The following is a 124,815-nucleotide window of genomic DNA, read 5'->3' as shown; positions in this document are numbered from 1 at the left end:
TGCTTTGAATAATTCATTCAAAAGCTTAATTTTTTTTTCTTCACGTGTATGCTAAAACACAAATATCCAACCCTTCTTTATTTTTGTTAATAAATTTGTCAATTGCTTGTACGGTTGTACCAATAAAAATTATACATTTTACGTGGAGGATTTTATATGAAAAACTACCACTTAAAAATGATCTTTTTAAAAAAGAAATCAGTTGTGATCCATTGTGTGTTTTTTGTGGGCAACATAATGAAACAATTTCACGTCTCTTTATGGATTGTCATTGGTCAAAACATATATGGTTTGCTTCCTCTTTGGGTGTGGTGTTCAATTCACATGCTTTTAGATGCGTGCCCTTTCAAGAGTGGTTGAAAAGAATTATTGTTGATGAAAATGAGGATATTATATTTAATGTGTTGGCCTTGTGTTATGAAATTTGGTGCACTAGAAATAAAAAATGTTTTGAGGGGACTGAAATTGATGTGGCTACCACTGTACATAAGGCACAGAGATCTATTGCAAATTTTAATAGTGTTAATACGGTGTTGTTGGAGACGTTAAGTGGAGGTCCAAACTTACCTATATCTGATGTTCACTAGACACCCCCCCGATAATGGTTGCTATAAGTTAAATGTTGATGCAACAGGTCCAATAGAGGGAGGTAAGTGGGGTATTGATGTTGTTGTGAGAGATTATGAATGTATTGTGGTTGCTGTTAGTTGCTGTCAAGTCTTTTAATTACCAGATTCAGAGGTAGCAGAAGCTTTAGCTACGCGGAAGGGGTTGGAATTTGCAAAAGACATGTTTTTCTAAATCTTATAGCGCAATCAGATGCTTCTAATGTGGTTCAGGTGTTGAACACTCATCAACAACATCCCAACTATGTTGGATATTGGAGATTGCATTAATTTTAATGTCTTTTTTCGTAGTTTAAGATTCTTGCATGTTAGACGTGAGGCTAACCAAGTCGCTAATTATCTAGCTCAATACTTTCTTCATAATCCTGATTGTATATGGATTGAAGAGACCCCACCTTGTATTTCCGCAATCTTAGCTTTTGATTTATTGTCAGACTTTTGTTAATGAAATTTTATTTATCGTCAAAAATAAAAATAAAAATTATATAAGTAACACACTTCCTGTAGAAGAAAAAGATGCACACACATCAAATAACAAAACCATTTCTTCTTCCAAATTTTTTTTATGGGTTACATATACGATGAGATACATTTGAATTGTTATATGTAACTTCGAGTATGATTCATACTCGAAAAGAGTATGGTGTATCATGAGTTTACGCTTATGAAACAGATAAATTCTTAAAGTTTGTGACTATGTCACGTCCTCAGATTTATGTAATGATTTACTATATTATCATTGTGTAATGATTTTATGGTTGTTTACTTCGCCGTTATTAGTATCATATTACCACAATTTAGAGGATCAATAAATTTACTTGATATCTTTTGTTTATTATCGTTGGTGTGTTGATTGATGCTTTTATTTATATGTTGATTATTGATAGATGTTTGGCAAGTGCACCAAATACTATCGAAGTAGTAAAAATATCGATCCCACGATGACTGTTTTTAATCTCAATAATTCAACTACGTTGTACTTTAGGATGTATAAAGGTTATTTTGATTTGCCACTAGGCAGTATATTGGTTTGATTGCATAAAAGTAATTGCTGAAAATAAAATTGGTTTTTAAGAATAAGAGAGAGATGAGTTTAGGTCTTTCGAATCATTGATGTTCCCCTAATTGTTATGTTGCACCTATTCGTATGAATGATCTTCTAATCCCACGATAGTTAACAAAATAGTCCTAATCAATCCCTTGAGTTAGGACCCTTTTCTTAAACTACAGCCCCTAATCCCTTAGGTGGTCTAATAATCTTTGAAGGTTTAAAGCACGTTAACCTAATATCACTAATAAACGATTATCCATTCCTAGACTAACCATGTTTATTAGAACAATTCAATAGGTCTAAGTAGAAAGTTATGGTCAGTAGTCATTCATTCTCACTAAATCATATTTATATTTGATCAGGATGTAAAAGGCATTAAGAACAATTGAATTGAATAAAGACTAGAATATCATTCACAATAAATAGAGTTTCACAACATAATATTTCAATTAGGGTTACAACGAATCATCTCAGACCTAACCTCTAAGAGATTTAGCTACTCATAATTGAGTTTACAAATAGCATAATCAATGAAAGAATTAAAACATACATAAACTGGTAAAGAATGGAGGAAATCGCCCCGTTCTTCAGTCTCCAGGTCTGCAAATCGCACTTTCTCTCTCCAGAATTCGTAACCCTTGTTTTCAGAATAGTCTTCAGCTTAAATAGGCAACAACTGCTCCTAAAATCGTGGCACGATTTAAGTAAATCGTGACACGTTTCTGTCTTGTGCAACAAACCACCAAAATTAGGGTTTCCATAATCGTGTCACGTTTTAGCCATCGTGACACGTTTTCCTCAATGTCGGAACAATGCATTCTGTTTTGTGGAATCGTGGCACGTTTTTAACAAATCGTGACACATTTTGAATCTTTGCATATTCTTCAGTTTTCCTGCTTTCTTGCTGCTTAAGTTGCCTTGTGAACTCCAAAATGTGATGAAAATGACACTAAAAATATCGAATAATTGACTGTCATCACAGCCCCAAACTTGAACCATTCCTTGTCCTCAAGGAATCTACTTGCAATATTGACAATCGACAGTAAAATAACAATTACTTGATCAAGCGATAGTACCCAAAAGTTCAACACCTTACTAGCTAAAGATGAGCTAGTTTGACTTGTACGCATCCACCAATTCACAACTCCACGCAACAATATGAAAAGGGTTCACACAGTCGACATGCAATCTACATATTTCCATACGCTTGAAAAGTTTCTAAACGTCAATCAAAATCCATGTCAATGCACACTTTGAGGTCTTTAAGGGTTATAACGGGGCTTAGGTGAAGGTGGGATACTATTTGGATAAGTAGGCTACACAAAATTTGAGTTAGGCATTCCTACGGAAGTTAAGCACAAAATTCAATCCATCATTCATTCACCTTATGGAACAACAATTCTTGCAAAGGTACTAGAGAACACTTGTAACTATTGGGACAATCGAGTTTAAAGTTACTCGGATTTTCAATGTTTTGTCCCTTTTTCATTCTATTCTTTTCTTCCTTTTTTTTTTGATACACCATTTTTATGTGTATTTTTTTTTTGATACACCATTTTTGTGTGTATTTTTCATGATAATGTTCTTTGTTCTCTAGTACCCCCAGCCCCAAACTTAGTTGGTTGCAAATTCCAATAGCAACCCCAAACTTAATTATTTAGCAACATTCTACAATGCCTTAATCAGAAAAAACAATATGGGACAAATCCTAAAAGTCTCTAAGTTTGTAATGTAGTTTGTCACCGAACAAAAAGTTCTAATCCTACCGGCTCAAATTGGCTAAGAAAAGGATAAAATTAACAATTAAAATCAGGGTAGGCTTCAAAAGGCTCACAGGACCAAGCACTTTTGCCTCAGTGTGCTAATGACAAAGATCAATCAACAATAGAGAAAAATTGCAAGTTCTAGAAATGTAAATGCATGGAATATTCTAATATAAGTAAATTGAAAAACAAAATTTGGCAATGAACCTTATGGCTGAGATTTCTGGGAGTTGTGACTACCTATCTTTACTGCCGTACACTTCGCCTTTGAAAACCAAGTCACTCCTCCTTTTGAACTTTTGGAATACCACTTGAACAACTATTTGTTACTAAACTGTAAAAAGTCAACAAACAAGCAAATTCATCAATAATAAACAAGTTCAGATTCAATCACATAACAGGGGGATACAATTGAGTTATTCAAACATATTGACAATTGTCTGACTCAACAATAAAAATAAAATACTGAAAATAAAGACATAATAAAAAGGATGGGTTGCCTCCCACCAAGCGCTTTCTTTTACGTCATTGAGCTTGACGCTTCAACCAATGTTAGGGTGGAAAATATGATAGAAAGAATATATCATCCTTCTTCTTCCTCTTATTTGGTAGGAATTCCATGAATTTGTAGCAAAGAAGTAGATGCTCCCATGCTCTCATCGTTAAACCTTTGGAATTTAAGCTCTCCCACCGTAGAGAAGGACGTGCATCCATCTGCACACGAGTGATTTCCTTAACCTCCGTTGATCCAGACTTTGGGAAAATATCAACTCTCATTACTTTGGGTTTTTCTTCCACCACAACCTTGTGACACTCACTCTTCATCTGAACCAATTTCCTATGAGACTCATGTGCTTTCTCAACAAGATCACCACACTTAAGATCAAACTTCTCAGATGAAACTTGATTTGAGACCAAGAAATCATCTAAAATATTCTGAAGTTGAGTATTGTAATCGATGTTGATCACCTCTTTCTTCCCTTCACCATCACTACCTGGTTGATTCGCCTCATAATGACCACAACTCGAGATTTTGTTGTCCAAAATTTTGATCTTAAAAGATAACATATATTTTTCATACTGCAACTTAGCAATCTCTTCTGTGTCATAGAGGAGTACCCTGTCTATCATAGCTGCAAAACTTGGATAAACTTTTCAGTAGCACAGTACAATGAGAAGAAAACAAAGAGCATAATATTATTTTTTTATTTTTTTTTAATATATATATACAAAAATATAAAAGACATAAATCCTAAATAATAACGTAATTACCAAATTGAAATGACTCAACAGTCCCCGGCAACGGCGCCAAAAACTTGATAGATGTTTGACAAGTGCACCAAATACTATCGAAGTAGTAAAAATATCGATCCCACGAGAACTGTTTTTAATCTCAATAATTCAACTACGTTGTACTTTAGGATGTATAAAGGTTATTTTGATTTGCCACTAGGCAGTATATTGGTTTGATTGCATAAAAGTAATTGCTGAAAATAAAATTGGTTTTTAAGAATAAGAGAGAGATGAGTTTAGGTCTTTCGAATCATCGATGTTCCCCTAATTGTTATGTTGCACCTATTCGTATGAATGATCTTCTAATCCCACGATAGTTAACAAAATAGTCCTAATCAATCCCTTGAGTTAGGACCCTCTTCTTAAACTACAGCCCCTAATCCCTTAGGTGGTCTAATAATCTTTGAAGGTTTAAAGCACGTTAACCTAATATCACTAATAAACGATTATCCATTCCTAGACTAACCATGTTTATTAGAACAATTCAATAGGTCTAAGTAGAAAGCTATGGTCAGTAGTCATTCATTCTCACTAAATCATATTTATATTTGATCAGGATATAAAAGGCATTAAGAACAATTGAATTGAATAAAGACTAGAATATCATTCACAATAAATAGAGTTTCACAACATAATATTTCAATTAGGGTTACAACGAATCATCTCAGACCTAACCTCTAAGAGATTTAGCTACTCATAATTGAGTTTACAAATAGCATAATCAATGAAAGAATTAAAACATACATAAACTGGTAAAAAATGGAGGAAATCGCCCCGTTCTTCAGTCTCCAGGTCTGCAAATCGCACTTTCTCTCTCCAGAATTCGTAACCCTTGTTTTCAGAATAGTCTTCAGCTTAAATAGGCAACAACTGCTCCTAAAATCGTGGCACGATTTAAGTAAATCGTGACACGTTTCTGTCTTGTGCAACAAACCACCAAAATTAGGGTTTCCATAATCGTGTCACGTTTTAGCCATCGTGACACGTTTTCCTCAATGTCGAAACAATGCATTCTGTTTTGTGGAATCGTGGCACGTTTTTAACAAATCGTGACACATTTTGAATCTTTGCATATTCTTCAGTTTTCCTGCTTTCTTGCTGCTTAAGTTGTCTTGTGAACTCCAAAATGTGATGAAAATGACACTAAAAATATCGAATAATTTACTGTCATCAATTATTATTTAGAGATAATTTTATACTTGAACCACAATTTTTTTATTAATACTATAATGGTATGGGCAGGGAAATTCATGGTTGCACACTTACACCTTTTTTTTAAAGAAAAATAATAATTTAATATTGGGTTTTTTCTTATGAGAAGAAGAATAATGGGATCTACCAATAAATTTCAATCTATAAATTTCAAATTTCATATTTCTTTCATTTTATTATGCTCTTTGTTGGACTCTACCATACTTCTCAACCATCTCCTCATACCACCATTAATGACGAGCCAACCAAGAAGAAATATCTTTTTTTTTTTGTTTGAGAAAAGAAGAAACATCGTTGTTTACTTCTTTTGCACAAACCTTAAATAATGTGATTGATTTTCCATTTGTCAGCTCTCAAAACCTTGTATCAAAAGTGATACACTATCAATTGAAAATTCTTGAAGAGTTTCACCAACGAGTGTTGGAAAACTTCACGAACAAGTTACATGGTAAAATTACACTGCAGAAGGGGGATAAACCACTACAATTGAGCAACCTTCATTTCAAATTAGTAAAATTATGAAAATCATTATGCTATTGAAAGATGGTATCATTAAAGCTTTGTTTGCTAGTTTAGAGGGGAAGGAAATAGAGGGTTTGGAAAAAAAAAGGAGTAAGTGGAAGAAATAGATGATATTGGAAGGAGAGGACTTTGGGGGGTTTATTTTTCTTCAAAATATAAAACCCTCCCCATTTGGGAAACTAAACAATTGTATTGAAGGAGGGTCTTGGAGGGTTTAGGAGGGTTTATATGAATCCCGCAAATATAATCCATGTTGTTATAATATTCTTAAAATTAAAAATATACTAATCATAAGCATTAGTTTATCACTCTCTAAAAAAATATACTCTTTCAAAAAATGTGAAAGATTTTTCAATTTTCCTCTGTATTTCTAACCCTCCAAAGTTTTTCCTTCCCTTCCACTCTAAACTCGCAAATAAAACCTAAGAGTCTTTGAATTTCATATAAGGACATTATTTGATCTAAAGATACTTGAAGATGATTTTAGTGAGGTTATATCTAAATCATTGAAGTAAAATATGAGGAAACGTAGAATACTTTTCATGTAAGTAGCACATTACAACTTCCAAGTCAGGACAATATTAAATTTGGTGGGTACTAACGTCAGTTTTCTCCCTTTCATCCAAATCAACCGGCCAGATGTAGATCCCTGGCAAGGGTGGTGCGACGAGACTTCGTCTCCGCACCACCTTCTTTAACCCCCCCCCCTATTTGGGCTGTCTTTCTCTGCTGCGTTTTTCTGTCATTTTCCTCTCCGGTTTTGCTGTTTTTCTCCGATTTAGTCCAGATCGGTTCTGTCTCGGTGTGTGGTGGTGGTGATCTGTTTCTGTTCAACTCCATGGGACCATTATCTTTCCAGCTTATTGATCTGAGCTTAGGTTGTGGTATAACTTTCTCTTCTTCAGCTTGTGCTAGACGGAGTTGGCATCTATGGTCATACGGGCACTCAACACCAGCAAGGACATTTCTGCAGACCTCAGTTGTGTTGTGTGGGTGACGGGTGGGTCGGGTCTGTTTGTTGGTCTTGTCGTTGTTTGTTCCAAATCCGGCAATGCAAGTCTCAGTTCACTCAGCTTCTGATGGATCCGTCAGTGGCAGTCCTTCCCGTCGATCTGTGTCTGAGTTATGTCAGATCCGTAAGGGATTTTGTTGTTGCGGTCGTTGTGGGTATGTCAGCGGTAGATCTGCCTCGCCAATCTGTGTTTAGAGGTGGTGGTGGTGAGTTTTTGGCCACGGTTTCCGTCTTAGGCATTGGTGGGGGTTTAGCAACTGGGGTGGTTTCGGTGCTGTTTGGTCTGTGGTGAAGTGGTGGTTCACGGTGATGTGGTGGTGGTGGTGCCTTTTCCTTGTCACCTTCGGTCGCCATTATATGATATGGGTTGTGTTTTCCACTTCAAACCGGCGTCGCTGCCCGTGTTTTGTTGTTGGTTTTCGTCATCCTTTAGAAATGTGTATGTGTGGCCGTTTGTTTTCTTGGTGAGGCGGTTTGACGGGATAGTTTTTTGGTGGTGGTGGCAGTGGCGGTGTTGATGGGTGGTTGTGGTGGTGTGGCTTTGTTGGGTTGTCGTGGATTTGGTGTCAAAACGCGTTGCGAACGGGAGCCATTTTAGGGGGTGGTTTTGGAGGTGGTTGTTTTTGTGGTGGTTGTTGTAGGTGATTCCTCGGGGAGGCCACCTTTGTAATTCGGGTCCGTTTCTGTTGTCGCTTACTCTTGTTTATGTTTAGGGTGCTTTGAAGATGGTGTCCTTCGAGCCGAGCAGCTGTCTTTTTGTTTGGATTGACGTTTTTACACAACCACAAATCATGCCGATTGTCTTCCTTTTTTGCGTTCTGGATGCTTGTGGGCCGGTTAATTTTGCTTCGAGATCGGAAGCTGGTGTCTTTTATGCAATTTGGTTTTGACTGGATTTGATGTTTCTCTGGTAGACTGGGGGTGAGGTGGCCTTCTGATTTGGTCCTGAAGTCTGGTGGGCCGATCGCTTTTGATTCAAGATCGGGAGTCAGTTCTTTGGTTCAAGTTTGGTTTTTGGCTTTTTTAGGTGTTCTTCCGGTGGACTGGAGATTGTGCATTGGTGGAGGCTGTTTAATTTTTCGAAAAGGTGGACGTGGCTCAGTTTGGGTGATGAGGACTGGATTTTCTTTTACATGGGTGTTCTTTTGGGGTGAGTGATGACGATGGGTGTTATAGATGCCGCTTTTCAGTGGTCGGTTGTTTAGGAGTCTTTGGGTGTTGCCCTTAGGGGTGTTGATCACAGGGGTGTCTTTGTTGGGGTTTTTGTTTTCAGGTGTTCTGCCTATGTATGGCGCCTTTTGCTTGTACTTCACCGATCTCTGTTCGTCTTGCGCAGGGATCAGGTTATTAATAAATTTTTGCTGATTCAAAAAAAAAAAAATTTGGTGGGTACTATGAATTTTGGTTTTTCCCCTCATATTTTTGTTCCTCTGTTTTGTTTTTGTTTTGTTTTTCTTTTTAGAAATTTCTCTTTCTTTTTGTTGATTAAAAGATTAAAAATATTATCATTTTTTTACGGAAAATAGTGATATTTATTTGTGACAATTTTGATGATAATTTTCTTTTCATCTCTTCTTATTGGTAAAAAATAATAGAGAGATAAAAAGAACATAATGTGAATACGAGAGAGTTGTCAGAAAGTTATCACAAAATGGTTGTAAAAATATATTTCTCAATTCTTAATTCTATATATCAAGTTGCAAGCATATAGTATAATTTTAGGGACTAGACTATGATTGAATTTTTTTCTCAAAACTAGTCACAATTGTTAGGAAGGGTGGCATTCACTCAAAAAACCATAAATTGGATGCTTGGTTTGTTTTTAATTTGCACAACAGAAACAACCATCCACAACTACAAGTATTTCTAACGAATGATGATGTTGTTTGCCTTTTCGGGTAAGTTTATCATTTTGGCTTCATTGGCAGATATGAAACGTGAAATGGACCGCACAGCAAGGAAAGTAGCACGACAAATTTATGACCCTATCAGATAGAGAACACGGACCCAATGTACTACGTTAAATAAAACTCATTTTTTTTCATTTTAAGAAGATACACCTAAAGATTTTGTCTCAAAAGCAAAAGAGAAGGAAGACACCGATTATTAGAGAGAGGTAAAAATAAAACGTATTTATTTATTTATTTTAACACAAAAAATAGAATGCATTTCATGAAGCTATAATTTTTTGCCTAAAAACAGCTATAATATTTTATCAAAATAAAACTACTACCCCTAAATAGATTGATCTTATTACTTAAACAATCTATTTAAATTTGGTTTAAATGTGTCATTGGTCCCTGCACTTTCATCAGATTTTGGTATTGGTCCCTGCACTTTTTTTTTGTTTGGCATTGGTCCCTGCACTTTGTAAAAATATTGGTATTGGTCCCTCTGTTAACTTTCTGTTAAAAAAAAAAACACAAAATTAACGGAGTGCCACGTGACCCAATCATTTCATGCCACGTGGCACCAATACCAATATTTTTACCAAGTGCAGGGACCAATACCAATATTTTTACAAAGTGCAGGACCAATACCAATAGTTTTGTGTTTTTTTTTAACAGAAAGTTAACAGAGGGACCAATACCAGTATTTTTACAAAGTGCAGGGATCAATTCCAAACAAAAAAAAGTGTAGGGACCAATGCCAAAATCTGATGAAAGTGCAGGGACTAAAGGCATATTTAAGCCTTTAAATTTGAGAAATGATATTTTGACAACCATTTTGTGACAACCTATGTGACAACTTTATCTCTCATACTCACATTATTTTTTTACTTTCTCTATCTATTGCTTTGGTTTCCGTGTCACTATCTACTTTCCTTTGTAAATTAGTGGTTGTCATAATGGATGTTTGGTTTGGCTTCTGAGAAGCAATTCTAGCCCAAAATCAATTCTCTACAGTGCCAAAAGCAATTCTAGCCAAAAACAACGTGTTTGGTTCAGCTTTTCAGAATTGCTTTTATCCTCCAAAAGCAATTCTCCATGAAGCTACAAATCCTAGCTTCTAGCTTTTCTAGAATCAATTCTCCTTGAACAACGTGTATAGGTTCGTATATTTTATTATTACAACATGTTATTTTACTTTATTGCCCTTTATCAATTCTCATTCTTTATCAATTCTCCTTTAGCTATGTCTATTTTAGTAATTATACATTCAAAAGCAATTCTACATAATTGCATCCAAACATAAATCATTTTGTTTAATCAATTCTACATAATTGTATCCAAACATAAATCAATTCTCTCAGAATCAATTCTGTCAGAATCAATTCTATCAGAATCAATTCTCTCAGAATCAATTATATTCAAAGCTGAACCAAACGGGCACATAAAAGTTGTCACTCAAATGGTTGTTCATATAACACACCTCTTAAATTTAGATCACAATACTTATTTAATCTTCATATGAAATAGATTTTTAAACAAACTAACAACCTGTATCAGACTTTCAGAAGGTCAGACTCATGCCTAAAAAATAAGCATATGATAAACCGTCGGTCAGACTTAAGCCTTACAAATTTTGACAGAACTTACGTGTCGTAAAGCCTAACTCGGTCTAATCTATTCCTACCCTTATTCATCAAATGCCACATTATTCTATTTATAGTTTTAAATATTGGTGATGAAAAAATTGGAGAGAATCTTAACTTTAAATTTTATGAATATAAAGTCCAATAACACTCTGCCCTGAATATGTCCATTCGACCAAGTCAAATCCAATAACTTTGAATCTTTCGGTCTCACCAATTTCTCAAAAGATTAGTAAAAAATCCTCCATTCTAAAACACCTTGATGACACCTAATGGGTTTGAGGTCGACATTGATAGCGCGCTACACTATAACGGTCATCAACCATCTAACAACTTTACACTCAACATCATTCATCACAAATACAAGGTACACAAGTTCTCATCTTATTCTCTCATTAACTTGGCGTCAAAGTGCTTACAAATATTCCACTTTGCATCTCATCTTATTGTTGTTCAACATACCTACGTTGCTAATCACTCTAGATCACCCTTGTTAGCAATTTTATTTAATTTTCTACAAGTTATGGTCATTTGAAAGTGCAAACTTTATACCGTGATTGCTGGTAGAGATGATTGAATGTTGTATGGCATCATATTCATATGAGTATGTATGTATGACCAATAGAGCGTCACATCAACGACAGCTCATATCTATCATCATCATCCTCATCATCTCCATGATACAACAGTTTAAGTACTGCTTCTCAACTATTAATAAGTCCCAAAAATAATAAATAAATATATAAATAAAAAAATGAAATAAAAAAAGTAGCGCTTCTATTATTTTATTCCCATTTTCAGTTCTTCTCCCGTGTCCTACTTGGCGGTAACGAATCTCGAGGCAACCCAAAGTATAAATACTGTCAACCAAAAAAATTTGGTAATAACAAAAAAAAAAAAAAAAAAAGAATAAAAAGAGAGAGTGAGAAATTTTTAACAAGGCACGAACATGGATGATTCATGAAGGAGCTGCACCTCTCTCCCTCTCTCTCTCTAAAAAGCGCAAAAGCGAATAACTGAAAGAAAGGAGAAAGAAACCCTAGGTTCTGCGTTTAGTTACTTGTATTCAACGCATCGAATTGTGTGTTTGTGATCGCAATTAGCGTGAAATGTGGTTGGCGACGATCAATCATCGATGAAGCAATCTCAACGGTGGCAGAGGATTTTGATCCTCTGTCTCCTTTCTCTCTCCGTCGCCACTCCTATTGTTTTCGTTTCTCGCCGCCTTCAAGGTCTCACTCGCGATGGTATGGTACCTACCTCTAATTCTTCTTACTTCTCTATTTCTTCTATTTCCTCTCTCTCTCTCTTTTTCATTTATTTTTTTTATTCAATTCTATTTCAGGTCGAAGAGATTTTCTTGATGATTTATCCAGTGTTGTAAGATTCTTCATTTCATTTCATACTTTAGGAACTAATTTCGTTTACTAACATATTTACTAACATGTTTTATTTTCTAAAGTTACTTTCTACCACTTTGAATGCTCTGCTGCTTCTGAAATTGAATTAATTGTTATTTGTTTTTTTTTTTTGTTGCAGAAATACAGAACAGATCCTTTAAAGTTAAATGCTATAGAACAGGTAATGCAATGGATAAAACATAAAATCTTATTTCACTGAATTGGAAAATAAATAAATATATCTAACTTTTGCTTGTGATTTGGGTCTATTTTTGCAATTCAGGAAGACTCAGAAGAATTAGAAGAGCCAAAACAAGTTGTTTATAAAGAAAATGATGTTGGCACAAAGTTAAGTGACGGTTCAGAAAACAGTAATGATTCTGAGGAGTCTAAAATTGAGGGGACCAGAAATAATTTGTTGGAAAAAAATGGTTTGTATCCCTCGCTGCATTTCTCAATTTTCGTGGTCCACTTAATGCCACTGAAATACTCAACAATGATGTTACTTTCTGATTTTTTTTTTTTAATTGCGATCAAGTTTCAGAATTCGACCATGATGAAACACAAGACCAGGAAGATCGACAGAAAGGATTGTCCTCCACTGATGAAACACAGGACCTGGAATCTCAGCAGAAAATATTGGCCTCCAAGGATGATACACAAGACCAGGAAGCTCAGCATAAAGGATTGTCCTCCACGGAGAGAGATCAGGTTTGGATTAATTCTTTTGAATTTCTGCCCTTATAAACATGAGGCTGCACGATTACTATTTTCCTGTTCTAAAAGTTAAAATTTAGCGATTGCCAAAAAAAAAAGAAGTTAAAACTTAGCACAAAGTTGTTCCCTAAAGGAAGTTGCAGAGCTCGCAAAGATATAATCTTCTTGTCTGTCAATATCACTTCATTTCTTTAAAGTTTAATCGCAAATGTTATGAAAAATGCTATGGGTGCATTTAATGACAGTTAATATTGACATATAAAAACTCGTCTGATCTAAGAGCTGTTGCCTGAGGTTTTTATTTTTCAGACATCAATTTCTCTGGCCTAATGTAAATGTTATTCATGATAAGAAGTTGGGTCATAAACTTGGACTTTTTTGCTCAACCTCTTATAGATTGCATTTATCATCTGATTTCTTTGTGCAAATTTTAATACGGCAATTCAGGTTTACTTAACTGCTCTGTAACATGTTTCACTATAGACAGGAAAGTTTTATTACTTGCTGATCTTATACTTTGGATTTAAAGTTATCAAAAAGCATAATCTCATGTTGGTTTCATTCTGAGATTTTGTTGGACAATCAACTTGAGATTGATTCCTTTGATTGCTCTCTATTTTACTTCAACACTATCAAATCTGAGTTTGTCCCTAGTGGTTGGTTTTATCTGTGCCTAATCGCTAGCTAAGTGGGAAGGTTTAGTTAGAGTTTGAAGGACTTTGGCAAATCAGTAATTCATGAGGTTTTTTATGGACATAGCATGAAATTTATGATTTAGGCAGAGTATTGGAATTTTTTGATCAGTTTCTAAAGTGATTAGTTTCTATAATTGAAGCAAACCTAATTTTGTTGGACTATAAAAAGGTCTTATTGGTTTACTATGTTGGCTTTTATATTCATGTCCAGATGTGAGCTGATCTGCTATTTGGAGTAATTTAAAACAGATTGAGGAAATAGTTATAAATGACATGTGTTTATCACACATTTTATTTATGTATTTCATTCATAAGCACATGTTATTTACTCCCTCTAGTCCTATTTATAAGAAAAAAGCAAAAATCATCCAGGCCAAGGAGCTTGACTTATGTTTCAATTTTGAAAGTTCGTTCTAAATATAATCCTGACATAAAACGTTTTCACACTCACATGGAGAATAATTGTATTTCTAGTAAACAAAGAAAAGATATCAAAGTAATTTCAGAAATTAATACATGTTAAAATTTTTGGCTTTTCTTATAATTATATCCAAAAAAGCTCATCCTTTCTTATATTATGGGACAAGTTGTATTTGTTTTGCATCTCCATACTTTTAACTAGACTCATAGATCTTTAGTTGGCAGGAAAACGAATTATATATTCAAAGAAATAGTATATACGGAACAAGAGGTTGTATTTACTTTGCATCTCCATGCTTTTAACCAGGCTCATAGATATTTAGTTGGCAGGAAAACAAATTATATATACAAAGAAATAATATTGATTCTAGTTGCCAAACTTTATATGTGTGTTTGCACGTTCAATTTAAAATTACAAAATAGATTGTGGAGAAACTTACTCGTGTAATCTAATATCAACTTTTCGGAATTTCTTTTATTTTCAGAAGTTTAATTCAACAGTTACGGACAATCAGATTATACAAAGTCGCTCTCAAAGAAAGACAGATGAGAATATTAAACTGAAAGAAAAACAATCTGGTTTGACAGTAAACCGACACCATCAGATTTCACGTCATCAGTCTCGCAGAGTGACAAATCAGACTGTTATGGAGATTAAGGATCAAATTATTAGAGCCAGAGCATACTTGGGCTTTGCTCCACCAAACAGCAACTCACACTTGGTGAAGGAGTTGAAGCTTAGAATTAGAGAGATGGAGCGTGCAGTTGGAGAAGCTACCAAAGATTCAGATCTTTCAAGGAGGTAAAGTATTCTCAGTAATTTTTCGACTTGCATTTTGTTCAGCAATTATTACTTGTATTTATCATATACGATGTACAAGTCTGTAGAGAAAACATTACTGATACTGATGCTTTGGTCTTTTTACATCCCCTGTGCTGATTAAAGCAAACAATGTACAAATTTCAGTTCAGTATAAGAAATTAGAATTGGAGTGATAAAAACTTAAACTTTTTCTCAAAAGTTCAAATTCCAATCTGTGAAAATAGTGTGGTCTTTCAGTGCAAAATTAATGATGGAGAGAACATTCTTGTTGAATTTTTGTAACATAAGATGTTAAAAGAATATGGGGGTATTTTCAATCTGAAAACAAGTGAAGTTCACAGTGCTTTGCAGAAAATGAGACACATGGAGGCTTCCCTGTCTAAAGCCAACCGTGCTTACCCAGACTGCACTGCTATGGCTGCTAAGCTCCGTGCGATGAATCATAATGCTGAAGAACAAGTTCGATCTCAGCAACATGAAGTAACACATCTTGCTCATCTTGCTGCAAGGACCACCCCAAAAGGTCTTCACTGTCTTTCTATGCAACTAACTGCTGATTACTTTGCCCTGAGCCTTGAGGAGAGAAAGCTGCCAAATGAAAATAAGATTGATGGTACGGAACTTTATCATTATGCCGTCTTCTCTGACAATGTTCTGGCATGTGGAGTGGTCGTTAACTCCACTGTATCTACTGCCAAGGTAAATGTTGATGCCTTTTTTGAAAATGATTTCAATTTTGTTTCTTTCTTTTGATTCAGTTGTTTCGTCGTGAAAAAGGAAACGATCCTAGCAAATTCAATGTTAGTTAATTTAGCTATCAAGTTATTTTTAAGTTTGTGCCCTGGTGGTTTGCTTTGGACAAGTGATGGCCCTCAAGTCCCTTAGTAGTTTCTTCACGGTCATTCTTTACGATTGAAGTGGGTGATTATAGGACGAAGTGGTGAGAACTGAGAATGAACAATTCAACTTGATCTCCTTTTTATCCTTCATTGACCATGGATGCATTTTAGTTGGCATTCCATTTTTATCTCTTTTGAGTGCAATTTTAAGTTTACTTCTCTAAAGCTTTGAGAGAAGAATTATCTTAGATTTTTCAGTTTTAGTTGCTGTAGAGTGCAAAAAAATTTTTACTTGCACAATCATGCAATCAAACCAGTAAGAGCACAAAAAAATGTACAATCATCTTCCATAATGAAATATCTGAGCATCTCTAATAAAACATTTTCCCTCCATCAAGCAATCAAACAAGTAAAAGTGCAAGAAAAGATAAACATATTTCATAATGGAAATGTCAGAGCATCTCTAATAAAACATATTCCCTCTGATTTTGATTACAAGCCAAAGTACTTAACCTCAGACTTATTAAAAATTTAGTTAAATGCATTTAATCTTCTTTGTTGTGAATTCGTTGAAAAAAATCACACCAATAAAATACTTGATGTGTGGAGCAAAATAATCAAGCAACCAAAACAAGTGGGTGACAGTTATAAACACAAGCAAAAGTAGAAAACAACAGGAGAAAAGAAGAGAGAACACACGAAAATTTGTTTACCCAGTTTCGTCCAATACTGACCTAGTCCGGGGTTCCACTATAATCATGAGTAACTTTACAAAAGAGATATCAAAAGGTTACAAGAATAAGTCTTCAAACCTAATTCTACCCAAAGTCCCAATCTCTTCCCTCGACCAAGAGACTCGATCCTAATAGTGTTTCCCAAGGTGAATCAACCCAACCATAGTGTCTCCCGCTTAGAGAAACCTCTCTAAACCCTAGTTTGTTGTTTGTTTCTAAACCCTTGTTTTCAGACTCTACCTCAAGGTTTACATCTGATACAAGGTCTATATTTATAATAAAAGTATCCCTCAAAAAACTGGAACAAATCTAATCCCGAAAATACGTTTCTGTTTTATTTTTTGCTGGCAAAATCGAGCCCCGATTTTGCTCTTTGGCCACCGATTTTTTACGTGAAGAAAAGGCTGAAAAACACAGCCAAATTCAGGCCCCGGACTGCACAATTCGGGCCCCGATTTTGGCAGTTTCCAGAAACTCCAATTTTGAGTCACTTTCACAACATTCTTGATCTCATAAAAAAACGTGCATTCTCAAAAGTGTCATTCATAGGAACTTGTTTCATGAGAATTAGAGTCATTGGAAAATAAAATTTGTACTAATTTAGGGTATTTTAGAATGGCATCATTTAATATAGTGAGTTTAATTAAATGTTCTTATATTTGAGACCACCAAATATGAGTATTTTTTCCCTATATTCAATACCATACAAAATAATCTTTGAGGTACCTCCTTTCTTTTTTGACATTTAACAATTTCTCAATTTCTTTACTGCTCTTGAAGAACTATCTTATAACTATTGTTACACTAAATTTATGAAAGTGTCTAAATTTTAGCAAATACAAGAGACACAAGATTGGAAAGCTATATTAGATCTACTTAGAAGTATTAAGTCTGTATATATAGTGGCAAGAAAGCTTGACAATGACTTTTAAATTGCAGGAACAGGAAAAACTTGTTTTTCATATAGTGACAAATTCACTCAACTTTCCTGCAATCTCAATGTGGTTCTTATTAAACCCTCCTGGAAAAGCCACCGTCCACGTACAAAACATAGACAATTTTGAATGGCTGTCCGAGTACAATACATTCAAGAAACAAAATTCCAGTGATCCAAGATATACTTCTGAATTGAACTACCTCCGTTTCTACCTGCCAGATATCTTCCCCACTATAAATAAGATTTTGTTGTTTGATCATGATGTGGTGGTGCAACAAGATCTTAGCACACTATGGAATATTAACATGAATAGAAAAGTAATTGCAGGAGTTGGGACTTGTCAGGAAGGTGAAACTTCATTTCGCAGGATGGATATGTTCATAAACTTCTCAGATCCATACATTGCAAAGAGGTTTGATGTCAATGCTTGCACATGGGCATTTGGGATGAACTTGTTTGATTTGCAGCAATGGAGGCGACATAATTTAACTGGTGTATATCACAAATATTTGCAAAGGGTATGCTTAAATAAAACATTATGATATGCTTATGGTTCTTTTCTCTATGTTTGGTGTAACTAGTTTATACCTGTCCTGTCCCCAAAATATCTGGGTGGGTCCTAGCATTGGTTAAGTAATTTAGACTTTAAACAACCTTTTTTTTTAATGCTTTCACTGTTTCTTGTTAAAGAATAAAATTTAAAGGCGTCTCTCTGTAATTAAAAGTAAGAAATAAGAAAGGAAAAAAATCTGAAACCAAACAGCCACTTAGATTTGTTATCCAAAGCTATGTTTTGGCATCTCTAATTTTGATTCGAATGGGGAATGTGTCGAAGTTACTGTTTAAATTGCATAAGATAGAGCTGAAATGCATATTTTATGTAGTTCTGATGCAATGCTAATCTAATGTGAATTTCTATGGGTAATTAATTGCAGGGTTCCAATATGCCATTGTTTAACACTGGCAGTCTGCCATTAGGCTGGCTCACCTTCTATAACAGGATTATGATTTTGGACAGACGGTGGCACATTCTTGGCCTTGGTTATGACTCGGGCATCGATACAAATAAGATTGAGCAGGCTGCTGTTATACACTACGATGGAATCAGGAAGCCATGGATGGATATTGGGCTGGGAAGATACAAGAGTTATTGGTCAAAATTTATGAAGTCCTTCCACCCACTTTTGCGACGCTGCAATATCCAGGCGTAGCTCAACATCTAAAATTACTCTACTTGGCTGGTCCTGTTTGACTAGTTTGTTGGCACATTGATTGCCTGCATATGCTGTAGTTGATTCTTTCTTGTTCTTGGCAATTCTTGTTGTAAAGCCCTTCATAGGTTGCAGAATTTTCACACACATATTCTTTTAGAAAATTAGCTATTTGTATTAGTGGCACAAAAGATGAAATAAGACTTACAATAGACATTTTAGATGTTTGGAGATGACATTCATTGTTGTGTAAATAATGCATTCCCATGCTCTATTACAGGTTATGCCACCACAGTTTGCCATTAGTTTACGCCAATTTCACATGGACTAGACGTCAAAGTTATGTTTTACTTTGGAGGACAGATTTGCATAAATATTGAAATTATTGCTTTCATTTCAATTGTAGAGTCAATGATGCTTTGTGCTTGTTTTTCCTGTTACATGAAGCTGGAAAGTGGCGGGTATTCAACTACTGTTCGTATAATGTTAATTATATTTAGGAATACTTTTTAGGTTTTTTATATTTAATTTTTGTAAGAATATTGTCACCATCATATTATTTTGACGAAATACTCACAAAACTTCAAACCAGTTACTTTTTCTGTCAAATTAATCATTGCGAAATGTCTTATTTGTTCATGAATTTACTGCTTACTGTCTTCTGGTTATATGGTTGTGCAAGTGATGTATTACTGGACACCACACATATAATGTGACACGTGGATAAAATTAATTGGGTATTTGCAGATATGGATATCTAACAACGTGTTTCATTTTTCATTCTATCCACGCTGTGTGGTGCATAGGTTGACAATGCACCAATGCTAATAAACTAATATTACAACATATTTGCCCATTTGTCTGAATTAAGCAAATAAGTTGCCTATCCATACTCTCATACCTGAATCTACATTCAAGGAAAATGGCAACCATTATTGCTGGCACCTCAACATCTTCAATCATCCGCACAGGTTTTGTGCACAAGCAACCTCTTGGAGTCCCATCCCAGACCATTGTTGGTAAGTTTTTCCTAGTGAATCAACCAACAATTTCATCTTCATCAAATAAAATGACATAGCAATTCATTTCTTTCAAACATAAATTGTATAGGATTGCCATCAATAGCTAAGGTTGGAAGAGTGAGATGTTCCATTGAGGGAAAACCTGATGTGCAAGGAAGCAGGTCAAACATAGGAATGGGAGCATCCTTGATAGCAGCTATCTCTGCTGCAACCTTGTCAAGCCCAGCAGCCATGGCTTTGGTAGATGAGAGAATGAGCACTGAAGGAACTGGCCTTCCCTTTGGACTTAGCAACAATCTTCTTGGTTGGATCTTGTTTGGTGTCTTTGGTCTTATATGGACTCTCTATTTTATCTACGCTTCCTCCCTTGATGAGGATGAAGATTCTGGGTTGTCTCTATAAAACCCCAGAAGGATATGCACCTTAGAAATTGCACAGTTCAGTCCTTTTTTGTTGTATTAAAAAACTATTCCTTGTGTATTTATTCTAAATTCTAATTTCTCTTTTCTGGTACTTTCAAATAGCAGATTCTTTCTTTGTTATGGATTACTCACATGATGTATCAAATCAATTTGTGGGTTCATGGGAGATCAAAGTTAAACAAAATCATTACATCCAATCCAAGTTATAAAAAAAACATAATTAATGTCAATTTAGCAACGAACAACCTGATTTCAATTATTCAGTCTATATATGCTTTATTATACTTGCACATGCCAAATTCTTATGAGTGATTCCCTTAAGCACCGCTGTTTACAAGCACTCATCATTATATTAGTTTCATCAAATGATAATCAGAATGGATAGTACTTATCTTATGGATGGGTGTGTAGGCCATATATAGTGTCAAAATTATGTTAAAATGTTGATGAAATATAAGGACGTCAATGTGAGTTAATGATGAAATTGATTTAGTAAAAAAAAAATTGAGTATTGAATTGGAGAGATGATATGTTTAAGTTTCCAAAAAAGTATCATATGTACGAGTGAGATTCACTTAAGATCCTCAAAATGAAAAATATACAGGGTGTTGGACTTGGATTAGAGGTTCTATACACTCTTTGTGAGAGCCAATCTTTCAGACACCAAGCTACAAATGCAAGTGTGATTTTGTGTGTTCCAAACATTGCAGATTGTCACGTTCATTTGCGTTGACTTCCTAATTAAAAAGGGAGTAAGAGAGTAGAGAAATTATATTGTTCTTGTCAAAACATTAATCAACCTCAAGTGAGGTTGGAGGTGGTAGATCTCTAGCGAACTGCAGTGGCAGTGTTGGACCGTAGGGGAGGAACTATCAAAAGGCACTCCGAATGCAAAGTCAGTCTAAGCATAATATAGTTAAATGAGCAGTAGAATAAGAGATACCTTGATTAGGCAAACTATGATCTTTATATAAGATGTGAGACAGGCTACTTCATGGGCCTTATGACTTTAGATCATAAGAAAATGGGGACAACTTTCATTTGGTAGCGAAAACAATCCCCAAGCGTCGAGCACAAAGGGTGAAGGTGCTCTTAATGATCGAGCGGGCAAACAATTAGGTGCTGAACAACTACATAAAGATGGGAAGAGGTCACAAAAGTTGTATCATTTCTTAGGAAAGCATGGAATTAATATTGTTCCTCTAAGATGACTACACTGTATATTCCTAAAAGAGGCTGAATTCATCATATTTTTTTTTAGCAAAATTCACCATAATGTTGATCAAATTACTTTTGAGCATTAGTATTGCATTAATTCATAGTGTTTATATTGCTACATTGCATTAATTCACCATAAATCTTTACTAATCACTGAACTGACAAAAACTTGTTTTCTCTTACTGCCAAATGACCGAGAGTTTTTGAGCAGAATTCCCAGCTGCAAAATTATGCAGGCCAAACAACGCAGTCCACCCAATGCTCACAACTCCAGCGCGCGCCAAACATAGAGAAGATCTACTATCCACAATTTCACAGAACCAATAACAACTATTTTCTTGATTAAATTAAGAGTACCACTTTATATCTCCAAGCCAAATCTGACTTTATTTAACACCCCATTCCCTAATCAACATTCACCGTTACAACCTTTAAGTTCTGCAAAAATAAGTGGGATGACCTTATGCACCAAGCCAAACATGTCAAAATCATTATAACATTAATCCCACCACAGTCTGGCCGATACACAGACCTCACAACCAAGTCTCTTATCATAACAAAATGCACTCTGCTCCTACCATTTACCCTCTATACACCAAACAAAGCAATGGATTAATATCCGTTGAGCGTCTGAATAGTTGATCTCGGAACTTTATAATCAAAGTCAATTCCAAGACATAAATTTCAGTCGCTCATCAACTATAGGTATCTAAATGACTTTGTCCTGGAAAACTCTCTAATTTCTTGTTTCCCATATTACTCGAACACAAGCAAACCATAGCGAGGAACGACATGATGCACAACTTGGATAAGTATAGTATTATATATTTAATTAACTACTTATTTAGGGAACTGCTTTTTTTTCTTTTTCAAGCGGTATATCAATATGGCACAACAATATTACAAAGACTGATCCTCGGTTGTTATTTTCCATCATCACTCATCCTTATATTCTAACAAACATATAAAAAAGGATTTCTTTCCGAATTACATTTGTAAACACTTTAATGCACATTTTTTGTCTAATACTACAGTAGTATAGCATAATCAGCTTCGGAGAAGATTCAAATGCTCCAACAATTACAGTATGTTACCACTCTATATATATCATTATCAGTTTATCACATGGATCCATTCATTCAATCAACTAGCTTTTATTTATTTATTAGATGAAGAGATGAGTCCTATCTGGGAGAGATAAGGCTCAATGTCTTCATGATGAGTATCTGCAAGTTGTGGGCGTTGAGCCAGCACCCAACGTCCATCTTCGGTCTTCACCATATTCCTATTCAAATCTTGCCTCCAATTTGGTGGCACAGAGTGCTCATCTTTCACAAAGTCACAAGCCTTATTCACCAAAGCAATGTCCCTTTTAGTTGTCGCTTCATATCCACGGTTGCTCCCATGGTACCTGCTCATCATCAAAGTTATACTTTATTAATATTTTGCCCATATATACAAATTTTGCCATTCAAAAATAGTTAACAGTATAATTTTTTTTATATGACACTCAATTATATGATATAATTGAGACTAACTTTGATAAACCGTCAACCAATCATAAACCATATTTCGTATGAATTGGTTGGTAATGTAAACAAATCTTTATATTATCCGCCCATACCAATGAAAACGATAGGCATATGAGAATATATTTTAAAAAACAAGAGCATCCGCATATAGCGCACTCATTTAAATGTTTAAGTGGGTCTCTCATGTATACTTGACCTATTTTATAGTTTTTTAATACCAATATCTAATAAGTATCTAATTTTTCCAACTCGACACCTCATGAAAATTTATTAAATAGGTCTTACCGGTAATTCTATGTCATTATATTTCAAAAACATTTGATTGTTGAATGTTATTTCAAAAGAAATTTTTTTGATTGTTTTTAATTAATTTATTAAGTTGGGTTTATGAAAAGAGAAATGATATTTTGACAACCACTTTTTGACAACTTTTGGACAACTTTCTCTCTCATACTCACATGATGTTGTTATCCTCTCTCTTACTTTTTCTCTCTCCATTGTTTTTGACCAATAAGAAGTGAGAAAAACAAGGTTGTCAACAAAGTTATCATCAAATGGATGTCAAAATATCATTACAATTATGAAAAAGTGAAAAAAGAGGGTCCTTTTAAAGGTGTCATCCTCTATAAACACAGCCGAATTATCCACTCCACAAAGACATCCGAATTATCCACTCTAGAGAATGTGTCTATTTTGTTTGATATTAAATAGATGAATTATCTACCATGTTCTTTCTATAACATAATATAACAGTAAAATTTAATTGAATCTCTATAAACTTTTGTCATTACCTAGTACGCAGTAATTAAATTTCAGTTTATTAAATAACTGGCAGAAATAAAAATAATTGTTAAAGTAATACTACTCATTTATTTAACTCTTCTATACAGATTAAATAAAATATAGGTAGTAATTTAATTGTTAAGTAAACACTCGCATTTTTTTTTGTGATTTAATATCTAAGGACGGTGACCTATGATAGGTCCGTAAGGGGACCTCTTTCTAGTCCTGAAGATCATTGTTGCGTGTTAAAGTGTCTAATTGGTCATGGTCCCCCTCAAACCCCCGGACACGATAGATAACGATCGATAAATTTTTTTAGCCATTCACACAAGAGAAATGATATGAGTTTCTAATTCACAATAACAATTTTGACAATATAGGGTATTGTCATAAAAGTAAAAGGAAAAAAAGATTCAAAACATGATGCTTTTACAAAAATATACCTTATATTCATAGGTTGTTAAAATAGTTGTTGCAACATAGATGCTCATATATTATTTCTCGGAAAATATTTGGGTGACTTTAGTGTATTTTATATGAAAGAGTGTCATAGATAAATAATTAAAATAAATTATTTTGATGAAAGATAATTATTGATTAAAAAAGAGATAGAGACAAAGTCATCAAAATCACTAAACACAGAGTCATCGAAGTGCAACCCAATTTCTAATTGATTTGGAATGAGGATTTGCATTTTTGGTATGTATATATGATTTAATCAAATTTTATCGTTCATCATACTTCACATTTAACTAATTTTTAAGAAAAATGTTTTTTACAAAATCAAATCATTCAAAGTCAATTTTTGTTAAGGCATAACCGAACAAACTTAAACTCAAATATCATTGAACTATAGTATATTACAGTAATTAATTGGCGTCTTTGCCAATATTACCTCCTCCCTTAATATTTTTTTATTTCAAATCATTTTATTATTATTTAAAAACACGCGATTTATCATGCTCGTTAAATATTGTGACAACGTATATCTTTTTTAGTCATGGATCAATGCACCATTGGATATGCATATGTTATAATTTTTTATGATGATGTACATAAATTAAATATTTAAAATATACATTTATATTTTTAAAAATGTTTATTACCTATCATCAATCAAAGAAACTAGAGATGCACATGCAAAATACGTGGTTGGACTAATTAAGTTGATGACAGAAAGACTTACCCATCGAGTATGTGCAAGTGGGCCTCCAAGTTATGAGCACATGCAGCATCAGCATTAGGATTCAAAAATGGAGAAATCTTGTGGTCCAACTCTAACTCAACTCCAACATGAGTGTAACACCATGGAATATCAATATCCTCAGCAAACTTTAATAACCACTCAGGCGATTTCTCATTAATAAGAAACCCTGGTGACTTTGGCACCATATCATGCTTATTATGAACCCTCAAAATCTTAACCCCTAAATGTTTCTCCAATCTCCCTTTAAATTTCACGTTCCCAACCCTAGGTCCAGAAAATGAAAAAACAGAAACATGGATTTTTTCACCATTTTCCCTAACATTTAACCGTGTTTCTGCTATATCAAACGCACTTAATGTTGCCATAGCACTCCCTAAACTATGTCCCGTTAACGTAATACTAACTTCTTCATTAGGAAATTTCTCTAACAACCTTTTCACTTCTCCTAAAACTTGTTCTCTAGCAGAATATTTGCAATAACCGTCTTTTGTTTGTCTATCGGTGTACATATCAAGAAAACCTGCTTCTACTCGAACATCGTTGTCTGGACAAGGAATGTCTTGGTAAATAGGTTTAAGAAAATTTTGAAGATTGGCTACCCATTCAACATGAGTCACAGTACCTCGCCAAGCAACGACGACGTCTCTACGACCTGTAGTTCCAAACATAAACATCGTTAGGGAAAACTCGTTATTTTAATTAAGAGTTCATTTGCAAAATATTTTTTCCTATATAAAGTATACAAAGAAATTGGTCAAGTGAAGTTGCATATAGTAGTTCAAATTTTGGACTAAATACATAAACTTTTTTTTACCAATTATTTCTTATATTTGATATATAGTGGAGGGAGTAACATCCACTCAAAAATATTTTGGAAACGTTAATCCACACACCTATCTGTTTTGTTGTTTCATCGTTTGAAACGGCTATGTATCCCATCCAATTTGCGTGTTCGCTCCAATATTTATCTGGCCATCGAGATTTCTTAAAGAAATCTGGGACGTTAACATTTGCTGTGGCGTAGAGGTAGCGTGTCACGTCATACCCTATGTGTGGAAGATCTAACGATGGGAAAAATTCAAGGTGTGGGTGTTTGCAACTACCACAATATTTTGAATATGGATCAAAATCAAATGCATCATAACAGGCTTGGGACATCTCTCCATAACGGATTAGTTCAGATCGCATTATTGGATCCATTGGATTCAAAAGGCCAACCCAATCATCTTCACCGTGGATTTTGCGCCATGCCTTTTCGATTGGTAGTTCAGTAAGTTTTGATGATTGTTTTGTGGGTTGTGATTGGAGTTGTGTGATGGTGTTGGATTGGGTTGTGGTGCATTTTGTGGTGAGTTTTTTTGTTGTTAGGGTTATTGGTTGTGTTGTTTGGAATTTGAGGTGGTTGGAGTTGGATCCGAAGAAGAAAGTGGATTCGGATTTGGGAAAGGCTATGAGCATGTTTGAGATTGATACAGCCATGTTAGAGTAAGAATGAAGATGGAGTTGGAGCTAGAGTCTTCTTGAATTGATTAAGTGAATAAAAAAAGGATGTATGGTGTGCTATTTATAGAAAAATAATAATGGTTCACGTAATTTATTATTTAGAAAATCTGTTTTGTGATATGACGATGACATCTCCTTTGATCTCGTAAAGTTAATAGTAGCAGTATGATAAAAAAAAAATTAAATTAAATTGGATGTTAAAAGTTAAATCCGCGCACATGTTTAGCTTCCGGACAAGGACAAAGCTTCCGTGCATGCAGATGGAATTCCTCTAAAGCAAGAAATAAACGTGAACTATTTTACTTTAATTTCGTACTACTTTTTATTTTTATTTTATCATGTATGATTAAAGGCAATGGATGGCAAGATAATGCTTTTAGTTTAGGACTAGTACTCCTATATTGCAAATGCAATTAATCAATCACCTTCGAGTTTATGATCAAAGCACTATTGTACAAAAATTGACATCAAGTTAATTGAAATATATGAAGGTTAAAATGGACCACACCATAACACTACCAATTAAAAGTTAAATTACAATTGTCTTGTTGGCCTTAGCTTAGGTTAGTGTTGCTTTGAAGTTTGGTTGTATATCCGTACACCGTATGTAACTCATTCAAAAATTGATTTTATTTTTAAATAAATTAATAAAGAAATATAATATGACATTGTATTTTTTTTTTGTTGAGAAAATATGACATTGTATTATTATTGAACCAAGCATTATGGTACCAATGTATTTGCATGGAAATATAAATAATAAAGGATCATAAAATGCTTTAAGTAAGTTTTATTTAATAAACTTTTGTCATGGAAATAAATATGAATGCAAATGACCGAGTATGGACTTGAGATAGAGCAGGGCATGGCAGTATCAGATTCATTCAGAAAGACAGAAACACGCCCCCACGAATCAGGATGTTGTTATAAATAATATAATAACTGGTGCGCGGTTCACGTGGAATAGTGTGACTAATTTTTATGAATGTTTTATTTATTGAAAGATATATGAAAATTGTTTTTTGACAATGAATATTTCCTTTTGACACAAGTAAATGACGTTTTTACCCCAACGGTAGTTTACTACAGTTTGAAAAACCGCCGGCAGTTAACTGCCGCTGGTGCCAGCGGTAGTTAACTACCGCTGAATTCATCCTCCTCACAACTTTCTCATTTTTTTCATTCCATTTTTTTCTTCATTTTTCTCCAAACCGAAACTCTCTCAATTCAATATCCACAACAAAAACTTTATGCATACAAAATCAAAATACAAAGAAACCACAATTGGATGTGTTTCCAATTGAATCACAAATAACATAGCCCATATTCTTTTCCACAAATTCTTTTCCAATTGGATGTATATTGATTTTTTTGGGCCAAATTTTGTACTGTTGGAGGAGAGAAGAGAAGGAATTGAATCATATGGGATTTCAATGGGTCCATCTCCTCCTTCTGTTGTGATTGTTGTGGTGATATCAGCAAGCCATGCGAGTGATGATGAAGTTGAAGGAGGAATGGCTGAAATTGAAGAAGAATAAGAAGAAATGGGTTTTAATAATTGTTGTTAAAATAATTGAACAATAACCATAAAGGATTGCAGATGTAATAAAGAGATCGAGATGGAGTGCGACAATTAGAAGCACGTAAACACAATAGATCGTTACTAGAATTGATCAAATCAACATGCTTATGGATATGAACAATGGTAATCATACTTCTTGTATTCCGTTATCCAAATATTAGAAAAATTTGCTATATACATGCTCCACGGTGGTTAACTACCGCTTGAGCAAATTTTTTTTTTTTTGTGCTGTATACTTGGAACGGTAGTTAACTACCGCCGAATCAATCCAGCGGTAGTTAACAACCGATGGGGGTAAAAACGTCGTTTACATGTGTTATTATGAAGTTTTAAATGTTAGAAAAGCAATTTTCAAGATATTAAATAAATAGTAAATACAAATAGGCATCGTGCCGAAAAAGGAATGAATCATTTTTCTGAGGCTTTATCCATTGCAATACCGGAATGTTCGGTTGCTGGAACTAAGAACAGGGTATGAAAAGAAAGAGAAACACGTAAAGAAAGTTTAAGAATTCTTTAAAAAAAAAAAAAAAAGGAAAATGATATTTCTAAGGAGAGATAGGTGTAGCAAAATTTTCCCGACACAACTGGCAAGTGTTTATTGCATGGTGTATTGTGATAAATAGTGCATTGTGATGTCATCATGTACTTAACTCAGTGGGTAGGAGCAATGCATAATATATGCAAGGATTAGAATTCAAACCCAACCACCATAAAAAAATAGTGCATTGTGATTGTCTGCTCTTTATTATTGTAGAGATCATGATACTTCCTTTTTAAAGATATAACACCGCTAAAAGAATAATAATAAACATGTCACAAATATATTTAACAAAGAAATAAAAAAATAAAAAAAAAAACAAGTTACTTTAGCTAGGTAGAAACCAAGTTACTTTTAAAGGGAACTTGATGGATGTAAGTGGCCTAGTTTCACAATTTGATGCATTAAGGATGCTTGGAGAGTGTACGTTGGTCTAATGCACATTTTTTTCACTAATACTATACAGTAGTATAGCATATACTCAGCTTCACATTCAAATGCTCCAAAAATTACAGTATTCAATCAACTAGCTTTTATTTATTTATTAGATGAAGAGATGAGTCCTATCTGAGAGAGATAAGGCTCAATGTCTTCATGATGAGTATCTGCAAGTTGTGGGCGTTGAGCCAGCACCCAACGTCCATCTTCGGTCTTCACCATATTCCTATTCAAATCTTGCCTCCAATTTGGTGGCACAGAGTGCTCATCTTTCACAAAGTCACAAGCCTTATTCACCAAAGCAATGTCCCTATTAGTGGTTGCTTCATATCCACGGTTGCTCCCATGGTACCTGCTCATCATCAAAGTTATACTTTATCAATATTTTGCCCATATATACAAATTTTGCCATTCAAAAATAGTTAACATAAATTTGTTGCTTTTGATTCATAGGTCGTGGGGAAACATGATTTAACTATTGCTGCCAAAATTATAAACATTATTCTTCAAAAAAAAAAAAAAAATTATAAACATTAAAATAATTAACTACAAGTTTCATTTTTTACACCATCAACAAATCACAAATAATCTTTTGTATCATTTTTAAATAACGTCAAATATTTCTTTTAAATAATTTAATGAAAAAGTCTTTACACTTTTAAATGATACTTTTTTTTAGAATGATACATTTTTTTGGTCAAGTAGCCTAGTGACTGGAGCTCACACATTTTAAATATGGAGAAGTGGTGTGTCTGGGGTTCGAACCCCCTGCCCCTTCATATATTATGCATTTGTCCCTGACAACTGAGCTAAGTTCACGGGGACTTAGAATGATACATTTAATTATTAAGTAATAGTCATCTATTTAACACTTCTACAAAGATTAATTATAAAACATAGCTAGTAATTTTATTTGGTAAAACATTAGTAGTAGTTTTTTTTATTGCTTTGATACAAAATATCATTGCTAAAAAATCCTATTAAAAAATCAAATACTCACAATCTTTTTTTGTGACTTATATTTAACTTAAGACAGTGACCGTGAAGTGGATAGGTCGGAATGGAGGTCTCTTTGTGGTCCCTTTTTTTTTTACACTATATATGTCTGGTCCTGATCATCGTTGTGTGTTAGTGTTAATGTTAAAAACATGATTTGATTTTCAATTCTACTGGTTTCACTCAACCACTAGACGCCATAAATAACGAAAAACATTTGTTCGGTTTTGAAATAGGATTCTTGCCGGACAACTGGTCCCCTTTTATGTGCTTTCTGCTCTAAACTTTGTAATCATTTTTACCCCATAATCTTTTTGCTTAAAAAAAAATAAAAGATGTCTCTATAATTTGTTAAAAAAAAAAGATTGTATTTGTACCCCCATATTTAAATTTTTTAGTTTGAATTTATTTCAAAAAAAAAATAAAAAAATAGTATTAAAATTTGGATTTTTCGATCTTTCAACAACTCATTGGGCTTACTATTCAAGGGGTAAAAAAATTTAACTGAAGAAAGAATAAAAAGTGATTCCAAATATAAAAATATGGTAGTGTTGACATAAATTAATTCTATCTTGAAAAATAATAATAGTTATAAAATTATTTTTAAATATTTCTAAAAATGGTAACTGTAGCTCCTATCAATCAATTCAATCGAAGAAAGTAAAGATGCACATGCAAATACGTAATTGGTCTGTTTGAGTTGAAAACAAAAAAGACTTACCCATCGAGTATGTGCAAGTGGGCCTCCAAGTTATGAGCACATGCAGCATCAGCGTTAGGATTCAAAAATGGAGAAATTTTGTGGTCCAACTCTAACTCAACTCCAACATGAGTATAACACCATGGAATATCAATATCCTCAGCAAACTTTAATAACCACTCAGGCGATTTCTCATTAATAAGAAACCCTGGTGACTTTGGCACCATATCATGCTTATTATGAACCCTCAAAATCTTAACCCCTAAATGTTTCTCCAATCTCCCTTTAAATTTCATGTTCCCAACCCTAGGTCCAGAAAATGAAAAAACAGAAACATGGATTTTTTCACCATTTTCCCTAACATTTAACCCTGTTTCTGCTATATCAAACGCACTTAATGTAGCCATAGCACTTCCTAAACTATGTCCCGTTAACGTAATACTAACTTCTTCATCAGGAAATTTCGCTAACAACCTTCTCACTTCCCCTAAAACTTGTTCTCTTGCGGAATATTTACAATAACCGTCTTTTTTGAGTCTATCGGTGTACATATCGAGAAAACCTGCTTCTACTCGAACGTCGTTGTCCGGACAAGGAATATCTTGGTAAAGAGGTTTAAGGTAATTTTGAAGATTGGCTACCCATTCGACATGAGTAACGGTTCCTCGCCAAGCAATAACAATGTCTCTGCGACCTGTTAGTTTCAAACATAAATAACATTAGGGAAAACTAATTTTTTTTAACCAAAAGTTCATTTGCAAAATATATTTTCCGATCTCAAAATATACTCATAAATTGATCAAGTGAAGTTGATATATTTAGTTCAAATTTTGGACTAAATACATCAATTTTCTTTGACCAATTATTTCTTATATATATTTAATACATGCATGAGGGAGTAACATTTAGTCAAAAGTACATTTGTAAACGTTAATCACACACCGATTTTTTGTGTTGCTTCATCGTTTGAAACGGCTATGTATCCCATCCAATTCGCGTGTTCGCTCCAATATTTATCTGGCCATCGAGATTTCTTAAAGAAATCTGGGACGTTAACATTTGCTGTGGCATATAGGTAGCGTGTTACGTCATACCCTATGTGTGGAAGATCTAACGATGGGAAAAATTCAAGGTGTGGGTGTTTGCAACTACCACAATATTTTGAATATGGATCAAAATCAAATGCATCATAACAGGCTTGGGACTTTTCTCCGTAACGGATTAGTTCGGATCGCATTATTGGGTCCATTGGATCTAGAAGTCCAACCCAATCATCTTCACCGTGGATTTTTCGCCATGCTTTTTCTATGGGAAGTTCGGTTAGTTTTGATGATTGTTTTGTGTTTTGTGATTGGAGTTGTGTAATGGTGTTGATTTGGGATGCGGAACATTTTGTGGTGAGTTTTTTTGTTGTTAGGGTTTGTGGGTTTGTTGTTTGGAATTTGAGGTGGTTGGAATTGAATCCGAAGAAGAAAGTGGATTCGGATTTGGGAAAGGCTATGAACATGTTAGAGATTGATGCAGCCATGTTGGAGTGAGAATGAAGATGGAGTTTGGAGCTGGAGTCTTGCTGAATTGAGTAGGCAAATAAAAAAGAATATGGTATGCTATTTATAGAAAAATAATAATGGCTCATGTAATTCCTTTATTTTAAAATCTGTAAAATAAAAAAAAAAAAAAAAAGTAAAACTGGAAAATAAAGATCAAAATGATCAAATGTCTGATTTTCTATGGCACGTGATATATTTTTGATTTTTTTTTTTGTTTGGAAAAAGTCTAGTGGGTCAATAATACACCTACCAAATAATGAGAAGGGAGGAAGCAAGTTTAAACCTTTGCCCGACATAATAATTGTCGCTATTTGATTGCATGATACTTATATTTGTTGCGATATTTTAAAAATTACATCCCGGTCACTATTATAAGCAAAAATCTACATTTTAGATTATTCAATGAGAAAGTAGTATTAGTTGTTTTTAGGGAGAAAAAGTAATAATAATAATAACAACATATGTTTTATAATCAATACTTAATAAATCCCTCAAAAAAAAAATCAATACTTAATAAAAAAAAATATAAATAGATATTAAAGACTATGCAATATCAATTTTTTTTGTGGTGGCCGGGGTTCGAACCCCGGACCTTGCATATATTATGCATTGTCCAAACCAACTGAGTTATGCTCACGCGGACAGACTATGCAATATCAATTGTTCGAAACAATTCAAGTTCGATATTTTGGTAGAATAATTTTTTTTCAAACTTTACTTATCTCTCGATCGAATTTCAAATTACAAAAGTAATTTTTCCCTAAAATTTGGAGGGTTATGAACGAGATTATAACTTACTTATCAGTTTAATGTTTTTCTTTATAATAACAATCAATCAATTTGTCAACACTTTAAATAAAAAAAAAAACTAAAAAGGATAATTACAGATTTTTTCAATGTTTTCAGCAACTTGTGATATGATGACAAACAACACGTCCTTTTTTTTTGTTATATGATGACGACATGTCCTTTGATCTCATAAAATTTAGTTTTTGTCAAATAGTTTACGGCTGAAAATTCATTTGTTAAAGTAAATAAGTGTTTAGTTGAAAGTTTATTTGTTAAAGTGAATAAGTTTGGTGTCCAGAGTTCTAACTCGAACTCATGCATATATTATGTAATGTCATTAACAACAGGGTCAAGTTTATGGGGACGTACGATCTATAAAGTTAACAGTATGTAACAAATAAAAAATTAAATTGGATTATTTTAGGGTAAATTATAGTGGACGTTCAAAGTAAAATCCGTGCACATTTTTTTAGCTTCTGGATAGAGCTTCCGTGCATGCAGATGGAATTACGCAACTAAATAAACGCGAACCATTTTAGTTTAGTTTCTACTACTTTCTCCTATATTGCAAATGCAGTTAATCACCTTTGAGTTTATTGTACAAAAATTGGCATCAAGTCATTGGAATATATGGAGGTTAAAAGAGGACCACAACACTATCAATCAATTAAAACAATTGGCAATGACCTGAACTAATTTACAAGAATAAAAGCATCATATTCGGAAGAAAGAAAGAAAAAACTATTTTAAATAAATGGAAAGAGGTGAATTTTTAGATACCTTAAAGCAAGGTCGGTCTAGCATATATTGAGGTCTAAGACATTTTAATGAGATTCTTTTAAAGGTTATAATAATACTTTGGTAAAATTATTTTATTTTAATTTTAATCAAAATTTTCATACTTTTTAAGATACAAAATCATATACTAAACTAACGTAATCAATGTTACTTTTAGATAATATTTTATTAATTTTAATAGAATATGAGGTTTTTTTTATCAAGTAGATTTTTATTGAAAGTAGAATATGAAGCCTCTTTATCAATTAATTTTTCTAAAAATGTTTGGTTTAAGATGATTGTCTTGGTAACCTAATCTTTGGGTCAACCCCACTTTGAAGTTAGATTGAATATCGGACATCAGTATCATGTAGACAAACTCATTCATAATTTGATTTAATTTTTAAATAAATTAATATCCAAATATGACATGATTTACATTTTTTTTTTTTGAAATAATGACATGATTTACATTATTGAACCAAACTTCATTCATATCATTGTGTTTATGATGAAAATATAAATAAATGATCGTAAAAGTTACAAATCCGGGTACATATTAGAATTAACCTCGTGAATACTGTATTCACAACTAAGTGAGTGATAAAAGATAAAAAAATAAAAACACAAACAAGCCTAAAATTAATTTAAATGAAAACACTTCTGTCCTAGAAATGAATATGAATTCAAATGACCGAGTACTATTGACTACTAACATACAGTAGCACAGCCACATACATCAGATTCAGAAACACGCCCCCACGTATCGTGAGGTTGTAATAAATAATATAATATAATATAATAATTGACGCATGATTCACGTGGAGTAGTGGACTGTTTTATTCGAGTCTTTGTCGATTGTGAAAAGAGAAACACACACCGAAATAGTTTAAGAAAAGATAAACATTTTTTCAAAAGTAATAAAAATAAACATGTCACAGATATATTATTATCCACACATTATCCTATTATCCACTTAAAAATTTACGCTACAATTATCCCACATTTATGATCACATGCATCATGTAACTACCTAGTCAAGTTATGTCTTTCTTTGAGTTGACGATAAGTCACGTAGGGAAATGTTAACCAGTGCCACTAGTTAAGGACCATAAATAGTAACTATTTATGAAAATGTGTGTATTCAATGCATTGGAAATTGATATATTTAACTTTTTTAAAGAACAATTTCTTATTTTAGAATGCTTTCGTTAACAAGACCCATAATTTTATACTCTCCGTTTTAAAATGAGTATCGTTTTAACAAGAAAAATTGTTTCAAAATGAATATCAATTTCAGTTTCCAATAAAATAATAATTTTTTCTTTTCAATTATACCCTCCAATTATATAAACTACTCTAAACTCTAAAATATTTTTTTTTCTTTAATGAAAAACAAACCAATAGTCGATTAAGATAATTTGGTAAAATAACATCTCTCTTTATTTTAATTAATGTATTTCTTAATATGTGTGTAAGAACTTTAAACGACATTCGTTTTAAAACGGACGGAGTACTGCGTTTTTTGTAACATCAATTAAGGCAAATTTACATAACATAGGTTATTTGAATACACGTTGTTTCAACTAATCCAACCAAAATTACAACACAATTTAATAAAGGGAAATGTTAACGAGTGCCTCCGGGGCACTCTTTAAGACCTTAAAGAAGTACTCCCTTCGTCCCTCAATAGATGACCTAGTTGACAATATACATTATTGACTTGACATACTTTGACTATATTTTTCTACTAATTCACAAAGATAAATAATATCATGTAAGATGTTGTTGGATTCGTCTCAATGAATACTTTTTAAATATTAAATTTTCATAATTTTTTTTAGTAGAGAATTGAAGATATCAAAGATAAAACATATGCATTGGTACGTGTGTCGGAGTCAACTAGGTCATCTATTGAGCGACGGAGGGAGTAACTTTTTTTGAATTTTTTTTGTAATTAATGCATTGGAAATTGAAACATTTGACTTTTTTTTTTTATAGAATAATTTCTCCTTTTAGAATGCTTAAAGAGTGCCCCGGAGGCACTCGTTAACAAGATCCTTTAATAAATACTCCATATAGTCACATTTATAAGTAAAAAACAACTTTTTAGGTACATTTAATAATTAATGTATCTTACATATAAATGTGACCGGATACATTAATTATTCAACGCACCTAAAAAGTCATTTTTTGCTTATAAATGTGACCGGAGTGAGTATATATTATTGGGATAGTTAAAAGTAAAATATACTTACTTATTTAAATAAAATTTAAAAAAATGGGGTGGCCCTGCTAATACAAAATGACCCATAAACCCATAATCCTCACCGCTCATAGCAGGACAAGGGACCTCGTTTATGTCTCACCGCACATGAGCGTATCACGTCTAATTTGAACTCTACCTAGTTTGTTTTGGAAAATATGAATTCTAGAAGTGATTGCTTTCTTTATAAACATAAATTTGTTTCCTTCATAAAAATATTGATTCCAGAACTATTTGTTATCTGTTCAAATAATCATTAAGTATATATATGTGAATAAGTTGTTGAATGAATATTTTTTTTTGTGTATGAAGATTCATTCTCAATTAGTTTGAATTGAATGTTTTGTTTATAACATGATTATGATGTTTGAGTTTATTGTTATTAAGTTTTCTACGATAATATTTTGTCTTTTTTTTTTTGTGATCAAAGAGGGTAACTCCCAAGAAGAAAACAAACAAACTACAAAGCTACAATAACATTCCTTAGACATGCATGTTCCAGATATATCATCAAAAAAGAGATTTTAGAGCTCCCTATGAGAAGACTACAAAATTCTTAAATCACAGGAACTCTGATTGAAATTAAAATTAGCCAACCAATCAACACAATTGTGTCACTCGCGCCACGCGTGCTTAAAAGCAACATTGCCATGTAAGATAGTGAGATTCTGAATACGGAGGACCAAGATAGAGGTGTGTTAGTTAAGCTTATAACTCCTTGTTATCATAACGATTAGAAACTTGGAGTCACTATCAACTATGAGGTGAGTAAAACATTCCTTATTTGTCATTTGCATTCATGCGTACATACCCCATATTTCAGCAAGAAGGGCATCCAATTCTTTGAGTATAACCCTATAACCAACTACCATTTGAGTCTCGAAAAAGATCACTACAACACGCAAATCTCATAGAATCCTTGTAAGCTCCATGATAATTAAACTCTCTTTGAGAATACTTTCAGCCAGTGTAAAGTCTTCAGCTGCCTATGTCTTCCCATTAAAAGAGGCTGCTCACATCTATCAATCAATCTAGCCATCATAAGAATCACCTGGGATGGATTATTGGGGTGTTGAAAGCCCTTTTCTAAGATGCATTTGTTTCTCCAAGTCCAAATATGCCAACACGCGACTATGAAAGTAGATTGCCAACTCCCATCTTGTTCTCCAAAGTCTTTGTTATTCATGTGGTTGAAGATCTAATCCCTACGATTAGAAAGAGAAAAGAAATTAGTAATTTGTTTAAAACTAACTAGCCTAAATCAGGTGCGGGTTGCATAGACAAAATCCCTAAAAGTGTGGATGAGTGTGTCATCCCCATTCCTAAAATTAGAACAAATAGGAGAAACTCCCACATTTCATTCGCTTATACAAATATTGGTTAAGAGATGATCATGAGCCGCAATCCACATGAAAGTTTGTCGTTGGTTGATAGGAGAACAATATTTTGTCTTAATCATGCATTTTGGAAATATTTCATGGTATGTTTGTTGTTTTTGCTTTTATGACCTATTTGTAAACACGTTGTTATACACACATTAGTGTGATTTTTGTGAGTTTGTCTTCTCATTTAAGGGTTGCCAAGTGAGCTTATGGTTACTCTGCTACAAAAAAGGCTGATTATGCCTACACATGTGGGTAATGCCTTGTAAATTAAAGACTTCTTCCATTAAAAATTACTTCATCCGTCTCACAATAAGTGTCATCCTTTCCTAAAAAAAAATTGTCTCAAATTATTTGTCTCTTTTACAATATCAATACATTTATTACTTTCTTTTTTCACTAACATACCCTTATTTATTGCATTTCAATCATTTATAACTATTCCACTAACCATAATTAATAAGGATGTTTTAGTAAATAATGCACATTTTACCGTTAAAATCAATATTATTAATCATTTCTTTAATAACCGTATAAAACTCAAATAATTTAGTTTGTCTTACTTTGACCTTTACTATATCTTTAGCTACAACAAAAGATTATCACTTGTTTTATTTTCTTTTTTTATCTAGAAGTGATTGTTGCTTATAAAAAATAAAAAAGCATCACAGGAGAAAAATAAGAATAAGACCCAAATTAATGAATGCTGTCATGAGACACCAAATTATCTTTGCCCATTACCAAAGATACGCGTTTTTGAAGTTAGTTTTAAGATAAAGCGGTAAAATTATAAAAAAAATTCGCCGTTGCCGGGGATCGAACACGGGTCACCCGCGTGACAGGCGGGAATACTTACCACTATACTACAACGACCTTATTGTTCATTCTTCCATTTTTAACGTTCTTATATAATTTAATCTAATCTAATGACAACAGATTTTTAATCTTCTGCATGTTTGTTAAAATGTTCAGTTTCACCATTGTTGAAGGAAGCTTCAAAATTTGATTGAGCAAATGGAAGTAACCTTCTCATCAACGACGGCAAAATGTATAGCACTTCTCTTAAATTGTATGAACCATTTTGAATTTTTTATTTGATTTCTTAATCGATAACTTCCCTCGTCGCAGTTCATTCGTTGCCGATAACAAAATCAAACACTCGCGATCGAAATCCGGGTTCACTCTCCATCGCACAGCGTAAAAAATTCGTGCAATTATCATTTTCTTCAACATGCTTTCTCACTAACAAGAGTAATAATCTCTTCAAGGTATCGGAAATTGATTCATATCAAATTCATATTATATCAAAAAGTTACATACAATAATTCATTTGCATGTTTGAGATTCTAAATGCGGTGAAGGTGATGTTAATTCTGTTTTCGTATTTCGTACCATTTTTTCGCGGTCACAGGTTTTATCTGCTGAAAAGGATCATGTTCAAGTTGTAGAGGGAAGGTAAACTCTTTTTTTTTTTTTTTTTTACTTGTTTTTATTTACTAATTGTTTCGCGTTTTGTTGTAACATTAATTTTATTGCTTTGCAGTGGTGTTGATGAGATATATGATACATTGGTTAGACGAATTCTGCCTCCAGCGTCAGTGTCGTTAAATCCTAATTATAAGTAAGTTCTTACTTTTGGAGTTATGAAAGCTAAGCTAGTAAAATTGGTTATGAGTATTGAATATTGATGTCAAATGTTAAATGTATGTACCATCCTTTTGTGTGCTGTTGAATATTATCAGTGATGTCAATTGCTAATAGCATAAACAAACAGTTTGTTCAAATTCCGCTACACAATAGTGCAATAGAGCCGCTATAGTTGATATTTGACAGATGACAACATTATATACTGAATAGCGTACTACACAGCAATATCGATTTGTTCAACATCCACCACCGCGTTATAACGCTATAGCGACAACACAGGCTATTCCTTAATATTAGTTTAATCTTCCTAGTATCTATGTTGCTTGTCAGATTTTTTGTTGGCCTGGCTGGTCCACCTGGTGCTGGAAAAAGCACCATTGCGCATGAAGTAGCCAAACGCATAAACAAGCTTTGGCCAGAGAAAGCTTCATCCTTTGACTCTCAGGTTCAACCTCCTGATGTCGCTATTGTGATTCCCATGGATGGTTTTCATCTTTATCGTTCTGAACTAGATGCTATGGAGGTCAGTGTCCTTCTGTTGCATACAACTTTAGTTATTCATTTAACATTATTCCCAGTACATTTCATTGTTCATATAAATGACCTAGAGTTGATAAGTTGAAGTAATCAAATCATGTGTTGCTCAAAGTGAAATAATTGATTGCTACACTGTCATTTTCCATGTGATAAAGCAACAGAGTTGGGATAGGAACATGTTATGAAGTTTTGTTTATTGATTTCTTTCCCTGTAGACTAAATTGATGTTACATTCAGTTCAGACTATTATTGAGAAGTTTTGTTAATACTTGATAGAAGTTATACCTCTCTTCCATACAAAAAATATTTGTTGTGTTAGCTACTTGAAGTACACTATAAATAAATACTAATGAACAAGAATCGATATTTATCATCATGAGAAATCATAATGCTGACATCTTAAGTGATTTTTTTGATAATAGAATCCTGAGGAAGCACATGCCAGAAGAGGAGGTGAGGTACCTCTTCATATAACCCATCAATTTCAAACACCATTCTTAGAAAAGCATTAATCTTTGGATTGGTATATCAGCTCCATGGACATTCAATCCCACGCGACTGCTTACCTGTCTCAAGAATCTGAGAGTTCATGTAAGGCTTACGAGTTTGTAATGGTATTATCATTGTTGTTGGTGTAATTATAATTATTATTATTATCATTATTATTATTATTTCCTGTAGGTTGAAAACTTTAGAATTGTTTATTTGACCATGACACTTTCCCCTCTAAAATAATGTGATTTATCTCTAAGGGCCAATTCTATGGTAAATCTAGGATGCACATAATAACTGTAAGCATCTATGCATTGACATAGTTCTAATCTGCTTTGTTTTATTGCATTTTGGTGAAACATAATTCTTCAGGGATCAGTTTATGCACCATCATTTGACCATGGTGTTGGAGATCCAGTGGAAGATGATATCTTTGTGAACCTTCAGTGAGTATCTTAACAATACGATGGGCCCATTTGTCAGCATTTTATTAACTTTTGTTGCAAAATATGATATATATTAAATAAAATTAAATGATAAATTTAAAGGTAACACTCAAAAAGAAGAAATGGCCATCATGAAGGGGTCAGTATTTTTCTCCAGATTTTTACCATTAAAATTATGTCAAAATTTGAATTTGTAATGAAATCTGTTATCTTAAAACCTTTGCAAGGCCAACCTACTCTAATATTAGATGTGAGCAGAAAGTCCAGGTGCTCTGATTGAAAATACACACGTTCGAGGACTTTCTAGTGATTGTACCAATTATAAATCAACTTTCCACTTTTTTCTTTTTCAATGTAATTTCATACACTTAACAACTCTGATAGATTTATCCCGTAGCAGTCATTAATTTTGTTGTTCCATCTATTAATGAGAAGTTTTCAAAAATCATTCAGTAATATCTTGTATTTATTTTAATATTAGCTGCAACATTTGTATCATTGTTTCAGTGTTTATCTCCAGCGAGCCATCTTTTTTCAAAATCAAAGTAATTAATTTTCCAATTAGTTGCTACTTGCAACATGTATATTCAGCTTATTTCATTTCCTTTCTTCCTTTATGTAGGCACAAAATCATTATTGTAGAAGGCAACTATTTGCTCTTGGAAGATGGGGAATGGAAGGAGATTTCATCTTTGTTTGATGAGAAATGGTATTGGTTTTACTGAGACACGTTTCTTATATTTTTCCATTGGCCTTGAAAGTTTTAAAAGTTGTCTTTGAACTCTCTATTGAAAATTCGGATGTGAGCCGACTACTCTTTTGAAAATTCTGCCTTGAAAATTATACTTATGGACTTGTGTTTTCTGAACCGCATTCAGATGATTATTAGCTTTTGCCTGTTTCATGCTGGGAATATATCATTATTGTTGTCTTTAGCAATCTTACATAGTTTTTTCTGCATACAGAAAAATCTTATATTTTGTTTTTAGAGCCCAAGTAGATAAAGGTTCCATGGATGAAATAAAGGCATTGATTTATAGAGGCTTGTATTGTATCTCATTTTTTCCTATAAATCCTCCCTGGTTTAACTTGTAAAATAATATTTATCCATGAGAGTTTATTCAGGATTCAGCTAGAAGAACATGTCAATGCAATAATATCTTACACTTTTGTTTGCTTTTTTCTTAGTCTATAGTATGTATTAGTTGTTACCTAATTGATGTTCATACATTAGGCCCCTACTTATTTGTTTGGAATTATTTGTGTTCTGACATAATGTAGTAAAGTTGTTTTGACATTAATAAGTAGACTTTCTAGTGCACTATTTGTTGAAAAAGTTAACTAATTCTCAGAGTACATTTCTATTCCTGGTCTCCTGGACAATATGGCTTATGTTGTCTATGCCTCTTGTCAGCAAGAGACACTTTAAACAGGGCATACCTTGCACCATGTTTCTGACCAGAAGAGACAACCCAAACAACCTATCATATTTAGTTGGGCTGTTGATTTCTCTTAAGGGCACTTGCGTTCACAGTTTCAATATATTTACATCTATCGAGAAATATGCAACCTAGCCTAAGGCCAATATATGTTTTTTCAGCATCAGATTTATCCAGGATACTGGTTTACCTAATTTGTTTGTTCCTATTCTTTTCAAGGTTTATTGATATTGATATCGATAAAGCAATGCAGCGAGTTTTGAAGAGACATATGTCTACTGGTATTTACCATGCACTTTTCTGCAAAATTATTATATTTCAACTTCCTCTGCATAGGGAATTCATTTTAAATTAACATGAATTTTTCTTTTCCCTTTCCATCTATAGGCAAGCCTCCAGACATTGCTAAGCAGCGGGTAAACTTCACACCTTAGAACTTGTGATGTTTAGTTGAATGTTGGCTTGATATTTGATCTATCGTTTTTTTTTATTATGGGTCATTTGCTTACATGCAACACTTTCATATTGCAGATAGAGAACAACGACAGACTCAATGCAGAACTTATAATGAAGTCCAAGAAAAATGCTGATATAATAATCAAGTCGGTTGATTTCTGAGGAATCCGTTTGTGCTAAGTCAAGCCTAAATGTGCATTAGAAGCAAGTATTATAACTTTATAAAGATGTCTGTAATAAAGGTTGTGATTAGTTCACATCCTAAAATTGTTATGCAGCTTTTAAGTATGCAAATAATTTTGGCAATGAGTCCAAGCACCATATGAATGCTACTTTGAATTGTGAGTGCAAAGTGCGAACATGTTAACATAAAATGTGCTTTGCAGCTAGTCAACTACTTGTTCTCTCTCATTTCATCTTGATCAATGTCTTACTACATTGTTTCTTTTGTGTCTTGTGGTGGCAATGTTGTCATCACATGTTCGATTTTAAGTTTAGAGGTACTGAATACTTTTTGCATAATTTTCAGGTTAGGTGGATTGAATTTTGTATTTTCTTCGTTTTCTCCTTCAGGCGTTTTTCATTAATCATCGATAGAAGAATATTTTACTAATAATTTATAAATATCTATCACATATTGTTTGATCAAGGGAAAATTGAGAAGAGGAAAATGCAGTCAAATAATCTTTTTAATTTGGATTATAGTGGAAAATAGTGGAAGGTTGTTTGGAATCTGGGTCTTTGAAAAGCTATCCTGGCATAAACACCATCCTGTCTCCTTTGGTATCTGTCTTGCTCTGCTGGGAAGAAAATTGCAGCCCTTGAATCATAACTCTGCTGGGAAGAAAATTGCAGCCCTTGGATCATAAGAGGCTATCACATTTATTCCGTTGGAAAAAATGCGAAGCAATGAAGTTTCAGCTAGACATTAGAGCCATCCATTCTTGATTTATGAATAGATAAAAAATTGGGATAGGATATTGGTAAACAAGATGAGAGTTTGATGATCTAGCACAAGTGCTTGGTGCACAGTAAGTGTGAGGGTTGTAAAATTTGGGATATCGAGTTCGATTCTTGCTCATAAATAAAAATGAAAGTTGGATAAGAGTGTGATAAGATTTTATTTGATTCAATGTTTGATGGGCACTAAAATCACTAGATAATATGGTGTTATCATATCCCAGTTCTAGTAACGTGTAAACTCGTTGAATACTTGCAAATAATTATCCACAACGGGTGGGGTGATTATCCACGTTATTAATCGTGGACAACTAATTACCCCTAAATCGCATGATTGTTGTTTTTATTGGGTGCCGACATAGTTGAGCTGTCAATAATATCTGTAAATTTATTGGGTATGAGTACGACTACGAGTACTCTAATATCTGTCCAGCACCCGCATATGAAAGACACATGAGATCCCAAATGTAAGATTCCTTAGTTAAGAAGAGACATAAACCTACGTGCGAAAATGCCATGCTTCACCAAACAATTCAAGAATACATATTAATCAGATCACTTAATCAACTAAAATATTATTAAAGAAAACTGGCAATTATGACAATAAAACATCATTTTCTAAACAAAATAAAGTTATGACACAGTAAAACATCATAATCATAATTTCTCTAAACCTCCAATCTAGCTATCACCAAAATTGTAAGTGCAACTATTATAAAATAAGGATTTGATTCATCATCTCAAATGAGAATATTAAGGACTGATATTTTAATTATCTCTAGACATTTTTTATCAGCAATTAATATTATTCTCTAATAATGTGAGACAGGTCCATAAAATAAATGGGACCTTTAACGCGTATTGACGTTTATGAAGTTTGACAAAACACACCCTTATTTATAAGTGTTTGGGTAAAATTAGACAGCAATATCTTGGATGGAATATGGTACAATTATGGGCATGCATAAATGCTCCATGAACTAGCACATGTTATTGTTTCCCAACCCATCCACCATATTCAGGGAACATTTCCAGCTATTTATTCAGTTCTTGATCTAAAAAACAACCGAAAAATATAAAATATTTTTAATATTATACCAAAAAACTGATTTCATATCAAGGAATGACATGATGAAAAATGATAATTAGAGAGAACTTCAACACGAAAACAATTATAGACAACATGTCCTTAGTATTAATTATTAAACAAGCAAACACACTAATAAGAAATAGGAAATCATAGATAATATATAAGCAAGCCAAGTCTAACAACATAATTTGGAGTCGTTTATTGTTTCTGTTTACAGTAATCAGTGCTTAAGACTCTCATTGTATTTTGTTTCAAACATTATATATGTATAACAAACCATAGAACAATTTTATCAAAAAATAAAAACCATAAAACATTACACAAATCAACTATACTGAACACCCTGCTATGTCCATTAATTCGTGGCTTCTGCATCTTAACTATCTTTGCTTTAGTAACTATAAGCCAAGCAGGTACCAAAATATGACAAAAGATGGAGCAGGTGGTGAACAAGTGCGACTAGCAAGTCTAGCTCCTGTTCTTGCATTTTTCCATGGCTCTTGGTGCTGAAATATATAGATAAACTCAAACAAATTAGTATTTTTTAAAGAATAAAGTTCAGATTAATCAGTAGATTTCATCATGTGTGTTTAAACACTTGACTAAATAGAAGGTTTAATTACAAATGAAATGAGGGCTAATTAATGAAATTTACTTCTTGCAAATGGTAATGAAATTGAAGACTTGATACTAACCTATACCAATAGCCTCCTTTCCTTTCATGATACGCAAACGTTTGCATGATTCAACAAACATCCTGGTTGACATGAAGAGTCCATGTTAGAGTGCTAAGCCTGTGCTTTATAACTAGTTAAACTTAAACCCTTATAATCTTCTTCAATAAAAATAACATAAACCCTTGTAATAATTTAGTAAAAAAAACTTATAATAACTAACTAGATCAATTACTTTTTTAAAACAGCAAAATATATAGGAGCACCACCACTCCGATAACAAGACCTAACCAGAGCAGGGGATCCAATTACATTAATTAATGTGCAAGTTTTAATACCGATTTGACTAATCATATAAAAGTTACAATGAAAAAGGTTAGCATATTATCATTTTTTTGATGTATTGGAATATTATCATAAATAATGTAAGGTGTCATAACTTATGCACATGGACAAATATACCGAAAGATTTCACCAAACATATAACTTTTATTTTAAACTGCAAACATATATATCGAAAAAGTTAGCACAATATAAGGTGTCATAAGCACATGGACAAATACTGAAAGAATTTTACCAGATATATCATTTACTACACCACATATACAAGGGTTTGTCTATGTACCTCTCGAAATTTTTTAAAACCGCCCCTTACAAGACGGTACGAAGTCAAAAATTAAACTTAAGGAGACCAAATTGAAAATATAATAATTCAATAAAGAAAAAATAAATATTCAAATGCACAACATAGAAAAAAAAATAAAAATATTATAAAATATATCTAAAGTTATAGAAAATTTAAAGGATATTGAGGATTGCCATAGAATGACTTATAGCAAAAAAAAAAAAAAATGAAAAATCACAAATGCAGATGTAGAAGGATGAATATTTTCCGATGAAATCGTGAGCAGTGAATCTTTGGTAGTGTATGAGGGTGCGCAATCAAAATAGTACGTAGTCAATGAGTTGAAATTTTCAAACGAATTTGCATTGAGGATTCAAAAATCTAATTAAGGATGTGGGTTCTTCTCTAAATTGTAAACAAAACGTCACTTTTTATTTCAATGTTAAAGATTCCCGTTAATGATTAATATAATTAAACCTAAAAAAGCTCATTATATAATATTATATATAGTTCACAAAAAATAAATATCGAGATAAAAAAATAAAACAACATAGTACTAATACAAAAAATTAAAAATATAGTGGGACCATGACCTCTGCTGGTCCCTTCTAGCTCCATCTTTGCTTACAAGTAAATAAAAATGAATTCTATGATAAAAAAATAAAACCAATTCCCGCAAATATATTAATTTTATAATTTGATATTTTAAAAATATGCCCTTTAAAGAATCAAATAAGATAAGAATATAACAAAAAGAAAGAATTAAACAAGAAACTATGATAATTGATCGAAAAATGATCAATTACTAGTTACTACACAATTTAACAATTTATGATGTGTGTGTAGTTATGTACTATAATCATTAGAAAAAAAAAAATTCAACCGTTGACTTCCATTAGAAAATAAAATAAAATGAATCATTGACATTGAGAATTCATAGAAAGACTTACTCCCATGGGACGTCACCGACAAGCATCCAGTCACCATCCTTGTCTTCATAGGTTGGGACATAATCAGAATTGTTCAAAAGATCCATCAACTTACTCTCATTCATGAAATCCTTCATTCCTTGAGATTCACAGTTGCCTTACATAAACACAGAATTAATCAATGATCAATATCAACACGAGAAATGATACATTACATTAAAAACCCTTTTGGGACAACTAATGTTGATAGTATATATTTTGTTTGAGTGGTATTGACTTGAGACCTGAGAGTATGCTCCTCGAGATCTTTATTCTTCCCTTACCAATATTTTGGTTGTCCCGTAAAATTGTTCTAAACAGTTTCAAATATCATAACTCTATCAATATATATTATATATTTTTTGAAGAATATCAACATATATGTGATCGATCATTTATTTCTATTTTTATTTTTTTTTGTTACAACATGAAGTTCTAATTTAAATTCATGCTATACAAATACAATTTTAATGACAAAAAATTGAGACACATGTACTAATTGAACTTATTATTTTCAATCTCATTTGTCGGTCTACGTGTCTAGTTCTCTACAAAAACAAAGGTAAAACTGAGGTTAATAATTAATGAATTTATTACGTACCAATGGTGAAGGAGCTGAACATTTTGCCTAAGGCATCAGAAAGCTGCGAGTAACTTGTGTACAATTTCAAGTCTACTTTGCGGAGGTAAGGAGCTCCATCCATACTAACTTTCACAAATGTAATTGCATTGAAATTGGAACTGCTGTTCTTCTCACTTTCACTCTTTTGCATTGCTAACATGTTCTTCCGGTACGACCGGACAGGTGGCCAACCCACCACTTGAGCCCTATACATACATACACATTAATTCCATTTATTTTAAGACTACATATTCATGGAGTATAACATTGTGATCGATACACATGTGCATAGCATATGGTTTATATATATAACCTTATAATCAATTATATTTACAATAATTATGGAAAAATATATATAACTTCAATATATAATTTGTTTGGGGTGTAAAGCCATATATATATATAACATTACTCCAAAATAAAATGTGTTTGTTTTGAATTTACCAAATTTATTATTAGGAATAACATTCCTTGAAATATACAAATGTAAATTTTATTTCAACTTATTTAAAAAAAAATGTTTGGTTAACATTATAATATTCCGAAGAACCTAAAAAATAAAGATTATAACAGGTAATTACACATGAATTTATTCTCATCTCCATGGGAACTTTATTCCCACCCTTTTCTTTGATTTTTTTTCTATTCCCAATAACATTTTTTGGAGTATCCAGGAATAAAATTTAGTAAACTTGTAACAAACATATGCATGTATATTTATGATTTTATTCCCAAAAATCTATAAATATAAGTTGAAACAAACACGCCTAAGCTCTTACAAAAGCAGACATGTATTTTTTTGGTAGTAGTTATTCTTTATTTTATAAAAGCTGTGAAAAAAAAATCTTTTTTTTATAATTTTTCTGACCGGATCTATTTATTTATTCTTAATTAGCTAGTCGATTTTTTTAATTATCTTTTAATTTACAAATAGAGTCGCTATATTACTTGAAAAATAAAAAAATAAAATAACATCGCTATATTTTACTAGTGAAGTTTCACTTCTATATTAACTCAACCAGTATTTTTATATTAAAAGAAAAACTCAGCCAATATTTTACGTTATCTGTTACGTATCTGCAGATGATTTTTTTTCTTTTGAAAGAATCTGCAGAAGATATCATGCTATGACTGATGAGGAAATTAAATAGAAACTTTCCTATGGTGTACTGCATCATAGTACATAATGTATCACCACAAACTTGAAACAATTCAATGGTAATTGTTCTCGCCTCTATAACCGACTAGGCATGTGGGACAAATTTATAGCATGAAAAGATGCTCATTCCATTTTTATGTTGCACAATGTAATCAAGAATCGTACCATATTTCAGAAGAATATAATTAAAAAATTTTAATTCTTTTTTTAGACAAAAATTTGTTTTTCTTCTTCATAATCTCTCACGAGTCCATCTTCTGATCTATATGTCTCTTTCTCTCACACGTACATAGATATACATGCTTAGCACCATGAATTTGTACATGTGCTATAAGCTATATTTACAAGCTTTAGTATGAAATTTAAGAAACTTGAGAAAAAAATACCATCTTTCTTAAATAAAAAAAATGGTGGTGAATATATTAAGAGAATATAACTTGCACATACCAAATTTGAATTTGAATATGATACAGTAGTGAACTAGTTTGTGTTGTTAACTATGTGGAGACCTAATTTGCATATAACTAGTTCTAAACTAGTTTGCACATCTTGATTTTTTTTCTCTGGTTTCCTCCTATATATCTTGGAATTTTTTATTTTCAACAAACTTATTTATTTTACTTATCAAAGTAACAAGAGCTAGTAAAGTCACTCTACCACATAAGTGGTTCGTAAATGACATATAGAGTATATATTGCTTATTAACTATATATTTGAATAAAACACCTCCAAAAAAAAAAATTTGATTAAAAATTACTTACTTTGCAGGAGGCTTGGCAGGATCTGCAGGCAAAAGGGTCTTCTCTTTTTGCAAAGTCTTGGTGGTTTTATCACTTGGATCTACCTCAGCAGTAGCTTCCTTAGAGGAAAGATTAAGCATCAAATCCATAGTAGTTGTTTCATCATCAGTTTCAGTCTCAGAAAATCCTCTCTTCCTTACAGCTCCTTCAGTAGCTGTGGCTGATCCATTATTTCCAAGAAATCCAATTCCTAGTCTCAGCTCAGTTTCCTCAAATCCCATATTCTCCTTCTTCATACCAACAACTTCCATGATGAGTTTTTCACTCTCTTAATTATATATATCACTCTTTCTCTCTCTATAAGCATATAAGTGAATGATTTGTTTGCTATGTGGAAATAATAATAGCGGTGGAAGGGAAACTATAGTGTAGTACAGGGGCAAGGGGAGTTTTTGGTGGGAATTAATAGAAGGACGCATGGTGCGTTTTGTCTTTTTAATAAAGTTTTTTAATTATTAGTAGGAATTATAGGTTTGTTATTACACGTGGAGGAATGTGTGAGCTGGATTTGTAGGGCTTGGTGACGACAAGGTGATGTTATCTTACTATGATTGTTAAATGGACGATATGTAAGTAGACACTCCATGTGGCTTGCTTTTTATCACTTTGTTTACTACACTCTCTCCTAGGGTTTTATCATTTCAATCACAAGGGTCCTTTACTATTTTTCTAAAGGTAAGGTAGGACATTTGTTAATGCACCAAGAATAACTTCTTTTTTTTTAAACTCGGTATCCGGTCCAACAATCGACTAATCTGAGGGGACCAATCCCACTGTCCACTTGCAGGGGTTCTATTTAAAGTCAAAACAAAACTTTGTATGGATTTGCCCACTGAAATTGACACTAAAGGGAATTAAATCTGAGACCTTGAGAGAAGATCACTCCAAGGTCCCAAACGAACCACTAGGCCAACCCCAAATGGGTTATAACTTTTTTTTTTATTGAAAACAATATTATCTTAGATTTTTAGAAAATTGACTACATATCTTTTAAAATATAAATACTTAAATGATATTTTTAACAAATGTCACAATTGTCTTAAGATATTTGTTAATACTTTTGTTTTTTTAAACGTTTGATGGACATTCAAAGATTTCAATTAAACTTTTAAAGAGGATGACAAGCCACTTTAAAAAACTTTAGAATTTCAAAGTTTTGTATAGATGATTTCATTGTACCTTTGGAGTTTAATTAATGCTGACATGCAAGTAAATTTTGGAGTTAACATGATTAAGCAGTTGTTTATCACATTTCAATTTTTTCCTACATCCCTAAATAAGTCAAACTATATTAGCAAATGATAAGATTTTTGACTTGGGAGCTCCAATTTCTATCCAAGATAGACAACAAAGTAGAAGGAGAAGAAAGGTTCCAAAAAGCAATTAATGGTTGAGGAAAGCCAATTCCATCACTTCAAAGCAAAAGAGCACTCGAAGAAGAGCTGATGACTTGATGAATATAGTTCCATAGACATGATTATATAAACTACAAAATGATACCAAAACAAAGCCTCCTCTTAATTAAATTTCCATATGTTACAATGACATCACGAAAAATTCTTCACAACACCAAAGTTTTAGTAGGTTACACAACAGGAGATCAAATCAGCTATACTTAGGAAAGAGGTTGAGTATTAGAAGACTTGTTCATATAAGAATCTTTGAAACTCATGAGAATTGAGAATGAATCCTCCCAGATGTGGTTAAGCTCGTTATTTTAGAAGAAATGTAAATGGATATATGTATGTTTACCAACCATGAAATCCACTACCATAGCAGTTTGGAGATTACCAACATAATTTTATCATAAATAACATCACCAGTGCAAGAGCATATCTACTTATCACTCTAAAAAGGAGTATATATTCATGTTTACCATCACCAACCTTCCAAATACTAGATTGACTAATTGTCAAGAAAACTTTTTTAATGTCCGGTCATATGTAAGAAGCTCCTGGCTTGTTATTAGTAAAAATTTGCTTCTCAAAATTGAGGACCAATGAGTTTTAGAATTCATCGAGTACCAACAACACAACTTCATACAATCACTAGCCGCATTAATTTTAGATATAGTACTTCAGAAAGGTTAAAATAAAACAATAAAGACCAAAAAGAAAAAAAGAAAAAAAAATAATATATATATATATATATATATATATATATATATATATATATATATATATATTTACAATCGCTAAAAATAAAATTTAGAGGAACTAAAACAATAACTTTTGATATTTGCAAGAACCATTTGTTTTATGTATTTTATATATATGGGAAAGGGACATGAAAGGTGGTTTTCAAAATAGAAATTGTAGGGAAAAAGTACATGGAAAATGTGTTTTGTACACTCATACTTCCATTATACATCTTGAGAGAAAAAGAAATGGAGAGAGTAATGTGTAGATGTGTTAGGTTGGTGATAAGAAGATACATATTGAAAAAACTTGTTGAATAAGTATTTAGAATTAATGAGTGTTCAAAATTCAAATATCAATATTATTGATAAAATATATAGATGTGCAATTATTTGACAAACACACTTTACTGTATGTTAGTGAATAAAATAGTTTTGACTTGTGTTTCCACAAAATTGAGCACACACATGGTGGCCATGTCCACTAATATAATTTGCCTCAAATGACTTATCTTTTAATATCTTAGGTAAATCAATTGGGGAAAAAAGAATAGGAACTGAATATTGTACCCAAGATTGTGTTAGAGACAGTCTAATCTATTCACGGTTGGAATTAGAGCTAGCTTTAGAATATTGAGACACTGAAATCTTGTATTTGGAGGAATGGCATTTAACTTGTGGGATGAGTGTGATCCTCATTTATGCAAGTTGAGAAACACAATCTTTGAGAAATTCATTTTGTAATAAATCTGGTAACCTATTGAGTAAAACAATACATTTAAAAGTGCATAATTGGATTTTCAAAGATTATATGGTATATAAAACAACCTAATGTGATTACTAGGTATATTATATTTTGGTTTGTTGCATTATTATGTTGTGAAATCATTGTGTTGAAGATAACTTCATGTAATTATATTTTGTGAATATGTTTATTTTAATATTATTAATAGTAATGAATACTTTAAAAACTCGCCATCATTGGTTAGCATAACCACTTCAAAAAGAATCATTGGTTAGCATAACAAACAAACTCCCTAGCTATAGAGGTCCATCTACATCATTTTCCATGATATGAATCTCTAAATAAAGAATATACTAGCAGCTATTTGATGAAACATGTGAACTTCGATCAAGATAAGGAAATAGAGGTATATTAGCAAGCAATTAGTTAGTTAATACCAAAAATGGTGTGTGAGCTGATTTCTTTTCACTTTTTCCTTTTCTCCAACCCCTCAAATTGGGTATAGGTAGAAAGGTGAGTAGGAGGTACTGTGGGGGCCAACATGCATGTGGTAAGATTCATTTGATAGAAGTGTGAGGCCCCACACAAGACGCCATGTGCTGATGTGGGTTTGTTGGGTTTATGTATAGCCTTTTTTAGTGTCAAACCCTATTCCATGTGCGCCGTTAGAGGGCACCCCCCACTCATACATGGGCTCTGCTTGGTAAAAATAGCGGATAGCTTATAAGCTAGCTGATAGCTTTTAGTTGATAAGCTAGCTGATAGCTTATAGCTGATAAGCTAATTAAAGTGTTTGGTAAAAATAGCGGTTGAACTAGCTGATAAATGTAAAATTACATAAAAGGACATTATTAATTCATATAAAATTTATACTACTATAAATTAATATTTAAGATATTTGATAATTTAAATATTTTAAATTTAATAACTGTTTATTTTATTTTAGTTTTTATACTTTATATAAAAAAAATTAAGCAAAACCTTTCCAAAAAAAATTAAACAAAAGTTACTTGTGACCCTCTTAAAAAAAAGTTAATTGCGACAACAATTTTTTTATAAAACGTAGCGTAATTTTTTTAACTAAAAAGTAACATTTTTTTAAGGGAAATGTTATGTAAAAGCAAGTCTATATTTTGTAACCAAAACATAACGTGAGCATGTAATTTTATTATCAGCCTTTTTTTAAAAAAAAATTATTATCAACCAATGAAATCTGAAATTTAATTAAACATAAGTACATAACATGTTTTTTTTTTTAAAATAGCTATTTATTACAAAGGGTAAACATGTGTTTTAGTTAAAGTGGTAAGGGTATAAATGGAATAAAACATGAAAATCTATAAGCTATAAGCTCAAACGCTACTTGAAGTAGCTTCTGAAAAATAGCTTATAAGCTCCTGAAATAAGCTATAAGCTCGTTGTAAAAAGCGTTACCAAACAGAGCTATTTTTTGTCAGACGAGCTTATAAGCTAAAAGTTAAAAGCTCTTTTTTGAACTTACCAAACAGAGCCATACTCTCCACATACCAATCTCTTTGATTTTTTTTCACTAAGTTTTAACAACGCTTTGTTTTTTTTAATCCCAAATCAAAATTTTACAGGATTGGACCTAACTCAATGTTTTAGCAACATTATCGATCTAATGCTTCATCTTGATAAATTATTAGCATTTGGTTGTACCACTTATATAATTTAAGTAAGTAATCTTGTTTTTCAATGCGTAAAGATTTGTTCATTTTCTTGGATCTTGCGTGATCAGATCCATATATTGTGATTTCTAGGGCTCCTTGACAAATTGCAAATTCGAGAATTCCACGCTTATACCAAAAGTGCATGTACACACACAGCCCTAAAAGCTTCCTCTATTGATTAAACCATCTTCGAATTTTAAATACCCTTTGGTACATAGAATCTGAGATTAAATTCTGTGGTCTTGAATTTTGCTAATGTTTTATTACATTGATCAGTTTGTGTCAGTTCTGCTGCACATGTCTCTGGTTTGGCTAGCTACGGAATGAATTTGATTAAGTTACGCTATAATACACTAGCTAGCTAGATCCATTATTTGATTTCACATGCATAAATTGAAAATTTGGCAATATATACAAAAATATTGATCCAGCATGTTGTCACCTGTTCTGTTTGATGAATAAAATTAGGTTTTATGTCATACTTTGGTCTCCTTGATTACTTATCAAATGAATATGAGTAAATAATAATATTAGTACTTTGAACACATTCACCATCAGTTTCATAACCAAATACAAAGAAAATGCTTTGAAAATAGAGTTGAAAAACGATTACAAGCATGCCTTTGATCAAGACTTTTCAACGCAGACTATGAAATTAGGTGGGAACCAAATCTGACTTTAACCACAAACACGTGTAAGCAGGGAGTCAAAGGCAACGTCGAACAAGAACATCAATAATTTAAGCCGTATTAAAAAATAGTAATAAGAAGTCGTAGTGGTGCTGTCAGAAAACTGAATTCTTTGAAGAAGTTATTTTGTATAGCCAATAATATAACTATCTATGATATATCAATTAGTGTCATGCCGATGGACCACTCTAAAATTAAAATTTACCTTATTATAAATCTGTCCTCATACAATATATTAAGGAGAATTTCAATCTTAGTGCACAAATGAGAATAGGTTTAATTTTGATTAATCAGGACACAATTTTAATAAGTAAAGATATAATGACATACCTTATGGGTAAATATGCAATACAATATATAATCTGACGTGGCGTGAATTAAATACATAAATGCTCAATGATCGACCATTTAACTTCACCAAAAAAGTCATTTTCATGACTCCACCATAGAATTTTCCTTAAGAGTTGGAGTTATGTACGTTGAGGTTCTAAATTTCAATCTCCTTCAAATGAAAATATGATGGCGGACACTTTTTGTGCTTTAGCTTCTCTTGAGTAAAATTTTGCTTGTGAAAAAAATAAAATGTGTTCAAGGTTGGTAAGCTCCGGGAAGAATGGGCAAGTAACCCATGTATAGCTTTAGGGTAAATAAAGAGATCTAAATAACTTAAAAGTCTTTGGTTCAATTCTTTCTCGTGACAATTTGAGTGGGTTATTTAACTTGAAAAAAAGTTAATAAAATTTTATAACTTTAAATAATACTAAAATAAATATTAAATGCATTCACATTATCAATTGCCTTTTTTACTTAATTAGTTATTAGCAAAATTAGGAGTGAAAATTTAAACTTTGAGGGAAAATTGGTAGAAAAACAATTAAAATTAATATTAGTAGTTATATTAAAAAACTAATTTTGAGGCTTGAAGCAACCGTCTTACTTGTAGTTCCATTAATTGGATAGTCGTTGAAATGTGTTATTCTTTGTAACTTCATTTCAAACTTTATCTCTATTTTATGTGGGATTTGAGTTTGACCTAATTCAATCCTTACAAAATTGCATGAGTGTTGTTCCACTTTGTTGTTGTTGTTGTGTAAGTCAAGAATTGTTTAATTCAACAATCAAACTTACTATATTAATTCTCTCAAAAGATTCATTCTTAAGTGGAACTCATTAATCACTCAAGTTCAATTACTTGATTGATTATTACCAATCTAATGTTGCACCCTAGGTGGTGAAAGTCCGGTAGCCGAAAGCATCACTAGCTTATGCTCTGACTCAAGTAGCATGGGGCAAGTGGAATCCCGTGTGAATATTCAGCAAGGACCACCTTGCAAGGCTAAATACTCATGGGTGACCAGTAGTGAAGTAGTACTGTGAGGGAAAGGTGAAAAGAACCCCCGTCGGGGAGTGAAATAGAACATGAACCGTAAGCTCCCAAGCAGTGGGAGGAGCTAGGGCTCAGACCGCGTGCCTGTCGAAGAATGAGCTGGCGACTCATACCTCATTTATAAACATATCTTCATGTCATATCTCATTCAATATAAAAGTTTTAAAACCTTTCTTAATTATATTATTATGAATAAAAACGAACCTATGTACGTATGAGCATCAACAGGTTAGCTCCAATACATAAAAGCTGGAACTGAGTTACATCATTGCAGAATTGTCTGTGCTACTGCTTTCACACTAGCTGTTTTGCCATGATATCTCAAAAGAAGGCTAATAATGCCTCGTTTGTACATGGTACTCAGATGTGGTGGTCGGACCCTATGTTATGTATGGGTATCGACTGACTGATTCTTTGTAAATATTTTGAGACGGTTCTCTTCTTTTATGGTGTGACCATGTAGTACACCTTGTACTATAGTGGCTTCACATCAAGTAGTAATATATTCCATTTTGATGTCTTCAAAAAAGAAAAAGAAGGCGCATTGATAGAATCTCATGGCAAATGTATGGCCTAAACAATCAACAATCACATGGAATACTTTGACATCAAGCGGGAACAATGGAACAGTGAGAGGGTGAGAGTGGGGTCTAACTATTCTTTTACCCAACAAAATTGAAATTGGGCCTTCATTCCCCACCTCCATTAACACCTAAAAGGCTCCAATAACAATTCCCTCACAACTCACGTGTGACTCTAGTCCCACATTAATACTTCACTATCAATATAATAATGTAACGAGTGTGCTACTGTGCTTCCATTCCATAAGCTGCCACTAGTATATTCAATTTAATTTTTCTTCTGTTTATCGATAGTTTCTCTATTTTTTAAGTACTTGTATCTTTCTCTTTGAGATATCATTTTTTATTTGCATAAATTCTGTGATGTTAATCAGTTAAATAAGATTGGGAAACAAAACAGAAATTTCTAAATTTGGTTGAGTGAACATGGTGAAGTGTACAACAAAATACAAACTAACATGGAGAAGAGGGAATTGAACTAGAATACCCTCCATGTGCACGTTGCTGTAGGGACTTAGACATCATTGAGGTTGCCAGCCCTCACTGGCTTTTTATGAAAACTTTTCGTGCATTTATATGAATTTGGTATATAGCCCAATCAATGAATATTTCCAAATATGTTGTTCTAGCCTGTAGGCTGTTTTTGTTTGCATGATTATGATTTTGAGTAGCAACGAGATACTCGATGCGGCAAGTGTGAGGTGAGTTAGATGTCTTACATACACATTGGATGGAAAAATGAGTGTTGAGCAGTATATAAGTGAGATGACTCATAACTCTAATGTTTTAAGATTTTGAATAAAGATGAAGTGTCCAACTCACTTGTGTGGTTTGTTCTTGCCCTAACGTAGATGATCCACCAGACTCCCCTCATCCAAGGGCGGACCTGGACTTGGAATATTACTGGGGCACAATTTTTGTATCAAATAATTAAATAATTGTAAATATAATAAGAAGTTTAATTAAATTTTTGCATCCAATATTTCAAAATCAATGACTTTGTTACTCTCGCTTCTACTAGCTTTTGTTTGTAGGCACAACTTGAAAAAAAAATTCTTCATCCTGAATCAAGTATACAGTGTATTAGATTATTAGATTACAGTAAAGTCAAAATCATGAATCAATTATACAGCATATTAGCTTTGTAAAATCAATTATACAGTATATCCTGAATCAATTATTAGATTACGCTAAGTCTAATTAGATTACAGAATAAAGAAGTATATGGTGTTTGCCGGTAAAAATAAAACAACCATCCATGGCTTCACTAATACCAAACTGTTTTGAATTTGCTGAATTAATTGAAGACTTGGCAAATGTCGAGGATCTTTCATACTTCTATAAATCTGATGGTGGTCAAAGTTAGATTGCTACTAAATATATTATAGACATCTATAAACATTTATTCATAATAAATTGATAAGATGATACCACCAATCACATACTGTCACAACTCAAGTAAAATGGTTGTTTCAAACCAGTCAAAATACATTGCACATAAGAAAGAACACCAGAGTAAATCTGCAGAAAAGAACAACCATTACACCAACATTTTAAAAATAAAAAAAATGGGCATGGGCTGGTGTGGCACTTGCCACACTAGGCCCAGGCCAGGTCCGCCTCTGCCCTCATCATGATCCAACATTGGTATTAAAGTCAATGGTTGAAGAGTTCCATCGAATCCTTGTGTTGATAAGTCTTCCTAACAATGGTGGTTAGGTAGCGTGTCCGTTGAGCACAGCGGTGACGGAAATGCAAGATGTGTGTGTGGGTGAAAAAATTTACACTTGAGGGGGAACATAGGTGAGTTAGAAGTCTCATATTGGATGCAAAAAGTGAGTCTTCAGCAATATATACTTAAGATGGCCCAAAAACCCTATTGTCTTAAGATTTTAGGTTAAGATGGGGCGTTCAAATCACTTGTGTGGTTGTTGTTTGTCCAACGTGGTTGATCACCACGTTCACCTCATGACCCAACAATACTAACTCCACTATTTTTTAGTTTTCATAGGTTGTTTACACACGAGCTACTAATAAGTAAGGCATCTGCAAGAACATGTATTTTGAGATCCCTGTTTCATTATCTTCTATTCAATATCTGAAACATCTTTGAAGATTTAAGCTGAGCATATGTATTATCGCGGTTCCTAATTGAAGTCAACAGTTAGAACCATATCATCCGAATCTGAATACACAAATCAGAATGATATATGTCTGTTTAATCAGATCATAGTAATAGTATGATCAAATAAATCAACAAACAAAGTGATTTATTCGATTTGGATAGCATACCAGCACATGTATTAAATGAGTGTATAATCTTCATAATGGACATACAAAAATATACTCTCTTCTTTTTTTAATAAATACAAAACATATACTATTAGTCTATAATATTACAGTGTAATCTAAACAACGCATACTTTAGTTAAATTTTAAGAAGAAATGATAGAATCTTTACAAATAAGGCAAAATATATCCCTTGTTGGGATAGCTAGGTGTTGAGCAAGGAAATTATAATCCCTGCAATCATCAAGTGCACGAACGAAGTCACGTATTCAAACATCATCTGATTGGGATATATCAAGCTCAATAATTTTTAAAATTTTAGAACCCTTAAAATAATTAGGAAAAAAAATGTTAAGTTTTTAGACCGTCTAATCTCGATCCGATGGTCAAAAAATCTCTTAATTGCATGAATGCGTATAGTCAGTGACTCGCAACGTCTGACTTGGAATAACAAGACACATGCAAATCTCACATGTCATGTACCCAGGAGCCAACATCCACATGGTAATGCTCATCCAATATGGACATCCACGTAGGACCCTCACCCCCAATCACATGTCATTGTTTCCAATACCAAAAAAAAAGGAAATGTTAACCTGTGCCCTCAAGGCACAAGTTAATGATTCAAATATAGAAAAAACTTATTGAAATGTGTGCATTGCATTTAATATTTAACTTTTTAATCATTTAAATGCACAAAATTTTAGAGAAAGTTTCTTCTTATAGGTTTCTTAACATGTGCCCTAAGGGCACAAGTTAACACTACCCAAAAAAAAAACCCTCACGATCCAACGCTTCTAGATTCATTACTAAAACTTCCCAACACCAATCTAAACCGTCCATTAGTAGTGGTGGTTCATTGTATTCACCATCCATTATTAACTCTACATGTTCCTTGGTTGTCCCCTCTACCTTAAACAACATGCTATTCCTTGTCTTTCATGTCACATACACTCACACCTGTCGCTATGACAATCAATCTTTCCACCGTGTGGAGTAGGTCCCACACCCTTAAACAATGCCGTGTCAATAGCTTATTGGTCGCTGACTAAGCGCGTGTGACACATTATGGTCGGTTTATTATCCTCCACATGAGAATAAGTTAGGTACATTTATTTAATGTGTTACTATAAAATTGATAAGATACCTAGCTTCTTCTCATCTCATTCCATTTCTTCAATCATCAATTCTCTCTCACATTTCCAAAGACTTAATCAGATTTTTCAGAATTTATCAATAGAGTTTGGATTTGGATTTGGATTTCTTTATTTATATAGAGATTAAGGTAGCACAATTAATTATTATCAAGAAATGGGAAGCTATATTGAAACAGAGTTGATTATTAATCACAAGGACACAGAATTAAGATTGGGATTGCCTGGAAGTGATGATGAACAATCATGTAATGGTGGCTCTATTGTTAGAAGCAACAAGAGATCTTTTTCATCTGAAACAAGTGTTGAAGAAGAGTCCATTTCTAAGAGCTCTGGTGATTCTAATTCCACAACCACAAGTGATCATGACCAAGACACTGTCCAACCTACAAAGTAAGTCATACATAATCAACATATATATGAATATAATGGATATTGAATACATAAACTTTTGTTGATTTTTGGGATGATGTAATTAATGAATTAAATTGATGAATATTTGCAGGGTACAAGTAGTTGGGTGGCCACCAATTAGATCTTTTAGGAAGAATAGTTTACAACAAAATAAAGTGGAAGATGGAAGTGGAATGTATGTGAAAGTGAGCATGGCTGGTGCACCTTACTTGAGGAAAATAGATCTCAAAGTTTACAAGAACTACTCAGAACTTCTTAAGGTTTTGGAAAATATGTTCAAGTGTACATTTGGTGAATATTCAGAAAGAGAAGGGTACAATGGATCTGAACATGCTCCTACTTATGAGGATAAAGATGGTGATTGGATGCTAGTTGGAGATGTTCCATGGAAGTAAGTTCTTAAATTTAATTAACTTCTTTTAATTTTAATTATTTTTGGTTTCATGGAGTAAATTAATTAATAATTGTGTGTTTTTACTAATTGCAGCATGTTTATATCCTCATGCAAGAGGCTGAAGATAGTGAAAGGATCAGAAGCAAAAGGGTTGGCATGTTTATGACCTCACAAAATTAACAAAAGCACAAAATCAGGAATGCATGAAGTTGAAGATACAGAGCAGAGAGAGTTCTATAGAGGTGGCTTTGAGGCCTGATTTCTTAATTCAAGCCTTTCTAGATATTTGAGAGAAAGAAAATATAAGGAATGATAATGCCAATGCTATTTTGATTGTACATATTATATATATAAAATTAAGATCTCATTTTGTAACTAGATCTATTTATGTTCAATTAAAATATATACACAACATGGGAAAAATGTTGTTTCTTCATATACACTTTAATTTATTTATTTATAATTTTGGTGTTAATTGCACAAAGCTAGTTATATCATTCTTTTGTATTTCAAGTTTTTGTAAATTTGACATTACACATGTTTAGGAATTTTGAAGTTTTTTTTTTTTTTTCTTTTTACGTAAGGAATTTTATTGTTAGTTACACGATTTTGGAATTATCTTTTGTTGTTGTGAATTTGAATAAATCACATCAAGAAAATAACGTGTTGATCAAATATCAATGACAACTACAAACTAAAATGATCCAAACAATGAAACTAACAACAACCGAATAAAGAAATAAAGATAAAAGAATAAGAGAAAACACTGAGAATTTGTTTACCTTGTTTTACCTAAATTGACCTACGTCTCGGGGAGAAATTAGCTCTCTAGTCCTTTATCAATTCTCGGGGATAGAGTAACTCTCTAATCATTTATCAATGAGATTCTTTCAAAGAGATACAAGAATTAACCTTCAACAATAAACCTTAATTTCTACAATATTCTCAGTCTCTTCCTTTGAACAATAGATTCAAAGATTTTCACTCACCAAAGCGTTTACAATGTTTCTCGATCCAAGATTATATCACAAAAACACTCAATTCTTAGCCTTTAACTTCCTAAGAATTCCCTCTTTTATCGATAGAAGAACCTCCAAAGCCTCTCATACACTCTATCTTGTAAATTGTGCCAAAAACTCTATGTTTAACATAGATTTATGTTCGTCACCAAGATTGTTTCTAGGAAATTTTTTTTTCTGCCCCTATCACCAAAAAAAATGATATATCTGCTCCTAGTTGAAAATTATTGCTGTAAATTCCCTTGTTCTTCATTTGAAATGGCGAGCATGACATTTTTTCAACCATTCTCTGCAAGCTTGCAGGCTTTCTCTGGCTTTTCCCTGTACAATCTGTGTGTTCTTAATTTAAGTTGGCGAGCATGAATATTTTAAGTTTTCTTCTTGTTCTTCATTAGAAATGGCGAGCATGTAATTTTTTTTCCCATGCTCCACATCTAAAATGGCGAGCATGCATTATTTATTTTTTTTGAATTTTTTTTCCTGCTTGTCCTTTGAAATGGCGAGCAAATACTTCACTTTCATTTCTTCTTCCAATGTTTCTTCCCTTTGCAGCTCAATTATCATTTTTTTTGTTTATAATACAGCTCGATTATCATTTTTTTTTTTATAATACAGCTCAATTATCATTTTTAAAGTTTGTAGTAATGTGACCATTTTAATGGAAGTTGTATCTACAATGTAATGTTGGTGGAGTTCTTTTTTTGGTCAATATGGAAGTGATATTTATTGATTTTATTAATTGAATAATTTTCTTAAATAACAAAATGTTAGTTGTTATGATTATTTAATGCAAACTCATAACTTCTTTATCACTTAAACCCTTTGCTCGCCATTTCAAAGGACAAGCAGGAAAAAAATTCAAAAACAAATAATGCATGCTCGCCATTTCAAATGAAGAACAAGAAGAAAATTTAAAATATTCATGCTCGCCAACTTAAATTAAGAACACACAGATTGTACAGGGAAAAGCCAGAGAAAGCCGCACACAGATTGTACAGGGAAAAGCCAGAGAAAGCCTGCAAGCTTGCAGAGAATGGTTGAAAAAATGTCATGCTCGCCATTTCAAATGAAGAACAAGGGCATTTACAGCAATAATTTTCAACTAGGGGCAGATATATCATTTTTTTTTGTGATAGGGGCAGAAAAAAAATTCTGTTTCTAGCACCCGTAAGGCTGAATTACACAGTCAGAAAACCAAATTTTCCCTTGTGGATGCCGCCTTGCGGCCATCCCACTCAGCAAGGAGGATTGTGCAAACAAACAAGAAAATACGGATTTGCAAGGCACGCTTACAACAATTCTCCAACTTACTTTTAAATCGGTGGTGATGTCAATTTAACAATCATTCACCTAAAAAAAATGTATTAAAAAATTGGAGTTGTTGCGCTTGTAACCTTAGGAAAGATTTTCTTAAAAAAACAAGATTTACCGATAATACTTTTAAAAATTAAAACAAAAAATTTACTCCCTTTAAAAAAAATTACTGATACATACAACCTTCTTTTATCCGGAACCATTTTTTTAATATATGATTCAATTTCTTAGTAAAAAAAAAGATATGATTTAATGTATATTTTGACTACACAAATATTAAAATAAAATATCCCTTCTTAAGAAAATTAAATTAAAATATATAAATAAATATCTTTATTTAAATGATTTTTTACTAAATAAAATAAATACCATACTATACCAATTTATATTTTCTTTAAAAATAATCCACAAAATTAAATTTATGAGGAGGAAAACCATTGAACTTTAACCATCTTTACAAGAGCTACATTGTACATGGACTTTGTCCCATTTTTAGCAAAATTCATTTAAGGTCGAATATAATAAAAGGAAAGAAAATGAAGAAAATAAAAAGATGAGATTCATTCTTAAGCATGAGATTCATTCTTCAATATTACAAAACGCATTCACATCTGATTTACCTTGTATTTAATTAACCATACTAACATTTTTCAATTTAAATACATTGTAACTAATCAATATATCCTTTATATAATTTGATTTTTCTCATTCTAATCTAATATTTTGGTGTGGTGTTTTGTGCAATTCTTCTGTAGAGAATATCGAAGACAAATTGTTCTCATGGCCATTGCATTGAAATCATATTGCTTCTTGCAATTGAAGAAACCTGAAACCGGTTTCCGGGTCGGTGTTTCCTCCAAGAAAGCTACAATAATCTCAATTAAAAGATACACTTCGGTATCTGCTAGTGCTACCGGGAGTATTGAAGCGATTAGCATCTCAGAAACATTCAACAAGCTGAAGAAACAAGGAAAAGTGAGTGTACTTATTTATTATATTTTTATTTTCTGGTTCCATGCAATGCATGTCACGTTTTCTCTTAAACTTGAATAGTTGTACTGTACATATTGTTTTAATTATTCCATTTTCTATGCTTTTACAAATCAATAACTTTTCTTTGCCTAGATATAATGGATTAGTATTTATGTAGCACAAACACCATACATGACACCAACACTAACATTGGTAATAATATTTAAGAAAATGAAATTGATTAATTGTAATATGGCGTCAATATTGGACCCTGAACAGACCTTCAATATGAAGTGTATGTACATCATGGATCAACAATATTGTCAGGATATAATGTATTAGTAACTGTGTTTATACATACTTTGTACCATGCCAACTTAATTTATTTGCAAAAATATGAATGAAATTATGAATTGAAATACTATTGATTGATGAGTTGAAATGATTATTTTCTAATAATCATATTTGTGTGAAGGTGGCATTGATCCCATACATCACAGCTGGTGATCCTGATCTTCCAACCACAGCAGAAGCACTGAAAGTTCTTGATTCATGTGGATCTGACATTATTGAGCTTGGTGTTCCATACTCGGATCCTTTGGCAGATGGTCCTGTTATCCAGGTTTGTTAATTTCATTTCTTTCTTCTTTTCTATACTGATGATATTATTATAATTTATCATTGTCCTTAATGATTCTCAAACTAATGTGTCTTTCTGTTCAGGCTGCTTCTACAAGATCTTTAGCAAGGGGGACAGATTTTGATTCAATTATTTATATGTTGAAGGAGGTATAATTTTATGAAACTATTTTCCATTTATTGAGTATTCATCTGTGTCACACTATTAATTTGTGTGTGCATTGTTATCTAGTTAAAACTATTTTTTGTGACATTCTAAATGGTTGATTTTTTAGGTTGTTCCAGAATTATCTACTCCAGTTGCTTTGTTTACTTATTACAATCCAATACTGAAGCGTGGTACTGAGAGATTTATGTCCATTGTGAAAGACATTGGTGTTCATGGTGAGACTCAACTTAAGTAATGGTTTCACAAATCGGTCATTGACATTAACGACTAGTGGTTTAGTCAATTTTCATAAAAGTAGTATGTTTATCGATTAATTTAGAGACCGATTTGAAAAATAAGTCGTTTAATTGGACGCTACAGAGACCAAAGTATATATATACTAGTCACTAAATGTGTCTATATATACCGAATTTCTAGTAGCGTGATGTACTTCATTACTGGTGATGATATTATTTTGTCTCTCATATTTATGCAGGGCTTGTAGTCCCTGATGTTCCTCTGGAGGAGTCGGAATTTTTAAGGACCGAAGCTAAGAAAAATGGAATTGAACTGGTTTGCCAAGCTAATTTTTTGTTAATTTATGGATTTCAAATGGATATATACTTCATTATATCGTTGATTATAACGATTTGGTGCATTTTGCTTCTTTGATGTCATGAAGGTACTACTCACAACACCCACCACTCCGACAAACCGAATGAAAGCCATTGTAGATGGTGCAGAAGGATTTGTCTATCTTGTAAGAGCTTCTGTCAATTATGCTAACTTTGGCTATTTTTCTGTATGTTTTGTTTAAGTCCTTCGGACATAAACTTTTAATTTCGGAAGCTAGATCAAGAGATTTATTTTCAAACAAATTATATAGTTCATGTGACAGTGATAACAAGTCAGCATAGTGCCAAATTTTGGGAATACAATCAAAACGAAAAATATGTTGCATTAACCATTTGTTTGTTTAATTGATGTATAGGTAAGCTCTTTGGGGGTCACTGGAACCCGAGCATCAGTTAGTGATAAAGTTCAGGCACTTCTGCGGGAAATCAAAGAGGTTTGTCTTATTAAACGAGATTTGGATTCAATGCTGCAAAAATATGACACACAATCATGAGATGAAGTCGTTATAGATATAGATTTAACGACTCAAATTCTAAATTTATATTTAAATTAAAAAAATACTCATTTGATCTTCATCCAACGACTCTAATCTTATGACGTTAGATTACAATATAAACCCAAATGCAGCTCATATATTGGTTAGGGAATCTTAATACTTATGCTCTTTATTGATCCTTTTTTGAAATTAAGGCAACAACTAAGCCGGTGGCAGTTGGCTTCGGGATATCAACAGCCGAGCAGGTGAAACAGGTAATAATTTCTTTAATAGTTATATATTATTCGTTAGTATATATGTTAGCGTCAAAGTTTGAACTTTAGACCTTATTTTCAAGCCACTTCAAGTTTTATACGTTCAATCACTTGAGCTACGCAGCAGCGACATTTGGTTAAATAACCAGTTAATCAAATAATTTGTTACAGGTAGCTGGATGGGGAGCTGATGGTGTAATTGTTGGGAGTGCTATGGTGAAGTTGCTTGGTGAAGCCAAATCTCCTCGAGAGGGATTGAAAGAATTGGAAAATTTCACCCGCTCCTTAAGATCAGCACTTGATTGAAATTATGTCTGGAAGAGCACAAAATCCTAGTAGTTGTTGTCTTCATTAATAAGGATTGAAATATGTTCAAGTTTTTGTTCATTTTCAATTGTGATAGGATATTTTCTTTACCGAAATAAATGTTCAATGTTAGATATATCACATTTCTCTGTTAAAGTTGTGATAACTGGTTCTCAAAATCATTTCATATACTCAGCAATGTCAATTCTGCCTTGTTTTATGATTATTTTTTTTAGATAAGTTTTAAGATTGATTAATTGAACATTTAATTCGATCATCTACATCAGTATCTTTGATAAACTTGCGCAAGAGCATTTCTGAAAAAAAAAATGTGTTGTCAACCACTTAAATTGAAAGGTTATGGATATTAAGCAACATTTTGACATACTAGTGAGATTTTATATTTTCACATAAGTTTGATTACACTCTTGACTTATGAATATTATTAATAGCAACACATTACTCTATAACACAATTTTCAACACATTTTATATTCGTTAAAATTCATATGGATCTCATCAAATATATATGGAGAATTCACATAATTTGATAGAACTCATATGAATTTATCAATAAGAGAGAATATGTTCAAAAGTTTTAGTTAGAGAGTGTGTATTGTTATGTGTTAGCACGCCTCTTTGACTCATTTATCGTTTTTACTTGACAGAAACTTTAACATGTAATTATGAATGAATATAGTGCAATTATGAGTGTAAAACTTGGTGAAAATAATCTCAATACAAAGCAATGTGAAGTGTGAAATACTATAACTAGAATTGATTCATTCAATTTACCATGTCAATAAACAAAAAGCCTTTCTTGACGATATTATTTTCAACTCAAATGCGATGGAAATTTTATAAAGTGTTTTGATGGAGAGAAATTATGTTGGAATGAATAGTTTATGATTTGGTTAATTGGCTAATTCGAGTAGTTTATGACTTCACCCATTGAAACACTAGAGTATCTATTAGATTTCTCGATGAACCGTTGGATTGAGTTTTTTTTAATCATGATCACTGCAACGCTTTTGAAGCGTTTGTTTCATTTGTGAACCGATGAATTGGAAGAATGACCCCCAACATGCCATTCAACTGTTTTATGGAGAGCATAAAAGGCCTTGGAGGGGTATCGAAAACACTTTTATCGTTTCTTAAGAGTTTTTATATTCTCTGATTTTGGCAAACATCCAAGACCAACCTTCAAGTTTTTCTTAGAAGTTCATCTTTCATTTTCACGGTTTGATATCTTGACCTTCTCTTCTTTTGTTGCATTTATAATGCTTTTGATTATGATTGTTTTTAATGTTTTCATTAGCTTAGAATTGTTAAGCTATTTTAGTTTGGAACTGTTAGGCCTTTTTTTTAATTCCTCGTGGTGGTGATGCAGTTGTTAAGCTTTACAATGTTTCTCGATCCAAGATTCTACTTCTACCACAAAAACACTCAATTCTTAGTCTTTAACTTCCTAAGAATTCCCTCTTTTATTAAAAAATAGGAGTTGTTGCACTTCTAACCTTAAGAAAATTTTTCTTAAAAAAAAACAAGATTTACCGGTAATACTTTTAAAAATTAAAACAAAAAATTTAATCCCTTTAAAAAAAATTACTGATACATACAACCTTCTTTTATCCGGAACCATTTTTTTGATATACGATTCAATTTCTCAGTAAAAAAAAGATATGACTTAATGTATAGTTTGACTACACAAATATTAAAATAAAATTTCCCTTCTTAAGAAAATTAAATTAAAATATATAAATAAATATTTTTATTTAAATTACTTTTTACTAAATAAAATAAATAACCGAAATATATAAGTATATTTTGATCCATATTTCTTTCACCTATGAATTTGGGTAATTTTTTTGACATGAAAGGGGTAATAATTATGATCATATTTTTCTAACCAAAAGTTATGTCTTCTACTGCTATTATATCTTTTACAATCTTCATGTTATAATTTTGAGTAACATACCACATATATTAAGGATAAAATGTATTCCCGATACTTCAAAAAACAATATCGTTATCAACAAATATATTATCTTATCTTAATTTTCAAATGGTTCTTGCTTGGACCTACACCCAGATTTCTTACGTTAACAAAACAAAATCAAGATTACTGTTTGAATCAGACTTCAAATTATGTTTGCCCATCACCTAAAAAACGGTACAAATTAATTTTGAGTTTACGAATAAAATAACCGAGATACCTTATCCTCTCAATATATTATACTCTCAATATACCGATTAAAAACAGGAAAAATTCTGATTAAATTAAAGGCTTAATTACACTTTTGGCCCCCTAAGTATCCAAAAGTTGTGATTTTGGCCCCCTAAAAAAAATATCTCTTTTCTGGCCCCTTAAGTTCACTTTTGGTTGCAATTTTGGCCCCCCAAGCCAATTTTGACCCAGTCAACAGACACATGGGCGTCACGTGTGTAATTTTTTTATTTTATTTTTTTAATTTATAAAAAATAAAAAAATATTTTTGTAATTAAAAAAATGTTTTTTTATTACAGAAATAAAAATGTTTTTTTAATTACAAAAAAAAAATTGAAAAAAAAATCTGAAAATTAATAAAAAAATTGAAAAAAAAAAATCTTGAAAATTGAAAAATTAATAAAAAATGATTAAAAAAATAAAATAATCAAAAAAATTCTGAAAAAATAAAATTTCGAAATTTTCTGAAAAAAATTAAAATTCTGGAAAAATGAAATTTTCGAAATTTTAATTAAAATTCTAATTAAAATTTTAATGAAAAATAAAAATTCTGAAAAAATTCTGGAAAATATTTAAAAAAAATTCGAAATTTTCGAAAAAATTAAAAAGATTAATCATTTTTAAAAAAATGAAATTTTTGAAATTTTCATTAGTATTTCTCAAAATTTCGAAATTTTCATTAGTATATATGTCGAGCTTAGGTTTTTTCAGTGTATTTTTCGAAACTTCTATATTTTCATTAGTATTTTTTCCGGGAAAATTTTCATTAGTATTTTTTCCGGGAAATTTTCATTATGTGTATTCCGGTTTACAAAAAATTATGTGTATTCTGGTTTGTAAATACACAAAAAATTATGTGTATTTCGAAAATTTTTAAATATTTTCCGTATTTTCCAGAATTTTCAATTTTTTCAATTTTTCAGAATTCCGTTTTTTTAAGAATTCCGTTTTCAAATTTTCCAAATATTTTTGAAATTTTTAAATTTTTTTTCAATATTTAATTTTTTTTTAATACTAATGATTTTTCAATTTTTTTAATCATTTTTTATTTTTATTAATTTTTCCTGAATTTGTAAATTTTTTCCGTATTTTTTCAATTATTTTTCATTTTTATTAATTTTTCAATTTTCCAAAATTTTTTAATATTTTTTTTCAACTTTTTTATTAATTTTTCAATTTTCCAGAATTTTTAAAAAAAAATTCAATTTTTTTATTAATTTTTCATTTTTCCAGAATTTTTATTTATTTTTTAATTACAAAATAAAAAAAATATTAAAAAATACAAAAATGCGTCCACGTCAGCGCTGACTGGGTCAAAATTGGGCTAGGGGGCCAAAATTGCATCCAAAAGTGAACTTAAGGGGCCAGAAAAGAGATATTTTTTTTAGGGGGCCAAAATCACAACTTTTGGATACTTAGAGGGCCAAAAGTGTAATTAAGCCTAAATTAAAATGATCGAACCCGGGTCACCCGCCAACGACTTGTTGTTCATTTATCCATTTCTAACAAATATTATCTAAAATTAATCTAATCTAATAGCAACAAGTTGTTCTTCCGTGTTAAAATGTTCAGCTTCACCATTGTTCAATAATCGATTACGTAAATGGAAGTAACCTTCTCCTCATCAACTGCAAGAGGTATAATACTTCTCTTAAATTCTCACCATTCTTTATTTTCATTTCTCAATTCAATTTGTTTTATCTCCGATCATTTTCCTCGTCGCAGTTCCTTCCTTGCCGATAACAAAATCAAACACTCGCTATCGGAATCCGTGTTCAATCTCCATCGCACCGCGTAACGCAATTATCATTTTCTTCAACATGCTTTCGCACTAACAAGAGTAATCTCTTCAAGGTATCGAAAATTGATTCATATCAAATTCATATTTTAATATACAATAATTCATTTGCATGTTTTAGATTCAAAATGCGGTGAATGTGATGTTAATTCTGTTTTCGTAATTCATACCATTTTTTGTCGCGGTCACAGGTTTTATCTAAAAAGGATCATGTTCACGTTGTAGAGGGAAGGTAAAATTTTGTTTTTTTTTTTTTTAAATTTCAAATTTTACTTGTTTTTATTTACTAATTGTTTCGATGATTTTTTTGTAACATTAATTTTATTTTTATTGCTTTGCAGTGGTGTTGATGAGATATATGATACGTTGGTTAGACGAATTCTGCCTCCAGCGTCTGTGTCGTTAAATCCTGATTATAAGTAAGTTTTTGCTTTTGGAATTATGAAAGCTAGTAAAATTGGTTATGAGTATTAAATATTGCTGTCAAATGTTAAATGTATGTACCATCCTTTTTTGCAATAGAGCCGTTATAGTCGATATTTGACAGATGACATTGACAACATTTTATACTGAATAGTGTATTGCCAGCAATATCGATTTGTTCAACTTCCACCACCACGTTATAAGCTATAGCGAAAGCACTGATTATTCCCTAATATTTGTTTAATCTTCCTAGTATCTATGTCGCTTGTCAGATTTTTTGTTGGCCTGGCTGGTCCACCTGGTGCTGGAAAAAGCACCATAGCGCATGAAGTAGCCAAACGCATAAACAAGCTTTTGCCAGAGAAAGCTTCTTCCTTTGACTCTCAGGTTCAACCTCCTGATGTTGCTATTGTGATTCCCATGGATGGTTTTCATCTTTATCGTTCTGAACTAGATGTTATGAAGGTTAGTGTCCTTCTGTTGCATACAACTTTTGTTATCCCTTTAACGTTATTCCTAGTACATTTCATTGTTCATATTAATGACCTAGAGTTGATAAGTTGAAGTAATCAAATCATGTGTTGCTAAAAGTGAAATAATTGATTGCTTCACTTTCATTTTCCAACATAGTTGGGATAGGAACATGTTATGAAGTTTTGTTTATTGATTTCTTTCCCTGTAGACTAAATTGATGTTACTTTCAGTTCAGACTATTATTGAGATATACTTGATAGAAGTTATACCTCTCTTCCATACAAAAAATATTAATTGCGTTAACTACTTGAAGTACACTATAAATAAATACTAATGAACAAGAATCGATATTTATCATCATGAGAAATCATAATTCTGACATCTTAAGTGATTTTTTTGATAATAGAATCCTGAGGAAGCACATGCCAGAAGAGGAGGTGAGGTACCTCTTCATATAACCCATCAATTTCAAACACCATTCTTAGAAAAGCATTAATCTTTGGATTGGTATATCAGCTCCATGGACATTCAATCCCACGCGACTGCTTACCTGTCTCAAGAATCTGAGAGTTCATATAAGGCTTACAAGTTTGTAATGGGATTATCATTGTTGTTGGTGTAATTATAATTTTAATAATAATAATAATAATAATAATAATAATAATAATAATAATAAAAAACAACAACAACGCCTTATCCCACTAAGTGGGGTCGGCTACATGGATCAAATGCCGCCATAATGTTCTATCAAAGACCATATTTGGATCCAACTCATTGACCTCTAAATCTTTTCTAATGGTTTCTCTAATAGTTTTCTTAGGTCTTCCTCTACCTCTTTTAACCTGACTCTCCTCCATTTGATCTACTCTTCTTACCACGGCGTCTACGGGTCTTCTCTCTACATGTCCAAACCATCTAAGCCTATTTTCTACCAACTTTTCTACTATAGGTGTTACCCCCACTCTCTCTCTAATGATGTCATTCCTAATCCTATCATGTCTAGTCTTACCACTCATCCAACGCAACATCCTCATCTCCGCTACGCTTACTTTACTCTCGTGTTGGCTCTTAACCGCCCAACACTCCGTACCATACAACATTGCCGGTCTGACTGCTGTCCGATAGAACTTTCCTTTCAGCTTAAGTGGTACTTTCTTATCGCACAAAACACCTGAGGCTCTTCTCCATTTCAACCACCCAGCTTGAATACGATGATGTACATCAGCTTCTATTTCTCCGTCATTTTGTACTATGGACCCAAGATATCTAAACCGTGTAACTTGGGGTATGATATGATCTCCAACTTTCACCTCTAAGGTAGACCCACTTCTCCTTTTACTGAAGTTACATTCCATATATTCTGTCTTGTTTCTACTCAGGCGGAAACCGTACGCTTCTAAGGCTTGCCTCCAAGTCTCTAGCCTCCCGTTTAACTCCTCCCTCGACTCACCAAGCAAGACTACATCATCTGCAAAAAGCATACATCTCGGTGCTAACTCTTGGATGTGTTCCGTCAGTACATCCAAAACTAAAGTAAAAAGATAAGGACTTAGGGTTGACCCTTGGTGCAGTCCTATTGTTATGGGAAAATCTCCGGTATCCCCAGCCTGCGTCCTCACACTAGTCGAAGCCCCCTCATACATATCCTGGATAGCTCTAATATAGGCAATCCTCACCCCTTTCTTCTCCAGGGCTTTCCACAAAATCTCTCTAGGTACTCTATCATACGCCTTCTCCAAATCAATGAAAACTAAGTGCAAGTCTTTTTTATCCGTCCGATATCGCTCCATCACGCGTCGAAGTAAGTAGATCGCTTCCATAGTCGACCTCCCAGGCATAAAACCAAATTGGTTATCCGTAACGTGAGTCTCTTTTCTTAGTCTTCGCTCAATTACCCTTTCCCATAACTTCATGGTATGACTCATTAGCTTAATTCCCCTATAATTTGCGCAATCTTGTATATCCCCCTTGTTCTTATAGATTGGAATTAAGGTGCTTCTTCTCCACTCGTCCGGCTTTGTTTATTATTATTATTATTATTATTATTATTATTATTATTATTATTATTATTATTATTATTATTATTATTATTATTATTATTATTATTATTATTATTATTATTATTATTATTATTATTATTATTATTATTATTATTATTATTATTATTATTATTATTATTATTATTATTATTATTATTATTATTATTATTATTATTATTATTATTATTATTATTATTATTATTATTATTATTATTATTATTATTATTATTATTATTATTATTATTATTATTATTATTATTATTATTATTATTATTATTATTATTATTATTATTATTATTATTATTATTATTATTATTATTATTATTATTATTATTATTATTATTATTATTATTATTATTATTATTATTATTATTATTATTATTATTATTATTATTATTATTATTATTATTATTATTTCTCGTAGCTTGAAAACCTTAGAATTGTTTATTTGACCATGACACTTTCCTCTCTAAAATAATGTGATTTAAGGGCCAATTCTACGGTAAATCTAGGATGCACATAATAACTGTAAGCATCTATGCATTGACATAGTTCTAACCTGCTTTGTTTTATTGCATTTTGGTGAAACATAATTCTTCAGGGATCAGTTTATGCACCGTCATTTGACCATGGTGTTGGGTGTGGTTATGGTGCATAAGGAAAATCCTTATGCACCATGCATAAGTCCAGCCCATTAACTTGTAGCCCAACAGAATTGATTCCTACACCCCCCAAACCCGAAAACAAAAGAAAACTGGCCAAAAAGCAGAAACACAAACGCGTTAACTCCAATCTCCACCACCGTCGAAACTCAATCTCCACCACCGTCGTTCACCACCACCGTCGAAGCGCGTTTTCTCTCCATTTCCAACTTCAACCACCACCGGTAACAAACTTTCACCACCGGAAACCATCTTCATGACCGTCGTTCAACTCGTCACCGTCGTTCAACTCAACAACACCGTCGTTCACCACCGCATTCACCACCGTCGTCCAACTCCAATACTACCATTCTCCACTCTGTTAGTCGCGTGTTTATTTTCAATTTTCGTTGTTTCTGTTTCCTCTTTTCTCTCTAACTTTCCAAATCCCAAATTGCAGGATGATAAGGTTGTTGCTTTTCGGGACATTAATCCATCTGCTTTCAGGTATTTCCAATTCATAATCATAGGTTTCTGTATCAATTTCATCATTTTCAATTTTAATTAGTGTTATAGAAATGACTTATTCATAAGCGCTTATGCCATAAGCTGCAAAATAATCGGTGTATTCAAAATCGACTTATTAAGGTGATCAATTTGAACTTGGCAAATTTTAGGCATTACTTAGTGGTTCCTGTGGAGCACATTTCTACTGTTAAGGATCTTCAGAGAAGAACTAAAGATTATTCTTTGGGTAAATAATAAGCTTATAGCTGTAACCACTTCACAGTTTAATTTTTGTGTAGATTTTCAAATCTGATCAGTTCAATTCATGTTTGCCTTATTTATACCGTAAGTCATATGTTACAGTGGTGCATTCACCATAACCGCATTCACGTCGGAAACCGCATTCATCACCACTGAAAATCACGTCGGAAACGGTAACAATCACGTCGCAAACTTCCACCACCGCAAAAACCAATAAATGGTTTTTGAGTGTTTAAATGTGCTTATTATAGTATTTTTGTTTAAAATTTATGCCAAAACCAATATGCTGTGTAAATGGTTTTTGCAAGTTTTACTCTGAAACCATTTTGCTGTGTAAATGGTTTTACTTTGGTTCTTTTCCAAAACATTTGTAGATCTGTTTTATATGCAAATGATAATTGTTATAGTTGAGAATACATAACAAAATTAAGGAATCTGATATACAATGCATTTATATACACCAAAATGGTAGCATGATAAATCTTTGGTAAAAATTGTAGCATATTTATATGTTCTGTTGCAGATAGATACGTATGTCTCAACTTCTTTGCTGCTATGTGCTTGAAACTCTGCCATAATTAGCTTTCAATTTTGTGTTTAAACTCTTGTTATCAAGTCTAAGATTGGTAGAATTTTAGTGTTTATGATATGACGCTTACTATATACCACTTTAAATGCATTCTAACCATTGACTGGTTAAATTTATCGCTCTTTTTAGTTCTGTCACTCACAAATACAATATTTGAAAGGATCTAGCTGCAAGTTTCTGATCATGTGCTTGTGATTTTGTTTTGGTCAACACATGAATTTACTGTCTTAGATTTATTGAAAATCCAATGGCACATGATCCAACTCAATAGTTGGATATCATATAAACTGAGATCAAATGTTTTTCTTTCAATTCTTTTGCCGATGCACTGGGATCATATAAACTGAGATCATATAAACTGAGATCAAATGGCCGATGCACTGGTTTTCTTTCAATGTTTTTGCCACATTTCAATTACTTGCTCCATCCTTATGAAGTCTGACACTAATATGTTTGGTTTTATTTTATGTGAGTATGAATTATTTGAATATAACAAAAAATTCATTATTGTTATTTTTGTTAGGAAAAAATACACAAGAGCCAGAAATATAAGTGAAAATAAGATGTAATATGGACATAGAGATTTAGAAGCCATACACCACAATGCACTTTGTTAGAACTTTGTTAAACTCTAAAAACTATGCTAAAACCATTGTGCTGTGGAAATGGTTTTGGTGAGTTGTACTCCAAAACCATTAGATGTATTTAATGGTTTTCTTTGATCATGCAGGTGAAAAAAACTAAAAAGCTAGAGCCATTGCCATCATTCAGTTTTGGGCTAACACAAATGGATGAGGAGGAAAGGAATGACACAACTTCATCATCTGATGGTGGTAAAAAGAAGGAGCAGAAAACAAGAAAGTCCAAGGGTAAAGAAAAGAAGCATCAAATAAAGAAACAGCAACATGTTGCACAAGATTCTGATGAAGGAAGTTCAACTGATGAAGAATTGATTCAAAAGCTAGCATGTTAATGTTTTTTTTTATTGAATTTCTGGATTTCTAGATTAGTGTTAAGTTTCTTGTTAATGTTTGTATCAAGTTTATGAATTTTTGGATTTGTATAAAGTTTATGGTGAAACAAACTTAGGGGTATGGAATACTGAAACCATAAGTATGGTTTAATGGTTTTGATAGTTAGGTGTGTCTTTTTATAGTATCTATCATATTATACTATTCATCTTATTTAATTTTTGGCCCAATAATGTTCAATTTAATTTAATTTTACTAAAATTAGGGGCATGGAATACTGAAACCATAAGTACGGTTAAATGGTTTTGATAGTGTTCTATGTGAAACCAAAATGACTGCCTAATGGTTTTAAATGAAATTATTAATTTGTTTTAAACAATTTTTCTTATAGAAAAAGAAAACATACTTTTGCTTTATTTTATGTTTGTTTTTCGTGTTAAACCTCTCGAGTTTCTACGAAAAGTGACATAATCAGTTGGTTGTCTTTTTATAGTATCTATCATAGTATACCGTTCATTTTATTTAATTTTTGGCCCAAGAATGTTCAATTTTATTAAAATTAGTTTTCAATGTAACCACTTAATAGTACACATTTTGATAGTTTTCAACGTGAAACCAAAATAATTGTCTAATGGTTTTGTAATAAAAAAATGTGATAAACATTAAAATCATTATTAAGTAACCACTTAATAGTACACACTCATAAACTATTAAATAATTGTCAAATGGTAAATAAAATAAAAGAATAGTGAAAATTATTATTGATAAATGGTTTTAAATAAAAACAATTACTGAAACCATAAGCATGGTTCAATGGTTTTGCTAGTGTTCTATGCGAAACCAAACTAACTGCCTAATGGTTTTGTAACAACATATAATCATGAATACGTAACAACAAAGAATGTGAATGTTATAATTTCCAATAACAAGTGCTTCACAACAAGTATGATTAGTTCGGTCATACTATGGAAATTAATCCATGTTGGGACTCGGAGATATCTATCACAACAGATTTGTTGAACTTCCTATCATTTTAACTTTATCATCATCTATGATTGATCATTTAGTATTGGAACAATTTGCATCTCTGATTTCTTTTTCTCCTTGAGAATAACCTGCCTAGGCATAACCTCTAACAGAAAGCTTGCTCCATTCCACACTGATGCAGAAACCTTCAGTATTTGGAAAACCACGGACAATTTATAGGACAAGAATATCGGAACAGTCAGCGCCATCGTTGCCACCGTAAACATTCCTTGAAGAAGAATGAACATTAACAAGCGGTTTTGATCCCCGAGCAAGCCACTTAAGCGCCACCACATGTTATTTGCTTTCTGAGCTTTTTTAGACAGTTCCCTAAAAAATGTAAGATTAATAAAATGTTTAGCGTCAAAGAATGCTCTACCAGTCTAAAACACATACTGTACAAAAACAGTTTGAAGGAAGGTTTTAAATAATAGTCAGGTGTCCATGAGTTCAGCTCAGTTGTAAGAGCTTGATCTTATAACCTCAAGGGACGACAGTTGCAAAACGATCGCTAGTGCCACTTGAAGCAATGATAAATAATAGTCAAGTACATTGTGACCCTTGATATTGTAGAGAAAAGCGGCCAACTACAGCTAGTGTGGTTCCAATCACGATTGTGGACCACCTTTTGAAACTCTATTGGTCTAAAGCAAACATAACTGGCTAAACCGAATGAGAAGAGATGATTACCTATAGGAAGTCATGACTTCAGGATCTCTTAAAAACCATTGTCGGTGTAAGACATTGACAATAAGGTAGTATAGAACCTGCCACAAGGTGTAAACTACTAAGGGAACCAGAAACATCCATGTACATAGATAGGATTTATCTTCGATATAAGGCCATGTAACTCTTGCGGCAGCTCCCTCTGGTCGCATAGCTTCTAAGGTCTCAGGATTCCACCATCGAATAGTAAAGAAAACCAATCCTGGAGAAAAAAAATCCATTAAGGTATGATGAATATTATAAATGGATGCATAAAGTAAAGTAAAGGTGACAATGACATGTCTATCACAAATCCATTCCAATGGTAACATCTATCAAATATTGTCATGCTTAGGTAAAAGTTACAGCTCGTCATATAAACAAATACAAAAATCACTTTTATACTAATTGTACAACATGAAACATGGGGAGTTAATACAATATTGTTAAGACCCCTAAATGGTTTTACATCTGACAGATAAGTAGTAATGCAAGGGTGTAGAGATGAAGAAAAGAAAACATCCAAAATCAGGCAGGCGTGTCAACAAACAATAGGATTTGGTTCAACAACTAGTAGTAGGCCAAACCAGATACCAAATATATTGCAACACGTAAATAACTAAACCAGATACTGAATAACATTGATCAAAATTTTCCATTTTAAGGCCAAACCAATGTAAAATTGTAAATTTGCTAGTAAAATCGAGAATTTACCATGTTATCAGAGTTTACTCGAGCTCGTAATTTTGTATCAAAAAGAGAGTTTACATGTGTGTTTAGTCATTTTCGTGACCACCGCAAACTCAAGAGTTTGACAATGACAACCATGACTACTACCATGGTTGAAATCAACATCAAAGAAATGAAAACTACCAGTGTATTGGTGGTGTTTTTTGTGGGGCAGCAAAATTGCAGCTCTATTGACCAGCATAAATAGAAGAAAATAACAAAGTATAATGTTACACATAAACACACAGAAGGTCCTTATAAACTTTTAAGTGCGAATTGTGAGATCTACACAAATAGAATAAAGCACACATCTACAAAATTTTCCAGCTTCAAAACTTATGATCAAGAAAGCTTATTTTTGTTATCACTGAACAATTTTCAAAGTTGATCACGTATACGGACTTTTACTACTAAACTTAAGGTCTCCTTGTCTAGCATGAATCTCTTGAATAGTAATGTTACTTTTGTTTATGTAGAAAAATGTTAGTAGATTTATATATTAGGTTCCAGGGTTTGGACCCTGGACCTCCTTCTTAAAAATTATTTGGTGTCGCTTAACTCACCAACCAAGCTACCTTCGTGGGATGACAAATATCTATATCTATGTGAACAAAAATTAATGGACTAAGCTAAGGCCAATGCTAGATACCACGAAAATCATGATAGTAGAACTTGAACACAGCAAGTAAAATACATTCCATCAGAGATATTATATGCTTTTGTTTCACAGATATGTCCAATATTGAATCAAATGCATATTCTACAAAGACCATAGTAGAAGCCAATGATTTTGCAAAAGGTTATTATCTTGTTGAAAAAATGAATATTAAAAATTGTAGGTAGAACATACATGGTAAAAGATGGATAAGAACACTAACGATTTTGTCAAGCGAACTGAACACCAAACTGCAACGCCAAACAATCAATGCCCATGCTAACGGACCCTAAAACCGCACTTAAATAAATCACACATTCGACCAATGAACCATTCTTGTGCTAGGATGTCAAATTACTAAGGATAAAATGCTCACCTCAGCAAATGAAAAGCAGACCAGAAAAAACTTCTCATTCTTTGGATAAAAAAGAAGGTAAACCAAAAAGATTGTATTGGCATAGTAGCAAAAATCCTGAAACACATGAACAATAGTTCAATCAACTTATTCTCATTACTTATGTTTGTACAACAATAACTGAACAAAGTAATAACGTTATCCTTATGATGATGACAGCGATGAGGCACTCCTCCATTGATTTTAATTATAAAGGTAATTGAGTCAATTCAAGTGTTTTCAATACACTACAATGCTAAAGTGCTTATACTAAAGACTGGTCAATTCAAGTATTTTCAATGCTACAATCCATAATTCTCTCACATAGGTATGTTTGGTTCTTGGGTGACAAAAATTGATTTTGAGTGAATTGATTCTGGTTAAAAGTGAGTTGAACCATAAATTTGTGCATAAAAATCAAAAGCTACAAATTTGTGCGTAAGAATCAATTCTGTAAGCAACCAAAACATCTCAGAATTAATTCAAAACCACCAGAATCAAGTTCATAATAGAAGATGAACGCAATAAATATATAATTGAAAGCTAACCGGAGCGGCGAGCAAGGGTGAATGCCGGTGAAATCAGGCCGTGAGCACGAGCAAGAGAGAAACGTCAGAGCAATTGAGTCAGAGGAACGTCGGAGCAGTTGAGTCACGCCGTGACCTAGCCGGAAAACCACGTCGGAGCAAGTTCCAGCGCGAGCAAGAGAGCAACGTCGGAGGAATCAAGCCGGAGCAGTTGAGTCTCCGTGACCTAGTCGGAAAACGACGTCGGAGCAAGGGTCAGGGCAAGCAAGGTAACTTCGGAGCAGTTGATTGCGAAAACGCGTGCGAGCAAGAATGATTTTTTGCAATCAAAGTGTGGGTGTGAGATGTGAGCTGTGAACCGTTAGATTAAGCATGATCTAATGGTTGATAAGTACTTATGCATGATGCATAAGTTATGGCTTATGCACCATAACTTTTGCCCATTTTATTTACTTTTGTTGCAAAATATGATATATATTAAATAAAATTAAATGATTAATTTAAAGGTAACACTCAAAAAGAAGAAATGGCCATCATGAAGGGGTCATTGTTTTTCTCCAGATTTTTACCATTAAAATTATGTCAAAATTTGAATTTCTAATGAAATCTGTTATCTTAAAACCTTTGCAAGGCCAACCTACTCTAATATTAGATGTGAGCAGAAAGTTCAGGTGATCTGATTGAAAATACACGTTCGATGACTTTCTAGTGAATGTACCAATTATAAATCAACTTTCCACTTTTTTCTTTTCCAATGTAATTTCATACACTTAACAACTCTGATAGATTTATCCCGTAACAGTCATTAATTTTGTTGTTCCATCTATTAATGAGAAGTTTTCAAAAATCGTTCAGTAATATCTTGTATTTATTTTAATATTAGCTGCAACATTTGTATAATTGTTTCAGTGTTTATCTCCAGCGAGCCATCTTTTTACAAAATCAAAGTAATTAATTTTCCAAGTAGTTGCTACTTGCAGCATGTATATTCAGCTTATTTCATTTCATTTCTTTCTTTATGTAGACACAAAATCATTATTGTAGAAGGCAACTATTTGCTCTTGGAAGATGGGGTATGGAAGGAGATTTCATCTTTGTTTGATGAGAAATGGTATTGGTTTTACTGAGACACGTTTCTTATATTTTTCCATTGGCCTTGAAAGTTTTGAAAGTTGTCTGTGAACTCTATAGAAAATTCGGATGTGAGCCGACTGCTCTTTTGAAAATTCTGCCTTGAAAATTATACTTATGGACTTGTGTTTTCTGAACCGCATTCAGATGATAATTAGCTTTTGCCTGTTTCATGCTGGGAATATATTATTATTGTTGTGTTTAACAATCTTACATAGTTTTTTCTACATACAGAAAAATCTTATTTTGTTTTTAGAGCCTAAGTAGATAAAGGTACCATGGATGAAATAAAGGCATTGATTTATAGAGGCTTGTATTGTATCTCATTTTTTCCTATAAATCCTCCCTGGTTTAACTTGTAAAATAATATTTATCCATGAGTTTATTCAGGATTCAGCTAGAAGAACATATCAATGCAATAATATCTTACACTTTTGTTTGCTTTTTTCTTTGTCTATAGTATGTATTAGTTGTTACCTAATTGATGTCCATACATTAGGCCCCTACTTATTTGTTTGGAATTATTTGTGTTCTGACATAATGTAGTAAAGTTGTTTTGACATTAATAAGTAACCTTTGTAGTTCACTATTTGTTGAAAAAGTTAACTAATTCTCAGAGTACATTTCTATTCCTGGACAATATGGCTTATGTTGTCTATGCCTCTTGTCAGCAAGAGACACTTTAAACAGGGCATAACTTGTACTATGTTTCTGATCAATAGAGACAACCCAAACAACCTATCATATTCAGTTGGTCTGTTGATTTCTGTTAAGGGCACTTGCCTTCACAGTTTCAATATATTTACATCTATCAAGAAATATGCAACCTAGCCCAAGGCCAATATATGCTTTTTCAGCATTAGAGTTATCCAGGATACCGGTTTGCCTAATTTGTTTGTTCTTATTCTTTTCAAGGTTTATTTATATAGATATCGACAAAGCAATGCAGCGAGTTTTGAAGAGGCATATCTCTACTGGTATTTACCGTACACTTTTCTGCAAAATTATTATATATCAGCTTTCTCTGCATAGGGAATTCATTTTAAATTAACATGAATTTTTCTTTTCCCTTTCCATCTATAGGCAAGCCTCCAGACATTGCTAAGCAGCGAGTAAACTTCACACCTTACAACTTGTGATGTTTAGTTGAATGTTGGCTTGATATTTGATCTATTGTTCTTTTTTATTATGGGTCATTTGCTTACATGCAACACTTTCATATTGTAATGTTTAGTTGAATGTTGGCTTGATATTTGATCTATTGTTCTTTTTTATTATGGGTCATTTGCTTACATGCAACACTTTCATATTGTAGATAGAGAACAGCGACAGACTCAATGCAGAACTTATAATGAAGTCCAAGAAAAATGCTGATATAATAATCAAGTCGGTTGATTTCTGAGGAATTTGTTTGTGCTAAGTCAAGCCTAAATGTGCAAGGGAAGTAAGTAATATAACTTAATAAGAATGTCTGTAATAAAGGTTGTGATTAGTTCACATCCTAAAATTGTTATGCAGCTTTAGAGTAAGCAAATAATTTTGGTAATGTGTCCAAGCACCATATGAATGCTACTTTGGATTGTGAGTGCAAAGTGCAAACATGTTAATATAATATGTGCTTTGCAGCTAGTAAACTACTTGTTCTCTCTCAGTTCATCTTGATCAATTACTACATTGTTTCTTTTGTGTCTTGTAGTGGCAATTTTGTCATCACATGTTTGATTTTACGCTTAGAGGTACTGAATACTTTTTGCACAATTTTCAGTTTAAGTGGTTTGAATTTTGTATTTTCTTCGTTTTCTCCTTCGGGTGTTTTTCATTAATCATTAATAGAAGAATATTTTGCTAATAATTTATAATTATCTATTACATATTGTTTGATCAAGGGAAAATTGAGAAGAGGAAAATGCAGTCAAATAATTTTTTTTAATTTGGATTGTAGTGGAAGGTTATTTGGAATCTGGGTCTTTGAAAAACTATCCTGGCATAAACACCATCTTGTCTCCTTTGGTATCTGTCTTGCTCTGCTGGGAAGAAAATTGCATCCCTTGGATCATAAGAGGCTATCACATTTATTCCGTTGGAAAAAATGCGAAGTAATGAAGTTTCAGCCGCTCCTTAAGATCAGCACTTGATTGAAATTATGTCTGGAAAAGCACAAAATCCTAGTGGTTGTTGTCTTCATTAGTAAGGATTGAAATATGTTCAAGTTTTTGTTCATTTTCAATTGTGATAGGACATTTTCTTTACCGAAATAAATGTTCAATGTTAGATATATCACATTTCTCTGATAGGTTGTGATAACTGGTGGTGGGATTTAGCATGGGAAAGCATAGTTGTTTCCCACCATGGGAAAGTCAATGTTAGCCATTAGATACACAATCTTATTATACACCTTCAACACTAGATTTTTTTGTCAATTTTTTCACACTATCTTCCCCAACAATTCTATCTCTTCCATCCATGTCTCTCTCACAAACCACAACCAGCAACTTTCCTCCAAACAAATCCATGTTTCAACAAAGAACTTTGAGGAAGTAAACAAACACACACTGTTGAATCAGAATGAGCCTCTCTTGAATATTGCCATTTCATCAATTTCATCAAATCCAATGAAGAACAATTTGAGCCTACTAGCAACTCTCCTCCAAACAAATATATTTCATGAATCTGAACCTCTAGAATCAGAACAAACCCATTACAAAGAAAACCTTCAATACCTCTAATTAACAACGAATCTCAGTTCACATCCAAAAATTTGTTCAACATGAATGCAGTAGGTTTAGATTTGTTCAACTTTGCTGGATTAAACTACTTATTTTTTAATTAACCACAACAGAACGAGATTCGGATATTAAAACTAGTGAATTCCATGAAGAACAATATATGTGATCTAATACAAAACCAAAATACCAAAACGAGAGTGAAAATTCGATACTACTCTCTTAACATATAAGTCTGATTATTGTTATAAAAAAAAAAATTAAGTCTGATTATAAATCAAAAATAACACGAAAAAAAAAAAACAAAGATCAATTGGGTTTTGAGAAATTAATGGGTTTCGTCGTTTTGAGATCTGATCGCACAAGAGTGAGAAATCTCTGAGAGAAGTGTGAGCAATGACGGAGAAGACAGTGTGAAATATATGGTGTGGACAGACCATCATAAAAGGTGTGCACCTCTTTAATCTAATGGTAAAAGAAACACTTTCCCATCATGGGAAACAACTTTCCTTTCCCATGCTAAATCCCACCATAACTGGTTCTCAAAATCATTTCATATACTCAGCAATATCAATTCTGCCTTGTTTTATGATTATTTTTGTTAGATAAGTTTTAAGATTGATTAATTGAACATTTAATTGGATCATCTACATCAGTATCTTTGATAAACTTGCGCAAGAGCATTTCTAAAAAAAAAATGTGTTGTCAACCACTTAAATTGAAAGGTTATGGATATTAAGCAACATTTTGACATACTAGTGAGATTTTATATTTTCACATAAGTTTGATTATACTCTTGACTTTGAATATTATTAATAGCAACAGATTACTCTATAACACAATTTTCAACACATTTTATATTCGTTAAAATTCATATGGATCTCATCAAATATATATGGATAATTCACATAATTTGATAGAACTCATGAATTTACCAATAACAGAGAATATGTTCAAAAGTTTTAGTTAGAGAGTGTGTATTGTTATTTATTTATTTTTTTAAATTTACCATCTCAATAAACAAAAAGCCTTTCTTGACGATACTTCTTGCTGATATACACACCTTAAGATTTTCAACTCAAATGCGATGGAAATTTTGGCCTAATGAGATTGGTTTTGACAGTTTCAATATCAGTTTCAATATCGATATAAATTAGAGATTGAGTTATCAACACTATTTCAATTTCAATATATTCCCTTGTTGTTACACTTTAACAGTTATAGATAAACTAATATAATTACACTTACATCAACGTCCATCCAGACTTTCTGGACAACAGGATCTACGAATGAGGGCAGTAGAGATAAATGAGAAAGACCCCAATAAAGGCAACAAATGTTGATGGGGGTATCGGTGAACCATGGTATTTGTCGTCGGCGTAAACCTCCTTATACTACTCCTAAGGCTCATCGTACTTCTCATAAGGCTCGTAGTACTGCTCTTGCATAAGGTCAACCACCTGTGACTGACTCGTTTGTGATGTTCCCTCCCCATTGACGTTCCTATGCCCCAACCCTCGTTTATGAAGAGGGTTCTCTACGTACACTATCGGCCATGGTCTCCATGCCTAGCATCCGCCTATGTTGGTTGTCAACCATATCTACACAACAAACAGCATGAAAAAAAAAATGAACTCAGTGAGGCATTTCATCAAATACTTGAGCTAATAGTGAGTTTTGTCTCTAAATGTATATCTAGTAGTCACAATAGTTTTTTAATGTATCAAAATTCCAAAATTGTACCTCGTTTGCACTTTATTAATCAAAATAGTCTGACACTAAAATAATCTCTTAATGCTCACAATAATTATTTTCATATAGATATTGATATGACCGTTAGTAATACCTATAAGGATTGACATGACAATAAATAAGTATATTAACGAAATGCACAATCATCGACTATTTTGAAATTTTTTGATACTATTGTGGCTATTGACCATCTCCAATGGCCTATTGAATGTGTCATTCAACTTGTTGAATCATTGGAGGAAGGCTATTGAAGATGATGTGGATGAAAGAGGGTGTTGAAAGGATTCAACAAGTTGAAAGCTGGCCCGCAGACGCCACATGGCTTGTTACGATTGGCTGCTTGGATTTTTATCTTCTTAATAATTTGGACTCAATTATTTCATTGCAAATAATTTTTTTTATTTTTTATTTTTTTACCAAAATTCATGATTTTTTTCTCTATAAATAGAGACTTGGATAATTTGATTTGGACACAGAAAAAAAAACAAAGTTTTTCACTCTCTTAATCTTATTATCAGCTTTTCTTTTGAAGTTTTAGTCTTTACTTAGTAAAATGGATCCCAATAATAATCAATTTAACTACCAAAATCCCAACAAAAACAAAAAAAAAAATTGTTAACTCTTTCTTTTTTTAAATTTAATTATAATCGATAATTGTAATTTTATCTTATGTAATTATAAAAACAAAAATATAAAATTAAATAAGAATAAGAAATGAAAGGTGGTGGGGTAGAGTGTTGAATGAAAAAACCATTGAAGAGATAAAAATTGAATGAGTGTTGAATTAAGAGAGAGAAAATGATGTAGAGTGTTGGGAATTGAAAAAGTGGGTGTTGAAGGTTGTTGAATGTATTTTACTATTGTACATGGTCTTATGACACGATTAGGGTTTTTTCTACATTACCCTCTCTTGTTTAGGGGGTATTTACCCCTTCAAGATATCAACCAATCAAAATGTAATATACAAATGTAACATTAAATGTCAAATAAATGAGTCAATTTTTTCTATAAAAAAATGAATTTTAATAAGGTAACTTTTAATTTTTATTTAATTATATTTAGGTATACAATTTTAATTAATTTACACTATAGAGCTTGTAACAATTAAAATTTCACATTAAATTCAACCCATCATGGTTGTGTTTGGTAACACGAATAAGCTAGTTTATAGCTTGTTGGACTTGCTTATACTCCCTCCGGTCACATTTATAAGCAAAAAAGCATTTTTTAGGTTCATTGAATACATAATGTATTTGGTCTATATATTGACTAAATACATTATGTATTCAGTGAACCTAAAAAGTGCTTTTTTGCTTATAAATATGACCGGAGGGAGTAAGTTTGTTTTGATATAATAAGATGTGTTGGGTAAAAAGCTTTTTCCACTAGCTTATAACGTTTTTTGAGAAGCTATTTCAAGTAGCTTTTGAGCTTATAGCTGGTAGCTTTTTATATTTTCTTCCAATTTTAACCCTATTAATTTAATTTAATTATTTTTTAATAAAACAACATGTTCATGGCTTAAAAAATAATGGTCAAGTTCATAGCTTATTTTTTAATAAAACAACTGTCACATTTTCTCCTTTGAAAAAAAACTGTCATGCTTTATTTTATTTTTTAACTAGTAATAGACCCGTGCGGTTACGCATGAGTCATGTAACATTGTGGTAATCATATAAAAAATAATTACTTTGTTAGTACTATCAAATATTTTCTTTTCATATATTATATATAAAAAAATGTTAAATATTTGAATCGCGTATGTTGTGGATTTTATTTTCTTACGTACACGAAAACAAATTTTTATATACACATATAAGAAAGTCAATAAAATAATTTTTTTAAAACTCATGATTATTTTCAAAATATCAACATCAATGTAGTGTTTCTATTAAATAACTTTTTATTTTATATGCAAAACACCGTTCAATGTTTTCACCGTACCCGTTGTAGATTTTATGTGAAAGATTTTATGCGATTTTATGTGATTTATCTACTAAAATAATTTTTTATGTTAATATATGAGAAAGTTGAGTTGAAATAATTTTTTATGTTAATATATGAGAAAGTTGATATAATAAAATCGTAGAAACTCATTAATATTGTCAAAACATAAACATTAATATAGTGTTTCTATTGAATAACTTTTTATTTTATATGCAAAATACCGTTCAATATTTGCACCGCTCCCGTTGCAGATTTTGTGTTTATATATGCATGAATAAATTTTTATGTACATATATGAGAAAATCGATATGAAATTTTTTTGAAAACTCGTGACTATTTTCAAAATATCAACATCGATGTAATGTTTCTATTAAATCACTTTTTATTTTATATTTAAAACACCGATAAATATTTGCACCGCACTTGTTGAAGATTTTATATACTTATATATGCAGAAGAATTTTTTTTAACAATATGTAACAGTCAATATGATAAAATTTAGAAAACTCGTGACTATTTTTAAAATATCAACATCACTGTATTGTTTTCTCCAAAATACCGTTAGATATTTACACCACACTCATTGTAGACTTTATGTGCTTATATGTCCAAAATCAAATTTTATGTATACCGATATGAGAAAGTTGATATGCTTAAATTTTGAAAACTAATGATTATTTTAAAAAATTTAACATTATTATTTCGTTTCTATTAATTTTTTAAATATGCAAATTATTAAGATTAAGAGATTAAAATAGATGAGAACAAAATGACGATATAGAGAATTAGTTAGGCTTGGAAGTGAAAAATCTGAAAAAATGAAGATACATAGAGAATTAGTTAGGCTAGAAAGATAAACAAAAATATATATAATAATTTATTCAAAATGAATAAATTTGTATTTTATTTTGTAAAATGACGTTTAAACCCATAAAATTAAGAAGATTGTGAGGATAATTATCAAATTTTACTCGAGTAAGATTTTCTAATTTTATTATTATAGTATTAGTAGTAGTAGATTAGTAGTAAAAGTAAATATTTAAATTTGTTGTGTGGAATTGAAAAAATAGTTGTCCGTAATTATCATGATAATATATTGGCTTTTAAGAAGGACAATTATGAAATTTTGTTGGATTTTGATTTTGATATATTTTTTTAATAAATATATTGTTTTTTAATAATTTATTTATATTTTGTTAGTAGATTAAAGAAACAAATAATATTTAAAATTTTAAAGTATTTCAAAGACTTATTAATTTCGCAAAAATACAAATATTGATGGAAATTTGTTATATCAACTTATCCGTGGAAGTACAAATTAAGAACAATTTTTTTTTTTTGTAGAGAAAAAATTGGCTACACCTTTCTGTTTTTAATTAAAAAACAAATAATGTTTTAAAAGCATTCCAAAATCTTATTAATTTTGCATCCTAAAAAATAAATATTTATGGGTTGAATTTGATGTGAAATTTTAATTGTTACAAGCCCTATAGTGTAAATTAATTAAGATTGCATACCTAAATATAGTTAAATAAAAATTAAAAGTTACCTTATTAAAATTGATTTTTTTTATAGAAAAATTGACTCATTTATTTGACCATTTAATGTTACATTTGTATATTACATTATACCCCCTAAACAAGAGAGGGTAATCTAGGCCTCACCCACGATTAGAGATCATCAGTTAGAGATCATCAGAATCTATACATACAACTTTTACCCTTTTTGTATAGAGCAAATTACCAAAATGTCCTTTATAAATTTTTATTTTACACTCCTTCCCCGTTCTTCACCCTCGCATAGTTTCAGTTCACGCGGTACCTTACTCCTCTCTAATCTCAGTCTCCGGTGACGGCGACGGCGAGGCGACCACGACATCGCACAGTCTCACCGGTGCGGCGACGCGTGAGCGACTCTCCTCTCTCAGTCGCGACAACAGAATCTTTTTACATATCAATTGAAACTAATGCGAGCTTCTTCACTTCAGTTCCCTTCTTGATTTCCTTCACTTCATAAATTCAGGTTTGTTTTCTTTAAAATTTTATCACTTGATTCAATTCAATGTCGGTAAGAAATTATTCTATGTTACTTGAACCCTAGAAATCAAAAATTGGGGGAAACTTGAACCATTGATTCCCTATGTTGTTTGATTCAATTTTATGATTTTTTATCATTGTCGTTTGATTGGAGATTTTCAATTGAGGCTTGTTTTCCTAAATTCTTTGTATATACCTCTAATTGTTTTCCTAAATTCTTTTACTTAGATTTTGTGGGTTTTTTTTAAAGCACATAAAGAGGGTGAAAACAGCAGAATTGAGGTCCTGATCTTAATGTGATTTTTATTATTTTTTTATTTTGAATTCTGTTTATTGGTCTATCTCATGATGATGATGATGAATTATGTTTTGATGGAGAGAAATTTTGTTGGAATGAATAGTTTATGACTTGGTTAACTGGAATTTTGTTTATGATTTGGTTAATTGGCTAATTCGAGTAGTTTATGACTTCACTCATTGAAATTCTGTAAGGCCCTCTTAATCCTGAGTTTGGCCGGGTAAATAAAGTCTGCCCAAGAATTGTTCCAAATCCAGTTGAAATTCTATTTATGACTTGGTTAATTGGAAAAGTTTACGACTTGGCTAATTATTCTAATGATGATGGATTTTGTTGTAGTGGCTTAATTGGAATGAGGTTAGTTATAGTTTATGACTTGGCTAATGTTTTAATAATATGACTAGCCTAATGTTATTAAAGTTGGACTTAAACTCATGTATAAGATTTTTTCTATTCTGCAAGTGGCAAGCATTTTAGTAAGCTGGTTTCGATTCTCTAAGGCTAGGATAGGGCTATCTAGTTGGTAGCTAGTATATTTGGAGCTTTAGATTTGTGTTGGAGTTGTTGCGGTGATATTTTTTTGATGAAGTTGTATATGACATTTATGAATATCAATTATAATATTGTAGTTAATATTTTGGGTAAGATCCGCCACTGCTAATCTCCCTTTCTTCCTTCCTTCCACAGTTCCACTCCATTGTTCTTGATACTGCAGAAAGTGTTCCCAATCAATCTTGCATCACTGTTCAAAAAAATTTGTTTGAGGAAACAGTATGGGAAACGATAAGAAAAAAACGAATCGAAAGAAGAAACAAAGTCAAACACAGAAGATGAAGGAAGGAAGCTTTCAAGAAGCATTGATGAAACAAATTCAAGAATTTCGCACCCCATTGTCGGCGGCGATGGCGATGATACTGATGATGGGGATAACTCTTTCTATCTTATATTTTGATACTGGGAAGCAGCAGCAGCAGATTAGCTTTCAGGAGTTTATGAATAAGCTTTTGGAACCAGGATTGGTAGATCATATTGTTGTCTCCGACAAAAATGTTGCCCAGATATATGTTTTGAACTCTCCTCGTAATCAAACAGAAACGAACTCTCCTCGTAATCAAACAGAAACGAACTCTCCTCGTAATCAAACAGAAACATACGGTGAAGAAGAAACCCTTCCTGCGAAGGGATATGGTGGGCAATATAAATATTATTTCAATATTGGGAATGTCTTTACTTTTGAGGAGAAATTAGAGAGAGCTCAAATAGCACTGGGTGTTGACCATCATGATTTTGTACCTGTTACCTATTCTTCTGAAATTGGCTGGCACCTGGAGTTCATGACATTCATTCAACACCTGTTGCCTTTGGCATTTCTCATCTATATGGTTGCCGGTGGTAAGGGTCCTTTTGGAGTCTTTAACATCGGAAAACCACATTTTACTAAAGTAGACAAAGACGCCAAAAACAAGGTTCGTTGGGGCTACTTTATTCTTTTGTAAATAAATGGTTAATATTTTTTATATTTGTATTTTAGGGAGTTGTGGTGTGGTGAATAACTTAAGAGTGATCATAAATTAATTTTAGAGAATTTTTTTCTTGTCTGAATTATTTTTTGTCAGGTCTATTTTAAAGATGTTGCTGGCTGTGATGAGGCAAAACAAGAAATTATGGAGTTTGTGCACTTCCTCAAGAGTCCTAAGAAATACCAAGAGCTTGGTGCCAAAATTCCAAAAGGTGCTCTTCTGGTGGGTCCTCCAGGCACAGGGAAGACCCTTTTAGCAAAAGCAACTGCAGGGGAATCTGGTGTGCCATTTCTCTCAATATCCGGTTCTGATTTCTTAGAACTGTTTGTTGGTGTTGGATCATCTAGAGTGAGAAACTTGTTTAAGGAAGCAAGGAAGTGTGCTCCTAGTATAGTATTTATTGATGAAATTGATGCAATTGGTCGGGCAAGGGGTAGTAGAGGCGGAGATCGTGCAAATGATGAACGTGAAAGTACTTTAAATCAATTGTTGGTGGAGATGGATGGCTTTGGAACCACTGCTGGAGTTGTTGTGCTGGCAGGTACAAATAGACCTGATGTATTAGACAAAGCCCTACTTAGACCAGGGCGTTTTGACCGCCAAATAACAATTGATAAACCTGACATCAAAGGTCGTGACCAGATATTTCAGATTTACTTGAAAGGGATCAAACTTGACCACGAGCCTTCATATTATTCACGTAAGCTTGCATCCCTTACTCCAGGATTTGCTGGAGCGGATATTGCTAATGTTTGCAACGAAGCTGCTCTGATTGCTGCAAGGACTGATGAAGCACACGTCACACATGATCATTTCGAGGCAGCTATTGATAGGATCATTGGTGGTTTGGAGAAGAAGAACAAGGTAATAAGTAAGCTGCAAAGACGCACCGTTGCTTACCATGAAGCAGGTCATGCTGTTGCAGGTTGGTTCTTGGAACATACTGACCCATTGTTGAAAGTAACTATTGTTCCTCGCGGATCATCGGCTCTTGGGTTTGCCCAGTATGTTCCGAATGAGAACCTTCTCATGACAAAGGAACAACTTTTCGATAGGACTTGTATGACCCTTGGTGGTCGGGCTGCCGAGCAGGTTCTCATTGGAACAATCTCTACAGGAGCACAAGATGACCTGGAGAAAGTTACCAAGATGACATATGCTCAAGTAGCCGTCTATGGTTTCAGCGAAAAAGTGGGCCTCCTCTCTTTCCCTCAAAAAGAGGACTCGTTAGAGATGTCTAAACCATACAGCAACAAAACTGGTGCAATCATTGATAATGAAGTGCGAGAATGGGTGGACAAAGCATATGAACGTACTGTGAAGCTTATAGAGAAAGAGAAGGAGAAAGTAGCTCAACTTGCGGAGTTGCTGCTTGAAAAAGAAGTTCTTCACCAAGATGACTTGCTTCCAATCTTGGGTGTGCGACCCTTCAAGAGTACTGAATCACCAATTATGATAGAGCCTGAGGTTGTTCCACATAGTTGAGTATGTTTAAGTTTATTACTCCATTCATCCCATAATATATGACTTATTTGAACATTTCACCTAGATTAAGAAAAATATATAAATGAAAGAGAGATAATAGTATTTTTACTATATTATTCTTCTCAAATATTGGTATGTTTATGATTAGCCTAAACGTTTAGTAGAGCATTTGAATTGGAATTCTTCTCAAATATTGGTATGTTTATGATTAGCCTAAATGTTTAGTAGAGCATTTGAATTGGAATTGGTGTATGTAGTATTAATTAAATGGTACAATTGAAAAAATATGATGAATGTGACCTTGAAATTTAAAAGAATCAACAATTTTAGGACATTCTTTTTGGAGACAAATCATATAGTATGGTTGTGTTCAAGTTGGGTAACCATCATGGTCCAGTTTATATCAATTGTAGATTTTGCAATAAACAAATGCAAGGGCAAACACACTCACATCGCAGCCAGCTAGAAAAAGATGCCTTCTAGGCAGTTAGGCTCTTCAAGAGCCGCTCTGTACCTTGGGATCTCTTGCATTTCACAAAAGCTTTTCAAGTTTAAAACAATCTGAACCTTGGAAATTCTGCAACCATTGGAATGTTTGATCACGCCAATGATCATTTGGGCGATGTTGTGTACGTTGAGTTGCCAGAAGAGGGAGCTGCAGTGACACAAGGAGTTATTTTTGGTGCAGTTGAAAGTGCGAAGACAACTACAACTACTGACATTAACTCTTCTGTTTCGGAAAAAGTGGTTGAAGTTGAAATGAGTGACAGTGGTGAACTCAACAAATTGATGGATTCACAACAGTATTCCACGTTATGGGAAGAAGATTCCATGCGTTAGTAGTCTTGCCGATATCTTTCAGTACAGATGAAGCCAATTTGGAAGCTAAGAATTGCTTATTTTTATTTGCGGAATCCAATATTGAATTTTGAAATTTGAAAGATGAACATCAACAACATTAGGTAATTTGCTAAAATCATATATAAATATACCTTCTGAACAGGTAAAACACGACCCTTCCCTTGGGTGAAGCTCGTGCTTATAGAAATTCCTCAAATTTTGAAGCAGAGCTTCAGAATCATAGTTGTTGTTCTTAAGTGCCTTCAACAACTAGTAAGATGGCGTATGGATGAAAATATTTTTCAAAACTGGGTAATACAACCTACGTCAGACAAAATTTCCGTCCTCTCATGTGGTCTATGTATTGACTTATCCACCAACTAAGCCATTTGAAGTGACGAAAGATCATTTGTATACCGTGCAACTATACTAACTCACAACGAAAGTGTAAATGGTGTCTGCATTTGATAGTTGTATTACTTAGAACTGCTACCATACTCTCCACTTGAGATCTCAAATGTTAAACTACCATTATCTGCATTAATGCCAGACTCATTTGAGACACTTGGTAACTTGAGGTGGTCATCACTACGTAAATGAAAAACACAATATGAGAGTAAGGTAATTTGCCCTCTAAAACATATATACTTGTCAAGTAATATAGGTGAAGATCCAATTTTGGATCAGTACATGGAGACCTACTGTGAGATGCTTATCAAGTACGAGCAAGAACTCACAAAATCCTTATAGAAGATGTATATGCAGCAACCGGAGAAGTGACATTAAGTTAACGTGTATCATGTAATGACAGGGAAAAGCATATGTATGATAAGGCCTAACTAAACTAACAATGTCCCTATTGTTAAGTTGGATGTCTTTACCCAAATTCAAACTCAAGATCTCAAAATTGTTTGTGTAAATTTCAACGGTCCTTGTAATTTCATCCACGGACAGAAACACTACATCACAACGTCCCACTAGTCAAACAATGAACTTTTTGATAGTTACAATCTACAAAGAGTAATACTAGAAGTATTTACTTGGTCCAAATGGTATTCTTCTAAAAACAAAGATGTCATAAAGACATGCGAATGTTGTCTTTTGTTGATCTTCAGGGGCTATGACTATTTGATTGCATCCTGAATAACCATCCAAGAAATAATAAAACTTTTGCGCTGCCAATCTATCCAACATCTGATCAATGAAATGAAAGGTAAAGGAAAATGATATTTTCTTGTTGCTCTGTTGAGCGTCTTGTAGTCCATACAAATTATGACAGTTCTGGTTGGAACCAATTCATTTTTATTGTTAAATTCACTTTAATAAATATACATCCAAACTTAAATCACTTTATATTCAACTCACTTTTATTCAAAAACAATTTTATAGAATCAATTTTACCATAGAACCAAACATATACTGACTATGAGTTGTTTATTAATTGACGAGTTGTTGTTTTTTTTGCCATATTTTTGTAGATACTTTAAGTAAGAGAATAGTGTTGAAAATTATGCAATTATACGATTAAAGTTAATCTGTATCAATTAAAGTCAAACCATTTGATCTTTAGCCGAACAAATCTTCAAACAAACATCATTTACCTTTTGGCCAAATTTTATATAGCACATTACCCTAAAAAGGGAAATTACATAACGTTCGGTGGAAGTCTAAAAACTTCCAATATCATTTAAATTCGAGGTTTTCTTTCTTTTAACACAATAAACTAACAACTATTTCACAAGGTTACCGAGTAAAACCTTATGACCTTTGTGGTTGGAGAAAGTATTTTCTATTTTCATTTTTAATTATAAAATTGTCCTTTTTTTTTTGAGTTAACAATCAATAAAAAAACTTCACATGTTCAATCTGTATATACACAACATAAGATTTTCAACTCAAATGAGATGAAAATTTTGGTGTAATGAGAATGATTTTGACAAACTTTGTTCAAAAAATATCATCAATATACATTACGGTAAAGACCTTTGGCAGTATGATGATTATGTTTGCTTCACCGAAGAGCAGTAGTTTTGGTTCGAATGACATACATATACACTGCAGCTCTCAGTATAGGAACACAATATAACTTACTGGGTTATCAACACTATTTCAATGGTAATATCTTCCCTTGTTGTGTACACTTTCACAGTTGTTTCTAAACATCCCAGAGGAATATAATGGGTACCAACATTACTACCCATTATATTAATTGTAAAAGTTAAAACAGAGGCTATTTTTCCAAATCAAAAATCTGAATGATGGTGGTATAAATGGAACTCTTCACATTTAAGGCAGGGAATCACCATATTAATGACACAATTACCACATCACAATTTGAATTTAGTTGAGTACATTAAGCTTCACAGATTTTAGAGAAGTGAAATACTTGCATTGTATCCACAATAATGTAATTTTGAATCACAGTATTTATAAAATAAAATAAAATAAATAAATAAAAACTGAAAACTGATGATTTTTAACTATCCAATCCTTTTGAAATGTCCAATTCTTTTTAAAATAAGAAAATCAAGTGTGTCGAATCAAGTCTAACAAGAAGTTGCGCTACATAGCATCAGAAAAAACTTTGGTTCAAGTCGATACTACTACTTACATGGCTGATTGATCATTGGGAATAATTATACAATATCTATAATCTAAATATAACAGTATGCATGGCTGATGAAGTGTCCCTACTGAACTTTGTTGCCGGACTGGAGAATCGAATGCACTTTGCTTTGAAAATGTGCTTCTAGCCTGCAAAAGAATACAAGAATACAAGTAAACACATACATTCTTGATATGAAGAGCAAGTGCATGAAGAAAAATAAACAGAAGGTTGAAGCACCATGCCTTGTAGCACATTTGTAATATATTGTTTCTGGAGAATTATAGGTCCGTGCATTCGAAAACATTCTTTTGACATCCTCAACAAACATCTCAAATGTGACATAATATACCTCTGACTCCACCCTCTTACTCATTGTCTTCAGATCTGTGCTCAAATTAGGAATATGTTATATAGACTTCACACACATGTTATATAATGGATTTAAATGCTCTCATGTACCGATTTCATACAAGAGAATTATGTGGAAGATCTCACCATTGAAAATTAAAAATTTAGTTGCATATTTTTTTAAATGTAAGACACGGTGAATTTTAATGATGAGATCTCTGATATAAACCTTCATGTGAGATTCACACGTGAGAGAATCCAAATCCATGGATTCAAAATAATATCATACCAATAACAGATAGCAAAAGCAGCGAGCATGCTTCTAGACATAGGTTAAGTTAATATGAAATATAAGGATCCTTCTTACCCATTGGATCTTTGATGATTTCATAATAATCAGGAACATCTCGTGCATCAACGGGTTCCTTGAATGGCCAAGCATCAGCGTGATCATGCATCGTCTGCTTAAAAGAAAAATGATTATAATAATTGATTTCTCCAGTATTCTGCTTTCAGACATATTTTAAGGAGGGATTATCCATGAATATGGATTTATGTATCAGTGCTTCTTTGCACTGTTTTCAATTACTTCACTGAAAAAGATCAATGAATGAAAATTTGAGTCGAGGTGCAACATCAAGTAACTTGCCTTTAGAAGTGTACGCATAAATGCAGTTAAATGTTTTAGATTTGTAGCAATGTCGGTAGAACCGCCTAAGGTTCTGAACCGTGAATGACCCCACTGATCAGGAGTCCATCCAGCCTCTCCTGTTATTGGCATTCAACCATTGATTAATTCAAACATTGATCAGGAAATTACCAAACAAAATATGAAAAAGAAAACCATTCATTCATAAGGATGCAATGGGATAATTTTTTCACAACATCCCAGTTGATGAACAAACATATTAGAAAATTGCTGTTGACACATTGCATAAGGCTGTGTCACACATGTAAAATACGTTTTTGCCCCCTCGGCAGTTAACTGCCGAATTATGAAACCGGCTGTAGTTAACTACCTAGGAAAACTTCGGCAGTTAACTACCGAGGAAAATTGAAAACTTCGGCAGTTAACTAGTTAACTGCCGAGGAATCCTCAAACCCCCTTTTTTTTTCTACAAAAACCATTAATTCTTTTTATTCTTTAAACCTAAATTTTCCTTAATTAAATTTAATTCTTTAATCCTTTTAAGGAATTAAACATAATTCTTTTTCATTCATGTGATTTTGTTGCCATAAATGAAGAAATATGGATTTTGTTGCCATTAAATACACGATTCTTTTTATAAAGTTGTTGATTTCATTCATATGATTTTGTTGCCATAAATAAAAAAATATGAGATCCTAGAATTACTACATATTCAATCACGTTTATTAATTAAAAAAATGTTTTTTTTTTTTAAGAATAGAAAAGTGGTTTTATTTGTACAAAAAAAAAAGGTATTATTGATAGAATAATTACAAATATAATTATCTGAAAGAGAGATGAATAATATCTGAAATATTATAATTTGTGAACAACAAAAAAATATCTTAAATATTATAATTAATTACTAATAATTACAAATATAATTATTCTATCATTTGTAACGTTTTTTGTTGTTGCATTTTTTTTATTGAATTATCATTTTAGGTCCATTAACTACCGATTGCAGATATTATTCATCTCTCATATTTCTTCATTTATGGCAACAAAATCACATGAATGAAATCATAAAAAAAATTGTGTTTAATTCCTTAAAAGGATTAAAGAATTAAATTTAATTAAGGAAAATTTAGGTTTAAAGAATAAAAAGAATTAATGGTTTTTGTAAAAAAAAAGGGGGGTTTGAGGATTCCTCGGCAGTTAACTGCCGAAGTTTTCAATTTTCCTCGGTAGTTAACTGCCGAAGTTTTCCTCGGTAGTTAACTGCAGCCGGTTTCATAATTCGGCAGTTAACTGCCGAAGGGGCAAAAACGTATTTTACATGTGTGACACAGCCTTATGCAATGTGTGAACAGCAATTTTCAACATATTATGCTATCTTTATTAGGAGTAGGGGAGCACGGAGAGGAGAGGAGAGGTGACAAAGCTTTTGATTGGAAGTTTTTTGCAGAGGAAAGGGAATGGAAGGGGAAGGACCAAAGGAGGTGAACGTGTTCACACCATCCTTTCTCCTTGAATTTCAGGGTTGAGGAGACATTTTTTTCTTTCAAATTTAATAAAAGGAAAATGGGAAATAACATCCCTCTAATTTTAGTTCCCAAACAAGGTAAAAGAGAGTTCCCCTCCTTTAATGAAACATCCAAACAACAACAAAATAACACCACCTCCCTCCATCCCTTGGCTCATGAAATTCCAAAAATGGCAAAAGTTTCATACATCATAAATAATACCGCCTCCCACTTCCCTTAGCTCAAGAACTTCCAAAAACGGCATTAGTTTCTTACATCATAAATAACAAAACAGAACTCCGTACACAAAATCTATGATGATAATAACACTAGAACTATGAGAAGAATCTATGCTTCTAGACATGGTTAAGTTTAATCAGTAAGATGCGATCAGCATTAAGAATCAAAAAGGTTTGGAACCATTCATAAGGCCTTATAGATGAAAGAGGTCGACATATCATACAAGTAAAAGTTAACTGAACTATAAAAAGAAACGAAAAAGATTGACATGAAACACGCTGTATTGTGAAGACAGGTAATGCATAATCTTTCCCACAGAAACCAAACAAAAAATGTTGATAAGTAGTTACACAGAAATTGGGAATAAAGTACGTACTTAAACCAGGGATGTCTTCAATAATTTTCTTAGGAATACCAGCTTCTTTCTGCATATTGTGTCAATCAGGAGGGGGAAAGTTAATATTCTATAAGCTTTCTAATCAGACTGATGTATGAAAAAGAAGAAAAATGCAGCTTCAACCAAAATAAAAGATGATTCTCTTCTCTATCCTTACTCATTGTTAATGTTAAGGAAGTTAGCATGCTTGGATATTGTAAGTACAGTACAATTGTGCTAATGTCACAAATGCAATATGCATTAAGCTGACAATACAATCCATATTTTACAAAATCACTAGACATGGGGAAAACATCAAATTCTAGACAGGAAATTACAGAAACAAGCAGAATTGAGAGTGCCACATACCTTCTGAAAATCGATTCCAGGATAAACAATGTGACAATTAGACAATTCTCTAATCTTTTCATCTATTGCCTACAATTACAACCAACAATAATAACCAAACATGTCATGATTTATTAAGAGTGGCAAGTAAAAATATTAACTAGTAGAAGCTAAACATCATATAGAAACAAAGATACTGCATTCAAAATATAAAAATGGCTAAAACTTCAACAAGATAACATCATATTTTTTTACAAAATTTAAACTGGCCAACTATACATCATATAGAAACAAAGATAATGCATTCAAAAATATAAAAAAGATCAGACCAGCTACACATGTAAAAACAAAGATAATGCATTCAAAAAAATATGACTGATCAGACCAGACAAGACCGACAAAAAATTCACTCAAAATTGTAAAACAGATTTGAAATAATAGATACAACACAAAAATAACTTAGTTGTTCACAATATTAAAGCAGACCAGGCCAGCTACACATCATAGAGAAAGAAAAAAAAAAGTAATCAATTGACCAGACGGGGAAAATTGGTTATTGGGAAGTTATTGGAGTGGTTATTTGGAGGGAGGCCAAGCTCTCCAATTCTTGGAGAATCAAGACAAAATTCGTGTCCCTGTCAACATCTTTCTTTTTTATAGTATTTTCTGCTGGAACAATTGTGCAGGTGTATGTTTGAATATCTAATTTAGAACTTTTACATCATCTAGGACCTAACACCACCTAAAAGAGCTCACATTCACAGCCTCCCTTCTGACATTCTCGGTCCCCTATCACGAGGAAGTCGCGCCAGAAAAAGCACCATCCTCATCCTCAAATCGTAGAAAAATGATATCTCTCAAGGACATCCTATCAGCTAGGAAGCCCTTTAGGCTTTGTTTGCGAGTTTGGAGGGGAAGGGAGGGGAAGGCTTGGGAAAAAAGGAATGAGCAAGTGGAAGAAATAGAGGAAAATGGGAGGGGAGGGCTTTGGGGGGTTAACTTTTCTTCATAATACAAAACCCTCCTCATTTGGGGGAACTATAAAATTGTATTGGAGAAGGGTTTTGGAGGGTTTATATGAATTCTTCAAATTTAATCTATGTTGTTATAATATTTTTAAAATTAAAAATATAGTAATCATATGCGTTAGTTTATCATTCTCTAAAAAACTACTCTTTTAAAATTTTTGAAAGATTTCTCCATTTTCCCTCAAATTTTCCACCCCTCAAAGCCTTCCCTTCCCCTCCCCTCTAAACTCCCAAACAAAGCCTTAGGATTCGAGTTTTGTGATGTCCTGTACTGCTTTATTGCTCTTGTACTATGGAACTGGGTTCAGAATTGTGCTCTTTTGTTGAATATGTAACAACCAAGTCCATGACCAGGGATAGGGTGAAACATTTTGTTGAACCTTTTGTTACTCCTATTCAAAGCTATAAAAAATTCTTATTCTAATATAATTTGTAATCTTCCTTTCCTATTTATACTTCATATTTGATACTCTCGTTTTGATCTTCAACATTGTACAACAACAACAACAACAACAACCAAGCCTTATCCCACTAAGTGGGGTCGGCTACATGGATCAAATGCCGCCATAATGTTCTATCATAAACCAAATTTGGATCCAACTCATTGACCTCTAAATCTTTTCTAATGGTTTCTCTAATAGTTTTCCTAGGTCTTCCTCTACCTCTTTTAACTTGACTCTCCTCCATTTGATCTACTCTTCTTACCACGGCATCTACGGGTCTTCTCTCTACATGCCCAAACCATCTAAGCCTATTTTCTACCAACTTTTCTACTATAGGTGCTACCCCCACTCTCTCTCTAATGGTGTCATTCCTAATCCTATCTTGTCTAGTCTTACCACTCATCCAACGCAACATCCTCATCTCCGCTACGCTTATTTTACTCTCGTGGGCTCTTAGCCGCCCAACACTCCGTACCATACAACATTGTCGGCCTGACTGCTGTCCGATAGAACTTTCCTTTCAGCTTAAGTGGTACTTTCTTATCGCACAAAACACCTGAGGCTCTTCTCCATTTCAACCACCCGGCTTGAATACGATGATGTACATCAGCTTCTATTTCTCCGTCATTTTGTACTATGGACCCAAGATATCTAAACCGTGTAACTTGGGGTATGATATGATCTCCAACTTTCACCTCCAAGGTAGACCCACTTCTCCTTTTGCTGAAGTTACATTCCATATACTCCGTCTTGCTTCTACTCAGGCGGAAGCCATACGCTTCTAAGGCTTGCCTCCAAGTCTCTAGCCTCCCGTTTAACTCCTCCCTCGACTCACCAAGCAAGACTACATCATCTGCAAAAAGCATACATCTCGGTGCTAACTCTTGGATGTGTTCCGTCAGCACATCCAAAACTAAAGTAAAAAGATAAGGACTTAGGGTTGACCCTTGGTGCAGTCCTATTGTTATGGGAAAATCTACGGTATCCCCATCCTGCGTCCTCACACTAGTCGAAGCCCCCTCATACATATCCTGGATAGCTCGAATATAGGCAATCCTCACCCCTTTCTTCTCCAGGGCTTTCCACAAAATCTCTCTAGGTACTCTATCATACGCCTTCTCCAAATCAATGAAAACTAAGTGTAAGTCTTTTTTATCCGTCCGATATCGCTCCATCACGCGTCGAAGTAAGTAGATCGCTTCCATAGTCGACCTCCCAGGCATAAAACCAAATTGGTTATCCGTAACGTGAGTCTCTTTTCTTAGTCTTCGCTCAATTACCCTTTCCCATAACTTCATGGTATGACTCATTAGCTTAATTCCCATATCTTCAACATTGTAAGGTAAACAATTCTTGTGACAGCAAATTGTTTGATCCAATGTTGTCAAGATCGAGATCCTGCCTAAAGACCAGGAGGAGGTTGCAAGATCGTAAAACATAGGACCTTAATGTGACAGAGATCGTAAGATTTGTAAAAATAACAAACTACATTGAACACACACACACGCACATAACAACAACAGCAGCCAAGCCTTATCCTGCTAAGTGGGGTCGGCTAATATGTGTGTGTGTGCATTGATAATAAGCTTTTTCAGAGTTCATAATAAGTCCTGGTTCAATTGGCAAAAATGCCGAAATTTCTAGGCCGGACGCTGTGGCAAGGGTTTGAACCCCGGCTCCTCCACTTGTGTGTGTGAGTTTCCAATGGCTATTACCATTTCATCTATCTACCAAAAAAAACAAATAAGCTTCTTCTGAGATTTAACATTACGATTTAATGTATTAGTTATTTTCAATTATAATCCTGTCTTTTTATTAAAATAAAATTTATCTAAAACATTTTAGATGGGTGATATGATATGACCCTGTTTTAACAATGCAAATTAAAACTAAATTAAAAATATATATATTATCTTACCTGTCTTTGACGACGGATCATAGTTGATAAATCAGTGTAAGGAAGCTTTGGATCAATCTTACATTCCATGAGAATTCCCCCATCATAATCCTTTATGTAACTGAAATGACAAGTAAATATAATGAATTTTCATAGACTGTAAACGAGAATACATCCATTTAACTAAATAGTGCATCATGAAATTTTTATTTAATAGAAATCATAATCATAATCTAAACAAAGTTACTAGAAATCCCTGCAATTGTACTTTAAAACCCCACACCCTCAACAACTAAATGAAGTTATATAATAGCAAAATCTAAGTTCAAAATTTTCAGTTCACTTAATAGACACAGCACAGCATCTATAGTAAAATCATGAAATGAATGTGTGGGAAGTGCTTCTCATAGATATCAGACAACAAAATTGAGTATAAGCATACCCATGCCATCGATCTTTCTCCAAGTGAATCTCTTTAGTAAATCCCTGAAAATACAATCAAACAACATTGCAAGTTTGTAAAATGTAAAACAGTATCCGGTTAATTCAACATAAGGTTTTTTTGGCACAGAACCGCTTCCAAATTTAAAAAATAATTTCTAGAGTACCAAAAGATTAAATGAAATAGAAAGAACAAGATATGGATCCTATATGACTGCTACCATGCAGTGAAATTATGCTTCTGTGGCTACCAAATTCCTGACAAACTTAACCAGGAAATATACTGGTCGTTGTGAAAGTTCTTCGCGAATAAACTAATATTGATAGCCTCCACCAAGAAGCAAAAAAGAAGGTTCGTAACAGATAATTCTACTATTATTTTCCAGAATTAGGGCAGAAGGAACCCATTACATACTTTCTATTTTCTAATGCCAGCTAGTAAAATCCAGATGTATCTCTATTGGAATTTACCAAGCCATCAAGAACCACGAAGAAAATTTGTCAGACAAAATCTCTTATCAGACAGAAAAATGGTTTTTTTATCCCAAATTAGGTATTTTTCAACATCATCCTATACTATATTTTAGTTGTACATTTTCAAACAATTTCCCAAATTATTGCTCCTTTAGCCACATCATCCTTTTACTCCATAATAGCAATACATATTGATGCACCATACTATTATACTATTAGCATTTAGCACAACCCAACTAGGATGTGATGCTCCAGAGCGTGGTTAGCGGCTTGGCGCAATAAACATTGCACCTACACATGTTAGAAATATGCATATTACTTTTAGGCATATGCTAACAAGTGCCAAGGGCACATATTAAGGAGTCAAAGATAGAGATATTATTTTGGAAGTTGTGTATTTAATTCTTTAAAAGTTTAAAATTGTTCTGTTCAACACATATTCCAAGATAATATTTCTATATTTAGCTCATTAACATGTGCCTTTAGGACACTTGTTAGCAAGATCCTTACTTTTATTGTTTTTCCTGCCATGTGAACTGCTGCAACTCATGTAGCAAAAAGATTAATATTTAGGGAAATTGTTCATAATATATGTATGACTTGGTCAGAAAGCAAAACATTTATCTAACTACTGATATCAATAGATACCCAGATGATAATGATCATAAATATTGACAACCAAACCTGTTTGATGAAATATCCAACAGCATTATTGTCGGCATATGTGAGAAAATGTGTCAGCCCATCTACATCACGAGCATACTGTTTTAAGTGATTCATCAATCTGGTACCATACCCTTTTACTTGCTCATCAGCCGTAATTGCACAAAAGGCTATCTCACCAAACCTCTGGCTATCAACCATAGTGCACAACAGTATTAATAAATTAAACCATGGCACAATCCTTACAAGTAAAATTTTTTTAGTCGGGGGTGGGGAGGAGAAATTATAGAAAAAATAAGCAGGCAGGAGACGAAATTAATGGGGGAAAACAAGCACAACATATATTTAGAGCTTGGGTATTTCCCGTCAAATTATTAATCAAACTGAATCCCAGACTGTTAACTTATATGGACCTTGAGAAGCATTTTTATCATGTGCAACGAAAGTACAACTGTACAAATAAGACAATATAACAGCTAAAACAGACAACAGTTGACCTTTTTAATAACCTGTGATAATGACTACTATTACTGTAAACATTTTGTTCTCGGTTATTGATATTAGAACAATAACAATAACAATATAACGACATAAATATAGATATAAAAGGGTAACCCGGTGCACTAGAGCTCCCGCATATGCAGGGTCCGGGAAGGGGTCCCACCATTTGGTGTATTGTACGCAGCCTTACCCTGTTTTACACAAGAGGCTGTTTCCAGGACTTGAACCCGTGACCTTTCAGTCACATGACAACTAGAACCTGAAAGGTAGATAAAAACATAGAGACGAATTATTACCTTGCATATGGACGATATGTAATGCCTCCAACAACGTGATTACGCCTTATAACCATTACAGACTTATGGCTCCTACAAATTTACCATAAAAAGGTTTCATAATTAAAGACAAAATGAGGAAAAATTCCAGAGTAGCAGAGGAAAAAAAAAAAAATAATATCTAGGATGCAGTTCATATTCAATAAATTGACTAGTTTCCGAACTAATCCTGCATGCAAAATAGAACTTTTATGAGAAATATCTCAAGTATCAAATAGAGATATCCCTTACAAATCAAACTTTAATCTTTAATAAAATAATGGAGATGATATTGATGTAAGACCGAGAAGCAACAGTGGTCCTCTTGGCAGAATGAAGAGTACTCCTGGTATGGCACGTTGGTAAACCTATGGTGCTCCTCCGTATCAAGTTTCAAATACTCTTTGAACTTTGAAGCAGCAACAGATACAGTATTATTACTCATGCCACAAGTATGAATTACGTAAAGTAACTTGTAAAAATACCAAGCTATTCTGTATAGATAGTTTCATGTCTTTCACTTCTATTCCTAGTTTCTTATTGCTTGGTATGGCTGCAAAATCTTTGGGAAACCATAAAAACAACAGGAAAAAACTTTATACACTTCCACTTCGCAATTAATTAGAACTGTATCTGCTAGTTTTTTCTACATAGAAATTATGGGATCCTAGTTTAGATGGGTAGAGAAAGGGAGGAGAGAATTATAGTAAAATAAGTTTCCCAGTTGTTACTAATGAAGAAAATTTACATTCCAAACTAAAATGCATTGGTCAACATTATTATATTTGATATACAAATAGTATAAGACATGCTTTTTAATAAGGTTTTGTGGGGCAGAGCAACTGGGAGTTGTTTTTGCCTTGAATGGAGAAATAATTTTACACCAAATATGTATCATACCCAGACTAATTTAAGCACCGTGTGAGTAAGAAAGTATGATGAGTACTTAAAAAGATTGTGGGAATTACCTATCCATAACAAGCCGGACAATGTACTCCTTGGGCATATTGGGAAGTTGTCTAGCAAATATATTCTTCAATCCTATCAACCTATGGAGCAAAGCAAATAACAATAGCAAGAATGGAACAATATCAGTAATGATTATTTGGCCCACTAAAAAATTGTCTTGAGTTTTAACTAACAAAAGAATGTAGCAGACTAAAATGGATGCAATGGGGGTAAGCAGGTGCCTTGGCCTAATATAAGTTCATGTTGCATAGATTCTAGCACTAATTCGTAACTGTAACTAAAAAAATGTAGTCATTAGGTTAATGAGTATGTATTTTTATTTATTTTTTGTGAATGGCTAATAGGTATTATGTTACAGGTTATATGGTCTACTGAAAAATACTCACATAAATTAGGAGTATGCTCGGAGTATCATTATGCACAGCCTAAACTTTGAAAACGGTATGATACATTCATATTTCAAACCACTAATTTTTAATATCTTAACTTTAAGAATAAATATCATTTCAATCCTTAAAATATATACTTCGCATCACATTGGTCTGCTATTTATTGACATCAAACAGACCCTACAAGTCAATGGAGACCATCACATTGGTTCTTCAAATTCCACTGAATTGATCTCTCAATGGTAAAACAATGATATTATTTTCCATTCTATTCAGTAACAAATTTGATCTCTCCTATAAAAAAGAGCATAAATATACTATCGATTACATCTTTAAATTGCTGGAAATATAAGTTTACTCTCACTTTTATACTTGCCCTCCCCAAAAGTTAATTGTTTGATCCATTCCCACTTACTAGCAATCATGTAAATATTATATGCATAAATGTTAATAAGAAGATCAGTAGTGTAAGCAGGGAAGCATAAATGTTATACCAAACCATATGCTGGTCAACTCCATCATTTGACAGACATGTAAATTTGAGTTTTCCAGTTTCTTCCTGAAAAAGACAATACAATCTCAATCATTACACCTATCACCTCAAAGCTCAAACTAGTTTGTAATAATTTATATAAAACTATGGGCCTGGTTAGATAAACAGCTTATTGTACAAGTGCTTATCATGGTAAGCGTTATGTATAACCTTACGGAAGTTATTGTTGTTGCAAATGATATAATAAAGTTAAATTGTTTTGTAAATGCTATAAGCTGTTTTCATAAGCAATCTTGGAGAACTTATGAAAATAAGCTGAAAAAAGTTTATGAAAAATGTCATAAGGTGTTTTCAAAAATTCTCCCAAACAGTCTCGCAATGAATCTCAAATAAGTTAATCCAAACAGTTCCTAACAACTTTAAGTAAACTGTCATTAACAAGCAATTAAAAACTCTTATGAAATTTACAAATTCTCAAACAAAAATTACAAATAACTATGAAATTTTGAGTTTTCGAAACAAATTCTCAAACAAAATTTACACAAGTAACTACGAAACTTTATCGAGAATTGAAATTAAGTTAAAGAAGATAAAATTGAAGAGTTAATTACCTCTTTCTTGAGACTCTCTTCCCTGGCACTATAAGCACCACTAGTCTGCAAATTTTCAGTGAATATCTTCGTCGCATCCTCCTTAACCACAATGCCGGGAACAGAACCACCACCAGCACCGGCACCGGTGACAGGAGGTCCAGCATCTTTAGCTCCATCAGATTGTTCGATCTTAACAGTTGAATTTTCACTTTTGATCTTCGTATTGCGAGGAGCGGAAGGAGCATTGTTAAGCCTAGCAGCAGTGAAATTCCGCATGGAGGAACCGTTGTCATTATCGTACTCATCTTCGTCGTCGTCGACAACTGCATCTTCGGAGTCATCATCGGAATCAGAGTCGTTTCCGCGAGCCGAGATGCTTTCGAGGTCGTCATTGGAGGTTAAGGCGCCGTCGCGTGTGTCGGCGGATAAGGAAGAAGGAGGGAACGGTGGCGCGTGATCTTCGGAGACGAGTTTGCGTTTGTGGATGGATGAGGTGGCGGAAGCGGAGGCGGAGTGGGATGGAGAAGCGGATTGGGAACTCCGGGAACGGAGTGGTCCTCCGCCGTGTGATTCCATCTTAGGGTTTTACTCTCTTTCACTTCAATTGCTTCCGACGGTGCGTGCTATTTTGTGTATCGAACCTTCAATGTCAACGTCTAGTAGTATAAAATAAACGGGAAAAAAAAATGTCAAACAATTCAAGTTTTTTTTTGTCAAATCTTATTCAAACTTTTAAATGAGTACATCAATTTTATTTGATTTTTCCGTCGCTATATATAAACACCCTTTTATTAGGTGTAAAGGGTGCTTACATATAGTCAACTGTGTCACTTAATACGAGATGGAGGGAGTAAGATTTTTGAAAAACAATTTTTTTTTGACATCTTGAAAAACAAAAATATTAAACCTAAACTTATAATATGATTTTCTAAAATTTTTTAAAATATCAACTTCCTTGAACCAAACCAATTTGTTCTTCTTTCATTTATTTGGTTCAGAATTCTTTGGAATAAATTGTAAAACTAAACATAATCAAACAAATTACTTTTTTTGGTTCGGATTTTTTTTTCTCTCAAAAATCAAACTAAATCAATTTGTTACACCCTTAGACACACCCCATTCCTCCTTTTTCCTAAGTTCTCAAAAGTCAACTCTGAGACCCTAAAAAAAGCAAATCATAGAACTCTTCTCAAACCCTTGGTTTTTCATCAAAACCACATCTAAAACATCGCTTTTCACAAATCAAGAAGTTATAAGCAAAATGTGGGTTCTCTTTTACTCTCAATTTTTGCTTTTAGTTAGTTTCTTTTTCGTATTTGTTTTGTATGAATTGTAGAATTCGAATAACGTTTGTGACACGTCTAGATTGTAAAACTCAAGCGCCTCGCAAACTATATCTTTTTCCTTAATGGAGAGACATGCTCAAGATGTTGATTGTAATTACAACAATGGTCTCTCTTAGTCAAGAGAAGCAAACAAAAAGTAGAGCCAAAAGAGGCAAGATTTCTCATGCTCAAGCAGAGTCGCACCCTCTGGCCTCAGGCAAAGCAACATGCTAGTTACCTTTGAAATGTGACAAAATAGTCAAAACTTACTTCACAGATGTTGATGTGTTATAGGAAAATGAAGCAATGTTGGAAAAGAAATGAAAAGAGAAGAGAATGTGAAGAGAAATAAAAGAGGAGAGAAATAAAGAGTATATTTTTGAAAAATTAATTTTAGAATTATTAAAGGTTATTACTAGAAAAAATCATGAACGTATGGCGTATGCTACACATTTTTTTAACGTGATGGTGCAAGACAACTTTTAATCAACTTTTCACTTTATCACCTAACAACGTCATGGTACATTCTAGTTAAAAAAAAAACGACATTGGTTGCATTTGAAGATTAGAACAAAGAGAAACAATGAGAACACTCTTTCAAATAGTTATTGTAACACTCACTCTTTTATTGAGTCAAAATGTGGGTTCTCTTTTACTCACATTGATTTATCTAATAAGAGAGTAAGTGTTGAACCTCTTTTTTTTTTTTTTTTGTTACATTCTAGCCCTCCTCTTAGAACAAATGAAGACTCACAAAATGAAAACAAAAGAATAAATCTATTTCTTTTTGTGTTATATATATTTACCCGTCTACATGTCAATACACGACAGTGGCTCAGCACATACATGTATCAAAATTCCAATTTACTCTAAAATGTGACATAAATTACTGTAAAGTAATAATTCATTGGTAAAATCAACATGATACTGTGGCTGCAGAGATCAAGCCACAGAAGCTGTGTGGGAGATGATTCACCCTCTGATCACCATTTGACACTTTGTGTGCTTGCAACAGAACTAGGTAGGTGCATGCAGGCTTGCTCCATGTACAAAAATGAAAAAGCTCGCCCAAAGGAATATCGGAGTGATGAACAAAATGGCTCCAACTGAATCATCATAAGTTTTAGTCTGTTCTTGGTCTATTTTTATTGCTGCTATATAATGGTAATAGCCACCGTGATCCATGTTTCTTTTTCCCATAACACCGCCAATATAGAATGAAAAAAGATATTATTACACCAAGTGGGATAGCCCATCTGCAATTTCAATAAAAAGTATATCATATATCAGCATCAATATTCCATAAAATATTGTTAGTTTGATAACTCTAAAAGATAGTCAACAGTGGCCATTGCTTAAGAGAAAATGGAATGCAAGTAGGGTCGGCTCAAGTATATGGGGGACTAAATCCCTTGCTATAGGCCCCGCCAACAAAGAAAACTATTTACCATAGTTTTTATGAATCAAACAGTCAACACATGTTGACAAAAAATCCCAACTTAAAGTACGACAAAGAAAATGAACACATTCACATGCTTTTAGCATAAGCATGTATCATACAAGTGCTTACATATAAGTTATTTTATAACAACATAAAATAAATCAAACTGTTTTCATATAAGCTATAAGTTGTTTTCATAACCAATCTTGGAGAGCTTATAAAAATAGGCTGAAAACTGTTTATTGACATGTTATAAGCTGTTTCCATAAGCTGTTTCCAACAATCTCACAAGTGTTTATGCAAATAGATAAGTTCATATAAATCGATGTAAACAGGCCCTAAGAGTCATGAAACCACACAACTTAACTTATCTAGCCTACAATATAATGGATCTTAAACTCAAGAAAATGCAACTTATATCAGATGCTTGAATTAAGTTGAAAGAACGAAAGAAATACGGTTTACTTACCTGTCAAGATCAAGGACTGGGCTGTAAACAAGAGTTTCCCACGATGCAACTATAAAATGCCAAACTGGATTGTAGTAAAGTGACTCTGCTGACCAAAACAACCTTGTGTAGGTCTCCAGAAATATAAAAAGTAACCATCCTCCAATTTCAATCAAAATGAACTTTATAATAAACCGGCCAACCACAACCGTGACGAGGGAGAAAGCCACCAACCAATTGAAAAGCCTGTGGTTGTACTCCTTTATAAATAGAGACTTAGACTTTACCAACATCTGCATATTCATTTGTTACATTAAGGTATGTTAAGCATATGAAACAGTGGCAAATCAAGGAAAATGGTTAACTACAATAATTCATTTGCATGTACTGCAGCAAAGAAAAATAAAACACTGTTACTATACCAGACCTTTGCCATACGTCCCTCGTAGTTTGCTTTTGAAGGTCCAACACAATCATGCTCAAAAGTACGATTGCATTTCTCGAGACCTGCATTAAATTTTGCCATTGAAGGAAGCTTGAGAACTTGAAGCTGGTCCATCATGTCCTCGCAATCGGTGTACAGTGCCTCGCAAAGCTTTGAAGATTTATATTCATTTTGTAAAATGACATTCTTAAATACCTGCATAATTATCCTCAAGTAAATATGATTTTTCCCATAGTAAATATAAGCTTTAAATCATCATATTCCAATTCCAAGATCAAAATAGAGCAGACTGTAAAAAATCATATATCATCCAATCAAATGCGGCTAAAATTTAAAGGATATTAAGCATCTTGGTTTAATTTAGACATAACTTTCACATTATTAACAAAAGCAAGTTATGAACACGTTGATTCTTAGAAGCTTTGTTGTGATTCATAAGTCCTTCATAGGTCGAGCATCTCACTCTTTCTGACACACTCAGTGTGTGTTCCCTACGCAAGACACTAGCAACAAACACAGGACTTTTTGCTATTCATTTACACGCTCGTTAATTTTTGCAAAGCAGAGTTGTTTAAAACCAAAACTATATAACATATTTGATATGAGAAAATCATTATACAAACTAAATACTTCAATTTACCAGCTAATTAAATTCCCAATAAGCCTATTTTCTTTTCCAAGCTCCCATTATACTATAACGAATATTCAAGCAATACCTTATCTATTTCTTCATCCAGTTGCGTGACTGACTTCTTAGCATGGTGACGGCCAAAATGTTGCTGATCGAATGCTTGCATGGCGTCACCTCTAGCCATGTCATGGGAAGCTTGAAGATATCCTTCTGGAAGAGGTAGAGCCAATGTGGCCATCTTTTCACTGTATAACTTAAGACATCTTTCAAGAATGTCCTTGTTGAAAATCTCCACAAGAGAACCTGTTGATGGAATCTCTCCCTTGTTCAAGGCTTCAAGTATCTAAATACGAAAAATAAAAGATAAAGCTGTTTTATGGAGATATACAAGATAAATTCACACAATTCAAAAAGCATTATCTTATTTTAGTTGTGAAATTTTTTCATCAGAAAACATTAAAAATGGCAAAGGACTAAATTGGGAGAGAAAACATACTGCATAAGGGTTTGTTTGGTTCAAAGGAGGGGAAAAGGGAAGGATTTTCATTAAATATTTTGTTTGATTGAGAGGGAGGGGAGAGGAGATAACTCTCTTAATTTGGTTCACAGAGCGAAGGGAGAGATGCTAATAGAGAGAAAGGGCCAACTTACTTTGTATCTCCTTAAAAAAATTATGCTACATTTTATATAAGGATATTTTGATCAATGCATTTAAAAAATTACTAAACATGTCATCTCTCCCCTCCAAATCTCCCAATGTTGGAGAGGTTCCATAGAGGTCGAGGTGGGGGATTTTATAAACACGCCTTCATAGACTATTACTTAAAGAAACAACAGATATCTCTAACATGGAAAAATAAGTTAGAAGATTTACTTTACATTGAACTAAAACTCTAATTACTTTTATTTTTCCATTAAAGAGAACATGAAAAACCAAGTACCTGCTTCAGGAAGGAAACAAACTCTTTCCCATTTAGAGATTTTCCTTGTACAATCTTTGGACGGATTATACTAGAAACAAGCTCTTTTAGCTTCTCCCTTTTCTTCACATATGATGGATCAAGCTCCCCATCCTTCAAGTCACAAAGCTTTGTCCGCTGGAGATGTGGCTGTTTGAAGTCCAATTTCAAGGATTAATTAGCCAACCAAAGCAGTGTTTTTAATAAAATATGTATAAGAATGAATTCCACGTTAGGGTTGAAATGGAAATGAATGACTGATTTTTAGAAGACATGAGGAAGACACATACTTGTGGTAAGCTAAAGGCCGTACTATTGTCACCCATAATAGCCAATGAATCCCGAATTTGATTGATCTGATGATGTAAAATTTCAGTATAAACATTCAATACCAAACTAGTAATATTATTACTGATAATTGGAAATTAAATTCCAGAAGAGACTATACCATATCAATATTTCTGTCTCCTGCAAGTTAAATATAAAGAGCATCATCAAAAAATTGCTTTAGAAAACAGGAAAAATATAATGTAGAAGCTAGTAATGATACTGACTATCTTTATTAGGGACTTGTCGAAGAGCTTCATCCACCATTTGTTGCACTGATTTCCCTTCTGCAGGATATTAAGGAAAATGTTAGTATCCAATAGAGTTGACATGATGGACAAGGGTAACAGCAGAGATATATTCCCAATTATTCAGCAGTGACCAAAATAACTTTATAAGCATTGCATGAGGATACTCAAAAATTATCTGACTTACGCAGAAAATCACGTTGGATAAGCCACAAGAGCTTGGCAGGTTCAAATGCAACATCCTGGCCCTATAAAAGCCAGCAATTGAAAAATACATCAAATTAACAACAAAAAGGTTCATGAAATAGTTGATTAGATGAACGAGGAGCTAAGGCATGTGGACTACCTTCACTCTATTCCAACACACGGACATTGCAAGTGTCAATATTGAATTTGCAAAATCAAAAAACAAGTTAGTAACCACGATTTACCCAAAAAAATGTTACAAAGCAGAATTAAAAATGATGAGAGAAATGAATTAAGAAAAAAGTAAATGATATCAACAAACAAAAAGTTCATCAAAATGCAAACCTTCCATAAAATTCTTCAGCGAGCTCAACCGCAAAAGAGAGTCTAGAGATGTCAGCTTCACGTATCTGAATACACAGAGAATAAAACATTTTAGCATGGCCTAAAAAATTTAAAACGAGCTCATTTCTGAGGGGTTATGATGACTAACCGTCTCAGGCAGATTATAGATAAGCACAGAACTTATTACAGTGGCCAGAGCAAATATCCTGCAAAAGGAAAACACAAGAAAAGGCTAATTGATGAATAACATGTGATATCAACAAAAACCACAGAATACAAGATCAGCGCACAATTACCGATCATCATATACATTCGACTTCCCAATGCTTTCAAATCCTTCTGTATCAATGTAAAAGACAGAAGTTTTTACTCCGTCAATTTCCAAATCTATAGGTGTTCCCCAAATCCATATTCCTGTATGACATGATTAAATGAGATTAAAGATAGATTGAAAAAGACTATATCTCTAACTCCAACTAAGCCTAACAAAGAGAAAAATGATAAACTCCATCCACCTTTTGTTTTCGTGTCACGCATGTGTCCCACACCAAACCCTAAGAAAACAAATATGTTAGCTAACATTAAATACTTAAAAGCTGTCAAATTGCAACTGCAAATTTTACCTAAAAACTGCATGTGATAAGAGTAAATTCTAGTGGCAATAAAATATGCACCTTCATAACAAGAAAGAGAGAGAAGTTGATTAAGCAAAAAAGACTTTCCGGAACGGTACGGTCCAATTACCTGATAAAAAAAGTAGTAACAATCACCTGATTAAGAAAGCCATAAAGTGATAAAAGTAGAAACCATGAATGATAAATGTGGAACAAACAACATTTATTCAACACATCACAAGCTTCCGTCACTTTGAATCACAATGAAATTATCAGATTAATATGCAACCATTCATAATAATTTTAGCTAACGAGGATCATCAACATTGGCAGATTTTTAGCTAACCTTTCGCAATTTCTAATTCCTCACTCTTGTAAAGATTTTCTGTCACATCTTTAGGCAAAGAAAATAATAGTTTGCATTTCCGAAATATTAAGACTTACATGTTTTGACACACTTTACACCATAATATTTTCTAGAGGCCTATTTATTTTCTATCTGCTGTCAAACTCTTTGACTAGTGCAACCAAGTTAAGTCAACTTTCAGAGGTGTAAGTTCTCAAATGTTCTAAGAAAATGTAACAGCAGGTGATCATATATCAATTAGCAACACACTCGGCGAAATAATGACTTATCTAAATGGATTATGCTATTCAACATGGTATGAGCTGAAGACTACATCATGAAACTAGTCCACCAAACATCAATAAGTGTTACGAAAATCCACATTAAATAAAAGTTTGAATTTAGAAAACAAAAGGATTTTATAGTTGCAATCAAACTTACTGCCACAGATGCAATGGGGTTTGTTATTCTTTCAATAGCCTCCAAGCCTTCCTGTGATAGACGAAGTTTTGTATGACCAGGATCAGGTTCGACAATGGGAAATCTGTACACACAAAAATTGGACAAGGATAAAGACACACTTCATAACTAACAAAAGAAGTTTGGTCATACAATACCCAAGAGGATATGACAAAACAATAACAAGGAGTGCAACATAAGAAACATAAAAAAAAGTTGGTAGTAATTATTATCACAAATCAATAATGATAACAAAGAAAGAGTCCCGGCCCCAAATTATTGAATTGGCAACATAACACAAATACAAAATACATGTTATATTTCTTTTCAGCACCACCTAAATTAACAATTTATCACCACATCTATGTACAACTTGAGATGAATATTCACTTGAATGTTCTGTTCATGCAGTGCACAAGTTAGCAGTGTGTTTCCCATTTTGTTTATATTATGGAGGGTTAATTATTCAGCTCATATTCTGTCATGATAAGTTCTGAGCTAAACACATGTTAATTATTATGCACAACCGCAACTCTATTCTTGTACATGAAACCTCACAATATCTTCTATTCTTACTACTAAAATGCCAACTCCTATTCCATAATTGACCCAAAAATAAAATTGACTTCTACAAAAATTCCAAAAAAGAAAAACTCAAGAGTCTGTTGAATAACTGAATTACTTAAACTGTACAATATATATACAACTCCAGATGGCAACTAAAAAGCCTAAGTGTTTAACCGTATGTTTGGTGGTGTTGTGATTTTGTTGAAGCTACAAATTGTAGCTTTTGCCTCAGTGATTCTGGCAAGTCTCACCGCCGATCCAAACATACACTAAGTAATCTTCATTAATTGGAAAAAGTTCTTGATGATAGCAATACAAAGAAGCTACATTTCATCTCTAATTCTACAAACCACCATCCATTTATTTACCATCCATACATTAGCAAACGATCCACTAAATTCAAGCTAGCTCATGATTTGGCTTAAAATTCTTAATCAACGTGCAAATTCATCCCTTAACCTCATAAAAATTGAATTTTTATTCAAACCATCTCGTGAGACAAAATGGCTGAGTGAATCTTACGTTACCCCAATTACCCAACTCCAAAGAAAGGATCCAAAAGGTTTTAACTTTAACAAACAAACCAAAACTGAAAACAGTTACCAGATCTCAGAAACAAACAAACAAACAAACACATTATAAAAAGAACAAGAAAGAGATAAAAGAAACTTACGGTTGATGAAAATTGATAATGGTTTCAGAAGAAACAATTGGAGAGAGAAAGAAAAGAAGAAAAAGAAGAGAGAGAAGAGTGTCCATCATAACTATAAGTGGCAAATGCGGTTTGATATCTGAAAATCGAAAGGAACGGAGGTGGTTGTTGTTGGTTGAAGGAATGTCAATCAAGAATCATAACAGTTATGTTGAATTGAATTTACTGAACAAGGAAACTTGAAAGTTGAAACAAGACAACATCATGGATCTGAAACAACAAGTCTTCGATTTCGATCCTTGTCCGTGCGAAGGTAAACCTTGTTTGGCCAATGTTAGAAAAAACAACTCCACGGTAACTCGTTTTCTCACGTTACCCTTTTTACTATTTTTCGGTCCATTCCGTCTTTTTTTTTTTTTTTTTTTTAAGGCAATGTCCAGTCAATTTATTTATTGCTAGTAAATTATTTTACATTTAATTTAGGGTTAAATATGTTTTTGGTCCCTATAAATATACCAACTTTTCCTTTTAATCCCTCTAAAATTTTCCTTCAACTTTTAGTCACTATAAAATTTTCAATCACTACTTTTGGTCCTAATTTTAAGTTAATTTTAGTATTTTTTTAATGAAATTGTGCAGAAATGTGTAGAATATTGTAAAAATATTTCCAAAAAAAAATTAGAATTTTTTGACAAAACATAAATAAAATATGAATTTTTAACCGTTAAAAATATAAAAATTCATATTAAATTCATGTTTTGTTAAACAATTCTAATATTTTTTTGGAGAGTTTCTTATAATATTATGAATTTTTCTGAAAAATTTTATTCAAAAATATTAATTCTACATATGATTTTATTTTAAAATAGGGACCAAAAGTGAAGATGAAAAATTTTCAAGGGACTAAAAGTTGAAGGAAAATTTTAGAGGGACTAAAAGAAAAAGTTGGTATATTTATAGGGACCAAAAACATATTTAACAATTTAATTTATTTAAAATTAAAATTAATTTTTTTAATTTAATTTTTGTCACCGTATAATTAAACATCTATATTCAAATATTACTCTAGAAAAATATATATTCAAATATTACTATATGACACGAGCAAAGCAGATCGTTTGAAAAAGTCTAAATATTGGATGTCTCATTAGCGTTGGTGACACAATGAATCGTTTGAAAGGATCTAAAAATTGAATGTTTTGTAGTCGTTAGACACCAATCATAAGTCAATTATCTTAATGATGTGGTAGATTAGAAAAAAAATAATGCAATTTATCCGATTTGTTTTTTAATTGACTCGGATGACTCCAATTTTATTGATGCGTATTTATATATTTGTAGTACATTGTTTATAATAGAATTAATATATTTTTAAATTGTTCCGTGAACACAACTCAAACTCAATTGATAGTTGTAAGATCATTAATATGCATAAGTCTGAATTAGAGCCTTTGCATAAATTTTATTCAATTTTATCTCTAGTTTTATTAATTTTTACATAAAAAAAAAGTGCTTATAGTCTCAGCATTTAGTTTGTACAAAAGAAAAATAATGACTAAAATTTAGTAAATGTTTGGATTAAATTTATTTTAGTTCCAACAAAATTAAAATTAAAAGCTTTTAAGTTTAGTTTTTATAAAGTTTTGTTCACTTTTTGTCCTTGTTTGTATTTTATAAGGACTATTTTTTAGGACTAAAAATATCCATTTTTGTAAAAAAAAAAAAAATAGAATAGAGATTATTATTACAAACTATAATATTATAAAGGATTAAAATTACCATTAAAATTTTATAAGGACTAAACTTTAAAATTTATGATTTTGCAAGGACTACAGACATGTTTAACTCTAAATTGCCCCAGATAAAAATGCACAAATTGACTCCTTAGCAATTAAAGCAATTGATTTTCCTTAATTAGCAATTAAGGCCTCTTTAATTTCTCCTTCCAAAATTTCCAAAAAAGTCTCCTTATTTTACGTCATCTCCATTTTGAATTTTGGCCTGAAAATATCCCCATTCTGCATTCAAGTCTTTTACCAGTTCATTGATCTTTTCCTGACTTACTCCATCCCCACAATCAAGGAAGCAACCCAATATAATCAAGACAAAAATTGGCCTATGACTTTGCATCATATTACATATCTTCATTGTATTCGTGAAAAAAGAATAACGGTCCAAAGAAAGGTTCATCCATAATCCTAACCGAAACACCTTGTCATCTATCATAATTTGAATGACACTATTACCTAGATCACTAAAAGATGCACTCCCTACGTATCCAAATTCAAGTCGCAATTTTACAATATGCATTTTCACATAGTTAACTTTGACCATATTATCTAACTAATATATATATACAAATGTTAGCATGTAGGATGTTGTTTGATTTGTTTCGATGAATATTTTAAAAATATCAAATTTTTATAATTTTTTATTATATATAATCGAAGTTGTATATTGACATGTGTGTCGTGGTTGACTGCGACATATATTTTAGAACGGATGGAGTATCAATCAAGACCCGCACAGAGTTAGATGGTAATTTTTTCGTCAATGCACATATCTAAATTTGAAAAGAACTTACGTATATAGTTCAAGGATAAAATTAGACAGGGCCGGTCAAGGGGTAGCCGTCTCAAGCAAGGGCTTCAGACCCTAAAAAAACTTTTCTTATTAAAGGAAAAAAGTCTCCAATTAATGATATGTTCAATAGTTTATTTCCCTCAAAAAAAAATGTTCAATAGTTTATAGTGAGATGATGTTTGGAGAAAGGCTTCGGAGAAAGACATAAAGGCTTTCAAGAAAATAAAATAAATGTGTCTTCCATCCCATTATGTCAAAAGAATTATGATATTAATTTTTTTTAATAAAAAAACTTATACTTTTTGTTTTTTTACATTGACTTTCTCTTTGAAACCTTACGTAATTCAGAGACAACTCCTTCATCATCATCCCTTTGTTTACTTCAATTTTTTTTCATACTTTTGGTTTTCTCAATTTCACACTTACATTGTCGATTGAAAAAAAAAATATTAAAAGAAATTTATTATGATAATTTAATAAATGATTTTTTTTAGCAAGTTTTAATAAATGATTTTGCATCTAAAAAAATTTGTAAAATAAAACTTAAATAAAAATAAAATATTATTAATTTTTTTAACTAAAACAAACTCATTTTAAAGTTCGCTTTAGGTCTCATCAAGTGTTGGGCCGACCTTGAAATTAAGCAACCTTAACGAATTAATAGAAAAGTCAAAGGTTGCCAAGTCATCAAATAAGGGTATGATTCAAATAGGAAATAGTCGTTGGCGAATCGGAAAAAACCAACAAGCGAGAATCGACAACTAGACTGTGCTCTTAGGCATTTAACTCTCCAACAAGAAGGATAACTTCCATGAACATGGACTCCCACGCATTGGAGAGTTATATCTAATTTCTATTGTTGAAATTCTCGAACACTTAAGATTGCTGCTGCAAAAATCAAACACAAACATAAAAAATAATTCTATCATACAAAAATGCATTGAGTTGTAGACTATATCACTCTCTTTCAAATGTTTCCTGGCTCTAACTCAATGGTACAAGAATTTCTTGTATAGAGAGAATCCACCAAACCAACACCCTAATTAATTTTCTATATTTCTCGGTATCTAAATACTCCCTCCGATCTTATGTTCAAGAGACAATTGACTTTTTAAATTTATTGAATAATGGATGTATTTGGTTTAGAATATAGACCCGATACATCAATTATTTGAATCTAAAAAGTCAAATATGTTTCTTGTAAATAGGACGGAGGGAGTATATGAGAGTGAAAACTAATAAAAATGAAACTATGAAAGTGAATCGTTTTTTTAGTCTCCCACGTTCTTTACATTAAAACTAAAATGATATCATTGATATTAATGATTAACGATATTGTATACTCTTTACTTTCACACCCATTAAATGTCAAAAGTGAAAATTACTTGATCAGAAACTCAATGCTCAACATTTGAAGAAGCAGAAGCAATCATAACTAGTTCCTCCACAAGAACCATATACTGCATCGAACTCCAAGTCGAGGCACGCTTCATCACAGTCCGAATCAGTACAAGGCCCTGACCATGTTCGATTTGGCCTTCCACAAACTTTTTCCTCCACCTCTGCACATAAAAAAAAAAAAGGCTTAGAATTGAAGAAGCACGAGAGAATAAATACATACTGCTTAGTTAGTTGTACCCCATGGCCATGAAAAAATAAGGAGAACGGCAAGACAGAGGAACATGAAGACGGGGTAGAATTTACTAATAAAAGAAGTCATGATTTCTTAATGTAAATGACTTTCTCTACCAACAAAATGTTTTTCTCTAAGTATATATGTAGGGAGAAAACAACATAGGTAGAGATGACAAAACTAATTGCATTTTTAAAATAATCTCCCTCAAAAAAAATTGCAAGTTGATATAAGATTTACAATTTATATTTTTATTATCAATCTATTTTAATCCGCCCATATAACATTTCTATGAGTCAAGGCATGACAAAGTTTATTGAAAATAAATTAAAGTTTTCAATATTATCATTATCAATCACTTCTAATTCGCCGATGTAGTCTTTCCAGGAGCCAAGTCACGGAAAAGTTTATTGGATAGATAATCAAATAATTATATAAAGAATTTTATACATATACACCGTCACTGTAATAAAAATGCACATTGTCAATCAATTATAATCATTAGATCAACATAAACCACTCCTGAAAAATGGTGATTAACACTTAAAAAACAAGAGTTTTTAACATGTTTTTTTTTTTTACATAAAATCGGCTCAATCATTTTTTAAGTCGGTTCAACTGATCTTAAAAGTGTCAGGCCAACATGTTTACACCGATTTTTGATAATGTAAATTTCATTATCCATCAATGGTTTAGGACCGGATAATGTCTTTTTATAATGTTCATTCAAGCCTCGCGATTTATGATATCGCTTTATGCATTCTTTAAGAACAAAATAAGAAGAAAGAAAAGAAAGATAAAAAGAAATGCAAATTGCAAAAGAAAGAGGAAAATAAAGCAACAATAATATTAAATTGTAGGGCATGTAACACACACACACACACACACCCCCCTTGTAGAAATGACTTCCTATACTTAGAGCCCTACACTTGACATAATTACAAGACATTAGAAAACAACTTTCATGCACTCCAATTGTAACTTCATATTATTTCACCTTGTCTTTGGTCGAAAACCATATGCATGCAACACATTAAATCACTTGGTCGAAATTGCGGCATGTCGAAGTCTGCATGCTTTTGGTCGAAATCACTTTGTACTTTGCAGCATGTCGAAATAACCCATCTTGTTTGTCGAAATCTTGTCTTCTCCCTTTAAATGTCCATTAATCACTTCAAATAAATAACCACTTAAAATATGATAATTAGTTTGGTCGAAATATTTGGTTTTAGTTTGGTCGAAATATTTGGTTTTGTTAAGTAAAACACTTATGTTTAGAGTCAATCTTCTTAAAGACCAAGTATTTTATTTTTGCTATTAACTGAGGCCCTCCAAAATGTTGTTTCTCGAAAGAAATGAGAGGAATGATTTAAAACATAACTCCAAAACTAAAGATTGAATGGTCTTCTACGACCACTTAATCACCTTTCTTTTACATCTCTTCAAGCCGAATTTAAATTTGGTAATCCTTCGAATAAATTAAAAATGGATTGATCATATGAATTGATCTCAAAATATATATTGCCTTTAATGAATTTAAAATAAATCACTCAAAAATCAACCAGCAATATATGCATATATCATTCATGGATACATAACTTTGATTGTATCTAAACCAATCATAAAACTGTCGAATTTTATAATCATAATCAACTGGAAATCAGTTGAAAGTTTTTTTTTCTTTCTAACAATTAATGGCAAGTACCATTTTATGGAACAATTACGTGTATCAAAGGACAGTCTTACATATCCACTCAATTAAATTCGAAATGTTGGTCGAGTACCATATTTTTTATTTGAGCATATAACATTACATTGATAACAAGATAAATCTTTTTTTTTTGGACAAAATGACAACAAGAGAAATTACAAAGCATAGGATAGAAAAATTACAACATTATGTTTGAATTCAATAAGAAGAATCCTTTTGATTGGCTTTAAAATTACCAGTCTTTATAAAACTTTCAAGCCTTTAATATGATTATGGTTTTAAAAAAAACATTTTAATTTACAATTTCAAACCATTTTGATGGTCATAATCTGACTTATTATTTATCCAGAAATTTTCGAGAACACTGTTAGCCACAGAGATTAAATCACCATTTTTCAAACATTGGAGACCTCTCAAAAGCTAAAACTTTTCAGTTTCAATCTTTGTAAAACTTTTCAAAACCATTTTGATAAGATTTTTCAGTTCAATTGGTGTCCTCCTTTAACGGCTTCAACAACTCTTTTTTTAAAACATGGCTTAAAAACCATTTCATGTACGGTTTATGTTTCTCTGAAACCATTTTTTTATGCATATAAAGTTTTAAATCACGCTAAATTTGAAGTGTACCACTGGAAGTGCCAATTTGTTTACCGTGATTTTTGATAAACAACCGCTGGTTTAAAATTAATTACTTGCAAGATCAACCAGTAAATCTTAGGACATATTGTGTTTGTTATTTTCCATAATTTGATGAATGTTCTTGATGTTCTGTTAAAACGATGAAGATAGCCATTGAATTTAACATGGTTAAACCCGTCGAAGTTATTTTTAGTAAAAAGGGGCGTAAGATACTTAAAAAAACAAGTAAATTGCAAAGGAATTTAAGAAAACAAACTTAAATTGCATTGATTGAATGTAAATACACAGATTCATACATCGTGATTTGGGACTCGTTTCTCTCTAAATACAGATAGTTTGAGTGTAAGTTTTCTTTATGGTTGAATTGTGACCTGTTTTTCCTATTAGAAACTGCTATTTATACTGAAAACTACCTACATCTAGATATTTGAAACTATAACGGCCACTAACGATCTAAAACACCTCTTCAATTTGAATTTCAAAAGCATGCCTCAGCAGTATCCGTTACTTGACTCTTATCTGAAACCAGTCTTCTTTCGACATCTGCACATTTGTCGAACAATGATCTTCATAACATAAAATCTTGCAAAGTCCATATGTAA

The 124,815-nt window shown here is 32.6% G+C and overlaps 11 protein-coding genes, 2 long non-coding RNA genes and 2 pseudogenes across 25 annotated transcripts; 8 read left to right on the top strand and 7 right to left on the bottom strand.

Annotated features, from left to right (window-relative positions):
* Positions 1 to 11,952: 11,952 nt before the first annotated feature.
* On the top strand, positions 11,953 to 19,190 carry LOC146910151 (putative galacturonosyltransferase 6). Of its 2 annotated transcripts, none has more exons than XM_085730428.1 (9): positions 11,953 to 12,261; positions 12,360 to 12,394; positions 12,554 to 12,595; positions 12,698 to 12,845; positions 12,959 to 13,125; positions 14,732 to 15,048; positions 15,411 to 15,768; positions 17,582 to 18,097; positions 18,515 to 19,190. In XM_085730428.1, the coding sequence occupies exons 1-9, from the start codon at positions 12,150 to 12,152 to the stop codon at positions 18,788 to 18,790; spliced, it is 1,971 nt and encodes a 656-aa protein (XP_085586554.1). In that variant the 5' UTR covers positions 11,953 to 12,149; the 3' UTR covers positions 18,791 to 19,190. The 2 variants fall into 2 exon arrangements, with proteins under 2 accessions (XP_085586554.1, XP_085586553.1); XM_085730427.1 differs by having other exon boundaries at positions 12,953 to 13,125.
* A 459-nt stretch (positions 19,191 to 19,649) lies between these two features.
* Positions 19,650 to 20,325, top strand: LOC146910150 (photosystem II reaction center W protein, chloroplastic-like). The gene is made up of 2 exons (XM_085730431.1): positions 19,650 to 19,809; positions 19,901 to 20,325. Exons 1-2 carry the CDS (start codon positions 19,713 to 19,715, stop codon positions 20,212 to 20,214), a joined length of 411 nt encoding a protein of 136 aa, XP_085586557.1. The 5' UTR covers positions 19,650 to 19,712; the 3' UTR covers positions 20,215 to 20,325.
* A 1,578-nt stretch (positions 20,326 to 21,903) lies between these two features.
* On the bottom strand, positions 21,904 to 26,509 carry LOC146910149 (phospholipase A1-Igamma2, chloroplastic-like). Its single transcript, XM_085730430.1, has 3 exons — positions 25,868 to 26,509; positions 24,954 to 25,626; positions 21,904 to 22,863 (listed from the first exon to the last, which is right to left on the bottom strand). The coding sequence occupies exons 1-3, from the start codon at positions 26,451 to 26,453 to the stop codon at positions 22,611 to 22,613; spliced, it is 1,512 nt and encodes a 503-aa protein (XP_085586556.1). The 5' UTR covers positions 26,454 to 26,509; the 3' UTR covers positions 21,904 to 22,610.
* Positions 26,510 to 27,446: 937 nt separating this feature from the next.
* Positions 27,447 to 28,255, bottom strand: LOC146910148 (uncharacterized). The gene is made up of 2 exons (XR_015020559.1): positions 28,193 to 28,255; positions 27,447 to 27,995 (listed from the first exon to the last, which is right to left on the bottom strand). It is a non-coding gene; the product is annotated as an uncharacterized LOC146910148 (long non-coding RNA).
* A 606-nt stretch (positions 28,256 to 28,861) lies between these two features.
* On the bottom strand, positions 28,862 to 32,319 carry LOC146910147 (phospholipase A1-Igamma2, chloroplastic-like). Its single transcript, XM_085730429.1, has 3 exons — positions 31,677 to 32,319; positions 30,756 to 31,428; positions 28,862 to 29,390 (listed from the first exon to the last, which is right to left on the bottom strand). Exons 1-3 carry the CDS (start codon positions 32,260 to 32,262, stop codon positions 29,138 to 29,140), a joined length of 1,512 nt encoding a protein of 503 aa, XP_085586555.1. The 5' UTR covers positions 32,263 to 32,319; the 3' UTR covers positions 28,862 to 29,137.
* Positions 32,320 to 38,468: 6,149 nt separating this feature from the next.
* Positions 38,469 to 84,054, top strand: LOC146910141 (putative uridine kinase C227.14). 10 transcript variants are annotated; one of them, XR_015020552.1, is made up of 14 exons: positions 38,469 to 38,546; positions 38,627 to 38,766; positions 38,901 to 38,953; positions 39,042 to 39,119; positions 39,476 to 39,668; positions 40,105 to 40,135; positions 40,215 to 40,273; positions 40,547 to 40,620; positions 41,243 to 41,329; positions 82,690 to 82,751; positions 82,858 to 82,886; positions 83,090 to 83,218; positions 83,471 to 83,510; positions 83,717 to 84,054. XR_015020552.1 is itself a non-coding variant. In XM_085730420.1 (13 exons), the coding sequence occupies exons 1-12, from the start codon at positions 38,513 to 38,515 to the stop codon at positions 83,174 to 83,176; spliced, it is 927 nt and encodes a 308-aa protein (XP_085586546.1). In that variant the 5' UTR covers positions 38,469 to 38,512; the 3' UTR covers positions 83,177 to 83,218; positions 83,717 to 84,054. The 10 variants fall into 10 exon arrangements, 6 of the variants coding, with proteins under 6 accessions (XP_085586546.1, XP_085586545.1, XP_085586548.1 ...); XR_015020554.1 differs by lacking the exon at positions 82,858 to 82,886; XM_085730420.1 differs by lacking the exons at positions 41,243 to 41,329; positions 83,471 to 83,510 and adding an exon at positions 81,668 to 81,754.
* LOC146910146 (auxin-induced protein AUX28-like) lies at positions 44,706 to 49,787 on the bottom strand. Its single transcript, XM_085730425.1, has 5 exons — positions 49,375 to 49,787; positions 47,434 to 47,660; positions 46,815 to 46,950; positions 45,261 to 45,322; positions 44,706 to 45,071 (listed from the first exon to the last, which is right to left on the bottom strand). The coding sequence occupies exons 1-5, from the start codon at positions 49,662 to 49,664 to the stop codon at positions 45,034 to 45,036; spliced, it is 753 nt and encodes a 250-aa protein (XP_085586551.1). The 5' UTR covers positions 49,665 to 49,787; the 3' UTR covers positions 44,706 to 45,033.
* LOC146910145 (auxin-induced protein 22E-like) lies at positions 60,093 to 61,330 on the top strand. Its single transcript, XM_085730426.1, has 3 exons — positions 60,093 to 60,479; positions 60,592 to 60,891; positions 60,988 to 61,330. Exons 1-3 carry the CDS (start codon positions 60,244 to 60,246, stop codon positions 61,058 to 61,060), a joined length of 609 nt encoding a protein of 202 aa, XP_085586552.1. The 5' UTR covers positions 60,093 to 60,243; the 3' UTR covers positions 61,061 to 61,330.
* LOC146910144 (tryptophan synthase alpha chain-like) lies at positions 63,728 to 66,898 on the top strand. The gene is made up of 10 exons (XM_085726971.1): positions 63,728 to 63,850; positions 63,983 to 64,202; positions 64,675 to 64,821; positions 64,923 to 64,988; positions 65,114 to 65,222; positions 65,483 to 65,559; positions 65,669 to 65,746; positions 65,978 to 66,055; positions 66,313 to 66,372; positions 66,544 to 66,898. The coding sequence occupies exons 2-10, from the start codon at positions 64,008 to 64,010 to the stop codon at positions 66,676 to 66,678; spliced, it is 945 nt and encodes a 314-aa protein (XP_085583097.1). The 5' UTR covers positions 63,728 to 63,850; positions 63,983 to 64,007; the 3' UTR covers positions 66,679 to 66,898.
* On the top strand, positions 70,390 to 76,825 carry LOC146910143 (uncharacterized). Of its 2 annotated transcripts, XR_015020556.1 has the most exons (6): positions 70,390 to 70,541; positions 70,630 to 70,758; positions 70,894 to 70,934; positions 71,044 to 71,121; positions 71,398 to 71,590; positions 76,367 to 76,825. It is a non-coding gene; the product is annotated as an uncharacterized LOC146910143 (long non-coding RNA). The 2 variants fall into 2 exon arrangements; XR_015020557.1 differs by having other exon boundaries at positions 70,407 to 70,758.
* On the bottom strand, positions 77,346 to 80,315 carry LOC146910142 (glycerophosphocholine acyltransferase 1-like; annotated as a pseudogene). The gene is made up of 5 exons (XR_015018272.1): positions 80,295 to 80,315; positions 80,099 to 80,194; positions 79,918 to 80,011; positions 78,324 to 78,561; positions 77,346 to 77,963 (listed from the first exon to the last, which is right to left on the bottom strand). The product of XR_015018272.1 is annotated as a glycerophosphocholine acyltransferase 1-like (transcript).
* Positions 84,055 to 89,993: 5,939 nt separating the features above from the next.
* LOC146910140 (ATP-dependent zinc metalloprotease FTSH 3, mitochondrial-like) lies at positions 89,994 to 93,726 on the top strand. Its single transcript, XM_085730417.1, has 3 exons — positions 89,994 to 90,218; positions 91,218 to 91,996; positions 92,147 to 93,726. The coding sequence occupies exons 2-3, from the start codon at positions 91,304 to 91,306 to the stop codon at positions 93,533 to 93,535; spliced, it is 2,082 nt and encodes a 693-aa protein (XP_085586543.1). The 5' UTR covers positions 89,994 to 90,218; positions 91,218 to 91,303; the 3' UTR covers positions 93,536 to 93,726.
* A 400-nt stretch (positions 93,727 to 94,126) lies between these two features.
* On the top strand, positions 94,127 to 94,375 carry LOC146910139 (glycine cleavage system H protein 2, mitochondrial pseudogene; annotated as a pseudogene).
* A 2,473-nt stretch (positions 94,376 to 96,848) lies between these two features.
* HAG1 (histone acetyltransferase of the GNAT family 1) lies at positions 96,849 to 109,290 on the bottom strand. Its single transcript, XM_085730416.1, has 13 exons — positions 108,673 to 109,290; positions 108,063 to 108,127; positions 107,179 to 107,259; positions 106,193 to 106,264; positions 105,417 to 105,585; positions 104,260 to 104,303; positions 103,839 to 103,938; positions 100,471 to 100,539; positions 100,102 to 100,150; positions 97,981 to 98,099; positions 97,699 to 97,792; positions 97,221 to 97,367; positions 96,849 to 97,124 (listed from the first exon to the last, which is right to left on the bottom strand). Exons 1-13 carry the CDS (start codon positions 109,228 to 109,230, stop codon positions 97,066 to 97,068), a joined length of 1,626 nt encoding a protein of 541 aa, XP_085586542.1. The 5' UTR covers positions 109,231 to 109,290; the 3' UTR covers positions 96,849 to 97,065.
* Positions 109,291 to 110,737: 1,447 nt separating this feature from the next.
* On the bottom strand, positions 110,738 to 118,003 carry LOC146910137 (uncharacterized). The gene is made up of 17 exons (XM_085723364.1): positions 117,669 to 118,003; positions 116,411 to 116,513; positions 115,684 to 115,753; positions 115,525 to 115,563; positions 115,306 to 115,423; positions 115,158 to 115,215; positions 115,010 to 115,074; positions 114,825 to 114,831; positions 114,666 to 114,726; positions 114,458 to 114,517; positions 114,352 to 114,371; positions 114,194 to 114,259; positions 113,886 to 114,053; positions 113,030 to 113,287; positions 112,296 to 112,508; positions 111,890 to 112,161; positions 110,738 to 111,235 (listed from the first exon to the last, which is right to left on the bottom strand). The coding sequence occupies exons 1-17, from the start codon at positions 117,755 to 117,757 to the stop codon at positions 111,103 to 111,105; spliced, it is 1,800 nt and encodes a 599-aa protein (XP_085579490.1). The 5' UTR covers positions 117,758 to 118,003; the 3' UTR covers positions 110,738 to 111,102.
* Positions 118,004 to 124,815: the final 6,812 nt, after the last annotated feature.

The sequence above is a fragment of the Medicago sativa genome, chromosome 7 (genome assembly GCF_051527215.1).
Source record: "Medicago sativa cultivar Bolivia chromosome 7, Bolivia_mono, whole genome shotgun sequence".
In the NCBI taxonomy this organism is placed as follows: Eukaryota; Viridiplantae; Streptophyta; class Magnoliopsida; order Fabales; family Fabaceae; genus Medicago; species Medicago sativa.
This window is presented reverse-complemented; position numbering and strand designations above follow the sequence as displayed.

Bases quoted from the DNA above. Each gene is read 5' to 3' on its own strand.
- LOC146910151 (XM_085730427.1), top strand. From the start codon at position 12,150: ATGAAGCAATCTCAACGGTGGCAGAGGATTTTGATCCTCTGTCTCCTT. The intron at 15,769-17,581 runs GTAAATGTTGAT...TTTAAATTGCAG, and splicing joins CCACTGTATCTACTGCCAAG to GAACAGGAAAAACTTGTTTT. The intron at 18,098-18,514 runs GTATGCTTAAAT...AATTAATTGCAG, and splicing joins ATCACAAATATTTGCAAAGG to GGTTCCAATATGCCATTGTT.
- LOC146910150 (XM_085730431.1), top strand. From the start codon at position 19,713: ATGGCAACCATTATTGCTGGCACCTCAACATCTTCAATCATCCGCACA. The intron at 19,810-19,900 runs GTAAGTTTTTCC...TAAATTGTATAG, and splicing joins CCCATCCCAGACCATTGTTG to GATTGCCATCAATAGCTAAG.
- LOC146910149 (XM_085730430.1), bottom strand. From the start codon at position 26,453: ATGGCTGTATCAATCTCAAACATGCTCATAGCCTTTCCCAAATCCGAA. The intron at 25,627-25,867 runs GTGTGTGGATTA...TTGGAACTACAG, and splicing joins TGAAACAACAAAACAGATAG to GTCGTAGAGACGTCGTCGTT. The intron at 22,864-24,953 runs GTAAGTCTTTCT...GATGATGAGCAG, and splicing joins CACTTGCACATACTCGATGG to GTACCATGGGAGCAACCGTG.
- LOC146910147 (XM_085730429.1), bottom strand. From the start codon at position 32,262: ATGGCTGCATCAATCTCTAACATGTTCATAGCCTTTCCCAAATCCGAA. The intron at 31,429-31,676 runs GTGTGTGATTAA...TGAAACTAACAG, and splicing joins TGAAGCAACACAAAAAATCG to GTCGCAGAGACATTGTTATT. The intron at 29,391-30,755 runs GTAAGTCTTTTT...GATGATGAGCAG, and splicing joins CACTTGCACATACTCGATGG to GTACCATGGGAGCAACCGTG.
- LOC146910141 (XM_085730420.1), top strand. From the start codon at position 38,513: ATGGAAGTAACCTTCTCATCAACGACGGCAAAAT. The intron at 38,767-38,900 runs GTATCGGAAATT...ACCATTTTTTCG, and splicing joins AGAGTAATAATCTCTTCAAG to CGGTCACAGGTTTTATCTGC. The intron at 82,752-82,857 runs GTATTTACCGTA...TTCCATCTATAG, and splicing joins GAAGAGGCATATCTCTACTG to GCAAGCCTCCAGACATTGCT.
- LOC146910146 (XM_085730425.1), bottom strand. From the start codon at position 49,664: ATGGAAGTTGTTGGTATGAAGAAGGAGAATATGGGATTTGAGGAAACT. The intron at 47,661-49,374 runs GTAAGTAATTTT...ATGTATGTATAG, and splicing joins CCTGCCAAGCCTCCTGCAAA to GGCTCAAGTGGTGGGTTGGC. The intron at 46,951-47,433 runs GTACGTAATAAA...TGTTTATGTAAG, and splicing joins GTTCAGCTCCTTCACCATTG to GCAACTGTGAATCTCAAGGA.
- LOC146910145 (XM_085730426.1), top strand. From the start codon at position 60,244: ATGGGAAGCTATATTGAAACAGAGTTGATTATTAATCACAAGGACACA. The intron at 60,480-60,591 runs GTAAGTCATACA...GAATATTTGCAG, and splicing joins GACACTGTCCAACCTACAAA to GGTACAAGTAGTTGGGTGGC. The intron at 60,892-60,987 runs GTAAGTTCTTAA...TACTAATTGCAG, and splicing joins GTTGGAGATGTTCCATGGAA to CATGTTTATATCCTCATGCA.
- LOC146910144 (XM_085726971.1), top strand. From the start codon at position 64,008: ATGGCCATTGCATTGAAATCATATTGCTTCTTGCAATTGAAGAAACCT. The intron at 64,203-64,674 runs GTGAGTGTACTT...ATTTGTGTGAAG, and splicing joins AGCTGAAGAAACAAGGAAAA to GTGGCATTGATCCCATACAT. The intron at 65,560-65,668 runs GTTTGCCAAGCT...GATGTCATGAAG, and splicing joins AGAAAAATGGAATTGAACTG to GTACTACTCACAACACCCAC.
- LOC146910140 (XM_085730417.1), top strand. From the start codon at position 91,304: ATGGGAAACGATAAGAAAAAAACGAATCGAAAGAAGAAACAAAGTCAA. The intron at 91,997-92,146 runs GTTCGTTGGGGC...ATTTTTTGTCAG, and splicing joins ACAAAGACGCCAAAAACAAG to GTCTATTTTAAAGATGTTGC.
- HAG1 (XM_085730416.1), bottom strand. From the start codon at position 109,230: ATGGAATCACACGGCGGAGGACCACTCCGTTCCCGGAGTTCCCAATCC. The intron at 108,128-108,672 runs GTAATTAACTCT...TGTCTTTTTCAG, and splicing joins AAGAGAGTCTCAAGAAAGAG to GAAGAAACTGGAAAACTCAA. The intron at 100,540-103,838 runs GTAAGATAATAT...TTGTAATTGTAG, and splicing joins TGATCCGTCGTCAAAGACAG to GCAATAGATGAAAAGATTAG.
- LOC146910137 (XM_085723364.1), bottom strand. From the start codon at position 117,757: ATGATGGACACTCTTCTCTCTCTTCTTTTTCTTCTTTTCTTTCTCTCT. The intron at 116,514-117,668 runs GTAAGTTTCTTT...TTGTGTGTACAG, and splicing joins ATTATCAATTTTCATCAACC to ATTTCCCATTGTCGAACCTG. The intron at 111,236-111,889 runs GTAAGTAAACCG...TTGAAATTGCAG, and splicing joins CCAGTCCTTGATCTTGACAG to ATGGGCTATCCCACTTGGTG.